This window comes from Erinaceus europaeus, chromosome 2 (genome assembly GCF_950295315.1).
Source record: "Erinaceus europaeus chromosome 2, mEriEur2.1, whole genome shotgun sequence".
Classification (NCBI taxonomy): Eukaryota; Metazoa; Chordata; class Mammalia; order Eulipotyphla; family Erinaceidae; genus Erinaceus; species Erinaceus europaeus.
Window position 1 is genome coordinate 42977062 of NC_080163.1, and position 121896 is coordinate 43098957.

The following is a 121896-nucleotide window of genomic DNA, read 5'->3' on the forward strand; positions in this document are numbered from 1 at the left end:
ATGCTGGAAATAGAACTCAAGACCTCATGAGTCTAGCATTCTTCCTATGTTCTACCTCTGGCCTGTGTGACTTCCATTTCTTGATGGACAGTGACCTGATTTTCCCTTTCCCCACCCTGATGCTCTACGTGAGCCTCCACTCTCCTGTTCTTTCTCTACTTGGGCATTAAGTATTCCTGGGCTTTAAAACTCAGCCCCAGGCTCTCTTGACAGACTGCACTATGCCCAGAAGGACTTCTATGAAAAACAAATCTGAATTTTAAAAAATTATTATATGTATTTATTTATTGGATAAAGATGGTCAGATAGAGACAGGGAGAGAGGCAGACAGCTGCAGCCCTGCTTCACCACTCACAAAGCTTCCCCCCTGCAGGTGGGAACCGGGGGCTTGAACCTGGGTCCTTGTGCATTGTAACATGTGCGCTCAACCTGGTGTGCCACCACCTGGCCCCAACAAATCTGAATTTGTCACCTGCTGCTTAAAACACCCCACTGACTTCTTTTTTTTTTTTTTATTAAAGATTTTATTTATTAATGAGAAAGATAGGGGAGAAAGAGAGAGAGAAAGAACCAGACATCACTCTGGTACATGTGCTGCCAGGGATTGAACTCAGGACCTCATGCTTGAGAGTCTAGTCATTGCGCCACCTCCTGGACCACTTCCCCACTGACTTCTTATGCTCTTCAGAATAAAATATACTCTCTGCAAGGCTTGAGGCTCAATCCAGTCTATACCTGCTATTTCCTCCTTAGTTTCTTCATGGCTTATTGCATTCCCGAATCATCTTGAACTTAATACACACGGCTCTCTACCTACCAGCTCAAATACACTGTTTTTTTTCCTACCTTCCACTTGTTGTTCTCACTACATGAGATGCTGTTACTCCACTCCACCTAGTTTACATTCATCCTCAGTTCAAAGACTGCGGTCTTCAGAAAAGCTTTCTCTCATGGCCAGGGAGGTGGCTCAGTTTGTAGAGCACAAGACTTACATGTATTGAGTTTGATCCCTGGTACAGCATATGTTGGGGTGGTGTAGTGCTTTGGTTTCTCTCTCTCTCATCAAGTAAATAATTAAACCTTTTAAGAATTGTTTTAGGCCTCCAGCTCCCCACCTGCAGGTGAAACAGGTCTGCAGGTGTCTTTCTTTCTCTCCCCTTCTCTGTCTTCCCCTCCTCTCTCCATTTATCTCTGTCCTATCCAACAATGATGACATCAATAACAACAACAATAATAACTACAACAAGGGCAACAAAAGGGAATAAATAAATAAATATTTTTTAAAAGAATTGTTTTAGGGCAGGAATAGATAGCAGATGGTTATGCAAAGAGACTGTCATGCCTGAGGCTCCATATTCCTGGGTTCAATACCCCATACCACCATAAACCAGAGCTGAGCAGTGCTCTGGTAAACAATAATTTAAAAAAATGTAAAAAATTGTTTTAAATCTTTTTTTTTTTTTAGATAGATCAAATTCCCTGGAACAAACTCTCACATGTGACTATCCTTAGATATTAATTGCTGAAAGAACTTAAAATTCAGCAGTGTTCCACTAATCTGAAAATCTACTGGGATAGTGACTGTATTTTTTTATACTTATTTATTTATTCCCTTTTGTTGCCCTTGTTGTTTTATTGTTGTTGTTGTTGGTTAGGACAGAGAGAAATGGAGAGAGGAGGGGAAGGCAGAGAGAGGGAGAGAAAGAGACACCTGCAGACCTGCTTCACTGCTTTTGAAGTGACTCCCCTGAAGACAGCGAGCCGGGGGCTCAAACTGGGATCCTTACACCGGTCCTTGTGCTTTGTGCCATGTGTGGTTAACCTGCTGCATTACTGCCGGACACCCGACTGTATTTTTTTGCTTGTCTGAATTCAAGGGTCCAGCACAGTCCTTAGCTGTAGTAGGCACTTAGGTAAGAAATGAAATAAAATTGGTTTAAGTAAACACTTTGTTGTTGCTGCTGATGCCAAGGCTTTTCCACTTCAGAATGACTTCTTTAGATAGGTAGATAGATGACAGATAGACAGGCCAACTAATCATCTTATTAACATAGAAAAGAGGGGGTACCTTGTTAAATGCACACATCACAGTGTGCAAGGGACCCAGGTTCAAGCCCCTGGTCCTCACTTGCAGGGGGAAAGCTTCACAAGTGGTCAAACAGTGCTGCAGGTGTCTCTCTGTCTCTCTTTCCTCCTCCTCTCTCAATTTCTCTGTCTTATCTAATAATAAATAAATAAAAATATTATAAAGAAAAGACACTGTCAGCACTCTGGGGATCCCATGGGGTTTTAGGAGCTATGTGCCAGGAACTGGGGATAAAGATCAAATTTGTATTTATTTAATTTTTTAATATATATTTTTTATTTATTAATGAGAGAGATAGGAGGAGAGAGAGAAAGAATCAGACATCACTCTGGTACACGTGCTCCTGCGGATTAAACTTGGGACCTTATGCTTGAAAGTCCAATGCTTTATCCACTGTGCCACCTCCTGGACCATGCAAATCTCTATTTCTTATTGTATAACATTAGTCAACAATAAAATGTTACAAACATGCAACAGCATGGATGTGTCTCAAAAGTTCATAGAAGTGAAGGAATCTAAGTAAAAGTTTAATGTAAAAGACTTCACTTTCCAGAAATATGAAATTTCTAGTAAAGGTGAAACTACGTAGAGAAAATGCAAGTGGGGGATATAGCATAATGGTTATGTAAAGGGACTCTAATGCCTGAGGTGTCAAAGTCCCAGGTTTAATCTCTTGCACCACCATAAGCCAGAGGTGAGCAGTGTTCTGGTAAAAATAAACAAACTGAAGAGAATGTACACCAGTGTTTACTTAGGGATGGGTATGTGAGCAGGGATTGCTAAAAAAGGGCACAAAAGAAACTTCTGGGTTGATGAACACTGGATTGTGTGGTGTTTATGTAACTTTTTAATTTTTTTATTGAAACAGAAGGCAGAGAGAGAGAGGGGGAGACCAAAATACTAAAGCTGCCTTCAGTGGCAACCAGACTGGAATTTGGGTTGTGCACATGGCAAAATAGCATACTATTCATGTGAGTTATTTCACTGTCACAAAACTTATTAAAAACACTTATTTGTTTGTTTATTTATTTATTTATTAGAGAGGGGGGAGGGAAGAGAGCCAGAATAGCATTCTGGCACATACAATGCCAATGACCAAACTTGGGACCTTATGCTTGAGAATCCAATACTTTACCTCTTTCACCAATTCCTGGGCTGCAAAGTTTGTTTGTTTGTTTATATTTATTTCCTTTTGTTGTCCCCTTTTTATTGTTGTAGCTATTATTGTTGTTGTTGTTATTGATATCGTTGTTGGATAGGATAGAGAGAAATGGAGAGAGGAGGGGAAGACAAAGGGGTAGAGAAAAATAGAAACCTGCAGACCTGCTTCACCGCTTATGAAGCGACCACCCCCCTGCAGGTGGGGAGCCAGGGGCTCGAACCTGGATCCTTACGCTGGTTCCTGACCTTTATGCCACCTGCACTTACACTGCTGCGCTACTGCCCGACTCCGTTTTTCTTTTTCTTTTTTTTTTTCTCTCTCGAGGTTTATTGCTGGGGTTCAGTGCCTACACAATGAATCCCCTGCTCCTGGAGACTATTTTTTCCCCTTTTGTTGCCCTTGTTGTTTTATCATTGTTGTGGTTATTATCGTTGTTGTTATTGATGTCATTGTTGTTGGGTAGGATAGAGAGAAATGGAGAAAAGAGGGGAAGAAAGAGGGGGAAGAGAAAGACACCTGCAGCCGGCTTCACCACCTGTGAAGGGACCCCCTTGTAGGTGGGGAGCCGGACGCTTGAACTGGGATCTTTAAGCTGGTCTTTGCGCTTTGAGCCATATGTGCTTAACCGGCTGCGCCACTGCCCGACCCCCCCCCCCCCGTATTTGTTTGTTTATGTATTTTTACCAGAACATTGTTCAGCTCTGGCTTATGGTGGTGTGGGGGACTGAACCTGGGACTCTGGAGCCTCAGACATGAGAGTCTGTTTGCATAACCATTTATGCTATCTACCTTCTGCCTGCAAAGTTTACTTATTTATTTATTTTTATATTTATTTATTTTCTCTTTTGTTGCCCTTGTTGTTTTACTGTTGTAGTTATTAACTGTTGTTGTTACTGATGTTGCTGTTCTTGGATAGGACAGAGAGCAATGGAGAGAGGAGGGGAAGACAAAGAGGGTGAAAGAAAGATAGACACCTACAGACCTGCTTCACTGCTTGTGAAGCGACTCCCGTACAGGTGGGGAGCCCTGGGCTCAAACCAGGATCCTTATGCCAGTCCTTGTGCTTTCTGCCATGTGTGCTTAACCGACTGCACTACCCCCACCCCACCCCCACCCCCCACTCACAGCAAAGTTTATTTTTAAAGAAACCACCACTGGAGGCTGGATGTTGGTATGCTTCTAAAACCCCTTCTGTTTCATTGGTTTAATCCCCCCTGTTTAACACTGTATTCTATTTACATAAACCACTATTAACTAAGCACCGCCCTGCCTCCAGGGCATTGGTTTAATCCCACTGGTTCATACTCTCTTTTTGCTCCACCCTCTCTATGTCACATCCTGTTTCCACACTACTTGGGGAGTATATATATGGCTGCTCTGTCACCAGAATCATCAGAAGCACTTCACCAGGACTTCCATCTCTAACAGGCTCTGGAGAGAGCCTATAAACTGATCTGCACTGGCAGCCCCAGGATATATAAGGACAAGATTGTGATTAGAGATAGCTTAGATGGCACTGTGTGCCACATGAATAAAGACTGAACCACGTACCACTCAGCCATGAGTCCCTGGTCGTCTCTCTCTCCCGCCCGCAAAGCTAGCCCAGCAGCTGGACATTGGTGCACCCATGTTACCTAATGTATAAAGACCTGGGTTCAAGCTCCCTCTCCCTACCTGCAGCAGGGGAGCATCACAAGCCGTGAAGCAAGTACTGTAGGTGTCTCTCTGACTCTGTCTCTGTCTCTATCTCCTAAACGAAAGAATGAGACAGGGCTAACCCAGGTGGGTTTTGAGGAGTGGAGGTGCCAGTCTGGTATAGGTATGAGTATGTGTGGAGGCTGGGTTTCTTTTTCTTTTTTTTTTTAATATTTATTTATTTTCCCTTTTGTTGCCCTTTTTTTTTGTAGTTATTATTGCTGTTGTCATCATTGTTGGGTAGGACAAAGAGACATAGAGAGAGGAGGGGAAGACAGAGACAGGGAGAGAAAGATAGACACTTGCAGACCACCTGCTCCACTGCTTATGAAGCAACTCCCCTGCAGGAGGGGAGCCGGGGGCTCCAACCGGGATCCTTACGCTGGTTGTTGCACTTCCCGGCCATGAATGATTAACCCACTGCGCTACCGCTGGACTCCCAAGGAAGCTGGGTTTCTGAGGAGAGCTTGCTCCGCTCCCTAAGGAGGGCCTCTAACCCTGTGCACAGGAATACAGCTTTATCTGCGCAAGCTAGTTCCTCTCCCCATGTGACATACAGCCCTATTACATATAACCCCCTTCTGCTTATTTTATTTATTTATTTATTTATTTATTATTTTAATCAATAGACACACACCAGAGCACTGCCCAGCTCTGGCTTCTGGTCATGCTGGGGGTTGACCCTGGGGCCTCAGAGTTTCAGTTATGCAAGTCTTTTGCTGAACTATTTTTTTCAGTTTTATCTTTTATTTTACAAATGTTACTTAACATTCCTAATATTTATTAAGATTTTGATTATTGTGACAACTTTTGAATACTACAGTCCTATGTAGAAACATAAGGTTTTTTTCTAATTAGTAAGAAGAGAGAGGTTCTGAGACCCTTTTGCATATGTAGAGAATTCAACTCCTGGGAGTTGGATGGTAGCGCAGTGTGTTAAGTGCAGGTGGAGAGTTCAACACCTTATCTTTATTTTACTGGGGGGTTAATGGCTTGTAATATAGTCTAAAAGTATAGACATAACCAGGTCTTAATAATCCTTCATAATATCCCTTTTCATCCTTCCAAGAACCTTTTGCTTTGATGTGCTATACTTTTGCTGAACTATAATGTTGTCTCCCCAGCCTAGCCTGATAACTTTTATTTATTATTATTATTTTAATTACCCCCACCCTTTCTGTAGGTCCTTTTTTTAAAAAAAGAAATATTTATCTATTTATTTATGCCCTTTTGTTGCCCTTGTTTTTTTATTGTTGTTGTCATTGTTGGATAGGACAGAGAGAAATGGAGAGAAGAGGGGAAGACAGAGAGGGGGAGAGAAAGATAGACACCCGCAGACCTGCTTCACCACTTGTGAAGCGACCCCCCTGCAGGTGGGGAGCCGGGGGCTCAAACAGGGATCCTTACACAGGTCCTTGTGCTTTGTGCCACATGCGCTTAACCCGCTGCACTACCGCCCGACTCCTCTGTAGGACCTTTAATGGAGACTGTGCCAAAAGGTGATTGGCTTGGAAGGGCCCCTGGTTTGCCCTGAGTGGTACACCACATGGCAGGATTTTGGCACAAGGAATCTTTGGTACTGTGGTGTCTCTCCTATGTCTATCTCTACCTGAAAATGTGAACCCAGAATGGTGAAGACCCCAACAACAACAACAAAAAAAAAAAAGCTGATTGGTCTCTGTTTTGTCCCTTGGGGAAACATACTGAGGTATGGACAGCTATATGGCATGTCCTGTACTGAGCCCAGATAACCCTGCACCTGGCATTCTCAAGCTCTGTTCCAAATTTCCCTCCTCCCATGTAGCAGAAAATCTACATTTTTGCCTTCACTGGAGAAGATTCTTTCTTGGAATTTCCCCCTCTTTTTTTTATGGAGGGAGGGAAAAGGAGTAGGAGGGAGAAAGAGAGATACAGACAGACTACAGCACCAAAGCTTCCTTCAATGCAGGGGCAGGGCTTGAACCTGGTTGGTGCACATGGCAAAGCAGTACACTATCCATGGGAATTTTTCCTTTCCTTTCTTTTCCCTTCCCTTCCCTTCCCTCCCCTCCCCTCTCCTCTCCTTTCCTTTTCTCTTCTTTTTCTTTCTTTCTTTTCTTTTTCCTCCAAGGTTATCAATAGGGCTTGGTGCCTGCACTATGAATCCATTGCTCCTGGAGGCCATTTTTTTCCCTTTTGTTGCCCTTGTTGTTGGATAGGACAGAGAAAAATCGAGAGAGGAAGGGAAGACAGAGGGGAAGAGAAAGATAGACACCTGCAGACCTGCTTCACTGCCTGTGAAGCGACTCCCCTGCAGGTGGGGAGCTGGGAGTGCCACCTGCACTTAACCCGCTGCACTACTGCCTGACTCCTTTCTTTCTCTTTCTTTCTTTCTTTCCTTCTTTCTTTCTTTCTTTCTTTCTTTCTTTCTTTCTTTCTTTCTTTCTTTCTTTCCTTCTTTCTTTTCTTTCTTCCCAGATTCCTTTCCTGGTCTCCTGGCTTTCCTAGAAATGGATTCGCCCTGTTGGTTTCCTTTGGGGAGGGGATGGATAACTGAGCAGGAGCTAAACCCAGGCAGGGCATCCCAGCCCAATGGGAGTGTGGCAGTTATGGGATAATTTGGAACCCTAGGGGCTGGAGAAGCAAGTTAATCTGCACACTCAAGCTAACCCTGACTCACAGCAAGTGACTTCAAAACACCTTTCATAACCCTGCCTGGATGGTGGCCACCTCTCTCCTCCTCTTTGGCTTCAGGCCACTCACTCTCTCTCTGATCCTCCCTTTCCTCATCCCTAACAAGGGGGAGAAAAGGTTTTAGATGAATAATGACAAGATCACCAGTGTGTTAAGAGCTCTCAAATTGGAGTTGTAACATCAGGTGCTCAGGTTGGCTCTGCTAATTTGCTGCATCAGCCTGACAGGTCATTAATTTTTGCTCTCAGGGCTTCAGCGTTATCTCTCTAAAGAGGGGCTTAGAATGGCAAGGTCCAAGGCCTTTTCAAGTACTAAAATGCTAAGTCTTTACGAAGTGAAAGTATGGGAGTTGGGTGGTAGCGCAGCAGGTTAAGCGCACATGCACGTGGCGCAAGGACCGGTAAGGACCGGTAAGGATCCCGGTTCGCCAACCAGCTCCCCACCTGCAGGGGAGTCACTTCACAGGCGGTGAAGCAGGTCTGCAGGTGTCTGTCTTTCTCTCCCCCTCTCTGTCTTCCCCTCCTCTCTCCATTTCTCTCTGTCCTATCTAACAACGAGAACAACAGCAATAATAACTACAACAACAATAAAAACCAACAAGGGCAACAAAAGAGAAAATAAATAAATAAATATTTAAAAAAGGAAAAAAAAGAAGTGAAAGTATTAGGAACAAGGCATACCTGATGGGCACACATATTACTATGCAACCAGACCCAGGTTCAAACCCTCAGTCTGCATGAGCAATGGAGCAGTGTTTCAGGTCTCTCTCTCTCTCTCTCTACACACAGACAGACACACACACACACACACACACACACACACACACACACGGAAAGGAAAGGAAAAAAAATGGTGACCAGGAACAGTGGCCAGGGAAATAGATTGGTAGAGCACAGGACTTGAATACCTGAGGTTCCCAGTTTGATCCCCATTTCTGCATGTACTGGAATGGTGCTTTCACATCTCTTTCTCTCTCAGAACTCTGTCTCATGAAATAAGACTTTTTTTTTTTTCTTTCAAAGTGAAAGCATAGGGGCATTGTGGGAGATAGCTCACCCAACAGAGCACACACTTTACTGTCTGTCACCATATGGGACCACCATGCAAAGGGGAAGCTTCATGACTAGTGGGATAGTGCTGAGGTTCCCCACCCTCTCTCCCTTTATCTGGGGGAGCGTGGAGTGATTTATCCCAATCAATGGAATTCTACAGGTGTGAATCCCAAATGAAAATCCTGGTGGCAAAATACAATTAATACAAATAAAAATTAAAAAATGAAAATATGTGTTCCCTCTGCCTAGGTGAGCCTGACATGATGTAAGGGGCTCTTTTTCTGTCTTTCTCTTTCTGTCTCTCTCTTTGCCTAATATGTGAATGTTTTTAATTTTCCTGAATAAAGCTTAAAATTCCTGAAAAAATAAAGTTAAAGTGTGGTGCAGCAACAGAAGGGTGTTGTCCTCTTGGAGAATGGACTGTAAATTCTGAGCTACAGATCTCCCTTCTATCACCTACATCATTGCTCATGTAGCTTGGAGTTGAGGGCTCCCAAGAAGCCTCTGTTCTTGATCTCATTTCACTCAGTAGCAGAGCAAACCCAACACTGATTTAATCTGAGGCCTGAGACAGCAGCTCCTCTCCTGGTCCTATCTCTGCTTCATGTCCCAGTAACTGAATAAATAAATCTCCTGAATTGCAAACCTCCCAGCAGAACTACCTCTTCTAAATGTTCACCTCTGAGTCAAACTGAATTTGAAGCAGTTGAGGATGTAGAGTGTTTGCTTTGCAGGTTTAACACCCTGTCTTCAAGCACTGGCACCATCTGTGACCAAACAGTGCTGATATTTCTCTCTCCCTCTCTCTCTTTTTTCAGAGCACTGCTCAGCTCTGGCTTATGATGGTGTGGGGATTGGACCTGGGATTTTGGAGCCTCAGGCATGAAAGTCTTTTTGCTGCATAACCATTAGGTTCAGTCCTCAGCACCACTATAAGCCAAAGCTGAGCAATGATCTAAGTGCAAGGACTGGCGTAAGGATCCCGGTTTGAGCCCCCGGCTCCCCACTTGCAGGGGAGTCACTTCACAGGCGGTGAAGCAGGTCTGCAGGTGCCTGTCTTTCTCTCCCCCTGTCTAACCTTCCTCTCTCCATTTCTCTCTGTCCTGTCTAACAATGATGACATCAATAACAACAACAATAATAACTACAATGGGAATCGGGCGGTAGCGCAGCAGGTTAAGCGTAGGTGGCGCAAAGTGCAAGTTCCTGTGTAAAGATCCTGGTTGGAGCCCCGGCTCCCCACCTGCAGGGGAGTGGCTTCACAAGCCGTGAAGCAGGTCTGCAGGTGTCTATCTTTCTCTCCCCCTACTCTGTCTTCCCCTCCTCTCTCCATTTCTTTCTGTCCCGGCCAACAACAATAATAACTACAACAATAAAACAACAAAGGCAACAAAAGGGAATGAATAAATAAATAAATATTAAAAAATAACTACAACAAAACAACAAGGGCAACAAAAGGGAATAAATAAATATTTAAAAAATGAAATTAAATAAAGAGATCTCATTCATAGGGTATAAACAAATAAAACCACATGAAGCCCAAAGAAGACTATTAACTCAAACTGCATAACTGGGGTTCAAAAGAGAATTGGGGAGCTGGGGGATTAGATGGGAGACTGCAAATGAGAGTTGATCCAATGAACTTTGGTGGAGGGATACTGATGTTTTGTATACATTACTATGTTCAGGTTCAAGCCCCAGGTCGCCACCTGCAGAGGAAAAGCTTCACAGGTGGTGAAGCAGTGCTGCAAGTATCTCTCGCCCTCTCTCCTCTCAATGTCTCTGCCCTATCAAATAAAAAATAAATAATTTAAAATTTTTAAACACTTTATTTCAGTGAGCTGAATACTTATTTTAATAGAGGGTGAGAGACAGCGGGAGATAAAGACAGAGAAGGGAAGACACCTGCAGCATTGCTCCACTGCTTGCTAATCTTCCCCTCTGCAGGTGAGGAACAGGGACCTGAACCCGTGCCCTGATAAATGGTAATGTATATACTCTACTTGGTGCATCAACACCTGTCCCCCAGAACACCATCTTTTTATTTCTATTTTTCCCCCTTTTGTTGCCCTTGTTGTTGTAGCCTTGTTGTGGTTATTATTGTTGTTGATTTCATTCATTGTTGGATAGGACAGAGAGAAATGGAGAGAGGAGGAGAAGACAGAGAGGGGGACAGAAAGATAGATACCTGCAGACCTGCTTCACCGCCTGTGAAGCAACTCCCCTGCAGGTAGGGAGCCGGGGGCTTGAACCGGGATCCTTATACCGGTCCTTTCGCTTTGTGCCACGTGCACTTAAGCCACTGTGCTACCGCCCGACCCCCACCTATTTTTAAATTATTATTTATTGGACAGAAAGAAAAATTGAGAGGGAGAGGGAAGATAGACAGGGAGAGAGACACTTTGCAGCATTGCTTCACCACTCATGAAGTCTTTCCCTGCAGGTGGGGACCAGGGGCTTAATCTCTGGTCCTTGCACGTTGTAACATATTCAACTGGGTGTGCCACCATCTGGTCTCTGTCTTTTATGTTTGTCATTTTAGTTGTGTGTTAACAGTGTTCCTCCTGATGCTGACCCAAAGGTCTCTATTACGATGATGATGATGATTTTTAGCTTATTTACTGCATTCTTCATTCCTCTGATCACAGTTGTGGTCTATCATTATAGACTCTTTTCATTTCTCTGAATTTGTTGCAACCCTCCTATATAAATCTTATTTTAATGACCATACTTAGGACCAGTGCTTTGAAATAATCAGGAAGTTCATGTAGCTCTGAATTTGGGTTTTCTCCTCCTCATCTTCTTTTACCAGAGCACTGATCGGGTCTGGCTTATGGTGATGTGGGGAATTGAACCTGGAACTTTGAAGTCTCAGACATTTGAGTCTCTTTGCATAACCATTATGCTATCTACCCCTGCCCAATTTGGGCCTTTAGGCTACTGTCTTGTTTCATCATTGCAGGTGATTTCTGTTGGGCACTTTCAGAAGCTCCCTGCAGTTTGCACATGGTTAATAGCTTCTGATTCTTTTTCTGCTTCACCTTGTAGGTTGGCAGAGACCATTGCATCAATGCATGTGGCAGCTATAGGAGGGCCATTGGCCGGGCTATGCATGCAGCAGTGGTGGAAGTAGCTTGCAGGAGTAGGGTGGGTGGTGGCTTCAGAGGCTGCAATCTGTCTGGGTGTTCTGGAACTAAGTGGGGCACAGATCTTTACCCTTGTAGTGTTTTTCTGTTGTTGCCACCCAGATTCTGGACTTTTTTCTCTTGCAGTTTATGAGTGTCAAGCTCTTTTCGCTGCTGGTTTCTCCATGTATGTTGTAGCATTTGTGGTGGTGAAAGAAGTTTGCTACCATCTTAGAAGCTGTAAGGCTTGTTTTTCTTAGATTTATGCAATTTCAAAAATGCTCTTAACGTCTTTCTTTAAAGTCTTGGTACTTAAATGTATATTTCCTCAGAAAAAGCACAGCACTGAATCTTTTTCCAGTACAATGATACCACATAATTCCCACGTGGTGTATTAGGGGCTTGAGCCTAGGTCACCTGGCATGGCAAAGCAGGTGCTGATGTGAATTAATCTAACAGCCTCTACAAATGGGTTTTTAAAGCTTTATTTATTAATGAGAGGAAGAAAGATCCAGAGCATAACTCTGGTATTTGTGATTCCAGGGATTGAACTCAGGACCTCTAGTTTGATAGTTCAACTATGTAACCTCCAAGGTTGAAACAGTGAGGCATGAGATCATAGTACTGAAACTTTCATTGTCGTGGAGGCTGGGCTGGAACCTGGGTCACACACATAGCAAAGCAGGACAGTACCCAAGTGAGCTATTTTCTGGTCCTCCTAACATTAAAAAAAATTAATTATCTATTTATTGGAAAGGGACAGATAGAAATTGGGGGGGGGCAGTAGACAGAGACCTGCAGCACTGTTTGACCACTTGCAAAGTTTTCCCCCTGCAGGTGGGGCCTGGGGGGGGGGGTGCTCAAACCCAGGTCCTTGCACATTGTAACATGCACTCAACTAGGTACACCACCACCCGGCCCCATCCTCCTAACATTTTTAAGAGTAGGTGGGTGATTGATGCCCTAATCTAAGAAAAATTGTAGCATATGTACACTCCTTTACTTTGTAGCTGGATATAGGGTTTTGTACAGTCAGAGGGAGGTACTTTTGACCATCTTTAACTATGGCTGGGGTTGACTAGTCAAAATGTTTATGTGCCAGTGGCTCAAGTTGAGGTCTCTAATGCATGAAGTCACAGTTTGATTTCTGGCATCACATGTGCCAAAGTGGGACTGTTTCTCTCTTCAATAAACGAATATTTTTATTGTTTTAAACTTATTTATTGGGGGGATTAATGGTTTAAATAGTTACTGGTACATGTGTAAAATTTCTGTTTTCTGCAAAACACTCTCACCCCCAGTCTAGGTCCTCCTCCATCATGCACCAGAACCTGAAAATAGCCCCCTCCTACCAGAGTTCTTTACTTAGGTGCAATATACCAGACCCAAGTTCTGCTTTGTTTCCCTTTCTGTCCTTATTTCTCAACTTTTGTCCACGAACAAGTTCACCTCATATTTACCCTTCTCTTTGTGACTTAATAAACAAATCTTAAATATTTATGGGGGAACGGAGATAACATAATGGTTACATAAGACTTTGATGTCTGAGGCTCTGAGCTCCCATACCAAACCAGAGATGAGCAGTACTTTTGTAAAAGAAAATAATAAATGAATTACTGGACTTGTGAAACAGCTCTCTATGATAAGGCACTGCTTTGCCATATGTGTGACTCAGGTTTGAGCCTAGCCCTCTACTGCACCAAAGGTTTCAGTGCTGTGGTCTCTGAATAGCTCTTTACCTGTTTCTATTGAAAAAAGGTTTATGTGCCAGATAGGCACCTTCCATATCTGATCTGTGTTGTTGGTTGTTTTAGGTGAGTCTACCTATCTTAGCAATACGAGCAACTGTTCTCTCCCTTCTTGAGAACAATGACTTACATTGTCCTTGGAACCAAACTAATTTATCTTTTGAGTCATAAAGTTTTCAAGCATATCTAGACACACATAAGACAGCATTTACCTCATTTTTTCCTTTTTTGAGGATTAAATGAAGTGATACATGCAATATAAGCTTATCTGTAGCACATGGTTACCATTCAGTGATAATAGTCTAGACGGGTAGTTCTAAGAACAATGGGTGACTTCTGGGCTCTCTTTATTCACACACCCCTACTACCTATGGTAGTTTGTCTTCTCCATATCTCTAAAATTTAAGGGGAAACAAGCTGCCCTAGATAATTTCAGTGCTCATCAGAAATCTCCACACCAAGAGTTATTTTCTCCCAACCGGTTTTCTTAACTCTAGCACCACCTTGTGGTTGCAGTGCAAACATAGCCTGGCCACCTCTAGTGGAACCATTGAGTCTTGTTAGGCTCAGTACTAAGTATTTATTTATTCCCTTTTGTTGCCTTTGTTTTATTGTAGTTATTATTGTTGTCATTGTTGGATAGGACAGAGAGAAATGGAGAGAGGAGGGGAAGACAAAGAGGGGGATAGATAGACAACTACAGACCTATGTCACCGCTTGACAAGCGACTCCCCTGCAGGTGGGGAGCTAGGGCTCGAAGTGGATTTTTTTTTTTCTGCCTCCAGGGTTATTGCTGGGCTCAGTGCCTGCACCACGAATCCACTGCTCCTGGAGGCCATTTTCCCCCCCTTTTGTTGCCCTTGTGGTTATTATTGATGTCGTTCAGTTGTTGGATAGGACAGAGAGAGAAATGGAGAGGACGGGAAGACAGAGTTGGGAAGAGAAAGAGACACCTGGAGACCTGCTTCACCTGCAGGTGGGGAGCCGTGGGCTCAAACCAGGATTCTTTCGCCGGTCCTTGCATTTTGTGCCACGTGCGCTTAACCCGCTGCGCTACCACCCGACACCCCCACCCCCTCATCCCCCCCAACCGGAATTGTTACCCGGGTCCTTGTGCTTTGTGCCACCCGCGTTTGGCCCGAGTCCCCTTAACAGTTCTTAAAGAATCCCACGTGAACATATTGCTGCTCAGAAATTTTAGGTTTCAGCTCTCCTACTCAGCAGGACACCATCCTAACAGTAATAGCTGGAAATGATCTTTCAGGTTAATTTTCTATGACACAGGCCTCGTGGATAGAGAGCAGAGCCCACCCTAAGACCATGGTGCCAAGAACACGTTAAGGTAGGTGCCCTTCAGGTGAGCTATTTTTCCAGCCCCTCATGGTCTTTCTTTTATAGTGATAAACTGACAGGAAACTTGCCTGAAATCATAAACCTACTTAATGACAGAATCAGATCCTAAATTTTGATCTGATCTCTTATCTGAGCTCCAGGATGACTGTCATAGGTAATTAAACATATACACGGGGGGGGGGGGCAGTATCACACTGGGTTAAATGCACATAGTACAAAGTGCAAAGACCAGCTTAGTTAAGGATGCAGGTTTGAGCCTCCAGCTCCCTACCTACAGGGAGGTTGCTTCACAAATGAAGCAGGCCTGCAGGTGTTTATCTTTCTCTCCCCTTCTCCAACAACAAAAAAGAAAAAATGGCAGCCAGGAACAGTTGATTCATAATGCAGACCCCGAGCCCCAAATATATCTAGAGGGAAAAAAAACATGAAAATAGTTTACCTAGATAGCATTCAAAGTTGACTATCAGAAAACTGAACATTTATCATTTTCATGTTTTTTTAGTTCCTATTGTTAAGCCACATCCTCAGCAATGCTTCTACACTACTTGGCTGGTCTTTTTTTTTTTTTTTTTTTTTGCCTCCATGGTTATTGCTGGGGCTCAGTGCCTGCACCATGAATCCACTGCTCCAGAAGGCCATTTTTTCCTTTTTGTTATCCTGGTTGTTGTGGTTATTATTATTGTTGCCATTGATGTTGTTGGACAGGACAGAGAGAAATGGAGAGGAGGGGAAGACAGGGGAAGAGAAAGACACCTGCAGACCTGCTTCACCGCCTCTGAAGCGACTCCCCTGCAGGTGGGGAGCCAGGGGCTTGAACTGAGATCCTTAGGCCGGTCCTTGCGCTTTGCTCCATGTGCGCTTAACCCACTTCGCTACCGCCCAACCCCCGGCTGGTCAGTTCTTATGCCCCTGCAGGCCTTCTCTTTTGGGTGGGACTTGGCAGGTGGGTGCCTCAGCAGGCTCTCAAATTTGCAACAAGGGAGAAGCTGCCATGAGGATTAAATTCCATGTTGGCACTTGGCCTTGAATTCATGGCACCTATCTTGGAGCATCATGGGCATGAAAACTAGAGCCAGAGAACAAAAGAAGACAAGTGTTACAGGCCTAGACAGGCAAACACAGCAGCCCACACATCTGGCACAGTTGCACTGACCCAACTTTTACTTCAAACAGCACATAAAGATGCATTAGGAGTTAAGATTATACCTTTCCCATGCATAGGCATGTTTGTGTCTCTCACCCCTTTCTAGGGGTTGGGTTTCATCAAGGCTTTATCAGATAATTTAAATCAAGGTTTCATCAGATGAGAAAATAAGCAAAACTACGATGAAAGAGCAGTGATAGGAAAAAAGTGCCATTACTGGCCAATTTTATTTAAAACATTCTAGAGAAAGCAAACCACGTTATCACCTTAGTTTAACTAGGCCTTCTAAGCTGCCAAAAAGGGACCCTTATTAACTCAACCCTGGGGAAAGCAAATAATTTTTTTCTACTCTTGAGCTGGCCAAGGAGCCCTGCTTCAGTAGGCCAGCCTGTCTCTTGGATTAGTTTCCACTCTTCCATCTGAACCGTTTTCTTTACTCAAAAGGCTGGTAGACGCAGGAGACCTTGGATACCTTGGTAGACCTTGGATAACATTTGGTCTTACCACCACTGAAGAGATGATTGGTTATCTCATTACCATATTTTAAAAAATGGAGTACACATGTTATATGGGATGACATACTGGAATGCCTTAGAGGGGAGAAATATCCCTTTAGTGTGCATACAGAAGCAAGGGCAACACAAATTACTTTGGTTCTAGCAATTTGAAAGTTCTTCCTCTGGAGTTAAACTTTGGGATCACAGCCTCAGACATCCTTTGCATATATATTCATCCATAGGAAATGGAATGGACAATTAAAATCTAAGACAGAAAAATTAGTAGCCATGACTAGAGTGATACATGCTGTTGCAAGCTTACTGAACACTATTTTCATGGTTCAGGTCTTCCTAAGAGTAGCCCTAAAGAATCTCCACACACAAGTATATTCTTAAATATGGTTTAATACTCTTCTCCATTTCTGTACATCACAACACCAAGATTTTGCTGCTTAGGATCTCTCTGTAGAGGCTATAGAGAATGCAAAGGCTATGTTCACCCCCTCTTATTTGTGTGTTTGTATGTGTAAGTGTAATACATATCAGTATATATTGATACACACATCAATATATAATGCAATATATATCACCAAAGAGAACACATTGATTAAAGAAATACAAAAATTTGGCATCATTTCCAAACTTAAATAGTAAAAATAAAAACTACAAAAGGAGCTGCATACCCTAAACGTATCATCTGAAACAAGCATATTCAAAAATGTAAATTTACATCCAATTTCTCTGGTTCTTGTCATATCACATTAGACCCATTTACAATGGCAAAACCCTAAAGTACTGCTGTGAAGAGAGCATGTTTGCTCGCCCTTGGGTATTCTGCAAACAAACAGCAGAGCCCAAAGCAAAAGCTTGTTCCGGTGAAGCCTCCCGTATCAGTGAACACCAAATAATCGACTTCTCACTGGGAGTTGAGACATCAAGAGACATCAGGTTACATATTAACAGATAGTCATTTGGACCTCAGAATACAGTGTGAGAACCAGAAACTTTACATCTAAGACACACTTCCTTCATTCAAGTGAAACAGGATTATTGGAACGATAGGCAGGTCTGCAACCTGGGAACAAGAAGCTGGTTCAGACCAATAAAGCTACGAGTGACTGAGTCAAGTCAGTGAAGAACAGCAGTCAGGCACTAAAGTGTTGAAAAGTACCCAATTTGAAAACCAAATGTACCTTACTACCCATCAGTGTGAGGGTGATACCAATTGACTTTTGAAACCTTTGGTCCCCCAAAGTCCATTTGGTATACTTTCTTCCATTGCTACTACTGGGCACATCCTATACACTTTGTTCACTGTCAACCACCTCGGGCACACCATGACTTTGCATGTCAGTTGGGGTCAAGCCCTACTTATAACCCAGCTGTGAAGCATAAACTCCAGATTTTCAGGCCCACTTAAGATGCAACATGGTTAAGTCCTTGGTGCCAGAAGTTGTGTTCCATCCCTTCCCCTCCCCTGCCCTTCCCACCCCCTTCTCATAATTTCTCATGAGACGTGCTTGTAAGTCCCGTATTTGTAACTGATACTCCAACCCCACTAGGAGGCATGGGATTTGTGATTACATGCACAACCATACATGTCTGTCATTTCTGTGAATACCTTGAAGTCAATTCTTAAGAAAATCAAAACATTCACATCTCATGCCAATCCAAAGGAAAGCATGACCACCTCCCTTTTTACCAATGATAGACCCAAACAAAATATACTTTAAATTTCTTTGCTTCCATTTAAATTTCATGTTTTATTTCTCCCAATCCCAGCAATAGCACAGAAGCCCCATCATATCCATCCCAAACTGGTTTCTAGTAGGCTAAGATTATGAGAACCCTTGTTAAAGTGATGCTAAGGGCTCCCAACCCCCGGGGCACAAAAGCAACTGCAAAACAGATGGAAGGAAACAGTGCACTGGCCCAAATGCTTCATGTGTCAGTTTGACTGTGAAATGGAGTTTGCATTCTTGAAACTGACAGTCTGAGGGGGAGGGGCAGTGTGAGTAGGGAGTAGAGTTGAAATTGCCTCCTAACAGCTCACCTTTTTAACATTAAACAGAGACTGAGAGAGAAATGAATCCAACATTTCACCACATATATTTCTTCTTATGCAGTCGAAGCTGAGAATGCCATGTAAATGGGTCACTGCGAAATGCAGCAATTAAATTTTTCTCCAATCAAAATAAGAAACAAACCAGTATGATCTCATTTCTATTAACTTTTTGAAGGTTTACAGCAGTTAAAGTATTTTTGCTTCTATGTATGAAGGTTAAAAAAATCATTTTTTTCATAAAATACAAGAGCAACCAATTTCACCATCGAGTAAAAGTAAAAACTGGGATTCTTTTTAAATTAGTCCAAAGTGGCATTTAGGAACTTAGTTGTAGGCTGCTGTGCTGACACCATGACAAACCAAAGTGTAGGGCTGGGTCTGGTTTTGTTTCGGTTTTCTTTTCAATATCCAATGCTCATGGATTAAGTTCTGGAAATGTTCCAATTGTAAGGCAGGGATCTGTTTGGATTCCACCACGGGTATGCTCCTTGGGTTGGATGCTGGAGGGTGAGGCACATTTTGCCGGACCCATGTCGACTACCTAGTAGTCATCAAGGTCAAAAAATTCATCGTCTCCTCCTTGGTACTCCATTCCCTGGAAATCTACTCGATACCGCAAAATACCTGAGGAAACAAAGAGTAAGTAAGTCTCTTATGGGGAGGAGGGTTGATTTTTAAAAGAGGAGCCAAATTTTCTTGCAGAATTATGGGAAGCAAAGAAATGATGATAAAAATGGACTAAGCCAGGAGTTGGGCGGTAGTGCAGTGGGTCAAGCACAGGTGGCACAATGCTCAAGGACCAGCGTAAGGATCCTGGTTCCAGCCCCCAGCTCCCAACCTGCAGGGGAGTCACTTCACAGGTGGTGAAGCAGGTCTGTAGGTGTCTTTCCCTCCCCCTCTGTCTTCCTCTCCTCTCTCCATTTCTCTCTGTCCTATCCAACAACGCTATCAATAAGAACAACAATAATAACTACAACAATTAAAACACAAGGACAACAAAAAGGGAATAAGTATTAAAAAAAAAAAAAAAAGGACTAAGCCAAGCAAGCTGGATCTGTGTGCTGACCCAACTGCCTGATTTGATGGATGATGATCACCCTCTTACCCACAGTAATTATGAGACAGACAGCCAGGAGAGACACTGGTCTGAGACCCTGGCTCTAATTTTCAGATTTCTGGCTTTTTACTACTTACCTCCAATTCCACCAAATCCTTTCACAAACTGGGATCCTTCTTGTGACTTATCTGTGACAATTTCCAATGTAGCTCCAAATTTTTTATAGTTATTAGCAAACCATTCCAGCAAGGGCATGCTCTCAATCAGTTCATGTTCTTGTCCTGTCTATAGGGGCAATCATGAAATACAGAAAAATTGAGATTTAGTGGGCCAGACTTTTATGTGAGAGGTCCCAGGTTCAATCCCCAGCTCCACCAACAGCTAGAGCTGAGTGGTACTCTGGTTTGGGGGGGGGGGGGGGGGGATGACCCTTACTTTCCTGCTGAACATCACTCTCATTATGTGTATGTGTGTAACTCCCTAAATCAAAAAAGTTTCTTCCAAGGCCTACTTTATTAGTGAGATGTCAATACACTTAGCAATTTACAACTTTTAAGGCTACTATAGACACTCAGTCCACTCAACAGTCCAGGAGACATACCCAAACTGCTTTTGGGAGCGGCCTTGTAAGAAAAGAGAAAAATAAAGCCCCCCCCCAATTGTTTAGACACAGTGTGATATATAACCACTTCACTGCTTCTGAAAGGCCTCTCCTGGTGGCCAGGTGCCCAAACCCAGGTCACTACACATAGTAAACTGTGTGCTTTTTAATTTCCACTCAGGTTATCTCTGGGTCTTGATGCCATTACTGTGAATCTACAGCTCCTGGTGACTATCCCCCAACCTCTTTCTTTTTTATTAGATAGGACAGAGACCTGCAGATCTGCTTAATCACCCATGAAGTGTCCCTCCTGCAGATATGCATGGTAATGTGTGTGCTCAACTGGATGTGCCACTATCTGGCACCTCAAATTAAATCTTGATAGGTTTTCTGATTTTTTAAAATGTGTATTTTTTAAGGACTTTATTAATGAGAAAGATAGGAGAGAGAAAGAACCAGACATCACTCTGGCACATGTGCTGCTGGAGATGGAACTCAGGACCTCATGCTTGAAAGTCCAAAGCTTTATCGCTGCGCCACCTCCCGGACCACAGGTTTTCTGATTTTTAACCATTTGTAAAGAAATAGTAGCAACCTTAATGTAAGCTGACATATGGTAGACAGGCTGACCACTTCCAGTCTCCTCCCCACCCTCAATATGATGTTCAGCTTCCTCCTCACTTATACTCTATTCACTACCACTGTGCTAGCATTAGGATTTATGTATTTGTGTCTTTGCATGTATCAACAAACCAAGAAAAGGCCCACACACCTCTTTGTCTGTGAAATGAGATTTATCCTTTTCTTGTTCTGGAGTTAGATAGAGAATTTTCTCCTCTGTAATATGGGGTGGGTGGGAGAGAAAAAAGTGTTAAACTGGTTTTCATATACTAACAGTTGTTTAAACCCCATAAGATGAAGTTAGGTTTAATGAAAGGGGTGCTGGCACTATGAATCCACTGTTCCTGAATGCCATTCACACCCCCCCCCATTTTTTATTGGATAAGACAGAGTGAAATTGAGAGAGGAGGGAAGATAGACACCTGCAGACCTGCTGGGGGGGGGGGGGAGCCAGGATCCTTACACAGGTCCCTTCACTTTGTACTATGTGTGCTTAACCCAGAACGCCCCCCCCCCCCAATTTCTTTTTCCTTTTGATAGTGAGACAGAGAAAAGAGATATGTAGTGCTGCTCTACCACTGTGAAGCTTCCCCCTTGCAGATGGGAACTGGGAGCTTTAATCTGGGTCCTGCACATGGTGAAGTGTAGGTTCTACCAGTTGCTCCAGGAAATTAACATTAATCATTTTGGAAAGAATGTCACCAGGGTTTTAATGGGGTCAGTGCCTACTCTTGCTCCTGGTGGCCAACTCGCCTTTTAGAGAGAGAGGGAGAAAGAAAGGGAGGAGAGACACTGCTTTACTGCTTGAGAACCTCTCTCCTGCAGGTGTTGCTGTGTGGTGGCCATGGGGCTGAACCCTAGTCCCATGCACGGTAATGTGCACCCTACTGGGTGACTCACTTGCTAATCCCCTAAACACATATTTTAATAAAACATAGTTATAGTATCATCTAATTCTCATACCTTCTGTGCCTTGGCAATGAAGAACATATCTCATTATATCCAAATTTTCATAGACTATTAGAATCTCTACAGCTCCCATTTCTAAAGCCTTTAGTGTATCTTCAACTCCAAAACAGTACTTGCCCGTGTCCTGGCTGATTTCATCAAAGTATCGTCCTGTGATTAGAACAGTCAATACGGACATATGTTATAGTTTCCATTATATATATATGATCCTCTTACTCAAAAATCAGGAAAATAACCATTATTAGTAGGGGCCAGGTGGTAGCACACCTGGTTGAACACACCTTACAACATGCAAGGACCCAGGTTCGAGCCCCCAATCTCCACCTGCAGGGGGAAAGCTTCACAAGTGGTAAAGCAGTGCTGCAGGTGTCTCTGACCCTCTCTATCCCTCCCATTCCTCTGGATTTCTGACTACGCAATAAATAAAGATAATAAAAAAAATTGTTTTAATTATTACTAAGCTGCAAAATCAGTGAAAAATCAAAAGTGTTAAACTGAAACTTCAGAAATCAACTCTAAAACAGGTGAGCTGAGCACAACCACCTGCAAGTCTGTACATGCTCACTTAAATCATAATTGAGTGGTCCAGGAGGTGGTGCAGTGGATAAAGCATCAGACTCTCAAGCATGAGGTCCTGAGTTCAATCCCCGGCAGCACATGTACCAGGGTGATGCCTAGTTCTTTCTTTCTCCTCCTATGTTTCTCATTAATAAATAAAATATTTTAAAAGATTTTAAAAGGGGGGTAATCTTTACTGTGACTACTGTTACAAAAAATATGTGAAATAACAAGTTTGGCTCAACTGTCAATAGGTAATATAAAGGGAAAATAAGCAATTGTAAGACTCAGTTATTAAAGAGGGTTATCATAATGCAGAATGACTTTCACAAGTAACAGTACAAAGCTATTAACAGAACAAATAAGTTGTATTTCACTGATACCTATCAATTTCTTCTCTTGAATGAATTTCACGTTAGAAAGAACTTCAGTAGATAACTCAATAGCTTGATTGAATCCATTTTCACCACCATAGGATATATCAACTAATTTTAAAACTTTTGACTGCAACCTCTGATACAAAAAAAGAAAAAAGCACCATTAGTACTTCAAAAACACCTTTACCAAGACCTACTACTTTCTAATGTCTTGTGAAAATTCAACAGCATAATAACCACTAAAGTCTATAAATTGAGGGAGGAATCTAATGTACTCCTAAACAGATCTCTCAGTGACTTAGCCAACCTCAGTACTCTCTTAGACCTATGGGAGGTGAACCTATTTAACACAAAAGTTCTTTAGAAAGGAGAAACTATTCTTTTCTACCATGTATAGTGGTAGAGTATAAGACAGTTTCTTTGACTGCCTTATACCAGAATAATTAGGAATGTATTATGGCTGAGCCCAAGTAACAGAACAAAATATCTTCATGGATTAAGAACTTTAGGCTTAATCAACTGCCACACATTTTAGTTTTAATGCTTTATTTACCTGCAAGAGTAAAGCCTATTATGGGGCTGGGCTGACAGCATGATAGTTATGCAAGAGACTCTCATGCCTGAAGTTCCAATGTCCTAGATCCAATCCACAGCACCACAATCAGCCAGAGCTGAGCAGGTGAGTGCCTGGTTTCTTTTATCTGTATACATTGTTTCTTTCATAAAAGGCATAAAAAGCCTCAAGTTCTCATGATGAAAAAACACCAATTATGGTGTGCCAGGGAAACAGAAGGGCAGTCATTGAGCCAGGAAACAAGAGAAATCCAATCTAAAAACGTCTGATTATTTTTTTCCTCCTAAAAGGCCCAGAAAGGCTCGGGGGAATGTTTCCTAATAAAGACCCAGAATTCTGGGTCTTTAACATAGAGAACACCTCATAGTAAAAGTGAGCAAGATGTGCATGACCCAGATGTGCTCAGAGGATTCACTACTCTCACTTAGTGACTTACATAATGGTGCATCTCCTCACTTACCTGATCAAACATATCAGATTGACTTAGTTCAGTTTTAAAGTCAGCTGATCCAGCTAAAACAAGACCAGCCACATTCACTTTGTCCCCAGAAATAAACAGCTGCACAGCAGTCTCAGCTACTTTCCGAACATAGTTATGTCGTTTTTCCATTCTTAAACGTGCAAAGCGCAAGGCTGACTGACCTCCTCTACCTTGACACAAAAAAGTGGTGAAGGGAAAAGGAAATTATTATGTTGTTACTCAAAAGAAAATCACTATTCCCATAACTAAATGTTTGCCGCGAACAACTGCTGTTTTTCATACAATGAGTAACTAATTCACATGTCAACAGAAGCATCAATGAGCTTCAAGTTCCATCTGAATTTACAGCCTCCCCTACCATACTATTTGTTTGCTGCTAGCTGCAAAGCTTTTAAGTTTATGTTCTTTTCTATTTACCATGTTTCTTTGGGAGATCCACAGTGAATTTGTGCAGGACTTCTCTTGTGTTTCCTTGTAGTGTGCCAAAAAGTGCACCGCTACCATCTATTACAATGAAGCCAAACTTGCTATCATCTGAAAGTAGTGCTGTAAGAGCCTGAAAAGCAAACATAAAACCACATACTATAGGAGGGTCAAGACAAAAGCTAAAAGGATTCCTTTTTACTCACTTTATAGTGCTATTTATGTTTACTGTAAAATAAAACACCCATTTTATGGTATGATTTAGACTTCAGTGTATAAATATTTACTTATATGGATACATTTGACTAGATGCAAAAAAAAACCCAATGAAAATATCTTTTTTTTTTTTCCTGCTCTAGGGTTATTGCTGGGCTCGGTGCCTGTACCATGAATCCACTGCTCCTGGAGGCCATTTTTCTCCCTTTTGTTGCCCTTGTTGATGTAGCCTCGTTGTGGTTATTATTATTGCCATTGTTGATGTTGTTCGTTGTTGGATAGGACAGAGAGAAATGGAGAGAGGAGGAGAGGACAGAGAGGAGGAGAGATAGACACCTGCAGACCTGCTTCATCGCCTGTGAAGCGACTCCCCTGCAGGTGGGGAGCCAGGGGCTTGAACCGGGATCCTTACGCTGGTCCCTGCACTTTGCGCCACATGTGTTTAACCAACTGCGCCACCGCCCAACCCCCCAATGAAAATATAAGCCACCTAGGTAGAGTATGAGTACAAAATCCAGGGACAGTCTATGAAAGGATCAAGGTTTGAAATGCTTGTTTAACTTTCTGTGTCTTGAGCATCACTAACGATACAGGGCACAAAACTAATTTTTACTATGTGTGCTTAACCCACCGTGCTACTGAACAACCCCACAAAACTTTTTTTTATTACTTATTTTCCTTTTTGTTGCCCTTGTTGTTTTATCGTTGTTGTAATTATTGTTGTTGATGTCATCGTTGTTGGATAAGACAGAGAGAAATGGAGAGAAATGGGGAAGACAGAGGGGAAGAAGAAGATAAGACACCTACAGACCTGCTTCACCGCCTGTGAAGTGACTCCCCTGCAGGTGAGGAGATGGGCTCGAACCAGGATCCTTCCGCTGGTCCTTGCACTTTGCTCCATGTGCGCTTAGCCCGCTGCGCTACCGCCCGACCCCCCACAAACTAAATTTTAAGGGCAGCAAGATAGTTCATTTGGATGGTGTACTTGCTTTGTCATGACCATGACCCACCCAATTTTGAGCCAAGTTCCCCCTCACCCCCAAACTGAGATAAGTTTTATTACTATGGAGTCTTTCTATCTGAAAAATCTAGTGTAGAGTAGTGATGCTCTGATGACAACCAAAACAAACAAAAAAAACCCTTGATTTTATTTTGGAGAAAAATGCAAACATGATTCTGACTTTTGTTGTTGGGGGGGGGGGGCACAAAAGAGGGAGAAATTCTCTTGTGTATTATGTCACTATATTTCTTTCTCCTAAAATATTAGAATAGCATAGGGATCCATACACATAGGGAAGTTTTCTTAATGGAGTTTGAAGGCTATAGGTTTGGAAGTTGACTAACTGCTAGTTAGCAGCCTCTTAAGAATTAAGAAACATGGGGAGTTGGGCAGTAGCACAGCGGGTTAAGCGTAAGAACCGGCAGAAAGATCCTGGTTCAAGCCCCCGGCTCCCCACCTGCAAAGGGGTCACTTCACAGGTGGTGAAGCAGATCTGCAGGTGTATCTTTCTCTCCTCTTCTCTGTCTTCCCCTCCTCTGTTTCTCTCTGTCCTATCCAACAACGACATCAATAACAACCATAATAGTAACTACAACAACAATAAAAACAACAAGGGCAACAAAAGGGAAAATAAATAAATATTTAAAAAATATTTAAAAGAAACACGGAGAGTCCGGCGGCAGCACAGCGGGTTAAGCGCACGTGGCGCAAAGTGCAGGGACCAGCGCAAGGATCCCAGTTGGAACCCCTGGCTCTCCACCTATAGGGGAGTCACTTCACAGGCAGTGAAGCAGGTCTGTAGGTGTCTTTCTCTCCCACTGTTTTCCCCTCCTCTCTCCACTTCTCTCTGTCCTATTCAACAATAATGACAACAGTAATAACTACAACAATGAAAAGACAACAAGGGCAACAAAAGGGAATAAATATTAAAAAATAAATAAAAAGAATTAAGAAACACAACCACTGGAGCCAGGTGAGCACACGTTACAATGTGCAAGGTTCCAGGTGTGAGCCCCCAGTCCCCACCTACAGGAAGAAAGCTTTGCAAGTGGTGAAGTAGTGTTGCAGGCGTCTTTCCCTCTCTATCATCCTGTTCCCTCTCAATTTTTCGCTGTCTCTATATAAAATAAAGATAATTAAAAAATTACAACCATAGGGGCCAGGTGGTGGCGCACCCGGTTAAGCGCACACATTGCAGTGCGTAAGGACCCAGGTTCAAGCCCCTGGCCCCCACCTGCAGGGGGAAAGCTTTACAAGTGGTGAAGCAGGGCTGCAGGTGTCTGGCTCTTTCCCTCACGATTTCTCTCTGTCTCTATGCAATAATAAAAATAAATTACAACCATTGAGAGAGGGAGAAAGAGAAGGGTGCGCTTAGTATAGTGCACACACTATAGTGCCTCAAGCCCCCAGTCTCCACCCATAGTGGGGAAACGTCATGAGTGATGGAAGCAGTGCTGCAGGTCTCTATTTCTTACCTCTTCGATTTCCCTTTCTATCCTAAATAAATAAAATACTTAAAAAAAGACTAGGAAGCAGATTAATCACTAAGAATCTTTAATCAAACTATGCTTGATAATTAACATGAAGACATGAATATTGTACGTTAAAAAGTTTGCCTTAGGGGGCTGGGTAGTGTACTGGGTTAAGTGTACATAGTAAAAAGCACAAGGATCCCAGTTTGAGGCTCTGGCTCCCCACCTACTTCACAAGTGGTGAAGCAGTTCTGCAGGTGTCTTTCTCCCATCCCCTCTCAATTTCTCTCTGTCCTATCCAGTTAAAAAAAAAGAGAGAGCTGTCCAGGAAGTAGTGCAGTGTCTAAGACACTAGACTCTAAAGCATGAGGTCCCCGGCAGCACACATTGCAGACTGATGCCTGGTTCTCTCTCCCCTATCTTTCTAGTAAATAAATAAAATCTTTTAAAAAAGGAAGATGGCCAAAAGGGGGTTTGCTTTTCAAGTAGTGAACCAGTTCTGTAGGTGTCTTTCTTTTTCTCCCCACTATTTTCCCCATCTCTCGCAATTTCTCTGTCCTATCCAACAACAACAACATAAAAATGGAAACAATGGCCAGGTGGTGGCACACCTGGTTGAGCGCACATGTTACAGTGCGCAAGGACCTGGGTTCGAGTCCCTGGGCCCCACCTGCAGGGGGAAAGCTTCACCAGTGGTCAAACAGTGCTGCAGATGTCTCTCTCCCTCTCTATCACCCCCTTCCCTCCATTTCTGGAAAAAATGTGTGGCACCAAGCACAAGGACCGGTGTTATGGATCCCAGTTCAAGTCCCTGGCTCCCCACCTACAGGGGAGTCGCTTCACAGGCGGTGAAGCAGGTCTGCAGGTGTCTGTCTTTCTCTCTGTCTTCCTCTACTCTCTCCATTTCTCTCTGTCCTATCCAACAATGACTACATCAATAATAATAACAATAAAATAACAAGGGCAACAAAAGGAATCTTTTTTTTTTAAATGGAAAAAATGGCTGCCAGGAGCAGAGGGTTCATAGTGTAGGAACCAAGCCCCAGTGATAACCCTGGAGGCAAGAAGGAAGGGGGGGTGGGGAGGTAGGTAGGTGGCAGAACACCTGGTTGAGTGTTATGTGGTGTTAAAAGACAATATGGGAGTCGGGTGATAGTGCAGTGGGTTAAGCGCACATGGCGCAGAGAGCAAGGGCCTGTGTAAGAATCCTGGTTCAAGCCCCTAGCTCCCCACCTGCAGAGGAGCCGCTTCACAGGCAGTGAAGCAGGTCTGCAGGTGTCTTTCTTTCCCCTCCTCTCTCCATGTCTCTCTGGCCTATCCAACAACAGCAGCAGCTATGACAACAATAACAACTACAACAAGCACAACAAGGGCAACAAAATGGGAAAAAGAAAAAGTCTCTAGGAGCAGTGGATTCCTAGTGCAGGCACCGAGCCCCAGCAATAACCCTGGATGCCAAAAAAAAAAAAAAAAAAGACAGTACTGTGGGTGGGGGGACAACTGGGTGGTAGTGTACCAGGTTAAGCGCACATGATGAAGCGCAAGGATACGGATTTGAGCCCCCTGGCTCCCCACCTGCAGGGGGATAGTTTCACAAGTGGTGAAGCAGGTCTGCCGGTATCTTCCCCCCCCCTTTGATTTTTCTGTCCTGTCCAACAACAACAGCAATAACAACAATACAATAACAGTAATAACAAAATGGAAAAAATGGCCTCCAGGAGCAGTGGATTCGTAGTGCAGACACCAAGCCCCAGCAAAAATCCTGGAGGCAAAAACAAACAAACAAAAAACACTATGCTGTAAACCACTAGCTCCCTAATTGAAGCCTCTGCCAGAAGGTGGCAGAAAAATAGTTTTGACCATCTATGCAACCGACCCAAGAATAAACTGCAAGTGGACTTCCTAGCAAGCTAGCAAAAAAAAAAAAAAAAAAATCCACTGTAAACTGTGTTGACAAATATCAGTTCTAATTCCACTGAAGAGGTTTTTCCCTAGGTTGATAAAAGGCAAGAGACTGAACATGAAGCCAGCTGTGAATTCCTGATTGTTCTACTGTTGACTGATTTAGGTCACTCTAATGAGATGTCTTTTCTACCCTTAAAGTTCATCTTATGGCAATTCTGTCACTCAAAAGTTTCACGGAGGGGGAAAAAAAACTTTTATAGTCTTGCTAGTAAAGATTTCATACCTTGTGAACTATAAAGGTATAAGGAATTTAGGCAAGTATTGTATATAGGCTTGGAAGGGGGTTTGGGCAGCCAATTATTTCTTCACTTCTAATTAGTTCTCAAAATCAGTTTAGTACTAAAAACAAAAACAAAACAAAAAAACTATCTTCTGCATCCCATAAAGAATTATCGTCCGGGAGTTGGGAGGTAGCGCAGCGGGTTAAGTGCATGTGGCGCGAAGCCCAAGGACAGGCATGAGGATCCTGGTTCGAGCCCCAGGCTCCCACGTGCAGGGGAGTCCCTTTACAGGCGGTGAAGCAGGTCTACAGGTGTCTGTCCTTCTCTCCCCACCCATCCATCTCTCTCTCCTATCTAACAATGATGACATCAGTCAACAACAATAATAAGGGGGGGGGGGGAGACAACAAAAGGGAAGAAAAAAAAGAATTATGGTCCATACTCCCAGAGGGATAAATAAGGAAGCTTCCAATGGAGAAGATGGGATACAGAACACGGGTGGTGGGAACTTTATGGAATTGTTATTTTTACAATCTTGTCAGTATTAAATCACCAATAAAATTTTTTTTAAAAAACTAAAAGGAAAAATTGAAAAAATCTGATGTATTATTCAGCATTAGAGTAAATGAAAAAATTACTTTTAATTTTTAAGAACAGTGTGTCTTGTAATATGTTAAATAGTAATTTAGAAAACAGCTTTCAATTCCTCAAAAAGCTCAACACATGGGGCTGGGTAGAGTGCAGCAGGCAGAGCAAACCCATTACCATGCTCAAGGACCCAGTTTCAAGCCCCTACTCCCCATGTGCAGAGGGAAGCTTCATGAGCAGTGAAGCAGATCTACAGGTCTCTATCTTTGTCCATCCTTTAATTCTGTCTCTACTGAAAAAAAAGAAGGTTGCTGGAAGTGGTGGACTCATTGTACAGGCACTGAGCCCCATCAATAACCCTGCTATCAGTAAGGAAAAAAAATGAAATGTTGACACATGCCTCTTTTATGAGCTTTGAAAATATTAGGCTACATCAAAGAAGCTGGTAATAAAAGGTCACCCGGGAGTCGGGCGGTAGAGCGGCATGTTAAGCACAGGTGGCACAAAGCGCAAGGTCTAGCGGAAGGATCCCGGTTCAAGCCCCCGGCTCCCCACCTTCAGGGGAGTCGCTTCACAAGCAGTGAAGCAGGTCTACAGATGTCTGTCTTTCTCTCCCCCTGTCTTCCACTCCTCTCTCTGTTCTATCCAACAACGACAACAATAATAACTACAATAATAAAACAAAAAGGGCAACAAAAGGGAATAAATAATTTTTTTTTTTTTAAAAAAAGGTCACCCAATGTATGGCTCCATCTATATTAAATACTCCCAGCGTAAGTAAATCTAGAGACCAAGAGAAATCAGTGGCAGCCCAGAGTTGAATTTGGCAGTAAGAGAGAACAAGTGACTGCTAATTTGAAAGGGGCTTGATTTGGGGGGGGTGACATAAATGTTCTGTGCTTAAAATTCTTACCTCTGTATGGAATTTATTGTCACACAAATACAAAGACGTATTAATTGGTTTGAAAGGTTCAAAGTCAATGTTAACTTTCTTCTCCTTCCCTTCTTCTGTTACAATTGTACCACAGTAAACAACCAGGCCATTTGGAGGTACTGCAAAAAAATAAATAAAAATAAAAAATAATAAAAATTCTGTACTTAAACACAGATAACTTTATCTGATTACTAGAAAATGTTTCTGTGGTTTGGGAGGTGGTGCAGTGGATCAAGTGTTGATCTTTCAAGCATTGGGTCCTGAGTTCAACCCCCAGCAGCACATGTATCAGAGCAATGCTCTGGTTCAGTTTCCTCCCTCTCTTGGTAATAAAATAATATTATTTCCAAATCTGTTTACTGTCCTTTATCTTTAAAAACATAATTTAAATAAAGCAGAAATACCTGCAAATTTCTCAGGCAACATTATTCCTGATTTTGAAACTGTCTTGAGGTTCTGTGTTTTTTTTTTCCTTTGGAAAAAAAAAAAATCCCAGGAAGTGGTATAGTGGGGCCAGAGTTTGGCCTTGAAAGCATGAAATCCTTAGTTCAAACCCTGGCATCACATATGCCTGGGCATCTCTCTCTTTCTGTTCTCTTGTGTGAACTCAATAGCATCATGCATGAATAATACTGCTGAGTAGGCTTCCTAGTCCAATTGCCTGGTCTTTCTTCTTGTTTTTGGTCCATTCTAGGACTTTACCGCTCTGGACACAGAGGTAGAGAGAGAGAAAGATATTAAAGCACCAGAAGAGTCCTCCAATGCAATGAGGCCAACTTAGATGCTGAGTCATGCACATGGAACAGCCTCATATTATCCAAATGAGCTATTATGTCAGTCCTCAACTACCTATTATTACATTTTTCTGAGGTGGAGTTAGAGACCATCATCCATGGAGCTCTCCTTTGGAGCTTTCATGATGCTAGGGTAGCCTGAAAACCAAGCCTAATGCATGGTAAGGTAAGTGGCTGACATGGTTAAAATTTATTTATCCCTTTAAGTACAGTAGACACTACTTTTAAACAAACAAAAAACCAAAAATCAAATGAGCAGGGTGGAGGCAGTTAAATTCAAAGACCAAATGGATACTGATAAATGTTCACTAAAAGAAACACAAAAAACCCCAACACAACATCATCTTCATTACAGAAAACATCAAGCTCCAGATTACCTTTGTTATAAAGTTTGAGTCTTTGTTGTACAGATGTAATGGCTCCCAGGACTGAAAGGCGGTTTACTCGTGACTTAATGTTAGATGCAGTTCCAAACTCATCTGCTAACATTTTTGCCACTCGTGAAATCTGGTCTTTGGGAGGAATGATCAATGATATCATGCTTGTGCCATTGCTGGGGAGGGGAGGAGAAATAAACATCAGAAATTCAAGTACCAACTAAACGGTTTAGCTAAGCTATTCAACTATTTGAATATTTGCTATCACATATATATCATACACACAAATGTTTATCATTTAAACATTACTTATTTTCAATAGAGGCAAAAAGAAATTGAGAGGGAAGGGCGAGATAGACATCTGTGGGGCCAGGTGGTGGTGCACCTGGTTGAGTGTATACTCAACCTGCAGAGGGGAAGCTTTGCAAGTGGTGAAGCAGTGTTGCAGGTGTCTCTCTGGCTCTCTATCACCCCCTTTCCTCTTGATTTCTGGCTGTTATGTGGGTCCCTGCGCTTAACCCGTTGCACCACCGCGTGGCTGTATTATAGGTGTCTCTCTCCCTCTATTACCCCATTCCCTCTTGATTTCTGGCTGTCTTTATCCAATAAAGGTAATAAAAATTATTACCATACCCACTTCCAATGCTCTGTGCCCCTCACCCTCCCAATGATAACTACTGAAGTTCTCTGAGTCTTAGAGACAGTTTGCTCTGAGCTACCCAGTATCAGGATTCCTGCTCAAATGAACCTAATGCGATTTTTTTTGTATGCTGAGTTTACTGAACTCTTTAAATATTTTGCTTATTAGTACTTTATCTGAAGTATATTGTATAAAGATCTCCCTCAAAAAAAAAACTATATATATATATAATACATACATACTGGGGGTCGGGCAGTAGCGCAGCAGGTTAAGCGCAGGTGGCGCAAAGCACAAGGACCAGCCTAAGGATCTGGATTTGAGCCCCCGGCTCCCTACCTGCAGAGGAGTCGCTTCACAGGTGGTGAAGCAGGTCTGCAGGTGTCTGTCTTTCTCTCCCCCTCTGTCTTCCCCTCCTCTCTCCATTTCTCTCTGTCCTATCCAACAACAACCACATCGACAACAATAAAAAACAAGGGAAACAAAAGGGAAAATAAATAATAATAAAAAAAATATACTAAAATATGTGTTACTAATACAAACTTTCTGCCTGTCATTTTGAATTTTGTGGTACAGGAGATGGCGCAGGGAAGAAAGCACTGGATTCTGAGGTCCCTGGTAGCACATGTACCAGAGTGATGTCTAGTTCTTTCTCTTATCTTTCTCATTAATAAATAAAACCAAGGGCTAAGGAGTAGCACACTGGGTTAAGTGCACATAGTACAAAGTGCAAGGATTGGCATGAGGATCCCAGTTTGAGCCCTGGCTCCCCAGCTACGGGGGAGGGGGAGTTATCACTTTGCAAGCGGTGATGGTCTGCAAGTGCCTATCTTTCTCTTTTTTAAATAAATATTTTATTCATTTATTATTAAATAGAGACAGAGGAATTGAGAAGGGAGGGGGTGACAGAGGGAGAGAGGGAGAGAGACAGAGAGACACCTGCTCCACCGCTTGTGAAGCTTTCCCCCTGCAAATGGGGACAAGGGGCTTGAATCTGCAACCTTGCACACTACAATGTGTACACTTAAGCAAGTGCGCCATTTCCAGGCCCCGGTTTCTATCTTTGTCTCCCCCTCCTCTCTCAATTTCTCTCTGTCCTATCCAATAAGAAATGGGGAAAAAATGGTCTCCAGGAGCAGTGGATTCATAGTGCCAGCACTGAGCCCCAGCAATAACCCTGGAGGCAAAAAATAAAAGGTGAGGTCAAAGAGAAACAGAGATTGCCAGAATGTCTAAACTTTCCTTATTTATCAATCTTCCATATTTTCAGAATAACTTTTATAGAATTTCACACACCGTGTCTACTGGAAGCTGGCAATTAGAAAGGCACAATATCAAGTCAAACAGGTTTATGTTGAATGACTTAACAAAGATGAGAAGAAGCAGAGGGGGGGAAGCAACAAGAGAAAGCCTTCAAATTAGCTTTTGATTACAGGTATTTGAAATCTGAAAAGTTATATGGTAAAACAAACTTCACAAACGTGCACTGCTGCACATGCTTTTTCCTTAGTACTGGCATTGGAAGTGGAACTCATTTACAGGAGTTCTACCCTCCTCTGAAAGTTTTCTCCTAGTAAATTCCACAAGTACTTTTTCTTTCTTCCACTTGTCACCTAGGTTTCACTGTGGTTCCATGCCTGCACAATCCAGTTCCTAGAGATGGTTTTCTTCAATAGAGGATAAAATGCAGAGGGAGGAAGAGAGGGATAGAGAAATAGGGAGGAGAGAGACTGCTTAACCATTCATGAAACTTTGTGTGATGCTCCCATGTGGTGACCAGGGGCCCGAATCCAGGTCCTCATGTAATGATAAAGTGCTCCGCAGACAGAACAAGCACACAGGATGGCTACCCTGTCCTTTCACTACCAACAGTTAACCTCTGTTAGTAGTCATTATCTCCAAAGCCAGCAGTTTCTGCCTAAGTTTCTACACAAAAGCTATAAGGCTGGCCACATAACCTTTGTGGTATTTTCTGTAACTACAAGTTGATTAACAACGAATAGCTCATGGTAAACTATGTTGTGTGCTCTGCTGCTACCCCTTGGGTAAGTGAGCAAGTACTCTGACAAAGCTAGGCAAGCCAATGGCACATGCTTCTGGTTGTCACTATAAACACAAGCAAATGGGGAGTCGGGTGGTAGCGCAGCGGGTTAAGCGCAGGTGGCGCCAAGCGCAAGGACCGGCATAAGGATCCCGGTTCAAGCCCCCGGCTCCCCACCTGCAGGGGAGTCGCTTCACAGGCGGTGAAGCAGGTCCGCAGGTGTCTGTCTTTCTCTCCCCCTCTGTCTCCCCTCCTCTCTCCATTTCTCTCTGTCCTATCCAACAACAATGACATCGATAATAACTACAACAATAAAACAAGGGCAACAAAAGGGAATAAAAAATAAATAAAAATAAATAAACACAAGCAAATGATTATAAAGCAGTGGCATCTGGTAAGATAGCTCATCTGGATAGGACACCTGCTGTCAAACATAGTACCTGAGAATCCAGCTGTGGTATCTTTCCCTCTCTCTTTCAAAAGTTTAGAATGAGGGGCCAGGTGGTGGCACACCCAGTTAAGCGCACACATTACAGTGCACAAGGACACAGGTTCAAGCCCCTGGTCCCCACCTGCAGGAGGAAAGCTTCGTAAGTGGTGAAGCAGGGCTGTAGGTGTCTTTCTGTTTTTCTCCCTCTCTCCTCCCCCCTCCCCTCTCAATTTCTCTCTGTCCCTACCAAATAATAAATAAAATAAAAAGATTTTTTAAAAAAGGTTAGAATGAGGGGCTGGGTGGTGGTGCACCTAGCTGAGCCCACACAATGCCATGTGCAAGCATTCAGGTTCAAGTCCCTACTCCCTACCTGTGGTGAAGCAGGCCTGCTGATGTATTTCTCTCTCCTCTCATTTTACCTTATTTATGTTATTTGACAGAACAAAGAGAAATTGAGGGTGAAGGGGACACAAGGAGACACGTGCAGCCCTGCTTCACCACTTGTGGAGCTTTCCCCCTGGCTGGTTGGGCCTGGGGGCTCGAACCCAGGTCCTTGTATACATGGTGATGTTTACTTAATCCAGTGCACCACCACCTGGTGTCCTTCTCTCCCTCCCTCCCTCTCTCCCTCTCCCCCCCCTCCCTCCCTCCTTCTCTATCCTAACAAATAACAAACAAACGGTTGCAAGGAGTGGCTGATTCATAGTGCTGTCACAGTCCCAGTGACATCCCAGGCAGCAAGGGAAAAAAAGGCTGGAATTTCAAAGTCTCAGCAACTCCAACAAGAAAGACATAACAAACCCTCCCCACCAATATACAGCTCACATAATTTAATAAAGCTCACAGTTGAGCCACAGGTGCTTATTTACCTATATAAATAGGTATTCCCATTATTCAAATCAACTAAAATTTCAAACAGTACTGATAAATTAAGAGTGATTCAGGGGGAGTTGGGCGGTAGCGCAGCGGGTTAAGTGCAGGTGGTGCAAAATGCAAGGATCCCGGTTCGAGCCCCTGGCTCCCCACCTGCAGGGGAGTCGCTTCACAAGAGGTGAAGCAAGTCTGCAGGTGTCTATCTTTCTCCCCCCCTCTGTCTCCCCCTCCTCTCTCCATTTCTCTTTGTCCTATCCAACAACAACAACAATAAAAAAGGGTAACAAAAGGGAATAAATAAATATTTATAAAGAGTGATTCAGAACAATTTCTTACTCAAGCACAAACACCTATATTAAGCCAGCTATATATACTCTCTAAAATGATTTTTTACTGTATTATTCAAAGCACAACTAAGCAAAAGAAAACCTGAACTATGACACAGTGCCTAGAAATCAAAAGACCAAACAGAAGCATACCATGAAAATGCAAGTATAAAAAGTGTGAACAAAGACTGATAGTTCTGATTTATTATTTCTTAAAAGAAGGGCTCATGTTCTGATTTACAGAGCAAACTTCCTAGGAGATGGAATAAGTAAAGAGGCAATAAGAAGGTGTTCTAAGGGGGTCAGGCAGTGGTGCATCTGCTTAAGCACACATATTACAGTGCACACAAGGACCTGGGTTTAAGACCTTGGTCCCCACAAGTCGGGGGGAAAGTTCACAAGTGGTGAAGTAGGGCTGCAGGTGTCTCTCTCTATCTCTACCTCCCCTCTCAATTTCTGTCTCTATCCAATAAGAATAATTTAAGAAGAAGTCAATAGAAGGGGCTCTAAGTAAGGATAGTAGGAGTTGAAAGCTCAGAGCACAGGAAGAAAATAGGACCAAATCCCAGAGGGCACAAAGTCCGAGACTAAAGAGGATGTTGGGACAAAATGCCTGAAGAAAATCCTCAAAGCCAAGTTAATCATGTGGTGTACAAAGCCATGACCTTAGGATAAGCAGCTATTTACTTTCCACTGCATGCAGATAGGCTAAGGTTAAGTGTTCATCATTAAGCAATCTTATGTTCCCAAAGTGGACAAACTTATACTCACATCTAACAAACATTCTAAAGAGAACAAAGTACCCCTAAGAACATAATCTTACTATAGAATTTCATAACAACAACAACAACAAAAAGGTTCCAAAGTGTAGTCAGCTAATATGCTTTTGAGCTGGTAGATATCTACTAAGTTGTTAAATTTGGAACACTTTTTATTCTTGAATTTTGATTCATGTTCAATAAGTTATTTTTCACTTATTTTCCCCTTTGTGCCACTCCTAACCTCCTCTGGGAGAAACTTAAGCTTGGAACTCATTTTTATTATAATACCAGACTGGGAAAGCGAGAACCATCATCACCAGATGGATGGCTTCTACTATAGACATTAAAAGCTACTTCACAATTCATTCTGATATTTTTTGTATGTTAGGTTTAAACACAATCAAATTAAAGTTTTCCCAGGAAGTTTCCAAACAAAGCAAATTCACTAGCTTCCCAAGCCAATTAAAGTTGTTAGACTAGTTTGTGTAAATACAAATAAAGTGGGGCCGGGTGTTTGCGCACCTGGTTGAGCGCACATGCTACAACGCACAAGGACACAGGTTCAAGCCCCCTGTCCCCACCTGAAGGGGGAAAGCTTTGCAAGTGGTGAAGCAGTGCTGTATATGTCTTTCTGTTTCTCTCGCTATCACTCCCTTCCCTCTCAGTTTCTGGCTATCTCTATCCTATAAATAAATAAAGATTAAAAAATTAAAAATAAATAAATACAAATAAATCTGAATATTTAATTTTAAAGTAGACTGAATAACCCTAGGGTGAAAATGAGAAAGTTCTCAGGAAGGGATTGTGGACTACATAAATTGTGCCCTTCTTTACTTTTTTACTGTTCTGCTTTGTGCCCCACAAAGCTCTTCCTTCTCATGATGCTTTTGTGTGGTAGTTGGAAGTTCAAACCTGGACCTTCACAGTAAAACGTGAGCTTTACAGGATGAATTATGCCCCTCCCACTTTAAAATAATTATTTTTAATTATTTTTACTTTTTTTTTTTAACCAGAGCACTGTTCAGCTCTGGCTTATGGTGGTGTGGGGGACTGAACCTGGGACTTCAGAGCCTCAGGCATGAGAGTCTCTTTGCATGCTATCTACCCCAGCCCTAAAATAATTTTAAGTTTACTTTGTTTTGCCACCATACCCCATTTCCAAAATCAAAAGGCTCTCATTCAAGAGCCCACTGCGAATCATGAAGTAGAGCAATGATTCACATCAAGGTGCAAAAATTAGCCAGAACAAGATGTGCTATGCCAGACCTCTGCTCTCATATTATTTCTAGTTCTCACAATTATTCTTTTTATCAAAGAAGAATTCCCCAATGCTCTACCCAGGAAACTAGGAGAAATATAGTTGGCGGACAGGAGGAAGAAGTATGTAAACAGACTACATATTAACAGTAAATAAAACCAGGCAAATAAATAGCTGACAGTTTCCTTTTCCCTCACAAAGAGACTGTTGAATGAGTTTCTCTGCCTGGTACAGAATGTTAGGTTAACACCACCACTTACTCATCGAATTCAAGATTTCATGGCCCCTGAACACAGACAGGGAAGCATTTATAAAGAAGAAAAAAATTCAAGTAACAATGCCTGGGCTATCATGTGTATGTAATTTTAGGACTCACAGAGCGCTAGCCTTTGCATACAAGGTACTTTCTGATGTGGTCATTAGAGCAACTGACTAGGCCTGGTGGTGGTGCACTCAGTTGAGTGTTAACTTGTTACCACTGCAAGGACCTGGGTTCAAGCCCCCAGCAGCAGGAAGGAAGTTTCACATGCAGTGAAGCAGTGCTGCAGTTATGTCTCTATCCTTCTCTACCTCTTTCCATCTATTTGTCTCTATTCAATAAATGGAATGTTAAAAAAAGAAAGTCTTTAAAAAACCTGGCAAGGGCTGACAAGATAGCTCACCAGGAAGGTGCCTGCTTTGCCAAGTATGCTACCCAACTACCCAAGTTTGGTGGGCCCCAATGAACCAAGGGAAGCTTCTGTGCTGTAGTGTCTTTTCCTCTTCATGATAAAAAAGATCAAAGGGGGGCGGGGGGAATAAAAGCCAGAGACAGGGAGTAAAAGAAAAAAGATTGGTAAACAATAAAAAATTAGGCACTTGTTGACTTGTAAAGCTCTTAAAGATTATGTATTTATGGGGGCCAGGCAGCAGCACAGTGGGTTAAGCATACATGGTGTGAAGCACAAGGACAGGAATAAGGATTCCATTCAAGCCCCCGGCTCCCCACCTGCAGGGGGGTTTCTTCACAAGTGGTGAAGCAGGTCTGCAGGTGTCTTATCTTTTTCTCCCATCTTCCCCATTTCTCTGTCCTATCCAACAGCAGCAGCAGCAGCAGCAATAACAAGAAAGGGAACAGTAATGGGGAGGGTAGGCCTCTAGGAGCAGTGGATTCATAGTGCAGGCAATGAGCCCCTGTGATAACCCTGGAAGCAAAATAAATAAAAAAGTAAACATATTTTGTATTTATGAGAATGAAGTAGAGTTTCACTCTGGTATATGTGATGCTAGGGATCTGGGTTGAACTCATGCCTCAATGTTTGAGAGTCCAATGCTTTCAGGTCCAGTGACCTGTAAAGCTGTCATCAATGCTCATTATCATCAATATTCAAAACTATTTAGAAAGGTAGGTGGGAAAAAGTGGTTACCATAGATTTGTCCACTGACCAATTTACCTGAAAAACCCCAGAAGTCTTAGAAATCTTTCTTTTCTTTTTTAAACAAATACAGAAAACAAAGAATAATAAGTGCACATACCAAAATGCTTTTCTGGGGCCAAGCAATGCTCATTTTGTTAAGTGCTCACATTATAATAGGGTGCAGGCACGCAGGTTCAAAGCCTGGTTCCCATCTGCAGGGGAAAAGCTTCATGAGAGGTGAAGCAGTGTTGCAAGTGTCTCTCTATCCAATAATAAATAAATAAACACGAAGGAAAAAAAAGCACTGTTGGTTAGTATTAAAGTTTTCTGAGTAATTTCAGAAAGAAAAGACTTGACTATTTGGTTGGTATGATCACTGTTACTGGTTAACAGGACACACCAAATTTCCCAACATAATAAATGAACCAAATCAGAAGCAGAGTTCAAAATGGCAATGCTGAGGCTAGGGAGACAGTATAATGGTTATGCAAATGATTCCATGCTTCAGGCTCTGAACTCCCAGGTTCAATCCCCAGCACCACTATAAACCAGAAAGCTGATTGGCGTTCTGTGTTGGACCTATCCAACAATAATAACTACAACAATAAAACAAGGGAATACATAAATATTAAAAAAAAGAAAAAAGTACTTAAGAGAAAATTCTATTTCTAGTATTGGGAATTTATCATTCATTGAATGTTTGAGCATTCCACTATATAGTGCAATTTCTGTCCTTAAATGCATCTCGACCTAGTATAAGTAGTTTGTTGTTTCATTGTTGATACAGAAAACAGGTCAGATCTTTGAAACTGATGACACAGTTTAGGGTAAAGCCACTTAAGTTTTTGTTTTTTTTATTTGAAAGTCTTTTAAAAATAATTTATTCCCTTTTGTTGCCCTTGTTTTTTTTTTTAATTGTTGTAGTTATTGTTGGATAGGACAGAGAGAAATGGAGAGAGATGGGGAAGACAGAGGGGGAGAGAAAGACACCTGCAGATAGCCTGTGAAGACTCCCCTGCAGGTGGGGAGTTGGGGGGCTCGAACCTGCATCCTTACGCAGGTCCTTGCGCTTTGCGCCACCTGCACTTAACCTGTTCCATTACTGCCCAACTCCCGCCACTTAAGTTTTTACATATAACCATCTAACATTTCAGGGGATTATGAATTTAAGTATTCTCTTATAAATTACAGAACAGGTTCTTCTTTTTAAAAAATCTTTATTTACTTGAATAGAGACAGCCAGAAATTGAGAGGAAGGGGGAGATAGAGACAGAAAGACACCTGCAGCACTGCTTCACCACTTGTGAAGCTTTTCCCCTGCAGGTGGGGACTGGGGCTCAAACCAGGATCCTTACGCCAGTCCTTCCTTACACCGGCCCTTGCGCTTTGTGCCACCTGTGCTTAACCCGCTGCGCTACCACCTGACCCCTTAAATATTTTTTTCTAAGATAACCATTTCTGATGCAGCCCTTAATTCTATCCTTACCTTGACTCAGCTAAGAGGTAAGCAGTGTTATATTTTAGAAAGTTCTTATCAGAAAGATTTTGTTATTGTTCAAAAAGGCTAGACAAATAGTCCTAAAGTGTTGACTTTGACCTTAGGGGTTATATGTTGTTTACCAACACAATGTCTGAACACATATACAGCCGGAGATATTAAAGCAACTTTTTTCCCTTCTTTTTTCCCCTTTTGTTGCCGTTGTTGCCTTTTTATTGTTGCTGGATAGTACAGAGGAAAATGTAGAAAGGAGGGGAAGATAGAGAGGGGGAGAGAAAGATAAGACACCTGTAGACCTGTTTCACCACCTGTGAAGTGACTCCCCTGCAGGTGGGGAGCCGGGGGGCTGGAACCGGGATCCTTATTCCACTCCTTACACTTTGTGCCATGTGCCCTTAACCTGCTGCACTACCTCCCAACCCCCTAAAGCAACTTCTACATCCTAGAGGAACTAGCTGAGATAGATCAAAAATTTCAGTAAGGGAGCCAGGTGGTGGAGCAGTAGGTTAAGCAGTAGGTTAAGCGAACATGGCGGAAAGTGCAAGAACCAGCTTAAGGACCCTGGCTCCCCACCTGCAGGGAAGTCTGTGAAGCAGGTCTGCATCTGTCTGTCTTTCTCTCCCCCTGGCTTCCCTTCTCTCTCAATTTCTCTCTGTCCTATCCAACAACAACAGTAACAAAATAACAACAACGATGATAAACAAGGGCAACAAAAGGGGAAAAAATAAAAGTTTCAAAAAAAAAGTTCAGTAAAATTTACAAAGATTCATTTTAGTTTTATCTTCAAAACCACCAAGATTATTCAGTCATCCAAGACAATACTCACATCTAGTAGAGTATTAACTTTTTCTATAATAACAAGCATTTACTGTCTTTAAAAAAAATTCCAACAATCTCACAAAATTAATCTAGTGGAATATTCCACCAGGGAAGTGGCAGAACCTGGAAATTTTTCCTACTGTTCTTACACCAGTGCAAAGTCAGGAGATAACAAATCAATTTTAGGACTATTCACTACCACTGCTCTCCATAAAAGAGAAAGTCCACCTCAAAATTCTTCTCAAATAAAACAAAAGTTAGAGCCTTTGTGTTACTCTTACTAATACACAAATGAGCTTCTGTGGAAGGGCTTGAAAGCAAGTTATTTCCCTCACCACCAATGCTCATTAAGAATAAACTTATGGGAGTCGGGCTGTAGTACAGCGGGCTAAGCGCAGGTGGCGCAAAGCACAAAGACCGGCATAAGGAACCCGGTTCGAACCCCGGCTCCCCACCTGCAGGGGAGTTGCTTCACAGGCAGTGAAGCAGGTCTGCAGGTGTCTATCTTTCTCTCCTCCTCTCTGTCTTCCCCTCCCTCTCTCCATTTCTCTCTGTCCTATCCAACAACAACAACAACAACAATAATAACTACAACAATAAAACAACAAGGACAACAAAAGGGAAAGAATAAATAAAATAAATATAAAAAAAAGTTTAAAAAAAAAGAATAAACTTATTTGGTATCCAGGTGGTCTTGGGTAGATTTGCAAATAGTGGGCCTGTTTCCCTTTTATCTTTACCCTGAGTCTCAGAACACCTAGTTCTCTCAAGTAAATTACAAATCTCCTTGGACAAGAGTTCTCCTTTCAGAGAAGAGTGGGAGATGTGTTTCTACTGGGGGGGGGGGGGTGTTTGAAATGAGAAAAGTGGAAACAGAAACTACTAGTATCTTAACTAGGCTGTTGTTATTAAGCAAATTACTTAATCTCTGTACTTTAAAGCCTTCACTCCTGAGATGGCAATATTAACAGATTTCCTCATGAAGCTGTCAAACATTTGAAGCCAGCCTAGAAGGTGAGATAGTGGTTAGAATGCTGAATTTACAGGCAGAGGTTGGAAGGCCCCAAGTTTAATCTCCAGCATCACATATGTATCAAATTGATGTTAAGGTTTTTCTCTCAGTATCATAACAACATTCCGTAACTCCATCTTTCCTGAGGTCCACTTCTAAATTGTATGGATCAGGAAAAAATAGGTAGAAAATATTTTCTGCAAAAAGCTAAAACTATCCAAAGGTATTAGAGAAATAATAATTTTACAAATATATTCATTACTTGCAAACTAATGTTTATCTTGACTGAAAGGCAAACTTGTGTTGAGACTGCCTTGAACTATGTTAACTTCACCAATAAAGCACATACATTAATATTTTGCATTATTCCAGTAGGGTGAAAACTCACCAGCTATGTGGTTCGGAGGTGGCATAGTGGATAAAGTGTTGGACTCTCAAGTATGAGATCCTGAGTTTGATCCCTGGCAGCACAAGGAAGAGTGATGTTTGGTTCTTTCTCTCCTATCTTTCTCATTAAGAATAATAAAAGAGAATCAGGTGGTAGCGCAGCGGGTTAAGCGCAGGTGGCCACACAAGGACCAGCGTAAGGATACTGGTTCGAGCCCCCAGCTCCCCACCTGCATGGGAGTCGCTTTGCAAGTGATGAAGCAGGTCTGCAGGTGTCTATCTTTCCCTCCCCCTGTCTTACCCATCTCTCTCCATTTCTCTCTGTCCTATCCGACAACGACGACATCAAAGAACAACAATAATAACTACAATAATAGGGAATAAATGAATATTAAAAATAAGAATAATAATAAAGGGGAGTTGGCAAGAAGTATTCAGAGGACATAGTGGGGGTTATATTGTTATATGGGAAACTGGGGAATGTTATGCATGCACAAACCATTGTACTTACTGTTGAATGTAAAGCATTAATTCCCCAATAAAAAATAAAAAGGGGGGGGGGGAGTTGGGCGGTGGCGCAGCAGATTAAGCACAGGTGGCGTAAAGCGCAAGGACGGGCATAAGGAACCTAGTTCGAGCCCCTGGCTCCCCACCTGCAGAAGTGATGATTCACAGGTGGTGAAGCAGGTCTGCAGGTGTCTATCTTTCTCTCTTCCTCTGTCTTCCCCATCTCTCTCCATTTCTCTCTGTCCTATCCAACAATGACATCAATAGCAACAATAATAATAGCTACAACAATAGAAAACAACAAGGGCAACAAAAGGGAGATTAAATAAAATATTTTTTTTAAAAAAGAAGAATAAAGAACCTCGCCAGCACAAAACTTTTGGAAACAATTTTAGACTATGTCTTCTAACCAAAGATGAATTTTAAAGTTATTGACCAGTTACAGTTTCACTGGTATATCAAACAATAGTAACGCCCAAAGCACATTCTGACACTTCCCCTCCTCTCTCCATTTCTCTCCGTCCTAACAACGATGACATCAACAACAACAACAACTACAACAATAAAAAGGCAACAAGGGCAACAAAAGGGAAAAAAAAATTTTTTTTAAAAAAGAAAGTGACCAATAAAACAACAAGGGCAACAAAAGGGAATAAATAAATAAATAAATAAAATAAAAAAGAAAGTGACTCTGCTTATTGATAGGTACCATTACCACCTCAGGATTGTATACTACATCAGTATCTCCACCATTTTAAAAGATTTATTTTTGGGTGGGGAGAATACAGATCCATGAAGGATGACAAATGACATAGTAGGGGTTGTATTGTTAAATGGGAAACTGGGGAATGTTATGCATGTACAAACTATTGTATTTACTGTTGAATGTAAAACATTAATTCCTCAATAAAGAAATAAAAAAAATTTTTAAAATTAAAAAATAAAAGATTTATTTGACAACAAAAATGGGAAAAAAGTAGCCTCCAGGAGCACTGGATTCATAGTGCAGGCACTGAGCCCCAGCAATAACCCTGGAGAAAAAAAGAGTAATAATAAATAAGAAAAATAAATAATGAATATAAAAAATAATAAGGACCAACAGAATAATCCCAGTTTGCACCCCCAGCTCCCCACCTGCAGGAGAGTTGCTTCACAGGTGGTGAAGCAGGTGTGCAGGTGTCTTTCTCTCCCCGTCTTCCCCTCCTCTCTCCATCCTAATCAACAATGATGACAAAAAAAAAAAAAGGGCAACAAAGGGAATAAACAAATATTTACAAAATTTTTTTTAAAGATTCATTTATAAGGAGTCAGGTGGTAGCATAGCGGGTTAAGCGCACGTGGTGCAAAGTGCAAGGACTGGCATAAGGATCCCGGTTCAAGCCCCCGGCTCCCCACCTTGGGAGATGTCTTCTCCATCTCCATTTCTCTCTGTCCTGTCCAACAACAACGACATCAATAACTACAACAATAAAACAAGGGCAGCAAAAGGGAATAAATAAATATATATATTTTTAAATTCATTTATAGTTGGGCTGGCAAGACAGCTCACTTGGAAGAGTGCCTGCTTTGCCATGCACCCAGCCCAGGTTTGAGGTCCGCCTCCACTGCACTTGGGGGGGGAGCATATGCAAGTTCTGGCACCACAAAGGAAGCTCCACAGAGGGGGAGGACTGTGTGGTGCTATCTATCTCTCCCTCTCATCTTCCTGAAGTAAGTACTTAAGAGACATCTACTAAATATAAACTAGGTAAGTGAAAGGGGGCTTAACTAAAGTACAGAAAGCTCGATTAATCTACCAATGTAAAAGAACACAGTCTGTTTATACTTACCACAAAAGAATAATGAAATTCAGGCTCTTAAACTCTATTCTGGGGGCACAGTGGCTATAGTATTGGATATACAAGCATGACGTAAAAATAAATATAGGTCCTAAGTTCTATTTCCTGCATCACATGTGCCAGAATGACAGTCTAGTTCTCTCATGTTAACAAATAAATGAAAACAAACAAAATGCCCTCTATTTAGGCGCGTTAAAAATGTGATAGGAGCCTAAGCTGAACATGAGCCCCAGAGCAGATCAAATCAATGGGTTTACAGTCAACAATATTTATACACCTTTCCCATATTTGGGAGTTACTCTCTTTCATGATCCAGCTTTCTGGTCCCTTTTCCAGCCATAACATCATTTCCCCAGACAGTAACTTGGATCCACCAGCATATCAGATGTCAGTCTCAGGAAAAACAAACAAACAAACAAACAAAAAACCACAAAACTAGTATAGTCATGGGCTCTTTGGAATATAACTAAAATAGGACTACTATCTACAAAACGGAGACCCTCAACTCTTCATATGAACTATCCCAGCCTTTAGGTTCATGATTAGTCAACAATTTGTTTGGCTCTATATGTTAACTCTTTTTTCAGCCACCAGGTTCCAGATGCTATCATGATGCCAATCGTACTTTCCTGGACAGACGACTCCACCAATGTGTCCTAGAGCCTACTTCCCCAGAACCCCACCCCACTAGGGAAAGAAAGACAGGCTGGGAGTACAGATCGACCTGCCAATGCCCATGTTCAGCGGGGAAGCAATTACAGAAGCCAGACCTTCCACCTTCTGCACCTCATAATGATTCTGGGGCCATACTCCCAGAGGGATAAAGAACAGGAAAGCTATCAGGGGAGGGGATGGGATATGGAGTACTGGTGGTGGGTATTGTATGGAGTAGTACCCCTCTTATCCTATGGTTTTTGTCAGTTTATTTATTTATTCCATTTTGTTGCCCTTGTTTTATTGTTGTAGTTATTATTGTTGCTACTGGGTAGGACAGAGAGAAATGGAGAGAGGAGGGGAAGACAGAGAGGGGGAGAGAAAGACAGACACCTGCAGACCTGCTTCACCACCTGTGAAGCGACTCCCCTACAGGTAGGGAGCTGGGGGCTCAAACCAGGATCCTTCCACTGGACCTTGCGCTTTGTGCCACCTGCGCTTAACCCGGCCTGACTCCCGAGTGTTCCTTTTTTATAAATAATTTTTTTTAAAAAAGTGATAAACAGAAAGTTTTCATTTCTTCTTTTATTGTCAGTTTTTTAATTTTATTTTTATATTTCTCTTTTTTTGCCCTTGTTTTTTATTGTTGGTTGTAGTTTTATTGTTGTTCATTGATGCCTTCATTGTTGGATAGGACAGAGAGAAATGGAGAGGAGGGGAAGACACACAGAGAGAGAAAGACACCTGCAGACCTGCTTCACCACTTGTGAAGCGACTCCCCTGCAGGTGGGGAGCCGGGGGCTCAAACCGGGATCCTTATGCCTGTCTTTGCGCTTCACACCATGTGCACTTAACCCGCTGTGCTACCACCTGACTCCCTGAAAGTTTTCATTTCTTTTTTTTTAAAAAGAATTTTATTTATTTATTTACTCATGAGAAAGATAGAAGAGAAGGAACTAGACATCACTCTGGTACATGTGCTGCCAGGGATCGAACCCAGGACCTCATGCTTGAGAGTCTAGTGCCTTAGCCACTGCGCCACCTCCCGGATCACGAAAGTTTTCATTTCTAATATATGGTAGAAACAAGTTCTGAAAGTGTTCCTGGTGGCAAAAAAAGAAAAGCTGTTATGACAGTGAACTTTGATCACATTCTCCTACATTTCCCAATGAGAGCTGGAAGGAGTCATGTGCCTTCTAATCTCCCCCAATCCTACCAACATAGTAGGATGCTAAAGAATTAAGAGAGACATACAAAATGTATCCCAGGAGAGGACTCTGAAATCCCTGGTCTGCTTATTTGGGGAATAAACTGGTCTCAAGAAATTTCTGAGAAATCTCCAACAGTGAGTTTAGAGAAAAGTGGCCCATTTCTTCTGATTCTTCAAATAGGAATAGGGACCAATAACCCACCCTCTGCTTCAAATGATAATAGCCAGAAACTGTTCCTTACATAGGAGTGTGCCCACAGTAAGTCTTCCTTTTTTGAAAGGTTAAGTATATCTGCTATTACAATGAGAAGTCTGTCAAGAGTTGAAATTCAAAGAGAGTAATTGTTCATTAGGCCTGTAGTGTGCAGAACACCATGCCAAAATACAAAGATTGTAGGCCTAGTTCCAGGTTGAGGTCCCTGGAGTGGACTGAGGAATACCACTATGTCCTATCAAATATACTCCTATCCCTCTCTTCCTTTATGACCTCTTTTCTCCTTGTATAGCTTAGATATATTGAATCTGTATCCTGGCCATGAGAAGTTATCAGTTCCGCACTCATCTTTTTATGAAATCATATATCCTAGTGTATATGTGCGCACACACGCACATGCATCTGGTCTCATGTATGTAATTTCACTACTCCTGAGCAGCTTTTCCACTCAGAGACACCTCAACACCTGAGCTCTTTGGGTGCCATGGCATTCCCCATGTAGCACTGGGCTTCAAGCCTGGTTTGCACAAAAGGCAAGGAACATGCCCTTCAAGGTAGCCATCTCTCTAGTCTCTTTTTGCAATCTTTCACTTGTCTACACATCAGACACAGGAGTTGGTGAGGAAACCACAAAAGATACACCACCCTCCTTCCCAGAGTCTGACTGTTCTGTTATCAGCATGGAAGACTACAAAGTTGGGCTGGGGTAGATAGCATAATGGTTATGTAAAGAGACTCTCATGCCTGAGTCCCCCAAGTTCCAGGTTCAATCTCCATAAGCCAGAGCTGAACAGTGCTCTGGTGAAAGGAAAACAATAAAACTACAAAGTATCACTCTAGTTAAGAGTTCTTTTAAAAATGTGGAAAAATAAAATAATAATTAAAGCCTATGAATCATTGCTTAAACATTCCAAGCATCAAGTGACAATTCTAGCAATCAACAATTTTCATTTGGGGAAGCTATTCAAATGCATTTAACATACTTTTATTTGAATCATAAAGAGATCAAAATGCTAAAACTTTTAGTTGGCTCTGTAACAGGGAGAGTTCTATGGATAGTAGGGTGGTATCCCTTCTTTTTAAAAATATTTTATTTATTTCCCTTTTTTGTTGCCCTTGTTTCAATCATTGTGGTTATTATTATTGTTGTTATTGATGCTATCAGATAGGACAAAGAGAAATGGAGAAAGGAAGGGGAGACAGAGATGAGGAGAGAAAGACACCAGTTTCACCGCTTGTGAAGTGACCCCCCCCGCAGGTGGGGGAGCTGAGGGCTCGAACCGGGATCCTTACACTGGTTCCTGTGCTTTGCGCCACATGTGCTTAACCTGCTGTGCTACTGCCTGACTCTCAAGACCTCAAAAATTTCTGTGGAGATGTTAAAATGTGGTTATGTGGTAGTCTGAGAGGTAGTAGAGTGGCTAAAGGGATTGGATTCTAAAGCATGAGATTCTGAGTTTGATCCCTGGCAGCACGTGTATCAGAGTGATGTATTTCTCTATGATGCTGAGGAATTATTCTGATGCAGTCTCCACCCCCAGGTTTTACCTCGCCCAGCGAAATCCTAGCAGTGCCCCTTTCAACCAATCCTGTCCCCACATGTCACCCCTGGTTGTTGCCCAACAAAAGCTCTCCCACTCCCCCCCCCTCCCTGGGCTCGCTCTCTCTCTTGCTCCTTGCCCGGTGGTGAGGTAGTGGGGATGGCCATTTTCGGCTGCCTTCACATGGCCTGAGCCACCCCCTACTGATCCAATAATAAAGATTTGTGTACCCCACTTGCTCCGGACCTCTTCTCTCTCCTCTCCACGGCACAGCCCGACATCTCTGGCTCTCTCTCCTCCTATCACTCTCATTAACAAGATCTTTACAGGTGTCTCACATATACTGTTTATACCTACATACACACAAACACTTATGACAAGTTTATATGTTAGATACACTAAAAGACACACTAGCACTATCTTATATGAAATTCCATTTTGTTAAATAGAATTATACCAAAAATTCGTGTGAATGTGGTCTTTCTCAAAATACCATTTCCTTTTATGGCCATGGGGGGGGGGGTATTGCTGGGGCTCTGTACCTACACAAACCTACCAGTGGTCGTTTTTTTCTTATTTTTAAATATAGGATGGTAAACAGTGGGAGACAGAAATAAGAGACATCAGGATGAGAAATAGGGTGGGAGACAGAAATAAGAGACATCTGATACAGGACTGTTCTACCACTTATGAAGCTCCCCCTTTACAGGTGGGGTAACTGGGGACTCAAACCTGGGTCCTCACACATGGCAACAAGCATACTCTATTAGGTGTTCCTACCCCCACCCCCGATTATTTTACTGTATGCAATATTTTCAGATCCTGGTTAACCACTCATACCTGAAAATATTGGAAAGCAGAACTGAGGATTAGGGGGGATGTGTGTGGGACAGATATATCCCCCAACACCCTCCCTTACCAAAATTCCTAAAATGCTTTGAATTGTCCAAATATTTTTGTAACTTATAGTCTCTTAGCAAATCAGAATTTGTAATAATGAAACGAATTAGGGTGAGATTCTTAGATATCCTTAGGAAGGTGCTAGTTACTGGAATGGCTAAGTGATTCTGATGACTGAAACTTTCAGCTTCACAAAAAAATGTCAGGGAAAGGGTGGTGGTGGTGGTATGAAGACAAAGCGTAAAACCTCCTGAACAAGACTGACTAGTAAACCCATGTGGTGCACCCTACTTCCACTCTCTTAAGTTTACCGACCCAGAAATTCCTACTCACAGCTTTCCAGATCCTGACCTACTCGTCTACTGGGTTGACAGAAAAGCCACAACACATTTTAGCATAGAGAAACAGATCATGACTTTTCTGATAACCCAATATAGGATTTTAATTAAATAGTAAACCCAGGTTTCTGAGTTCGGTGCTCTCTCTCTCTCTTGCTCCTTGCCCAGTGGTGAGGTAGTGGGGATGGCCATTTTCGGCTGACATTTTAGCAAATTCCTGAGCCCCAAGAACACCCAATCTATATGGTCTGCTGTTCAGAAATGGGAGGCCTAGACTTACCTAGAAAGTAGGGCTCAGTCTTGTGGGACCTGATGCTAATTCCAAGAAGTGTCAGAAGTGAATTTAACCGAAGGACACTCCAGCTGGTATCTGCTGAGAATTAGAGAATTGCTTCATTTGGGGATAACCCCCCCCCCCCCGCTCTCCAAATCTAGTATCAAAATCACTGAATGTAGAAAAGCAGTTCTTTTGCCCTCCTATAGATATATTTGCTTTTTGTTTTTAAAGTATCTAAAGACTATAGAAGAACCAAATAAAGTTTGCAAACTTAGCAATTTTCAAAATATGGTTTATCCCTGATAAAGATAAGTGGAAAAGTGCCCTTAGCCTGCACAACCGTAACTTAGACCAAATTAACCCTCTCTTTTTTAACCACTGTCTTGGCTACAATATGCAGGGTTATAATTTTACTACCTGAAAACTGCATAGCTTCCAACACTATTTCTGGGGCTCCTTGATGCCAGTTATAGACTGCATTAAAGGAAAAGTCAAAACTAAAACTTTCTCACCTACCTTTCTTGTAATTATGTTCACCTGCTTTTGTTTCTTATTCAAAGTGTTAGCAACTGAGGGCTGGGTGGTAGTGTAGTGGGTTAATCGCACATAGTGCAAAGTGCAAGGACTGGAGTAAGGATCCCAGTTTGAGCCCCAGCTCACCCTTTGTGGGGGGGGGGGTTGCTTTACAGTGAAGCAGGTCTGCAGGTGCCTATCTTTCTTTCCCCCTCTCTTGATTTCTCTGTCCTATCCCACAACGACGATAGCAATAACAACAATAATAAACAACAAGGGCAACAAAAAGGGAAGAACAGCCTTCAGGAGCAGTGAATTCATAGTGCAGGCACCGAGCCCCAGCAATAACCTTGGAGTCAGGAAAAAAAAAAAAAAAAAACCCACAAAGTATTAGCAACTATGGTTCCAGTCAAATGGCCCTAGTTCCAGTTCTGGTTTATGTACTCACATGTTCTCATTAATCTAATTGTGAATATACCAGGAGTAATCACAAACCAGGAAGAACTACTACTAACTTAAGTGCAACTTACATCCACCAAAAAATCTGTGATTTTCCTAGTATATGTAGAAACTAACACTCAACCAGGCTTATATGAAAATTATAACTAGGGAGTCAGGCAGTAGTGCAGTGGGTTAAGCGCATGTGGCACAAAGTGCAAGAACCAGCATATAGATCCCAGTTCGAGCCCCCGGCTCCCCACCTTCAGGAGAGTCGCTTCACAGGCAGTGAAGCAGGTCTGCAGGTGTCTGTCTTTTTTTCCCCCCTGTCTTCCCCTCCTCTCTCCATTTCTCTCTGTCCTATCTAACAATGATGATATCAACAACAACAACAATAATTACAACAACAATAAAAAGGCAACAAGGGCAACAAAAGGGAAAATAAATAAATAAAATTAAATTTTAAAAAAAGAAAGAAAATTATAACTAATATCCCTTTCCTTTCAATTTAGCAAGTTAGGTAAAATGCTGTTCCAAAAAACAATGCTTCTAACCAGTTCCCATTTTATTCACTGACTCCTAAAAATGCTCCTCCAAGAAAGTAATAGTCTTATTATTACAGCTCAAACTACTGAGTGCACTGGGTTAAGTGCAAAGTGCAAGGACTGGCTTTAGGATCCCAGTTTGAGCCCCTGGCTCCTCACTTGCAGGGGGGTTGCTTCACAAGTGATAAAGCAGGTCTGCAGGTGTTTGTCTTCCCCTCCTCTCTCATTTCTCTGTCCATTCCAACAACAGCAATAACAGCAACAACAACAAAATGAAGAAATGGCCTCAAGGAGCAGTGGATTCATCATAGTGCAGGCACCAAGCCCCAGTGATAATCCTGGAGGCAAATAAAAAACTATAGTCTGGATAAGTCTGGTAACAACAACAAAGTATTTCCTTTTGAACACTGGTTCAAATGTTGGACTTTTCTACATTATAGTTCTGTGACATTTTGGACAGCAACTTACTTAACCTCTCTGCCTCAGTTACCTTGTCTTATCAAAGTCACAATACCTGTTAAGATTAAATGCAGTGTGCTGGGAGATAGTATAGTAGTTAAGCAAATAACTTCCACGCCTGAGGCATTCAGGTATAATCCCCAACACCACCATAAACCAGAGCTGCTAAACTCTGGTTTAAAAAAAAAAAAGTACTGTATAACATACTATCTAGAAGATACTAAATGGTCAGTTAGTAACTTCAATAAGTTTAAATGTATTTAATGAGTGAACCTGTTTTGTAGGCTGCTCCCTTTTAGTTACTTGGAGATAGACAGAAATTGATACACTCAAAGCACTACTCCCCCTGCTCCCAAAGCTCAAGAAGCTTCCCCCTGCAGGTGGAGACCAGAGGCTTATACCCAAGTTCTTGTGCATGGTAATGTGTGCACAACCAGGTGTGTCACTCACCTCCTGGCTCCAGCTGCACCCTTTTAAAGCTATACGGTATTTGGGTCATATAAAGAGGTTATCACATATTGACTGAATCAATTTCAAAGTCATTCTTCTCCCACCATACCTTAATAGTGTTAAAAAAAACAAAACAATCTTGTGATCTGGGAGGTTGTGTTGTGGGTAGACTACATGCATAAGGTCCCAAGTTTGATGCTAGCATCACACATGCTAGAGTTGTGCATGGATTCTCTCCCTTAAGTGCATCTTAAAGAGCTGGGGAGATATAATGCACGAAAGGCCCCAGTTTCAATCCCAGCACTACCACAAGCCAGAGCTGAACAATGCTCTGGTAAAAATAAATAAATCTGACTTTCATGCCTGAAATTCTACACAGCTAAGAGGACAGAATTTTATTTCTGAAACAATTATATCACTCTAGCAACTTTCACTATCTAATAATAATATTCACGCTTGAACCAGCTCATTAATCGCTTAAAACTCAGATTGCCACCCCTCAAACATCAGCATACAGATTTATTTTACTCTCTAGCTCACCTTTAAAATCTACATTTTCCCTAAAAATATCTTAGCATATGATTATGGTAAGACATGTTTACTGGACTGTATCCTACTGAGTCTGACTTTCATATTGTTTAGTCATGAAAAATCTTACTACTGGCGGAGGGTAGATAACATAATGGTTATGCAAACAGACTCTCATGCCTGAGGCTCCAAAGTCCCAGGTTCAGTCCCCCTGAGCAGTGCTCTGGTAAAAGAAAGAAAAAAAAGGAAGAAAAGAAAAGATAAATCTTACTACTATGGCCCAAGTGGATAAAGTGTTACTCTTAAGCAGGAGGTTCTTGAGTTCAAGCCCTGGTATAGTATGTCAGTGATGCTCCAGTCCACATACCCCCAGCCCCCATTAACAAGTAAATCTTAAAAAAAGAAATTTTGGGAGTCAGGTGGTAGAGCAGCTGGTTAAGCGCACATGGTGCGAAGCACAAGGACAGGTGTAAGGATCCTGGTTGGAGCCCCCAGCTCCCCACCTGCAGGGGAGTCACTTCACAAGCAGTTAAGCAGGTCTGCTGGTGTCTATCTCTCTCCCTCTCCATCTTCCCCTCCTCTCTCCATTTCTCTCTGTCCTATCCAACAACAATGACATCAATAACAACAACAATAATAATAAAAAGGGCAACAAAAGGGAATAAATATTTTTAAAAATCTTTAAAACAAAAAGGAAGTTTTGCTGGGGGTGAGGACAAGGACATGTAGTGGTAGTTGCAGGGAACTGGCTCAGCAAATAGTGAGGGCAGTATGCTTGAGGTACCAGATTTGATTCAACACTGCACATGCAGGATTGATGCTCTGCCCATCCCATCACACCCTCAGTAAATCTTTAAAAATAATCCAACTGGTAGAGTACAGGACTTATGTACCAGAGATGCCAGGTTCAAATCCCCAGAACCTCATGTAACTGGAATGATGCTCTGGTTTCTCCCTTCCCTTTTCTTGTATGAACACTATCTCAAATGAAATAAAAATAAATTGAAAAAGAAGAAACATATACTGGGGAATTCTAAGCCAAAAGTTATAAACTTGTGGCTCTATGATACCCAGAGATGGCCAAGATTTTGAAATTTCTTGGCATCATGGTACAATCCCTGAATAAAAGTGGAAAAGATAGGTTTTCCAATTTATCTAGGGGAAGCTATTATAAACAGCCAATATATTCCTAAAATTTTGAAATGCTTATCAAAATTGGGTGTAAGAATTTTGATTTTAGCATGCTTTACACTTTTCTAAACAAAGAGGTGAAGTCATTTAGAAGTCTTAAAGAAGAAGTTAGAAGTTTCAAGTGGCTAGGTAATACAACTAGGAACAAAGAATGAGTTTACTTCATTAAGCATTAGAAAGGAATGCTGTTGCTTATTAGGCAGTGTTGTCTTTAATGTTTCTCCATTCAATAGACAAATTATAGTTTTAAATTTGTATTTTAGACTTTAAAGTCTTTAATGTACACAAATTCTAATATGTGAATTTGTCTTTAAATTAAACATATGCTAACACAATTTCAACTGGTTACATTCAACTTTAAACAATGCTGCAACTACAGCAATCCATAACTCATACTCTATTGAAGAATTCTTACAAAACAGAAGATCCCTGTGAGACTAAAGAACTTGACTAACTCCTGGCAGTGCATCATAGCTGGTCATAATCTATGGCAACCCCCTCCCCGGCCGCGTATTCTCACACTTAAGAATTACTTATTTTATCATGTGACACAGAAGCATCTGTGTTCAGGCTCCTGTAAGGTTATTAGCTGAGCCTGAACAGTCTATTAAGTTCAAAGAAAAACAAACTAAGAAATAAAAATTAGGTCATCATCTCTAATTCACATTAGTGTGAGCAAAAAGTGAAGTCACCAGAAAGGACAGAAGTTCAATTCCAAGCAAAACTTTCCTAATTATTAAGAACAAAAAACAATGGCAAAAGTCAATCTGTTAGCCCTTGGACATTCCATGAAGTTAAGTACACTACATTTCACAAAGTAGTAACAAGAGTTTGAGGGATGATCATCCTATTATTGCAAACCCACTGACAGAAGGACAAACATCTAGGCTGGAAACCACCAAGTTTAATTTCCCTGTTCAATACAACTTCCAAGAGGGCCTGGTGCAAGTCACTCTGCTATTCTAGGAATGCTCAGATATACAAAAAAAAAAAAAAAAAAGCTATATTCCAAACACTTTTTTGACACCACTTGCTCTAAGTAAAAACTTATTGTAACAGAAAAGTAACAGAAAAGTAGCAAAAATGAAATGATGACGGAAGGGGGGAGTGACTTCTGGTATCTTTTCTCAAACCATTCACCTTTTTCCTTCAATTTAAAAAGCAAATAAACCGGCTTTAGCCATGTCTATCCTTCCCCAAGGAAACACACCTACAGTTGCTTATTAAGATTTACAAATGTAGGGAGTCTGGCTGTAGCGCAGTGGGCTAAGCGCAGGTGGCGCAAAGCACAAGGACCGGCAAAAGGATCCCGGTTCGAACCCCGGCTCCCCACCTGCAGGGGAGTCGCTTCACAGGTGGTGAAGCAGGTCTGCAGGTGTCTATCTTTCTCTCCTCTCTGTCTTCCCCTCCTCTCTCCATTTCTCTCTGTCCTATCCAACAACGACAACAACAATAATAACTACAACAATAAAACAACAAAGGCAACAAAAGGGAATAAATAAAATATTTAAAAAAAACTTAAAAAAAAAAGATTTACAAAAGTAGACTAAAAACGGGAGTCGGGCTGTAGCGCAGCGGGTTAAGCGCAGGTGGCGCAAAGCGCAAGGACCGGCATAAGAATCCCGGTTCGAACCCCGGCTCCCCACCTGCAGGGGAGTCGCTTCACAGGCAGTGAAGCAGGTCTGCAGGTGTCTATCTTTCTCTCCTCCTCTCTGTCTTCCCCTCCTCTCTCCATTTCTCTCTGTCCTATCCAACAACGACAACAACAATAATAACTACAACAATAAAACAACAAGGGCAACAAAAGGGAATAAATAAATAAAATAAATATTAAAAAAAAAAAAGTAGACTAAAAACACATCCAGTTCAGTCCCGAATTACAGCAAGCTGTTAGTACAACAGGCACGGCTAGCTTCAGAGAGTTCTAAAACGGGTTATTTCAGCTCATATCAAACAACCCTTAAATCTGGACTTCTCTTGGATATGCAGACTCGCCAACCAAAAACTCTCTTAACCTTATCCCCTCGAGGTCGCACAAGCTGATACTGTTCAGTTCACAGCTGAGTCCTGAAGCAACTAAAATCAGGAAACTCCGGGGAAGAGGGCTGGGGTGGGGGGACAAGGGGGGAGTTGTCCTGGTGGTAAAGTTTAAAGACCAAGAGATAATAATAAGGGGATGTAAGCAAGAGGTTGGTCCTGACCAACTCTCCTTACCGCCCTGTCTAAACTTCACCCACCCAAGTCCCAGAAGCTCGGGCGAGAGAGGCCATTTTAGTGAGGCCTGGCAGAAGAACAAGAAGGGAGAGGAAATCAGGTAAGGGTGTTCAGTAAGGAGGCCGAGTCCTTTCCACCAACAGCACCCAAGTCAGGTGGCAGTACTTAGAGCCAGAAGGTGGAGTTGGATTCGAGGACCTGGAAGGGGTACAAAAGTGGCAGGGCATACCAGCAAAGGGTCAGGTGGACCGAGCCCGGGAAGCACGACCACTGGCACCCCCAGCAGGGGAACGACCCCCTTTCGGGTCACCCGCGCGAACCCTCACCCCTGAGTCAGGGGCTACCACCCAGAGGTCCAGAAGGCGGGAGTTTAAGTAGAGCCCGGTTCTCCTCATCCGGCCATGCGGCGCGGGGGCGGACATCCTGAGGGGTCCGGGAACCAAGAGGGCACTGGGGGCTGGACGTGGCGCTCACCCGCGGGCCGCCTCCAAGCTCTTAATGAGCTTCTTGATCTTCCAGATCTCCACGTTCCTGTCGGCAGCACTGGGGTCGTCCGCCATCTTCTCGCCTCCTCCTCCCTAGAGCGGCCCGGCGGGGCCCGGAGACACCAAGACCACAGAGTTAGCGCCGCCGCTGGGGCAGAGCGGCCCCCTTCCTCACCACCCCCGAGGCCCCCCTCTTCCCGCCCGCGCGAGCCGCCTCGGTGGTCACTAGTTTCTTCTTCCTCCAGTTTACCTAAGGGCCCAGTCCTGGGCGGCAACTGCTGCTCCTCCCCGGCGGCGGCTCCGCGGCGGCGGCTCTGACGTAGGACACCGGCTCCCACTCTCCAGGCAGCTGCATGTGTTGCAATCCGCTCACATGGGGCCTGTGACATCACTTCCTCCGCCACAGGCTGAGTGGAAGTCTGGGGACGAAAGGGAGGAGGACGACGCGGAAGAGCGGAAGCTCTGCGCGCGCCGTGACTTTCCATTGGTTCTCTGGGCGGTGACCTACAATGTGTCCGCCGATTGGCCGCAGCTGGACCGCGCTGCCTTGTGAGGTAAGGCCGGGGAACCTTCTTCCTTCCGGCCCGGCTAACTCAGCGGAGGCCACGGGAAGAAGCAGGTGGCTCTCGCGATGGTTTATCCAGTGAGCCGCCAAGCTCGAATGGGGGTGGCTCTTAAAGGGCGCGGTGTAGAAGTGGTTGTCTTTTGCTTCTCTTGAATGCGGTAGATTAGGGAGAGGGTGTGGGTGTGGGCGTGGGTGTGGGTGTAGGGGGCGAGTCTTTGAAGCACTTTTAGGAGTTGGGGTCGGGCCTTGAGTTTTAAATTGCACCCGAGAAGCCACAGAAATGTTCCTGGCGACTTCATTTATTTTTAGAAACTGTTTCATTTATTTTAAAATTTTAACTTTTGATGATAGTGATTTACAAAACTTTAACATTACAAGGTAAGTTGCACACTATCCCCACTACCAAAGTTGAGGAAGGGCTGCAGCCTGCGAGCTTCAGGCCCGTGCTGACCGCATTTCCGACCCGCGTTTTTTGTCTGGATTAGGAAACGCCCCGAAGTGGTCCGGAACCCCAGCAGCTGCAGGGACAAAAGAGGCAGGTTCATTTTCACCTTGCTGTGAAACTGAGTTCACTCTGGGATTGGGGGACAGGCCGCGGGGGAAGGAGAGTCTGGATGACGGGAAGACTTGAGGCGTCAGCGCCCTCACAGGGTTTGCTCCGTGTATGGTGAGTGGAGCTGGGGGGAGACTAGAGTAATGCGGGCAGAGGGATGAGAGAGTTTAGGGTAGTTAGTCAGCTATCTTTCTTTTCTTTCGGCCTCAGTTGGTTTCATTCAAACGTTTGCTCTCCAAATCTTTTTTCCCGGAGATGCAGAAGTGAACCAAACAAGTAGTTCCGGTTTTCATGGCACTTTTCAGTTGAGTTGGGTCTATAGCCATGTGCGATTCTTACTTTTTTTTTTTTTTTAATATTTATTCCTTTTTGTTGCCCTTATTGTTTTATTGTTGTAGTTATTATTGTTCTTGTTATTGATGTCATTGTTAGATAGGACAGAGAGAAATGGAGTGAGGAGGGGAAGACAGAGAAAGACAGACACCTGCAGACCTGCTTCACCGCCTGTGAAGCGACTCCCCTACAGGTGGGGAGCAGGGGCTCGAACCGGTATCTTCAAGGCGGTCCTTGAGCTTTGCAACACCTTCCCTTAACCCGCTGTGCTACCGCCCGACTCCTGATTCTTATGTTTCTGTATGATAAGTAATTAATGCCTCGGGGTGTCATGAGTGTTGTGGAAAGAAACCCAACTCTGGAATGAGAAGGTGAGGAGTTAGGAAGGAGGACAGCACTTGTGGAGTTAGGAAGGAACACAGCATTTGTGAGGAACCGCAAAAAACTTAGGTCTCTTAAGAAAAATGGGCAGCTGTGTACAGATTTTAAAAAAACCCACCAGAACGCTGCTGTGCTCTGGCTGATGGTGATGCTGGGGATTGAACCTGCCGTCTTTGTTTTCTGACTCATCAGTCTATAGTTGTGTTTTGGAGAGAGCAATTTTTTTAAATTATAGTATTTTTTCATTGAGTTGACACTGGTTTACAGTACTGTAACCATCTAGCATAGTTACATACCTATAAATGGTACATATACATATACAACTCACTGCACCCACCACCAGATGTCTTGAGCCATCACACTATTTGGAACCCTTTAGCTTCCCTCCCTCCTGTTCCTTCTGATAATCAGTTTTCATAGAATTTAAGTCATTTCCTATTTTGTGAATTTGTTTCAGTATTCCATATGTGAGTGGAACTATATGGAAGTTGTCTTCCACTTATTTCCATTAGCACAATCTCCAATGTCATCCATTTAAAGAAAAAATACATGGGACCTGGTGGTGGTGCACCTGGTTGAGTGAACATGTTACAGTGCACAAGGACCCAGGTTGGAGCCCCTGGTCCCCAACTGCAGGGGGAAGTTAAGAGTGGTGAAGCAGGGAGTCGGGCGGTAACGTGCTGGTTAAGTGCAGGTGGCACAAAGCACAAGGACCAGCGTAAGGATCTCAGTTCAAGCCCCTGGCTCCCCACCTACAGGAGAACCACTTCATAGGCGGTGAAGCAGGTCTGCAGGTGTCTATCTTTCTCTCCCCCTCTCTGTCTTCCCCTCCTCTCTCCATTTCTTTCTGTCCTATCAACAACAACGACATCAATAACAACAATAGTAATAACTACAACAACAAAGGCAACAAAAGGGAATAATAATAAAAAGAGTGGTGAAGCAGTGTTGCAGGTGTCTCTCTGCCTATCACCCCTTCTCCACTCGATTTCTGACTGTTCCTATCCAATAAATATTTAAATAAACAAGATAGAAAAATATTTATTGAGAGAAAAAAAACCACAGCATCACTCTGACATAGATGTTGAGGATGGAACTCAGGGCCCTATGCTTGTAGGTCAAACACTACCCACTGACAGCTCTTGAATTAGAGAGAGTAAAAGTGGGAGCCTAAGCTTCGAACAGTGTCCACTATTTGGAGATTGGAGGGTTAATCCCAATTCATAGACGTAAATTAAGGCAAAAAGTAGTGAAAGGCATAGCTCAGCAGGCTAAGAGCACATGGCACAAAGCACAAGGACTGGCATAAGGATCCTGGTTCGAGCCTCCAGCTCCCCACCTGCAAGGGAGTCGCTTCACAAGTGGTGAAGCAGGTCAGCAGGTGTCTATCTTTCTCTCCCCCTACTCTGTCTTCCCCTCCTCTCTCCATTTCTCTCTGTCCTATCCAACAATGAAGACATCAATAACAACTATAACATTAAAACAAAAAGGCAACAAAAGGGAATAAGTAATAAAAAAAAAAGTAGTGAAATAAATATGCTTAGAATCATTCAGTGAGTTTATGGCTTCTTGAGACCATGCCCATTTTATCACAGTAATCTTACTATTTTTTCCACTGGATGAGGATAGACTTCCCATAGTGCAAATCTTTTTCTTCAGCAAGTCTCAGATTGGAATTTCCTTTTAGATTTCATTTTGTAATTTTCAGTATATAATTTATTTACTCTACTTTTTTGTGCCATTCACTGTACTTTGTGATGAACCTTCTTAAAATTAAAGTCATAAATTCTGCCTGCTTACTAGGATCTACAGTGTCTCAAGTTTTCTGCTTATTTCCCTTTGTCCCAATTCCTACTTTCTGCACTAGGTTGTCTTAATCTGTGTTTCTTGCTCATTTTTGCTTATAATTATGGTGCTGCTTTAGGTCCATGCTTAATGGCATTATATGCTTTCTAGGCCAGCTCACTAAATTACTTTTCTGGGGGCTGGGGAGACAGCATAATGGTTATACAAAAACTTTCATGCCTGAGGCTCCCAGATCCCAAATTCAGTCCCCAGCACCACCATAAACCAAAGCTGCACAGTGCTCTGGTCTTTCTCTGTAACTTTCCTTCTATGTTTCTCTCATTACAATCATTTTTTTTATTTTTATTTTTTTTTACCAGAGCACTAGTCAGCTCTGGCTTATGGTGGTGCGGGGGATTAAACCTGGGACTTTAGAGCCTCAGGCATGGCAGTTTGTTTGCATAACAATTATACTATCTACTCCCCACCCTACAATAAAATATTTTTTAAAAGAATTGCTTTTCTGTGTGATATACACACACAACAACCAAGGTTAAGAGGCAGGGGAGGACTAGTTGTGATTAGATTTGCTTAAAATCAAACCTTTGGGCCTAGACTAAGTTGCACTAAGAGTACAATATAACCATGTACAAGAACCTGGGTTCAAGCTCCCAGCTCCCACCTGTAGGAGGAAAGCTTGTTTAATGGTGAAGCAGTGCTGCAGAGGTCTCTTCCTCTCAACCATCCTCACCCCTTTTGATTTTTTTTTTCTGTCTCTGAAAAAAGTCAACTCTTTTTTTAAAAAGATTCTTTATTGGGAGTTGGGCGGTAGTGCAGCGGGTTAAGTGCAGGTGGTGCAAAGCGCCAAGGACCAGCATGAGGATCCGGTTCGAGCACCTGGCTCCCCACCTGCAGGGGAGTCATTTCACAGGCGGTGGAGCAGGTCTGCAGGTATCTTGTCTTTCTTTCCCCCTCTCTGTCTTCCCCTCCTCTCTCAATTTCTCTCTGTCCTATCTAACAATAACAATGTCAATCATAAATACAACAATAAAACAAGGGCAACAAAAGGGAATAAATAATAAATAAAAATATTTTTAAAAAATTCTTTATTGGGGATTAATGTTTTATAGTCAACAGTAAAATACAGTAGCTTGTACATGTGGAACATTTTTCGGTTTTTCACATAATTCAACCCCCACTAGGTCCTCCTCTGCCTTCATTTTCCCTTTGATTCTGCTATAAGCCTGCAGGGTTGCTAACAGAAAGACCTCTGGCACTAGGCAACCTTAAGGCTGAATTCTGACTATGCTCCTTAACTTTTACTTTTTTTTTAAATTAGAATAAAGCTCGGCTCTGGTTTATGGTGATGCTGGGAACAAATCTGGGGTGGGGTCTTAAAAGTATCAGGCATGAATGTCTTCGGCATTACCCCAATACTACCTCCCTAGCCAAAATAAAGCGGGAAGGAAAAAAAGGGCCGGCTAAATAGCTCCTTTGGGTTGTGTGCTTTTTGCCATGTGCACAAACTGATTTTGAGCCTGGCCTTCACTGCATTGAAGGTTGATTCAGTGCTGTGGTCTCTCTCTGCCTCTCTGTCCCTATCTAAAAGAAAAATCTGACTGTGAAAAAAAGTTTGAAAATTCTCTGGGTTAGATCATCTCTAAACTGTTTACAGCTTCTGTAAATTGGGAGGAATAAAAGAATCTTTAATTTGTTCCCAAATATTGCTTTTTTTAAAGATTTAATTTAGTTATTCATGAAGATAGGAGAGAACCAGACATCACTCTGGTACACGTGCTGCCAGGGATTGAACGCAGGACCTTATGCTTGAGAATCCAATGTTTTATCCACTGCGCCAACTCCTGGACCACTCTTGCCTATTTTTATTTTTTGCCTCCAGGGTTATTGCTGGGGCTTGGTGCCTGCACTATGAATCCACTGCTCCTTGGAGGCCATTTTCCCCATTTTGTTGCCCTTGTTGCGCTTGTTGTAGTTGTTATTATTGTTGTCATAGCTGTTGTTGTTTTTGGATAAGACAGAAATGGAGAGAGGAGGGGAAGACAGAGAGGAGTGACATCCTGCAGGTGGGGAGCTAAGGGCTCAAGCCGGGATCCTTACCCTGGCCCTCGAGCTTTGCGCTATGTGCGCTTAACCTGCTGCGCTGCCCAGCTCCCAGGCTTGCCTATTTTTTAAATAATAATAATAGTTATTATTATTATTTGCCTCCAGGGTTATCGCTTGGTGCCTGCACTATGAATCCATTGCTCCTGTGACTTATTTTTCAATTTTTCTTTTGATAGGACAGAGTGGTTGAGAGGGGAGGGGAAGATAGAAGGAGGAGAGAAAAACAGACACTTGTAGGCCTGCATCACAGCTTGTGAGGTGACCCCCTTGCAGGTGGGGAGCCGGGGCTTGGACCAGGATCCTTGTGCTTTATACTATGTGCACTTAACCCAGTGCGCTACCACCTGGGCCCGTGGCTTTTTTTTTTTCCCCCACTGTTGTTGCTGCTGTTGTTGGATAGGACAGAAAAATTGAGAGAGGAGGGGGAAAGACACTTGCAGACCTGCTTCATCGCTTGTGACACGAGCCCCTGCAGGTGGAGACCCCGGGTCTTGAAACGGTATTCTTGTGCTGGTCCTTGTTCTTGCACTATGTATGCTTAACCCAGGATGCTACCGCCTGGGGCCTTCTATTTTTTTTTCTTAATTATCTACTTATTTACTGGATAGAGACAGAGAAACTGAGAGAAGGGTTTTAGAGAGGCAAAGAGAGATACCTGCAGCACTCCTTCATCACTCGTGAAGCTTCCTCCATGCAGGTGGATACCAGGGGCTTGGACCTATAATTCAGTCCTTAAATTTGTAGTCATTTTTAGGGAAAGAAGTGACATAGGGGTGTTAAACAAATAGATAATAGTATAAAAGTAGCTGTTCCGGGAGTCAGGCTGTAGCTCAGCTGGTTAAGCGCAGGTGGCGCAAAGCACAAGGTCGGCATAAGGATCCCGGTTCGAGCCCCCGGCTCCCCACCTGCAGGGGAGTTGCTTCACAAGCGGTGAAGCAGGTCTGCAGGTGTCTATCTTTCTCTGCCCCTCTCTGTCTTCCCCTCCTCTCTCCATTTCTCTCTGTCCTATCTAACAACGACAACATCAATAACAATAATAACTACAACAACAATGAAAAACAACAAGGACAACAAAAGAGAAAATAAATAAATAAAAATATAAAAAAAAATTTTAAAAAAAAGTAGCTGTTCCCAGCAGGGAGGCAAGAAAGAATGAATAAAATGACTCATGCTCAGATGATTTCACCAATATGTCCTGGAACCTCATCTCTCCAGAGTCCTATCCAACTAGGGAAAGAGACACAAGCTGGGGGTATGGATCAACTTGCCAATGCCAATATTCAGTGGAAAAGCAGTTACAGAAGCCAGAACCCTCACCTTCTACACTCCAAAAAGAATTTTGGTCCATATTCCCAGAGGAGGAGAAATGTTAGGCGAAGGTGACTAGAGGGCTCTGAAACCCAATTCCATCAGGACCCGGAGAGTAGGGGGGTTCAGGGGGTGGTGGGAGGACACTTAAAGTAGTAAGTGTAACATAGGAAGGGAAGGCAGGACCATAGAAAAATGGGCATATATATATATAGAATTAGAAATAATTTGGGGGGTCGGGCGGTAGCGCAGTGGTTTAAGCACATGTGGTGCAAAGTGCAAGAACCGGCGTAAGAATCCTGGTTTGAGCCCCAGGCTCCCCACCTGTGTGTGTGTGGGGGGGTTGCTTCACAAGCGGTGAAGCAGGTCTGTAGATGTCTTTCTCCATCTGTCTGTCTTCCCCTCCTCTCTCAATTTTTCTCTGTCCTATCCAACAACAGCAGCAGTGACAACAACAATAACAACGATAAAACAGTAAGGACAACAAAAAGGGGGGAAAAAGCCTCCAGGAGCAGTAGATTCGTGGTGTAGCCACTGAGCCCCAACGATAACCCTGGAGGAAAAAAAAAATTTTTTTTAACCCATATCTGTGATCTTGGGAGAACTAGCGCAGTCTCTGATGGAGGGAATGGGGAAACAGAACTCTGGTGTGGAATTAAAACCCTGTTATCTTATAATTCTGTAAATCAGTATTAAGTCATGAAGAAAAAAAATTAAGAAATACACACACATGACACAGCCTGTGACTAGGACTTTGGGACTTGATTAGCATATGTCTGAGGCTGACCATACACCTAAGGCTGACCCTGAGAACACAATTAGCATGTGGCTGATGGATTTACATAAACCAAGTGATTTAACTGTCAAGCTGCCAGAAGTTTGACTCTTTTTCCTAGTTCCTCCTGCTCATGCTCAGGCTGACTTGGATTCCCAGGACCTGCCATGCTGCCTATCCCTGGAGACAACGCGAACACGTGGAGCTGAACTTTGGTAACTTATGGATTCACAGGCCTGGCCTTAAGAGTATCTTACTTCTGCCAGTAATTGCCTATCTTGCTGTACCTAAAATATATTGTTCTCTACTGATGTACTGCTATTTAATAAACCTTGATTTTTTTTTTTTAATATTCTCTTTTGTTGCCCTTTTTTATTGTTGAAGTTATTGATGTTGTTGTTGGATAGGACAGAGAGAAATGGACAGAAGAGGGGAAGACAGAGAGATGGAGAGAAAGATAGACACCTGCAGACTTGCTTCACCGCTTGTGAAGTGACTCCCTTGCAGGTGGGGTCCTGGGGGCTGGAACCGGGATCCTTATGCCAGTCCTTGGCTTAGCACCACCTGTGCTTAACCCGCTGCACTACCACCCAACACCCAAACCTTGATTTTTTTTTTTAAACCAGTGCCTGTCTATGCCCCTGTGAAGTTTTTTTTTTAATATTTATTTTCCCTTTTGTTGCCCTTATTTTTTATTGTTATTGTAGTTATTATTATTGTTATTGATGTCATTGTTAGATAGGACAGAGAAAAATGGAGAGAGATGGGGAAGACAGGGGAAGAGAAAGAAAGATACCTGCAACTTTCCTGCAGGTGGGGAGCTGGGGGCTTGAACGGGGATCCTTTTTTTCCCTTCTTTTTGTTGCCCTTGTTTTATTGTGGTAGTTATTATTGTTGTCGTTGTTGTTGGATAGGACAGAGAGAAATGGAGAGGAGGGGAAGACAGAGAGGGGGAGAGAATGATAGGTCCCTGCAGATCTGCTTCACCACCTGTGAAGCGACTCCCCTGCAGGTGGGCAGCCAGGGGCTTGAACCGGGATCCTTATGCCGGTCCTTGGCGCTTTGCACCACCTGCACTTAACCCGCTGCACTACCGCCTGACTCCCAAAGCTTTTTATTTTTTAATTACAATACACACAGTTATGCTATATCAGTTAGAAAAGGATTTATCGGGAGTCGGGCTGTAGCGCAGCGGGTTAAGCGCAGGTGGCGCAAAGCACAAGGACCAGCACAAGGACCAGCATAAGGATCCCGGTTCGAACCCCGGCTCCCCACCTGCAGGGGCGTCGCTTCACAGGCGGTGAAGCAGGTCTGCAGGTGTCTGTCTTTCTCTCCCCCTCTCTGTCTTCCCCTCCTTTCTCCATTTCTCTCTGTCCTATCCAACAACGACGACAACAACAATAATAACTACAACAATAAAACAACAAGGGCAACAAAAGGGAATAAATAAATAAAATAAAAAAAAAAAAAAGGATTTATCAAAAACTATAGGGATTTTTTTTTTTTTTTAAGTTAGAAACCCGGAAGGCAGAGTGAAAGAGACCATAGCGCCAGTACTTCCTTAAAATGTGGTGAAGACCGGGCTCAAACCTGGGTTGTGCTCATGGGAAAGCATCACATTATTCAAGTGAGCTATCTCATCAGCCTGCTCTGGGATCTTGTTACAAGAACTTTTAAGAATCAGTAGGAAGTCCTCAGTTCCATCATAAGCCAGAGCTGTGTGGTGTACTGGGGTGGGAGTAGTCAGTAAAATCTTCCCGGGAGTCGGGCGGTAGCGTAGCGGGTTAAGTGCACATGGCGCAAAGCGCAAGGACCGGCGGAAGGATCCTGGTTCGAGCCCCCGGCTCCCCACCTTCAGGGGAGTCGCTTCACAAGCATGAAGCAGGTCTGCAGGTGTCTGTCTTTCTCTCCCCCTCTCTATCTTCCCCTCCTCTCTCCATTTCTCTCTGTCCTATCCAACAACAACATCGATAACAACAAGGGCAACAAAAAGGAAATAAATAAATATTTTTAAAAAATTAAAAAAAGAAAAGAAACTTCCCACAGGCCAAAATTAGAACAATTTGATCAATAAGAACTTTAGTGAATTGAAAAATGTAAGTAGTTTGTAGTGACATAAGAAACTCAATGTTCTCATCCTGGCTTTTTTATTTTATTTATTTATTTACTTATTATTTTTTAAAAGGTTTTTTTACGTTTTATTTATTCATGAGAAATGATAGGAGGGAGAGAAAGAACCAGATATCACTCTGGTACATGTTCTGCTGGGGATTGAACTTGAGAACTCATGCTTGAGAGTCCAAAGCCTTATCCACTACACCACCTCTTGGACCACTATTTATGTATTTTTTAAAGATTTATGTATTGTATAGAAGTCAAGCGGTAGCACAGCAGGTCAAGCGCAGGTGGTGCAAAGCACAAGGACTGGCATAAGGATCTTGGTTGGAGTCCCTGGTACCCCACCTGCAGGGGTTTGCTTCACAGGAGTTTAAGCAGGTCTGCAGGTGTCTTTCTTTCTCTTTCCCTCTGTCTCCCCCTCCTCTCTCCATTTCTCTCTGTCCTATCCAACAACAACAACAATAACTACAACAATAAAACAACAAGAGCAATAAAAGGGAATAAATATTTTTAAAAATGATTTATGTATTGTGGTCTGGGAGGTGGATAAAGCATTGGACTCTCAAGCATGAGATCCTGAGTTCAATCCCCAGTGGCACATGTACTAGAGTGATGTCTGGTTCTCTCTTCTTTCTCATGAATAAATAAACTCTAAAAAAAAATACTTATTTACTAATAGGAGATCAAGAACCACAGCATTACTCTGTTATGTATGTTATTGGGATCTCAAGAGTCCAATGCTTTATCCACTGCACTACCTATGAGGTAATTTTTTAAAAATTAGAAAAAATCTGAATCAAATGGGCACTGTAGGCTGAGTGGGAGGGTTTCAGTGATATAAACATAAGATGCTTTAAAAGTGAAAAAGCAAGACTGAGATAGCTAGGTAGCTAGTGGACAGGAACCAGAAGGATGACTCAAATCTAAGCCAATTAAACCAGTAAGTTAGTTGTATTTTTCATTTGGGGATTCTGTAGTTTGTTTTTTAAAAGTTATTTTCGTTTATTCTTGGATAGAGACAGACATGGGGAGATAGGGAGAAAGACATACCTGCAGCTCTGCTTCACTTGTCAAGCTTCCCCCTCCCCACAGGTGGGGACCAGGGGCTGGAACCCAGGTTTTTGCACACTGTAGTATTAGTGCTTAAACCAAGTGCTCCACCACATGGCCCTGAATTCTATAGTTCTTTGTTTTTTGGTATACAGACTGTCAAAAATCATTAAATGCTATAGACCATTTCCACAGAAAACTTTCCACAATCTTGCATTTTATAATCAGTGGCTTATGACTCCTTGAAGACCACTCATGTAAACCCCCTATCTCACAGCCTGTTTCCTGATCTTAGAGTTGAGATTTATAATTATTTTTTTTATTTTTTTTTATTTTTAAAGATTTTATTTATTTATTAATGAGAGAGAGAGAGAGAGAGAACCAGACATTACATTATGGTATATGGGCTGCCAGGGATTGAACTCAGGATCTCATGCTTGAGAGTCTAATGCTTTATCCACTGTGCCATCCCCTAGACCACCGAGATTTATAATTATTAAAGACTGGTTCTGCTATAGCAAAAATAGATTTGATTGTGGTGCTTTGTATTAACTATATGAAATTCTAATATTTAGCTGTTTTTGATTTACTGTAGTGACTATGATTCAGTAATTCTCCTTTATGCTATTTAGATTGAGTAATGTAGCTTGCACTTTATAAGGACTTTCACTTGTTTCATCCTTTTACTGATATTGGAGAACAAGATAGGGATGAGACAAATTTAAGACTGTAAAATGGGATGTCAATGGTCTCTGGAATAGTAAAAGATTGTTCCTTGAAGCAGTGATTTCCAATTATGTTGTCTCTTCATACCCTATCTTCTTACCTCCTAAGAGATTGCTTTTACCTTCTTCTTCTTCTTTTTTTTACATATTAATGAGAAAGATAGAAAAGAGAAAGAAAAAAAAGAGAAAAAAAATTAAAAAAAAAAGAAAAAAAAAAAAGAAAAAAGAAAAGAGAAAGAACCAGATAACACTATGGTATATATGCTACTGGGGATTGAATTTGGGACCTCATGCTTGAGAGTCCAGTGCTTTATCCACTGTGCTACCTCCTGGACCACTTATCTATTAATCCACCCTTACAGATTCTTCAAAGTATTTTAGAATGAGTAATTGAGGATCAAATTGATATGCAGAGACTTACATGCCTGAGGCTATAAAATCCCAAATTTAATTTCCCAAGCCCCAATAAGCCAGAGCTGAGCAGTACTATTGTGAGAAAAAAAATCATAACAAAAATATATAGAGCTTGCCAAACTCAACAAGAAATGACCCCATCCAAAAATGGGGAGAGGACATAGGCAGAATATTCACCACAGAAGAGATCCAAAGGCCTAGAAACTCAATAAAATGCTCTAAGTCTTTGATTGTCAGAGAAATGCAAATAAAGACAACAATGAGATAGCACTTCACTCCTGTGAGAATGTCATATATCAGAAAAGGTAGCAGCGAGATCTGTTTCTCTCCTCTCCTCTCCCGGATCAACTAGGAATACCAAAGGAGACCACCTGGGACCACAAGAAGACAGGACTAGAACGACTACAGGAACCCACCAAATCACTGGTGAGTGCAAACACACGTGGCTGGTTACAGAGAGGAGCCTAGGGAGAGACTAAGTGGCTGGTAACAGTCCGGCTGTTTATCAGTTGAGACACCACCTCCAGTCTGCTCCACCAACAAGAGGACAGCTGAAGGGAGGAGAGGACTCTGGGGTTGTATGGGATGCCTGTAGTGTGGGAAATTCCCCATGTGTGAAGAAACTGTGAAAAGGATTTGCTGACAAAGCACGGGCCATTATCAGTTTTAAGCTGGTCTGGAAGTGGCAAAGCACTGAAGCATGACTGATAGCATGTTTAGATTTTTCTCCAGAGTGGGCAGATGCCCAGCACGCATGGGAGAAGGTATGAATTGTCAAAAAGATATATTTGAGTTTTCCAAAAGGAGGATAGTGGGTAACGTCAGTTTGCCACAAATGATTAGGATGGAGCCCCCAGGGGTTACTTCCCATGGTCTGAAGAGGGGGCACCTGTAGAAAGGGTTGACAGGACTTGCAGGTGCGCACTATTTTTTTGAGGTCTCTTGTGGGGATATGCGGGAACCTATGGCGGAGGCCTCTCCATTTGAGATGTGTTAAGGAATGAAACCGTGTGGCCTCAGAGATGGTGTGAAATTGTAATGTAGAGGCCAACTGGTCAGCAATGTAGTTTCCTCGGGATAGGAGTCCTGGAAGGCCTTGGTGTCCCCGAAGATGTTGGATGAACAGAGGGTTTTTCTTTGCTTAAGCAAGTTTTGGGTCTGGATCATCAAGGGAGTAGTGGGATTGGAGTCAAGCCTGATATGGACCTCAACCAGATTGGGTAGTAGGTTGACAACATAAAAACTATCAGAAAACAGGTTAAATGGCTCAGGCACGGCATCTAGTGCCATGACAACTGCATACAGTTCTTTGAACTGAGCCGACCCCTCGTCAGCGTGAACATCTGTCTTTATGGGTGTGGGCGGATTGTCTCGTCTAGGGGGAGGAAAAATAACTATGGAGGATCCTGAGCACCTTCCTTCAGTAAAGATGGTGAGATAATCAGGGTCTGGCTGGGAGAGGAAGAGACAGGGAGGCCTCCACTCAAGTCTAGAAAAGGAGCTCATCCATTTGTAAGGCCCATAGTGACAGTCTGTATTTCCAAGAAAGTCTTCTAGAGCCAGGGCAATCCGGCCATTGTTCCTCTGTAACCAGAGGAAATCAGTATTTTTGAAGGGGGTGATAAGAGATGAATGTTCGACCCCAAAGAGTCGGACAGAAAGGTCCCTACCCTTAACAATACAATCAGCTAGTTGGTTGGTCATGGAATAGACTTGGGGGGCCCCTCCCACAGAAAGATGAACCGAATGAACAGGTTCACCATTTTGACCGAGCAGGATGGTGGACAATGTTTTTCCAGGGAAAATGTAAAGGATGAGGGGCAGACTGGGGTTGTAGTGTTTAAGAACCGCTGAATTAATGGCGGCCTGGACCCTGGCAAGCAGCTCTAGGTGATTAGGCCCCAGGGGTATTATTGGAGGAGAGATCACCATCTCTTAGGAGGTCAAAGAGGGGGAGAAGCTCTTCGGTAGTGATGGGGATCCAAGATCTCAACTAATTAATTTCCCCCAACAGCTTTTGCAGCTGAGGGAGAGTATAAGAGCCCTGGATCTGGAGCTGAGGTTTGACTGGGGAGACCGAATCTAAGCATAGTATAGATCCAAGAATCTTAAAAGGGGGTATCTTTTGGATCTTTTTCAGGGGCTATCTGGAAATATTTTTGTTTAAGGATATAGAGACACTGAGCAGTGAGCTTATGGATGGAGGCAGGGTTAGGGGCTCCCAGGATGATGTCGTCCATATAAATGTAGAACAGGACATCAGAGTCATTTTGGAGGGCAGAAAAAATGGAGCACATATAATATTGGCAGATTGGTGGACTGTTAGCCATGCCCTGAGGCAAGACAGTCCACTCAAAACGGGAGTCAGGTCCCCCAAAGTTGGTGGAGGGGATAGAGAAGGCAAATTTACTGCAGTCGTTGGGGTGTAGGGAGATGGAGAAAAAACAGTCTTTAATATCAATTATGGTCAAATGATATGAACTGGGAATTGCTGGCATCCAGGGTAGCCCTCTTTGAGGGGTCCCAAGGAGGACCATTCTTTCATTAATCTTTCTTAGATCATGTAAGAGCCTCCATGAGCCATTTGCTTTTTTAATCACAAAGACGGGGCAATTCCAAGGGCTGGTAGAAGTCCTCACATGACCCAGTTCTAGCTGTTGTTGGACGAGTTGATGTAATTGTTGTAATTTTTGGGTTGGAAGAGGCCACTGCTCAACCCATATGGGGTCTCCCAGCTTCCACTGAATTTTTGGTACTGGGGGGCAAGCAGTGAGTGGCCCTTAGGATTGGGGGTGAAATGGCAGTGAGGACTTGCGTAGTTTCTCAAAATGGGGATCTCCCCTGTAGTTAGGGAAAATCTTCTTTCCCTGTTCAAAGGACTGTTGATACTCCTCGTCATCTAAGAGGTCATAATAGAATCTCTTGTGGTCTGTTGTAATGAATGCCGTAGCTTCTCCGAGGATGTCCTGGCCCAGGAGATTGGCCGTAAGGCCAGAGACCACCAAGGGGCGCACCCCTCCATGATTGCCTTCGTGATCAGCCCAAGGGAGCCAGGTGGAGGTTTCCCATGACGTGGACTGCCCTCCCACTCCCAATAGAGGGGGTTCCGGGGACAACTGCCAGGAAGGGGGGACCTCCTCCTTTCAGATAACTGTCTGGTCGGCTCCAGTGTCAGTGAGGAAACTGAAGGTCTTTTCTCCTACGGTAAGGGTCATTTTAGGTCTAAGTCCGGGAACCAGGGGGACAGTCCAGTGGGCCCTGACATGGCCCCTCCCCTTGTTTAACGGGGCTGGGAACGGCCCCTGAGGGAGTTTAAAGGTTGGCCATTGAGACTGAATTTATTTATTTATTTTTTAAAAATTTCTTTCTTTATTGGGGAATTAATGTTTTACATTCAACAGTAAATACAATAGTTTGTACATGCATAACATTCCCCAGGAGACTGAATTTAGATTTGCAATCTCGGGCCCAATGAAAGCCCTTTTTGCACTTGGGGCAGGGTGTGCGAGGCCCCCCGGTGGATTGGTTAGGGGGGTTTCTTGCCTGGTTAGGGCACTCTCGCTTAAAGTGGTCCTCTCTGCCGCAACCAAAGCAAGTGCACCCTTTGCTAGTTGAAGTTTGTTGGAGGGTATTAACTAGGATGGCTATATCTTCTTTATGGGTTTTTTTAAGGGCAGCCACCAAGGCCCTAGTCTGGTGGGAGGAAGAGCCAACATCTCTGGTGGCAATAATCCAATGATCAAGACTCTGCTGGCGCAGCCCAGCACAGGCAAGTTTATGGTCAGCGTTCATGCCGTCCCAAGCCAATGATCTGACAAAGCGGTCCCTAAGATCACCTGCCGGAAATTTTCTTTGCAAGCTCTTCTGGACCCTATCGATAAAGGAGGGGAAGTCCTCACTGGCCTTTTGATTAATGCCTGCTATGGGGGATTCAGTGGGTCCCTCATTGAGCTTTCACCAGGCTGCAAGGCCAATGGGTCTAATTTGAAATTTGATCTTGATAAGGGGGGGGGGAATAGCCGCCTGTTGGGCACCCGTGGCAAATTGGTCAGAGGTGCCAGAGAGCATGCCAATGGTGATAGGGATGGGGGTTGGGCATTTTGGTTTCTTTCTCCCTGGGCTCGGCACTCTTTGTTAAAATAGGCCAGAAATTTAAGAAATGTGGGCCCAGGCAGGACGGCTTTAGCCAATTCTTTCCAATCCCAGGTGACGCAGGCCTGGTGGGCTAGGCCCTCAAGAATAGTATCTGCCCAGGGTGAGCTGGGTCTGTCTTCGGCCACAGCCTTTTTTAGTTCTTTTAATTCTCTGGGGTCCCAGGGATACCAGGTGGCTGGTCTGTTACCCCTGGGATTAAGATTGACAGGGTAAAGGTGGGGAGTTTCTCCTAAACCGAAGGCCCCTCCCGTATAGGGAGGGGGCACTGAAGGCAAGGGACCAGGAGTGCGGAAAGGGTTAGTGAGCGACTCAGGAGTCGGGGACTTGGAGGAACAGGGCTTAATGTTGGGACAGGGAGCACAAATAAAGGGATCTAAAAAGGGGTACAGGGGCTCTGAGGAAGGTGGGGGCAATTTATTGGGTGCATCTATCTTTGAGTCAATCTTAATCTCTGTCTCTTTTTGTGGCTGTCTTTCTTTGGTTTCCTTGGGAGGCCTGGGTGGAAAGCAGCTTTTTAGAGCTGCGATAGTAGGGAGTACCCCGAGAGGGGGAATCTCTCCTTGGTCAACCTGGGCCTGAGTGATCAATTGTTCTACTCGGTCCCAGGTGTCCCAGTCGAAGAGGTTGGTGACAGGAAGCCAAGGGGCGAACTTGAGTAGGCACCTCCAGGCTTGAAGGGCTTGATTATCAGAAAGAGTCAAGCCTCGACTCTTAAGTAAAATATGCAAGGATTCAAGGGAGGGATCTGGCTGCCCCTTGGATGAGGTTGAACCCATGATAGGACTAGAAATAAAAGGGGTGAAAAAGAACTGGCACCCTAGGGGTGACAGATAATCAACTGTGCTCGCCTGGCCGGGCCCCTCGCGGAACCTTAAGGAGTCTTAGCTTAGAAGTGGCTGTATAAACCCCAACCTTGGTCTTGGCATGGCCAAGAATCTCCACTAAGCTGAAACGACTCCACGGAGACGCAGGTAGAGAGCCCACTCACGCCCCATGGCCGCTAAGGCCGTGAGGCTCACAACATGCTTGCACACAATCACACGGAGGCAATCATTCAGTCAAGGCAGGGGCAACGACCAGACTGGCCACTGTTACTTGAATATCGTAAGTCAGACCTTCAAGACTCACCAGAGAGTAGCCCTGGCCACAGCCCGTCAGTTGTTGTGACAAATTCAATTCTTTCATGCATTGCCAAAGTGAGAGGGGGAAGAAAGAGAAGAGGACTGCCCCATAATTTATGGGGGTACACTCACCAGCAGACCAATTGGCCCGTCAGCATTCTTCCGTTGAGCAGCCTCACACGGGGCACCAGTCTGTCAGGTTCTCCCCGACAGGTAGTTGTGAGGAGAGAGATCTGGACCAGCCGGACCCTCCCTTTTGGGGATGAGTGGGAGGGAGAGTGTTGACGACTTGAGAAAAGACACCAAGTCGGGAGTTCTGTTAAGGCAATGACTCGCTTTATTGAGGAAAAGGCCATTCTTTATAGGCGGGGGGGGGGGGGGGGGGGAAGAGGTAGGGATGGAAAGATAGGGTGAGATGACATTAGAGGTGTGAGGTGGCGTCACCGTCATGGGGCCTATGCTCTTTACACATCATCAGTTGGAGGGCAGAGGTGAATTCAGGCAAGGCTCACAGGAAGTTCTGTGTCACTCTGAGGAAGTTAGTGACCGTCAGCAAAACTCAAGCCAGGCTTAGGGAGTGTCTGCTGGGCCTAGATCGAGGCCAAGCAGGTCCCAACACACACTGACCAGTGGAATAGAATTGAGAACCCAGAAGTTAGCCCCCACACCTATGGACATCTAATATTTGACAAAAGTGCCCAGACTACTAAATGGGGAAAGCAGAGTCTCTTCAACAAATGGTGTTGGAAACAATGGGTTGAAACATGCAGAAGAATGAAACTGAACCACTGTATTTCACCAAATACAAAAGTAAATTCCAAGTGGATCAAGGACTTGGATGTTAGACCACAAACTATCAGATACTCAGAAGAAAATATTGGCAGAACTCTTTTCCACATAAATTTTAAAGACATCTTCAATGAAATGAATCCAATTACAAAGAAGGCTAAGACAAGTATAAACCTATGGGACTACATCGAATTAAAAAGCTTTGCACATCAAAAGAAACCACTACCCAAACCAAGAGACCCCTCACAGAATGGGAGATCTTTACATGCCATACATCAGACAAGAGGCTAATAACCAGATTATATAAAGAGCTGGCCAAACTCAACAACAAGAAAACAAATAACCTCATCCAAAAAATGGGGGGGAAGACATGGACAGAATATTCACCACAGAAGAGATCCAAAAGGCTGATAAACACATGAAAAAAGTCTCTGATTGTCAGAGAAATGCAAATAAAGACAACAATGAGATACCACTTCACTCCTGTGAGAATGTCATACATCAGAAAAGGTAATAGCAGCAAATGCTGGAGAGGGTGTGGGGTCAAAGGAACCCTCCTACACTGCTGGTGGGAATGTCAATTGGTCCAACCTCTGTGGAGAACAGTCTGGAGAACTCTCAGAAGGCTAGAAATGGACCTACCCTATGATCTTGCAATTCCTCTCCTCGGGATATATCCTAAGGAACCCAACATATCCATCCAAAAAGATATGTATGTTCTTGGCAGCACAATTTGTAATAGCCAAAACCTAGAAGCAACCCAGGTGTCCAACAACAGATGAGTGGCTGAGCAAGTTGTGGTATATATACACAATGGAATACTACTCAGCTGTAAAAAATGGTGACTTCACCGTTTTCAGCCGATCTTGGATGGACCTTGAAAAAATCATGTTGAGTGAAGTAAGTCAGAAACAGAAGGATGAATATGGGATGATCTCACTCTCAGGCAGAAGTTAAAAAACAAGATCAGAAAAGAAAACACAAGTAGAACCTGAAATGGAATTGGTGTATTGCACCAAAGTAAAAGACTCTGGGGTGGGTGGGGAGAATACAGGTCCAAGAAGGATTCAGAGGACCTAGTGGGGGTTGTATTGTTATATGGGAATCTGGGGAATGTTATGCATGTACAAACTATTGTACTTACTGTTGAATGTAGAACATTAATTCCCTAATTAAAAAAAACATCATGATAATGTATGCCTGATGTTCTTATTTTAGAAATCGGCTTCTCTGTGAAGCAATCTTTGTTTTTAATCTTCTTTCATAAGGGCCATTTATCTTATTGCTTAAGTAATTATAGAGTGTTTGGTCTTGTGTACATCCTGACAGTGGTTGATAGTGGTACACTAGGCGATAGGAGCAGTGACCACCAGGGGAGGGACTTAAAAAAAAAAAGTTAGCAACAAATGCTGGAGAGGTTGTGGGGTCTGGAGAGGTTGTGTGCACTGCTGGTGGGAATGTAAATTGGTCCAACTCCTGTGGAGAGCAGTCTGGAGAAATCTCTGAAGGCTAGAAATGGACCTACCCTATGATCTTGCAATTCCTCTCCTGGGGATATATCCTAAGGAATCCAAAACACCCATCCAAAAATGCTGGAAAATGGCCCCACTGTCCGGAAAGTCCAGGCCATTGTTTATTCTCTTTGTTTTTATTTTTATTTATTTAAAAAAAGAGGCATTAACAAAACCATAGGATAAGAAGGGTCCAACTCCACACAATTCCCACCACCAGAACTCTTTATCCCATCCCCTCCTGATAGCTTTCCTATTCTTTAACCCTCTGGGAGTATGGACCCAAGGTCATTGTGGGATGCAGAAGGTTGAAAGTCTGGCTTCTGTCATTGCTTCCCCGCTGAACATGGGCATTGACTAGTCGATTCATACTCCCAGTCTGCCTCTCTTTCCCTAGTAGGCTGGGTCTCTGGGGAAGTGGAGCTCCAGGACACATTGGTGGGGTTGTCTGTCCAGGGAGGTCTGGTTCGCATCATGCTAGCAACTGGAACCTGGTAGCTGAAAAGAAAGTTAACATACAAAGCCAAACAAATTGTTGAACAATTATGGACCTAAAGGCTGGATTAGTGCAGATGAAGTGTTGGGGGGGTCCTCCATTTTGTATAGCTAGTAGGCATATTTTAGTTATTATAGTTACATATTATATATGTAGCTATACTAGTTTTTTTTTTTCTCTGAGCCTGAAATCTGATATACAGGTTGATCCAAGTTATTGTCTGTGGAGGTGATGTCATGGCTGGAAAAGGGACAGAAAGCTGGATCAGGGAAGAGAGTAGCTCCCTAATATGGGGCAGGGTTATAAATATTGTTGACTGTAAACCCTATCAATTTGATTTGGTCTGAGGCCCATATTCAGCTTAGGAGCCTATGTGACTTCTGCATCCCTGTAGATCTGAGCTCACATTCTGGTCATGAATAGGAACCTAAGGAGAATAGGGCCTTTGGGTAGTAAGGAATCATGAGGGTGGGGCTCTCATGAATGTAATTAGTGCTTGTCAAATTTTTTTGTTTCTTTTGTTTTTGCCTCCAGGGTTATCACTGGGGTTTGGTGCCTGCACTATGAATCCACTGTCCCGGAGGCTATTTTTTCCCATTTTGTTGCCCTAGTTATTGCTGTCTGATAGGACAGAGAAATCAAAAGAGGAAGGGAAGATGGGGAGAGAAAAACAACTGCAGACCTGCTTCACCATTTGTGAAGTGATTTTCCTTGCAGGTGGGGATCTGGGGCTCAAACCAGGTTCCTTACTCAGGTCCTTGCACTTCCTGCCATATGCATTTAACCAGCTGAGCTACAGCCCAGCCTCCACTTGTCAAAAAACTTAATGCTTACTTCACAGTACTCAGAACATAGTGACAAATACTTAGACACAGAAATTGCCAGATTGACAAGCTCCTATTATCCAAACCTGCTTTGGTCTTTTAGAGGTAAAGGTCCTCTTGTTACTAAATTTATGTATAAATTACTCTATAATCTGCCAAGAAGTTTGACTTTTGACTAGATTGAATTTTAGTGTCTTAACATATTTGTGTTTTTCATCTTTATTTTTTTTTCAGATTGGGAGGCACTAGAGCTTTCCTTAGTGTCCTCTGACACTACTATGTGGTGCCAAGGCACATATCCTAACCAGGAAGCTCTCTTTGGATGAGCATTTCTAAGCCTCATGAAAATGGCCTCTGTGCTGTTCAGGTCTAGTTTATGGTGATGCTAGAGACTGAATTTGGGAGCCGGGTGGTAGTGCACCTGGTTGAGCACATGTTACAGCACTTAAGGACCTGGGTTTGAGCCTCTTGTCCCCACCTGCAGAGGGAAAGCTTTTTGAGTAGTGAAGCAGGACTGCAGGTCTCTCCCCCTTCCCTCTCAATTTATGGCTGTCTCTATCCAATAAATAAAAACTTTGAAAAAAATTTTAAAGATTGAATCTGCAGCCTCTAGATCCTCCAACATGTAAATCCAGTGCTATAACAAATTGAGCTATCTCCCTGGCCCAAAATCAGGGGGTTTAACATTCATTTCTTTATTGGGGATTAATGTTTTACAGTCTCGCCAGTAAGTACAATAGTTTGTACATGCATAACACTTCTGTTTTCCGCATAACAATACAACCCCCAATAGGTCCTCTGTCATCCTTTTCCAGGGCCTGTACTCTCCACCCCCACCCGTCTTTTACTTTGGTGCAATACACCAACTCTAGTTCAGGTTCTACTTATATTTTCTCTTCTGATTTTTTTTAACTTCTGCCTGAGAGTGAGATCATCCCATATTCATCCTTTTGTTTCTGACTTATTTCACTTAACATTTCTTCAAGCTCCATTCTAGATGGGCTGAAAAATGGTGAAACCACTATTTTTAATAGCTGAGTAGTATTCCATTGTATATATATATATATATATATATATACCACAACTTGTTCAGCCACTCATCTGTTGTCCTTAGGTATTAGGATTCCAACATAGGAATCTTTAGTGACATGGAATAGTATTAGTGGGGGACAGTCAAGCTAGGTGTTAATAATTACTGTGAGAAAGTATGATGAAGATAGAAAACAGAAATAGCACTGACTAGAAAGTCACATTTTTTTACTTGTCACATTTCAAGCTGCCAGGAAACATGACACAAGGCATGTTAAAACTTGGGAGGAAAATGATCCAGTAAAGTAAAATGGTGATTGGAGTAGGTTAAGAGATGAGCAGGGTACCAGGAGGTAGCACAGCAGGTTAAGCGCACATGGTGCCAAGTACAAGGACTGGAGTAAGGGTTCTGGTTAGAGCCCCTGGCTCCCCACCTGCGGGGGGGTTGCTTCAGAATCGGTGAAACAGGTCTGCAGCCTCCTCTCTGGATTTCTCTGTCCTATCCAATGACATCAATAACAATAAAAAAAACAAGGGCAACAGAAGGGAAAAAAAGCCTCTAGAAGCAGTGGATTCCTAATGCAGACATACTGAGCCCCAGCAATAACCCTGGAGATTAAAAAAAAAAGAACAGTCAGATTGAATCCTTTTAAGCCCAAGGAAGAGCTTTGAATAGAAGTAACCTATTGTAGGGAAACAAGTGGGGAATGTAAGATGCTTGGGGGGTGGGGGGCCTCAAACTGATAGTTGTGGATTTACATGTCTTAAATTTCTCATTTTAACCCCTAGCACTGCATGTGCCAACCAGTGATACTCTTGGCTCCTCCTTCTACTGAAAGGCTGTTGGCTTTTCTTTCTTTGGTGGGCAACCCTAGAGAGTACATTTATTAAAATTTAAAAGGCCATTTAAGGGGGAATTGGGTTCAGCTGGTAGAGTGCCACTATTCCAGAATGCATTAGGCCTCAGGTCTGATCCCAGGTACATGCTAATAGAGTGCTATGTATTTGGGTTTGTTTCTTCCTTGTGTAATGTAATTGGCTGGAGATGGTGTCAGCCTGGAACTTGCAAGTAGCCAGAAGTCCAGCCTTCTTTGCCTGAGTGCCTGTGTTGTGTGGTGACTGGATGCTGAGCAAGGAGGCAGTGACAGGGAACTGGTGCAGAACTGGAGCTTTTCCAGAGAAAGATGGAGTGGAGATTGGCTCTTTTCTGCGACTTGGACACACGTACATCTTAACCTTGCTAGTTAGCCTTCTCATGATCTGGCCAACTCTTACCCCTGATTTTCACTGGGATATGGTGACCCCAGCTAAGGCTTCCCAGGACCCTCTAGACTTGCTGCTGACTGCCACAATGTAAACGGGGGCTGAACTCCTGGTAACTGACTCACGAACTTTCTGGGCTAGTGCGTTCTTAATCATAGAAGATAATCGCTTATTTTACAGTATCTAGATATTTGTCTTTTACCCCTATATAAAGCCTTGAATTGTTTAAACCTGTTCCCAGTGTCCCTCAGTGAATCCTTTATGCACTGCAGTCAAGCCCCCTTTCTAAGCAGTTTCAATAAAATTTAGGATTGAACTCAGGACTTTCTGTTTTAATAGAGTCTAGTGCTTTATCCACTGAGCCAGTTCCCAGACCATTCAATTCCTAAAAAAAAAAAAAAAATTTTTTTTTGGTCTGGGGAAGTGTTTACTAGCTCCTCTCCCTGACCCCAAGGATGAATGTTGACTATAAGCCTGTAGTTAATTGGAGCACTTTGAAAATTCTTTGGTTTAGTTACCAGCAATTGGGGGACATTCATGGGCAAGGACAATCTAGAAGTATTATTTTCAACACATCGCAAACAGGCTCATAAAGAATTACTCCAGAGTCCTAGAGATACCTTACTGGATATGTTTCATGTCTTGTCACATAGGGCCCAAGTACCATGGCAGTGGAGGAAGCTCTGCTGAGTCATTCTGGGGATGGTGAGATAGCACACACTCAAAATCCTGGCCGCACACATACACGCACACACATGAAAACAAATTCTTGCACACCCTATAAAATCTCTACCAAGTGTTGATGTGGCTGAAAACTTGAGCCTAGAATTTATTTTTCATATAAATTTCAAACTTTTACATGGGCTTTAGTGAATATACTTTTATAGGAATGTAATTATCAAGTGAACTGGAACTGAGAGATGAGTTCTGATCAGGTCACACACCCACTGGACTAATAGACTCAGATATGGAAAATGACAAGAATGAACAAAACAGGGCAAATAGTTCAGGAAGTAACTATTAATACTTAAACGAGGTCACAAGAAATATGCAATCACCCTCCTGGCTTCTCAGTATGTGGCAGCTAAAACCACATCAGAAAGAAAATTTGTGAGAAAACCATCTGAATCAAGTTCGGAATTCACTACTAGACATGTTTCTTACAAGCCAATTCTGGTTGGATTTTTGGCTACCTGGAACCAAGAATAATAACCTTTCTTTTCATGTTAGATCTAGAGATTGATGAGAATTAAGAGTATAATTCATGAAAATCAATCTCAAAGAAGAAAAAAAGCGATCAAAATATTTTAAATGTTTATTTTTTCTTAAAAAAATCCAGAATGAATCAAGAGAATTAAGGATACAGGTGCCTGACAGGCAAGAAGATAGCTAAGTATGCCTTAGGCAAGTTAGGCAGCCATATTACCTTTCTTTTTTTCAAAGCTATACTTAACATAAATAGATGTTTACATTGTACACTGATCTAACTTCCATTGCTCTACTCTTAACATGGCACAGCTGGCTTGCCTTGCAAGGCCTCAGGTTAAGAATCCCATGTAGACATAGGCTAGTACTGTAGTACTCAACTAATCAGGAGCTCATCTTTAGTCTTGTTTCAGATCTATGGCTAACTACCTTCATCGTAATGTTTAAGATGGACTCACCCTTGAAAATATAACTACCTCTGGCACAAAGCAATGTTAAGTCTTCATAGTGATTAATAAATCATCTTTCCTTTTTACATGCAGTTGAAAAAACGACAAGCTAGAGACAAAACATTGTGAACTTTGTACTGTTGGAATTTCTCAATAAATGATCATTAGCTAACAGTCACTAAATTTACACATTAAGGAAATTATATATAGAATACTGCAAAAACACAGTAAAAGACTCAAGTTTGCCCATCTTTGCTCAGAAGTCCCTTCACTCCCAAGCATCATAGTTGTGTTCTCCTTTCTGCTTCAAAATTTACAGCTTTTACTGTTTCTCTTCCTTTTGATCCTCCTTTTGTTCCCCAGAGCCAGAACTTCCAGCGCCTTCTCGTTCAGATGCCATCTATTAAGAAAATATTTGAGAACCACCCAGATTCAGTGTTAAGGCTGACATTTTGTATTCTAAATAAGTAAAAATGAAAGACGTGCTGTCTATTCCATCTCCCTACCCCCACCACTCTTACATTACTGATGGTTTCTTCTATTCATTTACTGAGAGGTTAATGGTTTACAGTATAGTTGACACACTGGTAGAGTTTCTTTTCTTTTTACCAGAACACTGTTCAGCTCTGGCTTATGGCACTGTGGGGGACTGAACCTGGGACTTGAGCCTCAGGCATGGAAGTCTCTTTGCACAACCACTATGCCATACCCCCTCTTCCCTTTCAGAATTTACTTTACCATGATGAAGTCTACAAACAAAACATTCTCACACCCAACTTAGGTCCTCTTCTACCATCATGCACCAGGACCTCCAAAGCTGCTCCTCCCTCAGGTGTCCTCTGCTTTGGTGCATTACACTCATCACTAGTGGTTTTTTTTTTTTTTAATGGTCTTTTACATTCTTCCAAAGTAAAGAAGGGGGATTTCCAATTCCATTATCTTTAAGCTATAAAAATGGCTATGCAGAAATTCACTAATGACAATAATCAAAAGTTTCACCAAGATCAAGTTAGGAGTGATGTATCCATATGCCCACGTACCTTTTTGTATGCCATTTCAAAGAGTTTCAATGATGCTTGCTGAAGGGAAGATGCTGCTTGTCTTATGCTTTCTCCTGTTTCACTATCTTTTCGAGCCAGAAGCTCCCTCATTTTGGAAATCTCTTCTTTTAGTTTGTTGCACTTTAAGACAAGACAAAATCATTTGGGCGGAGGTTATGCAAAAAGAGTCATGCCTGAGGCTCCAAAGTCCCAGGTTAAATCCCCCGCACCACCATAAGCCAGAGCTGAATAGTGCTCTGGTTAAAATAAAAAACAAAATCATTAACCCTCCAGGTTTCATTCAGTACATGAAGCAACAGATTCTCTCCTCTGTCTCCCCCTTTCTTCTGTATTTCTGGCGGTCTCTATCGAATACAATTTTTTAAATTTTATTATTTATTAATTTATTTTTTAGATTTATTTATTCCCTTTTGTTGCCCTTGTTTTATTGTTGTTGTTCTTGATGTCGTTGTTAGGACAGAGAGAAATGGAGAGGGGAAGACAGAGAAGGGGAGAGAAAGACACCTGCAGACCTGCTTCACCACCTGTTAAGCTACTCCTCTACAAGTGGGGAGCTGGGGGCTCAAACCGGGATCCTTACGCCAGTCCTTGCGCTTTGCGCCATGTGCGCTTAACCCGCTATGTTACCGCCAGGCTCCCTATCCAATAATTTTTTTAAAAATTAATATTACATTGGTAATTACCTCTCAACTTTCTGAGAGGTAATTAAAAGATGTATTTACCTCATCAGCAGGCAGTTGGTCCTTGAACTCCTCCATCTTGGTTTCTGTGTCATGAATGATTCCTTCAGCCATATTAACTGCTTCAACTCGTTCCTAAGAAATCAGAAATGTGATATCAAAATAAAACTTCTCAATCATATGGGTAGAGTATAAGGAAAAAACTGGTTTGAGGCAGGCTTCCAGCTAGATTCTGAAACATGAGTTTTGATGTGGAGAGATAAAGAAAAAGAAAGGCAATTCACATATAAATTATCTCCCAGCTGAAAAGTAAAAAATTACCTTCTTTCGCCTGTCTTCCTCAGCATATTTCTCTGCATTTTTAACCATATTTTCAATATCATCTTTGCTTAAACCACCAGAAGACTGGATCACAACTACAAAGAAAAGGAAGCATATTAATATAGCACTCCCTGTTATCTGCTCAGAACAGCCAATATTGATAGCAGTTATGAAAATTTGAAGGCACCAGCTAGACAGCTCACCTGAATAGTGTGCCTGCTTTGTCATGCACATGACTCAGGTTATAGCCAGCCCCCACAGCATTAGGGGTGCAGTAAAATTTTGCCTCTGTGGTACATAGGATTGTTGTGGACCTGGAGCAGCAAAGCCCCAGCAACACCAAAATAAAACAAAAAAAGCCCATTACACAGCTACTCAAATGTCAGCATCCAGACTTAGTACTTGCCTGTTCTGATAATAAATACTTTGTGTGAATAACTGAGGAGAAAGGTGGCATAAGAGTTGCTTTTTCCTCAGGCTGGGTAAAAGATAAGAACAGCCCAGATAGGTCTAGCTTCCAAGAGGCATGTTCAAGGTTCCTTAAAGTAATTTAAGTACTTACTCTGTTGCTCACGTCCCGTGCCCTTATCTTTGGCAGAAACATGTACAATCCCATTGGCATCAATGTCAAATGTAACTTCAATCTGAGGGACTCCACGAGGGGCTGGGGGAATTCCAACCTAAAATAGATAAATGTCCAGAGTAAATGCCTGTTTTGTATTAATGTAGTATACAGGTGGTACCTGCATTTGAATAGTTTTACCTGAAAGCTTTGCCTGTACCATAGGAGTTCACCAAGTAGAATAAATTAGATTTCCTCTCATTCACTTACATCCCCACCTATATACAACTGTTAGTTACTTGCTAGAGCAAACTTTGATATGTGCTTAAAAAATTTTAGGCAGCAATTAGATAAAGTACAATTCTTTATAAAATTTAGTCCAACTGTGGTCTGGGAGGTGGCGCAGCGATAAAGCTTTGGACTCCCAAGCAGGAGGTCCTGAGTTTGATCCCTGGCAGCACATGTGCCAGAGTGATATCTGGTTCTCTCTCTCATCTTTCTCATTAACAAAATTATTCCAGTTATGACAGCATCTCCCCAGACAGTAACCTGGGTCCACCTGCATGTTAGACGTCAGGCTCAGGCAAAAACTAGTAAAATCACGGGCCCCTAGAACATATCTAAAATAGACCTACTAGCTTTTCCCATAACAGAGACCCCAAATCTTCATTTGCAATATTCTTGCCTTTAGGTTTATGATTAGTCAACAATTTTTTATGCTTTATATATTAACTCTTTTTCAGCCACCAGTTTCCAGATGTTATCATGATGCCAACCTGACTCCTCTGGGTCCAATACTCCCACCAGAGGGATAAAGAATAGCAAAGTTATCAAGGGAGGGAATGGGATACTGAGTTCTGGTGGTGGGAACTGTACCCCTCTTATCCTGTCAATATTTCCATTTTATAAATAAAAATATTTATAATTTAATTTGTTTAATTAAGTGTGTTAGTAGTTTCTGTCAGCCTGAAGTTCCACAGAAGACTTGATAGGTCGCTGCTAGAACCCTTGCAAGAGGCATAAAAAAAAGGGGGAATGGGAGAACAATATTAAAGATTTCTGATACCTACCAAAGTAAACTGTCCAAGAAGTTTGTTATCTCCAGCCATCTCTCTCTCACCCTGACACACTTTAATCTCCACTTGTGTCTGTCCATCAGCAGCTGTAGAAAACACCTAAAAAGGATACTTTCTGAAATAGCAGTCTGATTATATACTGTTACCCAAACAAAAATTTACATCTTAACATTAGAACTGTCTTAATGTACACTATGTTCAGAACAAAGACTTGAATTTTTGCAAAGAAAAAAGTTTTATTTATTATTATTTTTTTAAAAAGATTTTTATTTATGAGAAAGATAGGAGATAGAGAGAAAGAACCAGACATCACTCTGGTACATGTGCTGCTGGGGACCAAACTCAGGACCTCATGCTTGCATTACACCACCTCCCGGACCACGGAATGAAAAAATTAGCATCAGCACAGTATAAAGATATATCATTAGCTCAGAAAAGCCGCCCCCCCCCCCCACCATGAGAAGCTAAAAAGTGAATGATGCTTATATTAGGGAAATGAGTCTGATAGGACATATATTTTGTGCTCAGTCACAGGAAGTCATCACATACTTCAGAATGATGTGTTGACAATACATCACTGCACAAATGTTTATCAGAAAGATCTCACAATTGGAAAAGTCAGAAAATAATGGAGACCTTTAAAAATCATTGTTGGCCGAGGCAAACGCTAGAAGAATTGTTGGCCGACAGGTAAGACACTTTTCCAGAATGACAAGGAAAAAAAAACCAATAGAAAACATTTTTTAACAGATTATTTATTTATTTAATTAATTATCTCTAGGGTTATCGTTGGGACTTGGTGCCTGTACTATGAATCTACTGCTCCTGGAGGCTATTTTTTCCCTTTGGTTGCCTTTGTTCACCATTGTTGCTGTTATAGCTGTTGTTGGATAGGACAGAGAGAAATCGAGAGGAGGGGAAGACAGAAAGACACCTGCAGACCTGCTTCACCGCTTGTGAAGCGACCCCCCTGCAGGTGGGGAGCTGGGGGCTCTAACCAAGACCTGTATGCCGGTCCTTGAGCTTTGTGCCATGTGTGCTTAATCTGCTGCACTACTGCCTGGCCCTGAGACAAGTTTCTTACTACCCATAGTCAGTATGGATTACAAAAAGGAAACTTTTAAGAAAGGCTCAGAGAAACGGATATAGTCCCATCACTCAAAATATAGCCAACATCTCTGACAAAATAGTGAGGAGGTGGCTCTTACCTGGCTTTTCTTGGTTGGAATAGTGGTGTTTCTGTTAATAAGTTTGGTAAAGACACCTCCCAGAGTCTCAATACCAAGAGAGAGAGGAGTGACATCTAAGAGCAGGACATCTGTGACATCACCAGCCAATACACCTCCCTGAATGGCAGCACCAATGGCCACAGCTTCATCGGGGTTAACAGCTTTACTTGGGGCTCTGCCGAAGAGCTCCTGCACAGTCTGCTGAACCTGAACACCAAGAAGGGGAAAAAAACAAAAAACAAAAACTGTCAGACACTACTTAGGACAACTGCCTGAGAGAACATGTCTATTCTTATTCTAAAACTACAGTAAATGTCAAGGCTTCTGGTCCAACAAAGTTCCTTAAATTAAACTTTTAGAAATAGTGTACAAGTCAAAGGAACCTGGAAGTTGTAGTCTATACATGACTAATTGATCAGCAGCAGTGGTAATTCAGTTAAGACTGGTCTCCTATTCCTAATGTTTATTTCCTAGAAAAAGCAGCTTTTTGCATTTTAAGTTGCTCTAGTATCCAATGTTGACTTTTATGTAGCACTTACGGTAACTATTATTAATGTATAAATTCTAGCAACTCCAAGGGAATTAGTGTACTAAAACCAGCAGGTGCTTAAGTCTCTTAGCTCATTCATTTGAAAGAAGGCCAATGGGGTATTATAGCATTGCGTTGCTTTGTCCAGCTATTAACTTGGCACTTTTCCCTTTCTTTAGTTTACTAGCTTACGAAAACTGGCATACCTTACAACCCCACTGGACAAATAATTGTGGAAGGTTGTCATACAACCATAAAAGGGTAATTTTTTTTTCTTTAAAGAAAAAATTTTTTTTCTTGGACAGAGATAGAAATTGAGAAGGGAGGAGGGGGTGAGAGAAGGAAAGAGAGAAGCCTGCAGCGCTGCTCCACTACTTGTGAAGTTTTCTCCCTGCATACAGGGGACCAGGGACTTAAACCTGGGTCCTGTGCTTAAGCAGGTGTGCTACCACCTAGCCACAAAAATGCTAATTCTTAAAGAGAAACAAAATACAGAGAACTTTATATATTTTAACTTTTTGTATTGCAATTTCAATCAGACAACTGCTGAACATCACTTTTCTTCAGAGCTTCTATTCTTGCTCTAGCTGGTGCACTACTATTGTGATTACTGAAATCTTTCCATGAGAAAAAAACCTAAAAATGTATTGTGTTAAAACAGTGCCCAGGTGGTGGTGCACCTGGTTAAGTACTTGGATTACCAAGCACAAGGACCTGGGTTCAAACCCCTGCTTCCCACCTGCAGGGCTGATGCTTATCCAGTGGTATCTTTATTTCCCCCTTCTCTATCTCCATCCATACTCCCAATTTCTCTGTCCTATCTAATAAGACAATTACGGGAATAAAAGCCCCAGGGAATGGTGGATTCATAGTACTGGCACCAAGTCCAGCAATAATCCCATTTTCAATAAAATAATGTTTTCTGTGGATGTAACTTTAGAGTTCTTGATTTGTCTAGCTATTTTTTGTGACTGAAGCTTGTTAAGATTACTCCTTTTTTAGTTTTGTCATTCACAGGCCTTATTTGGACCCATACCAAAGCAGTTAAGCCTCTCCTATGCAATCTCCTCACAATAAGCTGAAGCCTTAATGCAATACTTCAACACCATGATCACCACCCAGAGACCAACTGAATCCAGGGCCACCCCTGCTGGTTTCTATTCTAAGTTTCCAGGGGTGTTGGGCCTTATCTGGGTTAGACACAGGTAGACAGACCAACAGGTCTCTTAGGTGAACAAGAAACCTTTATGTGATACCCAGGTATTGTGCCTACACTCTTGGAGACAGGGTCAGGGCTTACAGAGTAAATCCCAGAAGTGTGAAGATTTGCTTCTTCTTGACACTCAAGACTCTACGCATCTTTGTCCATTTTTATACTAAAAGTGGGGAGGTGTTGGGGGACCTGTCTTACTTGGTAAGCAAGATGGACCATGAGACATAGACATTGGGCAACAATGCTGTGGTGCATGCCACACGGCTAGCCAACCTTCCCCTTTGTGCTTATTTTGGTGCCTTGGTTTTTATGTACTTAGTAAATCTGTGGTGTTGATAAACCCGAACAAAAGATGGTAGAAGTTTAAGCTGGTCCTTGTGCTTTGCGCCATGTGTGCTTAACCCGCTGCACTACGCCCAGCCCAATTTAAAAAAATATTTATTCCCTTTCTTTGTCCCCCTTTTTATTGCAGTTATTATTGATGTCGTCGGTTGGATAGGACAGAAAGAAATGGGGAGGAGGAGTCGGGCTGTAGCACATGGGATTAAGCACAGGTGGTGCAAAGAGCAAGGACCAGCATTAAGGATCCCGGTTTGAGCCCCTGTGCTCCCCACCTGCAGGGGAGTTGCTTCACAAGTGGTGAAGCAGGTCTGCAGGTGTCTCTCTCCCCACCTGTCTCCATTTCTCTCTGTCCTATCCAACAACGACGACAATAACTACAACAGAAAAAAGAAATGGGAGAGGGAAAGATACCTGCAGACCTGCTTTCACTGCTTGTGAAGTGACTCCTCTACAGGTGGAGAGCAGGGGGCTTGAACCTGGATCTTTATGCTAGTCCTTTTGCTTCGTGCCTTCTGTGCTTAACCTGCTGTGCTACTGCCTGAGACTACCTTGCCCAGCCCAAGTTTTAAATTTTTTACAGTACCAGGAAAAAAAAAATGCTACTTAAATATCAAAAGTACCTGAGATTATCTTATCAGAAGGATGTCCTCCTAACCTAAAGCCTCCCCCCCCTCAAGTTTGCTCTGTGTTTATTTTCTAAGCTCATATACTCAAAAGGAAGAAACCAAGGAAATATCAAGGTCCAATGTAATTCTACTCAGGTGGCAAAACAACAAAAACATCTTCAACAGATCTGTGCTCAGTACTAATTTTCCACACATCTGTATTTTCAGAATGATGTGTTGATGAATAAAATGCATCACTGCACAAATCTTCATTGAAGATACACAAGCAGAAACTTCCAACAGTATGCTGCAGACGTGTCAAAAATCGCTCATAGGTGCTAATATTAAGACTTAAAAACATGTATTCCCTTTTGTTGCCCTTGTTTTATTGTTGTAGCCATTATTGTTGTTGATGTTGTCGTTGTTGGATAGGACAGAGAGAAAATGGAGAGAGGTGGGGAAGACAGAGAAAGATAGACACCCGCAGACCTGCTTCACCGCCTGTAAAGTGACCCCCCCCTTGGGGGTCACAAGTTTTAGGTTGGTCCTTGCGCTTTGCGCCACATATACTTAACCTGCTGTGCTACCACCCGACTCCCCAGTACTAAGATAAAAAAAAGATTTTATTTACTAATGAGGAATATAGGAGAGAGAAAGTATCAGACATCACTGACACAGGTACTGCTGGGGATCGAACTCAGGACCTCATACTTGAGAGTCCAAAACGTTATCACTGCCGCCACCTCCCAGACCACTAGTACTAAGATTTAAAAAAATAAGAGAGAGAGACCTGCTCCAAGTCAGTGCTTTTAATACATTCCCTTCTCTGCCACACCTCCTCAGGCTGACATCATTCATATGCTAACAGTCCCAAAGTCCTGTTGGGGGGTCATAACAAATTAAACTTCTGTCATAAAAAATTTAAAAAATCCCTCGGGAGTTGGGTGGTAGCGCAGCCAGTTAAGCGCAAGGTGGTGCAAAGCCCAAGGACCAGCGTAAAGGGCCTGGTTCAAGTGGTCTGGGAGGTGGCGCAGTGGATAAAGCACTGGAAAAAAAAAAAAAAAAAGATTTAAAAAAATATTTATTTTCCCTTTTGTTGCCCTTGTTTTTATTGATGTTGTTATTGTTGGATAGGACAGAGAAATGGAGAGGAGAGGGAGACAGAGAAGGGTAGAGAAAGATAGACACCTGCAGACCCGCTTCACCTCCTGTGAAGCGACTCCCCTCAAGTGGGGAGCCGGGGGCTTGAACCAGGATCCTTATGCAGGTCCTTGTGCTTGGCGCCACCTGTGCTTAACCTGCTGTGCTACCACCCGACTCCCAGTACTAAGATTTTTTAAACTATCTCTGACCCTGAACTTAAAATTTGAGAATGAAATGCAAGTTTCTTGTTAATATTTCAAAGACATTCTACCCTTCCTAATTCTTTTTCTTAGACTTAAAGAGACTGAAAATAACTCTTTAGAGGGCTATCTTCACTCTCCCCTACCCCCAAAGATGGTGTAAAAAAATACAGCATACCATCCCTCTGTACAACGTAAGAAATTTCCCAAGAAAACAGAATTTGCCACCCTCTTGGCTCTCCACGTATGCCAAGAATTCCCCCAAGTTCATACCTTGGGCATCCTAGTCATGCCACCAACAAGAATCACTTCTCCTATGTCACTCTTGCTGACTTCTGCATCTTGCATGGCTTTTTGGCATGGGGCAATGGTCCTCCTGATAAGATCAGTGACAATTCCCTCAAATTGAGCACGGGTAAGCTTCATATTCAAATGCTTAGGTCCAGAAGCATCCATTGTAAGATATGGCAAGTTGATGTCAGTCTGCAAAGGAAGCAGGGAAAGTTCTTCAGTTAAGACTATATTCTATGATAGGAAGACTTTGAAAGAAACAGAGAGGGTCAGTGTTAAGCTCTACACATTCCATCATCCCCATGAATTAAACTAATTTTATGTGAGATACACAATGCTTGCCCCCACTGGCATTTTAAAACTCTTTGGAATGGTGAAAGTGCACATGTGAGGTTCTGGTGGAGGCAGCGGCTAAGCAGCACTGCAAGTAGATGGTGTGGTGGTACCCTGAGTTTAGTTACCAGTGATAACTTAGTCAAGATCTGTAGAGAACAAAGACTATGGCAAGAATGTCCTTAGACACTCTTCTTCAGGTACTCATGACATTTAAATACTTAATAGTGAAAGTTAACACAACCTTCCTTATAAACTGTGATACCGGGTATTGTTTAAATAACATGGTTGGATAGTGGAAACAGTGTGGTGGCAGATGTATGCAGGACGCATGCCTTGTTTTACTCCCTGGCACCAGTAGCCAGTGTTGTGGTTTATATGTGCTATTCAATTCCGCAGCTACTAACCACATATAGTCAGGCTCTTGAAATTATGGCTGGTACAAACAGGGAATGGGTTTAAATTTAATTTTAAATATGCATATGTGACTACTGTGTTATTGTAGTTCTGTATACTGCAGAGTTAATGGTAATCTCAAAAACCGCAGGACTCTGAATCCTCCAAAGTCAGTTCATAAACTTGTCTCTTCCCTCAAGTCCAACCAGTTATCTTTCCACCATTTATTCCAAGATCTACTACCAACATTTTGCCACTTTACTCTGGTTGCACTTACCACAAGATACCTGCCCCACTTATCCCAAACTCTACTGCACCTCAGTCAGACAGCTTTTCACAAACATAATTCCTGCCATGGTAACTATGACTTTCTTAAATAATTTGTATCCATTTATTTCAGGGAAAACATCAAATCCTACATGTATGGCTTCTAGAGGAAAAACTGCAAAGGCATAAAGCCCCAGTGAGTATTCTGGTTTCATTGTTCACTTTCTAGATTGGTCATCCAAATAATTAAACAAAAGATTAATAATAGATGTCTTGAATTATATGGAAGCAACAGCTCCTCTAATATTCCTAATGCTAGGCTAGATTTGAATACCAGCATCTTTAAGGCAAGTATAGACACCTGCAGTTCAACTTCACTTGTGAAGCTTTCTCCCTGCAGTTGGGGACTAGGGGATTGAACCTGGGTCCTTGCACACTGTAGTGTGTGCACTTAAACAGAAGTGCCACCTGGTTTAACAGATTTTAAAAAATGGTAGTGACAGACATCTGCAGCACTGTTCACCACTTATGAATCTTTCCCTCTCCAGGTGGGGAAAAGGAGCTTGCGTACTATAATGTGAGCACTTAACCAGGTGCACCACTGCCTGGCCCCGGTTTAGCAGATTTCTTATCCACGGAACAGTATTTCAAAATTGATGAGTTAAGATTTCTACCACCAGGAAACTAAAAGGATTACACTGAAATTCTACCAATTATAATATGCTTCTCAAACCTAGCCCAAAAGATCCACCAATAGCATTTGAATCTGTTCTCATCTCACCTGCACTGATGAAGAGAGTTCACATTTAGCCTTTTCAGCAGCTTCTCGAACCCTTTGAAGTGCCATGTTATCTTTGGTCAAATCAACCCCTGTCTACAAGACAAATATACATGTTATTAGAGGAATAATATTTAAAATATAGTCAAGTTGTGACACAAAGTAAAGCAATTCCTTTATAAAAAACATGATTTATTACTTCACTTTTAAAAATCTACAGAAAATGCTCATTATGAAAAAGATATCTGTGCTTTGAGTTACATGGCTGAAATGTCATTTTACCTATCTATAGGATTTCAGCTACGGAAGGAAAAGATTTTAGCTAAAATAATGGAGTTCCCTTCCTAAAACTGCAGAAATGTTATATTCCTCTGATCTGCTTGTTCCTGACCTGAAACTACATTAGAATCATTCTATTCATGAGACAAAAATGTAATTACATCAGTCTTATTAAAGAAGGAAAAATCTAAACAAATCTAATAGTAATTTGAATTAACAATGTTAAAATATCTCAAAGTCTACATGTTAACCACACTGGTAACTAACCTCTCTCTTGAACTCCTTTACAATGTGTTGTAATAAAGCCTGGTCAAAGTCTTCACCACCTAAGAAAGTGTCTCCATTGGTAGACTTCACTTCAAAAACTCCTTTCTGAATTTCCAGGACAGAAATATCAAAAGTTCCACCACCTAAATCATATACAGCAATGCTAGGGGGAAAAAAAGGGAGGGGGTTTAACTTAAACAACCATTATTTGGCATTTCTTCTAAAGTATAATTATGAAATATGGCAACATACTAGGTGATGTGGGTTAACATACAATCCAGTTACAAAACACAATTAAAACCAAACTTTTGTTCACTGCAGGAGCTTCTTAAAAAAAAAAAAAATCTCTTTTGTTGCCCATGCTGTTTTATTGATGTAGTTATTGATGCACAAGGGCTTTTTCTATCTACATGATTCTGCTGCTCCCAGCACTGCTTCCCCATTCCCTCCCTTCCCTTTCAATATCAAGAGACTGAAGAGAGACATCACAACAGAATGACTGGTAAGCTTTCCCTGTGCATGGTGCTTCCATCTCCTATGTGGTGCTGGGGTTCAAGACAAGGTCACTGAATGCGATAAAATATATTCTATTTCTTGGGTAACTTATCTCTCCTCTGGTTTCTGGTAAAAAAAAAAAAAAGAGGGGTGGGGGTAGATAGTTCCAGGTTCAATCCCCCACACCACAATAAGCCAGAGCTGTGCAGTGCTCTGATATTTGCCTCTGTGTCTTTCTCTCTCTGCATCTCTCTCAAAAATAAAGTAAATAAAATACAACAAAAAAAAAACAACCACACAAAACAAAAACAAAATGAGGATGAAATGGAGAGGAAGAGATGGAATTGGGTTTAAGCTCTCAGTCCCCACATGCAGGAGGGGAAGCCTCACAATTGGTGAAGTAGTACTGTCAGCATCTTTCTACTTTTCTTTCTGTATCAAAGCAAACAACAGCATCGCTCGATTGTTCAAGTTACCCACTTGTGCTCATGCTCAAAGTCCCCATGTATGGTAATGTATGCACTCTACTGAGTGAGCCACAACACCACCCCAATAAAACCCTATTTATTGCCCCTTTTGATGCCCTTGTCATCTTTTTTATTGTTGTTGTAGCTATTATTGTTATTGATGTCGTTGTTGGATAGGACAGAGAGAAATGGAGAGGAGGGGAAGACGGGGGGTGGGGGAGAGAGGAAGACACCTGCAGACCTGCTTCACTGCCTGTGAAGGGACTCCCCTGCAGGTGGGGAGCTGTGGGCTCAAACCGGGATCCTTACACCGATCCTTGCGCTTTGCGCCACATGCGCTTAACCTGCTGCGCTATTGCCCGATCCCCAATAAAATCCTATTTTAAGGTTGGGGGAGATAGCATAATGGTTATGCAAACAGACTCTCATACCTGAGGCTCTTAAGTCCCAGGTTCAATCCCCTGCACCATCATAAGCCAGAGCTGAGTAGTGCTCTGGTGCTTGTGTGTGTGTCTGTATCTCTCTCAAAAATAAAGTAACAATAAAAAAAAAAAAAACTTTAAAAACTTCGGTAGCACACCTTGCAGAGTGCACACATTACCATGTGCAAGGTCTGGGTTCAAGGCCTTGTTCCTTCCCCTCAAGCATCATGAGCAGTTTATGCAATGCTGTAGGTATCTATTTTAGCTCCCCTGCCTCTCTGTCCTGTCATATAAAATTATTAAAAAAATAATCAGGAGGTCCAATAAAATTATTAAAAATAATCAGGAGGTCTGGAGAACACAGTATCCCAAGACAAACTAAAGAGAAAAGTAAATGGGTGTAAAAGAAATAGCAGGGCTGGGTGGTGGCTTGCTTGGTTGAGCACACACATTACCATGTGCAAGGACCCAAGTTAAAGACCCCACTCCACAACTGAAAGGGGGAAAACTTCATGAAGCAGGCCTGAAGGTATTGGTCTCTCTCTATTCTCCTCTTTTTGTGTATAAACATCTGACCATTCAGTTGCTTTTAGGGTTGTTTTTTTCCCCTCCAGGGTTACTGCTGGGGCTTGGTGTTGGCACTATGAATCCACTGCTCCTGGGGGCCATTTTTCATTTTTACTGGGTAGGACAGAAATTGAGAGGGGAAGGGGAGATAGGGAGACAGAGAAACACCTGCTTCACCGGTTGTTAAGTGACTCCCCTGCAGATGGGGAGCCAGGGGTTTGAACCCAGTTCCTTGGGCTTTGTATTATGTGTGCTTAACAGTAAGACATTGTCCCTCCTCAATTTCTCTGTCCTACCAAATATAAGAAAACAAACAAACCCCACCTTGATAGGTAGATTTATAGTGCTAGCACCAAGCCCCTCTCCTGGGGTGTGTGCACAAACATGGGGGGGGGATATAATAGCATACACCCAAATTATAAACTCATGAAAATACATTAATAAAATGAACTTAAAATGAGGTAAAAAAGAATCAAAGCAGTACATATGTTTTTTCCTCACCACAGCACTACTCTGCTCTGGCTTAATGTGGCACTAAGAAACTTAAATGATAATTCCAAGTTCTTATAAATCTAGAGAGGAGTTTAATGCACAGACTTACATTTTGTCTTCTGATTTGTCTAGACCATAGGCCAGAGCAGCAGCGGTGGGCTCATTAATCACTCGGAGAACATTTAATCCAGCTATCTGACCAGCATCCTTAGTGGCCTAGAGAAAATAAAAATTCCTTAAGAAGAGTACTTATTGGGGGTTGGGCGGTGGCGCAGTGGGTTAAGCACATGTAGCACGAAGCGCAGGGACCGGAGTAAGGATCTCGGTTCGAGCCCCCGGCTCCCCACCTGCAGGGGAGTCGCTTCACAGGCAGTGAAGCAGGTCTGCAGGTATCTATTCCCCCCCCCCCGTCTTCCTCCCCTCTCTCCATTTCTCTGTCCTATCCAACAACGAACAACATCAACAATGGCAATAATAATAACCACGATGAGGCTACAACAAGGGCAACAAAAAGGGGGGAAAAATGGCCTCCAGGACCGGTGGCTTCATGGTGCAGGCACCGAGCCCAACAATAACCCTGGAGGGGGAAAAAAAAAGGTACTTATTGAACTTACCTGTCTCTGTGAGTCATTGAAATAAGCTGGGACGGTGATCACAGCATTTTTTGCTGTATGACCTAAGTAATTTTCTGAAAAAGAAGAATGAAGATCAAGCATGGGACTGTGTCAGATGAAACAGACAGAACCACTAACAATATTCTCGTTTCAAGACAGTTTTTCCACACGTGACCTAACATGTAGAGACTTTGTAGGGAAATACTTCCAGTTACAGACACTGGTTGAGGGCTGGGTGGCTTACTCAGCAAAGCATATGCATTATAATGTGCAGGGAGCTTGCCTCAATCCAGTGGTCCCCACAGTGCAGGGCAGAGCTTGCAAAGTGGTGGAACAGTGCCAATGTTTCCCCTCTCCCTTTCTATAGGCAAAAATGTGTGTGTGTCAACAAAGAACCCTGAATCCACTTTTAGCTAAGTCCTAAAAGCCAGTTATCTGATACTTATTATTTAACTTTTACTATATAATGCTATTTTTTAGGGAGTCGGGTGGTAGTGCAGCAGGTTAAGCACAGGTGGAGCAAAGCACAAGGACCAGTGTAAGAATCCCGGTTTGAGACCCTGGTTCCCTGTCTGCAGGTCTCCTCCCCTCTCTCCATTTCTGTCCTATCCAACAACGACAACATCAGTAACAACAATAAAAACAACAATAAAAAACAAGGGTAACAAAAAAGAATATTAAAAAAATCTTTAAATAAAAATTAAAAGAATGCTATTAAAAAAATTTCATTACGTATTTTTTTTTTCTTAGATAGAAGGAGAAAGAGAGAGAGAGAGAGAGAACCAGACATCACTCTGGTACATGTGCTGCCGGGGATTGAACTCAGGACCTCACGCTTGAGAATCCAACGCTTCATCCACTGCACCACCTCCCGGACCACCGTTACATATTTTTTTACCTTTATTTTGTTTGATATGACAGAGACATTTATAGGGTTGAAGGAGATGGGGGAGGAGAAAGATAAGACATCTGCAAACCTGCTTCAACACTTGTGAAGCTTTCCCTGCAAGTGGGGACAGGGGGCTTGAACGCAGGTCCTCTGCACACTGTAATGTGTACACTTAAACAGGCGCACCACCACCTGGATCCAGAGATATTCTACTGGAGGGGGGGGGGGAACTTGCACAAGGTTTGGCATAAGGATCCTGGTTCCAGCCCCCAGCTCCCCACCTGCCTGTGGGTGGGGGTCAGTTTCCACATGCGGTGAATTAAGTCTGCAGCTGTCTATCTCTCTCTCAATTTCTCACTGTCCTATCCAACAACAGCAGCAATGGCAACAATAACAACAATGGCAACACAATGGGAAAAATAGCCTCCAGGAGCAGTAGATTCGTAGTGCAGGTGATAACCCCGGAGGCAAAAAATAAATGAATAAAATAAAATAAATCGGGGTAGACAGCATAATGATTATGCAAAGAGACCCTTAAGCTTGAGGGTCTGAAGTCTCAGGTCAATCCCCTGCAGCACTATAAGCCAGAGCTGAATAGTGCTCTTGTTAAAAAAAAAAAGTTGAGGGTGGTAGCCTGGGCTCCCCACCTGCAGGGGAGTTGCTTCACAAGCAGTGAAGCAGGTCTACAGGTGTCTTATCTTTCTCTCCCCCTCCTCCATTTCTCTGTGTTCTATCCAGTAAGAACGACATCAATAATAACTACAACAAAGGCAACAAAAGGGAATAACTAAAAAAACAAAACAACAAAAAGACAAGTTTTCCTAAAGGAAAACTTCCAAGATTAATTCAGTAAGGACAAGTGCATTTTAACAAAGTTTTGCCTTTAGAAGTTATCAAGAGCTCATTCAAAGGACACTGAGTGTGGAAGTTAATGACCTCAGAAGAATTTTCCCAGTTCCAAAATGTTCCGGATGTGAAGGAAACCTCACCTGCAGTTTCTTTCATCTTCATCAACACAAATGCTCCAATCTGACTTGGCGAATAGAGCTTTCCATGAGCTTCAACCCAGGCATCACCATTGGAGGCACGGACAATTTTAAAAGGAACATTTTTACTGAAAGATAAGATAGCATAATGGTTATGCAAACAGACTCTCACGTCTGAGGCTCCATAGTCCCAGGTTCAATCCCTCACACCACCATAAGCCAGAGATGAACAGTGCTCTGGTGTTTGTCTGCATCTCTCTTAAAATTAGTGAGGCATGGTGCTCCAGGAATACTACTGAAAAGACTCATCTGTGTATTCTTGGGCAAATAAATATACCTTTGTATAGTCACTCACATGTCTTTCTGAACTTCAGAGTCATCATATCGCCGCCCAATGAGACGCTTGGTGGCATAGAATGTGTTGTTTGGGTTGGTCACTGCCTGTCGTTTGGCTGGCATGCCAACAAGTCGTTCACCATCTGCAGTAAAGGCCACAACTGATGGAGTGGTTCTAGCACCTTCAGCATTCTCCAGCACCTAAAATGCCCAAACACAGAAAATGAGGTCAATCGCACTCATTATCCCCTCTCCCCTTTTGCTTTTATTAACCAGAGCACTGATCAGCTCTGGCTTATGGCACTGTGGGGATTGAATCCAGGACTTCAGAGCCTCAGGCATGAGTCTCTTTGTATGACCATTTACTACCTACCTTCGCCCCCGCCCCCTTAAAAATTTTTTTTTGGATACAGACAGCCAGAAATCAAAAGGGAAGGGGGAGATAGGGAGAGAGACAGAGACACCTGCAACACTGCTTCACCACTTGCAAAGCTTTCCCCCTGCAGGTGGGGACCAGGGGCTCAAATCAAGGTCCCTGTGCATTATAAAATGTACACTCAACCAGGTACACCACCACCCAGCCCCCTACCCATTATCTCTATAATCAACCAAGACAAGAGTGTACACACATTACAATGTGCAAAGAAGTCGGTTCAAGCTCTTGGTCCCCACTTGGGTGGGGCAAGAGGAGAGGAGCTCTATAAATGGTGAAGCAATGTTGTAGCAACTGCTCTCACTATGAAAAGGAAAAAAGAAAGGCCATCATAGGAATTGGATTATTCATTTTGAAGGTACTGTGCCCCAGTGACAAGCCTAGTGGCAAAAAACAAAGAATAACACTTTCCTATTGTATTTACTGTTGACTGTAAAACATTAATCCCCCAATAAATAAAAACTTTCATCCTTTACTTTGAAAACTTATGACTGTAGGCAAAATGGGAGAAATAAATGTTGGCCAGTTTTCATAGTTGATTCTCGTGCATGAAGAATTAAAATTTTACAATCATGGGTAGATAGCATAATGGCTATGCCAAGTTACATGCTTTGAGGCGCCAAAGTGCAAGGTAAAATCCCCTGCACCACCATAAGTCAGAGCTGAGCAGTGCTCTGATTAAAAAAACCTTACAATTCTGTGATGGCTACAACTCTCAGGCATTTTGGAAAAAAAGCTAAAGGAGCTAAGCAGTAGGACAACAGCATCATGTACTCTAATCTTGCAAAGAACCCAATAAGGAAAATTCCATAAACAGACTAAGAAGACCTCACTAAGACTATAATCTTCCATAGCAGAGCTGCTACACACTTCACTTAGGATGTGCCCCATGCCTTATACAAAGCTTCATTTTTTTTTTTTTGTAAGCTGGTCTAACCCACAGGAACTTGATTAAATTATCAATACCTCGAGTCACTAATAGGTATTAAGGGTAGTGCACTTTAGACTAAGAGGATACACGTAAATGCTGAGAAACACATTAACAACAAACAATTAAGCAGGAAAGTTCACCTTTAAAGAGTCTTAAAAAGTTCAAACTAAAAGGGGGGAGGAGAGAGAGAACAGTAGTTATGCAAGATTCCCATGCTTCCATGCCAGAGGCTCCATGGTTCTATGTTCAATCCTGGCACCACCTTAAACCAAAGGTGGGAAGTGTTCTGGTAAAACAAAGCCAGAAATAACCACCATTTATTTGTGGCCTGGGAGGTGGAGCCATGGCTAGAGCACTGAACTTAAAAGTGTGACGTTCCAAATTCAACCCCCCTCCTCATGTACCAAAGTGATGTGTTGTTTCTCTTAACAAATAATTTTTTGTTTCTCATTAAGTCAGAAAATTGAACTGCGTACTTGCTACCACTACTTATGCCAGATCTTCCAACCACACTCACCTTTGCTTGTTTACCTTCCATGACTGCCACACAGGAGTTGGTGGTTCCCAAATCAATACCAACAACTGCTCCCTTGATTGCTTCTGATCTGTAAAACATTTAAAATATGGGAGTTGGGTGGTAGCACAGCGGGCTAAGCGCATGTAGTGCAAAGCACAAGGACTGGCGTAAAAATCCTAGTTTGAGCCCCCGGCTCCCCACCTGCAGGGGAGTCGCTTCACAATCAGTGAAGCCGGTTTGCAGGTGTCTTCCTCTCCTCTCTCCATTTCTCTGTCCTATCCAACAATGACAACATCAGTAATAATAACTACAACAATAAAAAACAAGGGCAACAAGAGAGAGTAAATATTAAAAAAGAAAAATCTAAAATGCTGTTATCCCAATAGCAGTCTGTAAAATGACTAGGTTATCTGACACAGTAATAGCAACATGTTATATAGTCTTTAAATATTTACAGTGTAATTTTTCTAAGAATAACCACAGATATATTATTACCAGTATGATTCCATCATTCCTGGTAAGTTTCTCTCTATTTTTTCTGATAAGAGGAGCAGAGACAGAAATAGGGAGAGAGAGAGAAAAAAAAAGCATCATTTCCCACCTCTTGTGAAGCTCCCTCCCATGACAGGTAGGGCCCGGGGAGCTTGAGTTTGAGTTGCCACTACCGGGCATGGCAATGTGAACTCTATATGGTGAGCCCCACCCCCCAATTATCACTGGGGATGCACACCTTAACAATTCTTCCCATACTGGTAGCATAATCATTATGCTATCTACCCCTGCCCTTAAGGTATGTTTTACATAAGAAAAGAAATAGTTAAACTTACGCATAATCCCTTCTTGATACAATTCTGAAGGCCTCATGACTAAGGCCCTTCCAGCCATCCTAAAAAAGAAAAGCAATTACATTATACAAATTTAAGCAGGTTCATTCCCATTCTTTTGAGTATACACAAAAAGTCAAGAGACTTTCCTTCTACTAATGAAATGGTTATGGTATACAGAGTATACTGTGTTGAAAAGTATTTCAAGTATCCAGAGTGATATGGTAACTATGACAGCAACAGTGCCCAGCACTACCCCAAAACCAGAGCTGAGCACTATTTTCAGTAAATAAAACATGTCCAGCTGGGAAGATAGCTCAATTGGCAGAAATTGGTTCTTTTATTCCCAGGTCTCTTGATTTAAGCCCAAGCATTGCAGGCATCAGTGTGGTGCTCTGGCTTCTCTCATTTTCACATTCTATGTGAAAGGCTCTCTAATCTGGAACTCAGAGAAAATTACAAATTACACAATAGTGCCCCTATAGTGGATTAAAATAATGGAATTTACTGTCATCTACCTCAAGAAAATGTACCCCTTTGACAACAAAAATCTTGTAAATGAACAGCTCCTCACTAAGATGATACTGGAATTGAAAAAAATAACACGATAGGGTCTCTTCACCTTGGCACTCCCCCCAACACCACCAAATAATTTATCTCGAGAAAGTGAATGTCCTGGTCTGGGATGTGGTGCAGTTGGACTCAAGTGTAAAGTCCTGAATTCTATCCCCAGCAGCACATGTATCAGAGTGATGTCCTGTTCTTTCTCTCTCCTATCTTTCTCATGAATAAATAAAATCTTAAAAAAAAAAAGAGAGAAACAGAGGCACTGTTCAGTTCTGTTACAAGGTGGTGTTGGGGACTGTACCTATGGCTTCAAGATACAAACTGGTGTTCTAACAGATTGAGCTCTCTCTCGGGCACTGCACTAGAGTTAAAAACAGTATTTGGGTGATCCGGGAGGTGGCGCAGTGGCTAAGGCACTGGACTCTCAAGTATGAGGTCGTGAGATCAATCCCCGGCAGCACATGTACCAGAGTGATGGCTGGTTCTTTCTCATGAATAAATTCTTTAAATAAATAAATAAAAAACCCAGTATTTGCTAGGAGGTGTGTGTGTGTGTGGGGGGGTTTTGACTGTTTTGTGCATTGTAGGATGCTTAGCCACATCCCAGGCCTCAACCACTAGAGGTCAACTGGCCTTAGAAGCTGCACAGCAAAGCTGTGAGAATTTTATCCAGACAGGAAATGTCCTCCAGGAAGGCAAACTGTCCAAATTGAGAACCAGTGCTACACTACAAGACTGCTCAGATGTCTCGACTTCACTGCCTGGAACAATGGCACCTTAGTCCTACAAACTTGTATACTGCAGTCACTAAAATACTTTTCTTGACCTTATCAAGTAATTCTGTGTAATTACTTTACATATATCTTTAAAAAGTGGCCTCTAACTAGTCAAAGGTTTTTGTTAAAAATCTACTCCATGGCGCAGGGGAGATAGCATAATGGTTATGCTAACAGACTCTCATGCCTGAGCTCCTAAATCCCAGGTTCAATCCCCTGCACCACAAGCCAGAGCTGAGCAGTGCTCTGGTGTTTCTCTTTGCATTTCTCTCAAAACAAAAAAAACCCAAAACCTACTCTAGCAGCCATGCAAGTGGTACAGTGGCTAACTACAGTGCTAAACTTAACAAGCCTGAGTTCTTCTGTTCAGTACCAGCAGTGCATGTGCTATGGTGGTGCTCTAGCTTTCTTTCTCCTCAATCTTTGACAGATCTTAAAAAAAGAAAAGAAAAAAAAAATCATTATCCTCAGGATACTCCCAAGCCTTCCTTTAATTCTGCATGACTTTACACAACTTCTGTTCTCCGTTATGTTTTGAGTCTTGAGAATCAGCGGTCGCTAACTGGCCCTCACCTGCCCGACATACATGTTTGTAAAGTAACATAGCAGGTCAAACAACAATCTTAAAACCAAAGGTTCTGGAGAACTTGATAAATGTTCTTAAACAATAAAGTAGGGAGTCTGATGGATAACCTGCTATTTAGGTGCTCTTCTTCCTGCCTTTCATCACGGCCACGGGGGTCTTAATTTTGCTGGAAGAAAGAACAAGTGTCCTTCGACTCGTGGGCGTTTTGGTGAATTTTAACTAAAATAGCGTTTCTCTCCCCAACAGACTACTTCTCCCGTGCCGCCAAGCCAAGCCTGCCTAAATCTGACACAGGACCACGCTCCGTTACTTCTTGGAGAAGACCGGGACCACAAAGGGGTGTGACTCAGCAAGGCCCGAGAGGTGCAGGTAAAAAAAGAAAAAAAAAACAAAAAACAAACCAAACCCTGTACTAGGTTTTGAGCCGACCGCGCCGATGGCTGGAGACCCGTTACCTCTCTCCCTCCCGATTCCTCGCGGACAATTATGACCCCGAAGGACGCGGCCTGCCCCACGGAGGCCCAAGGCCGTGAGCCCCTCGGCGGAGGCCAGGCAGCTCCTTACCTGGTGGCGGGTGGCCGCGGGGCCCCGGGAGGCTGCAGCGCCCACGAGGCGGGCTGCTGCGGTTCGGCTGGCGCTTATCATGGCGGCGAGATGGCGGGGAAACCGGCAGTAGACAGGCGGTCCGAGAGCCGGGAGCTGCGCAGCAGCACCCTGGTAGCAGCGCTTCTGGAAGTCTCCAACCACGTGGGATGGAGGCGGGGGCTGGTCACTGAGACCCAGAGGCCCGCTCTTCCGCTGAGGCACCTGCCGCTCTGCCTGAGCAGAGACGGCCTTGTCCTTCCCTCTCGGAGACTGCGCGAACAGATGAAAGTCTCTTTTAGTATGTCAGAGAAAAAAGATACGTTCTCTCGTCCTGTCTGCCGCAGGTCTGGGATCAGTGAGAAGCGAGAGTGCTAAGAGAGGTAGGAAGGCATTATTTTGGACAACTCGGGCCCTCGGCGGAAGGAAAGACTCAAGGTCGCACGGGATAAATTGCGAACCGAATCGTCTTCTTGCGTCAGTTGCTGAGGGCGGGGCCTATTGCACCGCCTGCAGGCAATCGATGAAGGTCCCCGGGGAGCGCGAGTGCGTCGAGAGAGGCGGAAAACGGGGGTGGAGTCGAGAGTCCCTGCTTATAGGTTGTTCCGGCTCACGTGACTGTGACCTTATATAATCTGGGTCTCGCCTGTGCGCTTGCGTACTGGTCTGCTGGGACGTTCCTTCTGTCTCCGCTTATTACGCAGAGCGCCATTTTGCTCTGTGCCTTTGTTCGGAAACTTTACGCTCAGTAGAGAATGTTGCTCAGTCCGATATTTTTTTTTTCTACTCATTGCTGTTGTGGTAACTTGAGATGCACCTGAATGTCCAGAACTTAGATTCGTACGCAGTGTCTTATCATAGCCTTTTGGTCAGGTCAGGTTGGGCTAGTTGTGTGAAACATCATAAGGAAAAACACTTTACCTCGCCGGGCTGCGCTCGACCCGACTGAGGCTCCTCAGACCCATCAAACCCCGGGCTGAATGTTAGGTATGGAGGTTGTGGGCTCTGTAACAACACTGTTAGTGGACTGTGCTGTGTGAAGTTACACATTTATTTTTGAAAGTATTTAAAAATGTTTATTTACTCCCTTTTGTTGCTCTTTTATTGTATTTATAGTTGTTGAATAGGACCGAGAGAAATGGAGAAAGGAGGGGAAGACGGGGAGAGAAAGACACCTGCAGACTTGCTTCACATGTGAAGCGACTGACTCCCCTGCAGGTGGGGAGCTGAGGGTCTTACTGCTTTGCTTAACCAGCGAAAGTTCCACATTTCTAAGAGAAGACAACTCATTGATTCCAGTGACTGCCCACTCTGTCAGGCACCGTTTCATGTGCTGGGATGAAAGAGAATCTGGAAAGCAAAAAATGAATTCAGTGACGTTGAACTTCGAAGGTGAAGCAATGGGTTCCTTAAAACAATGCTTCAGGGCAGGGGTAGATAGCATGATGGTTATGCAAACAGACTCCCATGCCTGAGCCTCCAAAGTCCCAGGTTCAGTCCCCTGCACCACTATAAACCAGAGCTGAGCAGTGCTCTGGAAAAAAAACAATGCTTCAAAGGTGAGAGTTGCTCTCTTGCTTAGTCATCAGCACGGTGTATGAAACAAGGAAATATTGGGAGGGAAATCAGCTAACAGTTTACATTGTGAGGGAGTTGGAGCTGGGAGCAGGAACTAAAACACAAAAGTCAAGATTATAAGTTATACGGATTCATACACATGTATCCTATCCCCTCTTACATAAGTATTTAAAAAGCAGTTTTCTAAGGTCATCAAAGTTAAAGGCTAACGACCTCTATTTGTAGAAGTTTGTATTTTAAATAAACTGATGCTGAAGGACACAATGACAAATATTAGACAGTAATGCAAAATAGAAAGCTTTACATCCTTTGCATAGGACTAACCGTTCTCACTTCCGTCTCCCAGTGATCTTCAGAATTTGCCTTTCCCCCTTGTTGCATACACTTAAAAAAAAACCCACAAAATGCTAATTAAGAGAACTGTAGACTCAAAATGGTCTTGGATAAAGGATCTACTGTGATTTGAGGGTCTTCTCCAGGAGTCTGGCAAATACTCTTAAAAACCACCAGGGGGATGTGCTAGCTGTAATACTCAAAATAGGACCTTACAGCTGTGATTGTATTGTATGCACTGCAGGTTTTCAAATAAGTTCATTTTGTTCAACATTTGGTTAAATATTGATAAGGAAAAAAGAATTGGTTTCCACCCAGAGCCACTATCTGTAGAGTTTGCATGTACCTCCTTTGTCTGTATGGGTTTTCTTCAGGTACTCTGGTTTGCTCACAATCCCAGGTATGTGCACATTGGGTTCATTGTATTCACTGATTTGTCTAATTTGTCCCTGTCTGAATGAGTGTGTGTGTGTGTGTGTGTGTGTGTGTACACGTGCACTCGAGTGTGTGCCCTTTGATAACAGGGTGTTCTCTCCAGGCTCTTCCTTGTGTCCTGAGATGCAGGGCCATCCCACATGGACATTTATGATCCTAAACAGGAATAAGTTGGAAATGCTAGAAAGTGAATGACTGAATACAAATGATTAATTTTTATTATCTTTATTTGATAGAGACAGCCACACATTGAGAGGAAGGGGGATATAGAGAAGGAAAGAGACACCTGTAGCATTGCTTCAAATCTCATGAAGATTTCTCCTGCAGGTGGGGACTGGGGGTTTTAACCTGAGTCCTTGTGAATTGTAACGTGTACTCAACCAGGTGTGCCACCACCCCGCCCACAAATGATTGTTTTAAATTATAAGTGTTCTAGGTATTTATTTGGAAGTTTAATGTGTGTGTGTGTGTGTGTATGTGTCTATGTATGTATGTGCTGTAGTCTAAAAAAGAAGCAGGATGACCAAAGAGGTGGTTCAGCAGGTAAAGAATCAGAAGGATGAGGTCCGGAGAGTGATCACTGGCATCAAATATGCCAGAGTGATGTTTTGGCCTCTCTTTGTTTGTGTGTGTGTGTGTGTGTCTCTCTTTCTCTCTCTCCCTCCCTTTCCATCACATTAAATAAAATTTTAAAAAGAAGCAGGGAACAAATGATTAAGAATGGGCATTAGAATGCCAGCCAGATGGTATACTTCTTTATTCAGCACAGCACTACATTTCATTGTCCAGTTGCCATTTAGTGCTACACTGAAAAGTGGAAGGGGTTGGTATGTGATTTGTATATGGGGAGATGTCTAATATCATATATTCTTAATTTTATTCTGACTGGTGTAACTTATTTTAGCATATTTGAAGAAGTGAGTTTAAATTTTTATGTATTTAACTTCCAGCCAATAATAGAAATTATTAAATAAAAATCACCAGTATTGGGGCTGGGTGGTAGCACACCTGGTTGAGCATAAATGTTATAATACACAAGGACCTGGGTTTAAGCCCCTGGTTATATGCTACCTTATGACCTGAGTTTGATCTTTTGCCTCTACATGCACAGAAGATGATCTTTTTTTTTTAAATAAGGAAAGTGTTTATTCTTCCCCCCCTTTTGTTGCCCTTGTTTTATTGTTGTTGTAGTTATTATTGTTGTTATTGGTGTCATTATTGTTGGATAGGACAGAGAGAAATGGAGTGAGGAGGGGAAGACAGAGGGGGAGAGAAAGACACCTGCAGACCTTCATTGCTTGTGAAGCAACTCCCCTGCAGGTGGGGAGACGGAGGCTCGAACCAGGATCCTTAAGCTGGTCCTTGTGCTTTGTGCCATCTGTGCTTAAGCCACTTCTCTACTGCCCAACTCCCCCCCCCCTTTTTTTTTTTTTTCTTCAAGAACATTATTCAGCTCTGGTTTATGCTGGTACTGGGGATTGAACCTGGGACTTTGGAGGCTCAGGCATGAGAGTCTATTTGTATAACCATTATGCTATCTACCCCTACTCTATGCACAGAAGATGAATTTATATGCTATATATTGCTATATATGATATATTGCATATTATAATAATTTGTAATACATTATTAATGGTAATTATTTTCCACAATGTGTGAAAACCATTGGCAGTACTTTGGCAGCCCAGGAGGCGGCACAGTGACAAAGTGTTGGACTTTCAAGCATGAGATTAATCCTTGACATTGCGTGTATCAGAGTAATGCTTTCTCTGGTGCAGCTCTCTCATTAATTAGTTAATCTTCAAAGATTCAGTTATTTGTGTGTGTGTGTGTGTGTGTGTGTGTGAGAGAGAGAGAGAGAGAGAGAAAGAGAGAGGAGGGAGAGGGAGAGGAAACACCAGAATATCACTCTGACACTTGAGATACCAGGGGTTGAACTCAGCACTTCATGCTTGAAAGTTCAAGGCTTCATTCACTGCAACACTTCCCAGGCCTACTGGAATTTTCTTATGTAGGTTATGAACCAGAACAACACAGGCATACCTCAGGGATACTGAGAGTTATGCTCCAGACCACTGCAATAAAGCTAATATTGGAATGCAGCAATATGTGAATTTTTTAACTTCCTTCCATCCTTCCTTTTTCCCTTGCTGGATCTCTCTCTTTCTTTCATTCTCTCTCTCTCTTTCTTTTCTTTTCTCTCCTCTCCTCTCTTCTTTTCTTCTTTCTTTCCTTCCTTCCTTGCTTGCTTCCTGGATAAAGACAGAAGTCAAGAGGGAAGGGGGGAATAGGAGAGAGAGAGAGAGATCTACAGCACTGATTAACTACTTGTGAAGCTTCCCTCTGCAGGTGGGGACTGGGATCTTGAACCTCCATCCTTTGTGCATGGTAATGTGTGCACTCTGCTGGGTGTGCCACCGTCAGCCTCCATTTTATTTTGGTTTTTCATGTATATAAAACTTATGTTTATGGAAAGGAGAGATAGCATACTAGTTATACAAAAAAAGACCTTGTATGCCTGAGACTATAAAAGCCAGAGCTGTGATATAGTCTGTTAAGTGTGCAATGGTATTATGTCTATAAAGGGAATGTACATATTTTTAAAAATTTGCTCTACTTTTAAAAAATATATTTTTACTTATTTTTGGATGGAGACAGAAATTGAGAGGGGAAGAGGAGAGAGACAAAGAGACACCTGCAGCCCTGCTTCACCACTTGTAAAGCTTTCCCCCTGCAGGTGGGGACCAGGGTCTTGAATCTGGGTCCTTGGATACTATAGTGTGTGTGCTTAACCAGTTGTGCCACCACCTGGCCCCTTCATATCTTAATTGTGACACAAAGCAAGCACATGCTATTGAAAAAATAGCATTTAAAGACTGTTGATGCAGGGTTACCACAAACCTTCAGTTTGTTTAAAAAAGAAAAGTGAAGCACAATGAGGTGAGGTCTGGTTGTATATAGAAAGATCAATTTGGAATATAATTCATAGGATCAAGTTTATATATATATATATATATATATATATATTTAAAGTTTAAATTTTTTTTTGTATTTATATATTTTATTTTACCTTTTGTTTCCCTTCAAGTTTATATATATATTTTTTTGCCTCCAGAATTATTGCTGGGGTTCGGTGCCTGCACTACAAATCCACTGGTCCTGGAGACCATTTTTTTCCCCTTTTGTTGCCCTTGTTGTTTTATCATTGTTGTGGTTATTGCTATTATTGTTGTTGCTGTCGTTGAGTAAGACAGAGAAATGGAGAGAGGAGGGAAGACAGAGAAGGGGAGAGAAAGATAGACACCTGCAGACCTGCTTCACCACCTTTGAAGCGACTCCCCTGCAGGTGGGGAGCCGGAGCTGGAACTGGGATCTTTACGCCTGTCCTTGCACTTTGCACCATGTGCGCTTAACCCGCTGTGCTACCACCCGACTCCCTCAAGTTTATATTTTTAAAGCAAAGTCTCTTTAAACTGGTGACTCAGATGACATCTTATTCAGTCTTCCTTCCAAAGTTGTAGATCATGCTGTGGCACCTTTGAAATTCATGAAATAAAAATGTGGGCATACTGCAGGGACTTGCCATTTTGTTCTTCTTGGCATTTTTCAGATACCTGCAGCAGATTTCAGGAGCCAGTTTCCATATTTCCATTTTAGCATTGACTACACTTTTTTTAAAAAATTACATTACACAATGTCATTTTACTCAGACTTGATTCAACATAGCTGGCTCCAGTGAAACATAGAAGATACTATGTGATGTCTCTCTCCCTAGGGATGGTGATGATTGGCAGTTTTTTTTTTTAATTTCTTTATTGGGGGATTAATGTTTTACATTTGACAGTAAATACAATAGTTTGTACATGCATTTCTCAGGTTTTATTTATTTATTTTTTTGCCTCCAGGGTTATTGCTGGGTTTCAGTGCCTGCATCATGAATCCACCGCTCCTGGAGGCCATTTTTTTCTCCTTTTGTTGCCCTTGTTGTTGTAGCCTTGTTGCGGTTCTTACTGTTGTTGATATCGTTCTTTGTTGGATAGGACAGAGAGAAATGGAGAGAGGAGGGTAAGACAGAGGGGGGGAAAGAAAGATAGACACCTGTAGAACTGCTTCACTGCCTGTGAAGTGACTCCCTTGCAGGTGGGGAGCTGGGGGCTCTCAGGTTTTATTTTTAAAAAATATTTTTATTATCTTTATTTATTAAATAGAGACAGCCAGAAATCAAGAGGGTATGGAGAGATTGAAAGGGAGAGACAAAGAGACACCTGCAGCACTGCCTCACACTTGTACAACTTTCCCCCTGTAGGTGGGGACTGGGGGATGGAACCTGGGTCCTTAAACATTGTTACATGCACTCAACCAAGTGCACCACTGGCCACACAGGTTTCATTTTGTATTGAATGCCTGGTAACCTACCAACCTGTCTTCTTTGCAATGCAAGAAAGAAGATAACCTTGAAAGAAATGGCAGACAGCAAAAAATTGAAGATGTCACTTTGATTTCAGTTACATTCTAGTAACAATACTTTTGTTGCACAAAGTAAAAATCAGTTAACCTTGCTCTGGATTTTTACATAGCTATTAGGTAGGTCAAGGACCTGTTTGGGAAGAGGGAAGAAATAGAGCTGACAGGGTTGGCTGGTAGCACAGAGGGCTAAGCGCATGTGGTGCAAAGCACAAGGACCAGTGTAAGAATCCCGGTTCAAGCCCCCGGCTCCCTACCTCATGGGAGTCGCTTCACAGGTGGTGAAGAAGGTCTGCAAGTGTCTAATCTTTCTCTTCCCCTTTCTGTCTTCCCCTCCTCTCTCGATTTCTCTCTGCCCTATCCAACGACGAACGACATCAACAACAACAATAATAAACACAACAAGGCTACAACAACAAGGGCAACCAAGGGGGAAAAATGGTCTCCAGGAGCAGTGCAGGATTCAAAGTGCAGGCACTGAGTCCCAGCAATAACCCTGGAGGCAAAAAAAAGAAAAAAAGAAATAGAGCTGACAAAAAAGATCCACTTATATGTTAACTCTTTTTTTTTTAAGATTTTATTTTTTATTAGAAACATAGGAGGAGAGAGAAAGAACCAGATATCACCCTGGTAACATGTGCTGCCAGGGATTGAACTCAAGACCTCTTGCTTGAGAGTACGGTGCTTTATTCACTGCGCCACCTCCCGGACCACATATGTTGACTCTTGAGGACCTGGGGAGATAGAATATCAGTTGTACATGAGACTTTTGATGTTTGAGGTCCCAAGTTCACTATATATTAGAGCTAAGCATGCTCAACTCTCTGACTCTTTTATGAAAATAAACAAATAACAATTTCAAAAATAAAATTAACTCTTGAAGCCAGATAGATGACTTAGCAGGTGGAATGCAGGACAGATTTCACTGCTGGTACCACATACACTGGAGTAGTATTCTAGTCTCTCTTCTCTCCATCTTGATCATAAATTTAAAAAATTAAGTTGACTGAAGTAAGGGAGGTAGGGGTCACTAGTTTGATGGTCAGCAACACATGTGCCAGAGTGATGCTCTGGTTCTTTCCCTCTTTGACTGAGTAATAACAGCCAGGGAGGTGTGCAGTGGTTGAGCTTTGGACTTGAAAGCATTAGGTCCCAGGTTCACTTTCCAGCACTGCACATGCCAGAGTATTGTTCTGGCATCTCTCCCTTCTCTGTTTCTATCTCTACTTACTGGAAGAAATGAATCATTTAAAAAGTATTAATTGGGGGGTCGGGCGGTGGCGCAGTGGGTTAAGCGCATGTTGCGCAAAGCACAAGGACCGGCGTAGGAATCCCGGTTTGAGCCCCCGGCTCCCCACCTGCAGGGGGGTCGCTTCACAGGCGGTGAAGCAGGTCTGCAGGTGTCTATCTTTCTCTCCCCCACTTTTTCTTCCCCTCCTCTCTCCATTTCTCTCTGTCCTATCCAACAACGAATAGCGTCAACAAGGGCAATAATAATAACCACAACGAAGCTACAACAACAAGGGCAACAAAAGGGGGAAAAAGTGGCCTCCAGGAGCGGTGGATTCATGGTGCAGGCACCGAGCCCAGCAATAACCCTGGAGGAAAAACAAAAAGTATTAATTGAAATTATTTGGGGGGGGGCAGGCAGTGGTGCACTGGGTTAAACACACGTAGTACTAAGTGCAAGGACTTGTGCAAGGATCCAGGTTTGAGCCCTTGCTCCCCACCTGTGGGGGTGGAGAAGCTTCAGAAGGTGTGAAGCAAGTCTGCAGGTGTCTATCTTTTCTCTGTCTCCCCTTCCCCCAGTGATAGCCCTGTGGGCAAAAAAAAAAAAAAAAATCTCTATTAGAGACAGCCAGAAATCAAGAGGAAGGGAGAAACAGGAAGAGAGAGAGACACTTGCAGCACTACTTCACTACTTGCTGGGCTGGAACCTGCACATGTGCGCTCAACAAAGTACACCACCACCCACCACTAAAATTGTACCTTTTCATTTCTCCTGATTTAAATACACTCTGCTGTATGAGGCTATTTGTTTCTTAGGTTCCCCAATCATCAAAAGAGAAAGTGCCCAGGTTTCCCTAGGTGATAAAGTTGTAGAAGGCTAGTTGAGGAAGTGTACACATTCTTAATATCCATAGACTCAAGAGTTCTGGAAGAAGGATGGTGGCTTAGCAGGTCCCAGCAGGACCAGGCTAAAATGGCCAGCTATCAACCTTTTGTTGTTTCTGTCTGCACTGATTCTGCCCTTTCTACAGCTCAATGTCAATTATTCTTCACAGAATAAAGATGCAGTTATTTATGAGGAAGGACAGGGAAAAGGGAACCAGAGCATCACTTTGACATTTGTAATGCCAGAGATTACTCTTTGGACTTCATGTTGAAGAGTTCAACACATTATCCACCAAGCCACCCCCAGGACCACTATTTCTGTTTCTATTGCAATTGTTCCCAAACTTCAGTAGGTGTCAGGATTACCGGAGAGCTTTTTAAGCTTACCTTCACTAGAGATTCAGCTTCTGTAGGTTGGAAGTGGATCAGGAATCTGTTTTAACAAGTTCCATGGAGGGGACTCTGTAGAATATGGGGTGAAGATTAAAGACCATGGGAATCTTAGAAACACACTTCTCAAACAAAGCAGAACTTGGGCTGGAGTTGGTGTACTGCACCAAAGTAAAAGACTATAGGTGGTGGGGAGTGTTCAGGTCTTGGAACATGATGACCAGAGGCAATTACCATATTTTATGGTTGACTGTAAACCATTAGTCCCCGCAATTAAAAAAAAAAAAAACACTGTGGTCTGGGAGGTGGCGCAGTGGATAAAGCACTGGACTCTCAAGCATGAGGTCCTGAGTTCAATCCCCAGCAGCACATGTACCAGAGTGATGTCTCGTTCTTTCTCTCTCTCTCTCTTCCTATACCTCTCATTGATAAATAAATAAAATATTTAAAAAAAAAAGCACTTCTCCTGGTCTCCAGACTTTTTCTTTTAAAAGATTTTATTTATTTATTAATGAGAAAGATAGGAGGAGAGAGAAAGAACCAGACATCACTCTGGCACATGTGCTGCCGGGGATCAAACTCAGGAGCTTAATCTTGAGAGTCCAAAGTCTTATCACTGCGCCACCTCCCGGACCACTCCAGACTTTTTCAAAAATTCAAATATTTGAGAAATCTTTGAGGATCTGGGGGGCAGCCCAGCAGGTAGAGCATATAACTCCATGCTTGAGCCCTTGGGCTTGATGCCTGACACCACATGGGAGCATCATGCACAGCACCAAAGGGAACTCCATAGATAAAACTTTGCTGCTTCTCCTTATACTTTGTCTGTCTGTCTCTCTCATTTTTCCTTCTGTATGTATATAGAATTTAAAAAATTGGGGAGTCGGACGGTAGTGCAGCAGGTTAAGCGCACATGGTGCAAAGCGCAAGGACTGGCGTAAGGATCCCGGTTCGAGCCCCCAGCTCTCCACTTGCAGGGGAGTCGCTTCACAGGTGGTGAAGCAGGTCTGCAGGTGTCTATGTTTCTCTCCCCCTCTCTGTCTTCCCCTCCTCTCTCTATTTCTCTGTCCTATCCAACAACAACTAATAATAACTACAATAATAAAACAACAAGGGCAACAAAAGGGAATAAATAGCTAAATAAATATTTTTTAAAAATGAATTAAAAAAATTGGACTGGGGGAGGTTGCTTGGTGATATTACACATGTGCAAGGCCCTTATAAAATATAAGTGAATGAAAAATACTTGAAGGCAGAGATTGTGCCTGCTTTGTTTGCCATATGCATAACCAGGCTCAAGCCTGGCTCCCACAACACTGGAAGAAGCTCTAGTGTTTTTGTTTGTTTTACCAGAGGGTTGTACCTCTGGTTTCTGGTGAGACTGGGGTTTAAACCTGAAGCTCTGCTGCCTCAGGTTAATGGTGTTAATGGTGTCTTCTCTTTTCCTCTATCTGAAAAAAAAATAGGAATAATATTTGAGCACTTATCTTTATTTTAAAAATATTTATTCCCTTTTGTTGCCCTTGTTTTTATTGTTGTAGTTCTTGTTGTTATTGATGTCGTGTTGTTGTTGTTGGATAGGATAGAAGGAAATGGAGAGAGGAGGGGAAGACAGAGAGGGGGAGAGAAAGAGAGACACCTGCAGACCTGCTTCACCACCTGTGAAGCGATTCCCCTGAAGGTGGGGAGCTGGGAGTTCGAACTGGGATCCTTAAGCTGGTCCTTGTGCTTTGTGCCACCTGTGCTGCTGCGCTACTGCCCAACTCCCAACACTTATCTTTGTTTGCTTTTTTTTTTTTTCCCCCAAGGTTATTGCTGGGTCTTAGTACCTGCACTATGAATCCACTGCTCCTGGAGGCGATTTCCCCCCTTTTGTTGCCCTTGTTGTTTATCGTTGTTGTTATTGCTGTTGTTGTTGGATAGGACAGAGAGAAATGGAGAGAGGAGGGGAAGACAGAGAATGGGAGAGAAAGAGACACCTTAAGACCTGCTTCACCATGGTGAAGTGACCCCCCACCCCCCTGCAGATGGGGAGCCAGGGCAGTCCTTGTGGGATCCTTAACACCAGTCCTTGTGTTTCTCACCATGTGCGCTTAACCCAGTGCACCACCACCGGGCCCCCTCACTTATCTTTGTTATGGGTATGCTAATTTATAAACTACATCCATAGGTATATAGTACTAATATTAAACATATAAAAATAGAAGTAAAAGTGACTCCTTCCTATATCCCAAAGTATTCCTAGAGCTATTCACACCACCCTTGCTACCTTTCTGTATGGCTTGAGCAATACCATCTGTGTGGAGTGTCTTTATTGGGTAATGTGCCAAGTTGTTTCATGGGTCACCAGTTTCATAAGCCCAATCTTTGATATAGGTGCCAATTCCTTGTTTTATTCAACTATTGATAGGGGTGGGAAGGGGCAGTAACTCTGTGTGTGTGTGTGTGTGTGTGTGTTGTGAAACAAGCTGGCTTACCTGGAAGGAACACTGTGCCTCCTTCTTTTGAGGGGAAAGGGTGATCTGTGAGCATAATAGCTGCTGTGGATCTCATGAATACCTGTCTTCCACAGTAGAATAATGAACTGTTCCCAATCCTGCCAAAGTGAAAAGCAGCTCCACAGAAACAGGGAATGGAGCCACTCTCTGTGTACTCTCAGCCACTTTAGTGGTTTCCCAGAGGAAGACTGCTGTGCCCTGGAATGTTGCACAGAATTGTAGTGATTGTGTATGTTTTTGTATGGTGCTTACCTACCTCTCTTTCTGTACATTTATAGCATAACTCTCTGGCCAGAGCTAAGAAGACTGCTTTCAGAACCCAGAGCCCTGGAGAATAGCATCTGTAGCACCACCCTCCCACCCCCTTTTATACCAGAACACTGCTCATCTCTGGCTTATAGTGGTGCAGGAGATTGAATTTGGGACTTGGGAGCCTCAGGCATTAGTCTTTTGCATAACCACTATATTATCTACTTCACTCCCCTCTCTCCTTCCTTCCCTCCCTCCCTTCCTTCCTTCCTTCCCTTTCTCTTTTTCCTTCTTTCACAAGAACAGAACCAGAACACTGCTTTGTCCTATGCGATGCCTTGGAATTGAATCCAGGCCTTATGCACATAAAACATATGTTCTACCTGTTAAGTCGTTTTCCTGATCCTTACTATCTATTTTTGAGTCAAATGTCTACAAATAGCTTAATGAGAAGAAGTAACTTAGTCCTTTAATCCAAGTACAGTTCTTTCCTCTGTGTCTACTCTGCTCTTGAACATACTCCCAATATCCAAAGAAGCTTCATTTTCCTGATTATCTGTGATTCTTTGATGTTGCCCTCTTGCCAGTTTATAAAAGGAGTATCATTTCCTTCTGGGAGAACAATCACATTGGTACAAGCAGACATAAGACATTAGATCCCGCAGTCAAACCTTGGTGAATTCCAGACAGTCACTTCAGAAGTCAAGTAATTCAATTATTAGTTAATAAAGTTGGAAGTTGGTTCCCAACATTCCTTTTTTTCCCAAGTAATTTTCTACCCCTACTGGAAGACTTTTTACATTTTCAGCTTTTTTCCTTCTGTTGCTGTAGGCTTGTGTTCTGTACTCTCATAGGCCAGAGATACGGATTCTATTTAGAGAACTCTACAAATGAGAGAGGGACTAAGAGCTTCTTAAATTTCAGAGCAGTTAGCAGCTATATGTAAGGTGTCATTTCCTGATTTGTAGGGGTTTTTGAACATAAAAATTTTAGTTTTTTATTGTTTTTCCACTTTACTTTATTCTATACTACTCTAAGCTCGAAACATTTTTTCTTGTTCCTTTGCCTTTTTCCAGTTGGCATTTGCTTGCCACCTTTCTTGGTGCTCTGCTTTTTATACTGAACATTATCTTGTCTAAAGATACCTGCTTGTTAATGAGTATATGGTCCCATATACAAGTCATTTTAAATGGCTATCTGTATAATCTATTCTTCAGGGCCAAGTGGTGATGCACCTGGCTACCATGCACACGTTACCATGTGCAAGGACCTACAGTTGAGCTCACACTCCCCACCTGCAGGGGGGGACTCTTCACTAGCAGTGAAGCAGGCCTACAAGTATATCTCCTGTTCCCTCTCAATCTCTCTCCTATCAAATAAAAAATAGAAGCCTCAGCAATAACCCTGGTGGCAAAAAAAAAAATGTTATTCTTCTTTGAAATACATATATTTATTCCACAAGGCCTCCATGCTTCCATTTTTTTTCAGGGTACTGAGAGAGATCTGCTACATTTCTAAAATATCTGTGAAAACAAGCTGTACTTCAGACCTAAACCAGTTTTTTTTTTTTTTTGAGGGTGTATGCAAGGAGCCACCAGGCACACAAACATATTGAATTCTCTTTTCTGAAGTTCATGCCTGTGAGTCTGGATGGGCTACTTGGTGAGAAATCTCAGCAAGAGGATTCAGATAGCAAACAGAGAAAAATTAAACTGACAGAGCACTTGATATTTCTAAAGAGTCACTTAGGTTCTGTCTATTACTGGAGCATTCAAAATGTAGACACAGTTCAGTGCTGTGATTAAAGTGACTTTCACTGTTAGCCTCTTTGTACCTGTCAAGATACAGTAGTGGGCTACAGCTGGTTCATCATTTGAGGATGTGATGGTTAGCTGGAGCGATTTTTATCCAGAGGGTCAGTTCTTTCTTTTTTTTTTTTTAAAGATTTTATTTATTAATTAATGAGAAAGATAGGAGGAGAGAGAGAACCAGATATCACTCTGGTACATATGCTGCTGGGGATCAAACTCAGGACCTCATGCTTGAGAATCTAGTGCCTTAGCCACTGCGCCACCACCTGAACCACAGGGCCAGTTATTTCTTTAGTCCTCCCCCCCAAAAAAAAAAAAAAAAACTTCAGCTTTAAGCAGGAAGAAACCATAAATTCTGTGACACAGCTGACTTATTTGTCTTGGGAGTTACAGACTGTACATACAAGACACTTCATGTACCTCTGCATAATGGGATGAGTTTTATAAATAATAAATCTTCTCTTAACCTGCAGGTGGTGTTGGGTGCCAAGTTTAGAAAAAGTAATGTAGTTGCCAAGTTCATGCATGTCATAAATCATTCATGCTAAGGTAGCCCAGAATGATTCTGTCCTCAGAGGCAGTCCAATTTCAAGGTGGTTGTTAAACACAAAAATGTGGGTCTCAATGATTGTTTTTCAAAATCAAATGCAGTTTTTTATTTGAAAAGTAAATCCATATTACTTTTTTAAAAAAAGTCAGTCAGTTTTCTAAGACCCTTTTTTCACTCTCAGTCTATGAGTAATATTTCTTCCCCGATCTCTGAATTCGATCAGAGATATATCACAAAATATACAACTTGTACAATTTCATTCCTGATCTTTAATGTGCTGGAAATGAGATTCAGATATTTTCAGTAAATCTTGAGGCACATTATTTGGAAAGAAAATTCTCTGCCTTTTTTGTGTTCTCTTATGATGCTTTACGTAAAGTTACTATAATTAGTAGGTAAGCATAGCTCTCTTACACACTGCCTGTGCCTTTGGTGCCAAGGGCAGGGAAGGAGTAGGTCCTCAGGAATGACCCCAGGACAGATGCTCAAAGCTTTGCCATATGGATGTGCCCTTCTAGGTTCTCAGTCTTTATGCAGACCCCTGGAATATGGAGATTAATTAACTAAAGTTTTCTCTGAAAGTTGTTTATTTGGTAGATGAAGAAAGCTAAGAGATTGGATATTATTGAGGAGAAAAAAAGCATGCTGATGTTTTTTGTGAAAAGTTTCTAGAGAGTAAAGTGAAGTTTTTCCTGAGGCCATTAAGCTTTTTAAAAAATTAAATTAGTGAGGGCTGGGTGGTGGCAGATCTAGTAGAGTGTATACATTATAGTGCACAAAGTCTGAGGTTCAAGCCCCTGTTCCCACCTGTAGAGAGGATGCTTCATGAGCAGTTAAGTGTTGCGGGTGTCTCTCTCTTCCTCTGTCTACCCCTTTCCTCTCAATTTCTCTCTGTCTCTATCATAAAAAAAATATTTTTATTGTCTTTATTTATTGGATAGAGACAGCCATAAATTAAGAGTGAAGGGAGCTTCACTACTTGCAAAACTTTCCCCCTGAAAGTGGGGACCAGGGGCTCAAACCAATAAAATATTTTAAGAAGATCTATTTACTTATTTGAAAAATGTTTATAATATCTCCTATGGCTCCATGCTGCATCCCGCCACCAGAGTCTGTGCCCCCCTCCCCCCAATGATAACCACATCATAGAGATTAAGTTTCTTTCCTTCTTTTCCTTCCTTTCTTCCTCTCTTCATTCTTTTCCTTCCTCTCCTTTCTTTACTTCTTTCTATTATCAGGGAAACATTGATTTACAAGGCTATGTTTTAGGGGTAAAAGTCCTACTTCTTTCTGATGTGTTACCACACACCATGCCCACTGTCAAAGTACGGGTATAGTTCTGCCAAAGTCTTAGGACCTTTCACTTTTAAGTCTCCCCATCCCTCTCTGGTAACCTCAGCTATGGGGTGAGAGTCTAAGGACTTGATTTCATTTGACTTTGTCTATTCCTGTACTTTATTTCTTTCTATTCCTTGTTCGTATATATGCAGATACATATACATACAAATGTATATCCTAAGGGTAGTTAAATGCTTGTTATCTCTTTGTGGATTCCAGTACAGGGCTGTACACTAGATAATTTATGACTTTGGTATACTGCAGAAATACCTTTGGGGGGCCAGGTGGAGGCGCATCTTGTTAAGTGCACATAGTAAGAAGTGCAAGGACCCACTGAAGGGTCTGGGTTCGAACCTTAGCTCCGCACCTGCAGGGGAGATGTTTCACGAGCTGTGAAGCAGGTCTACAGGTGTCTGGCTTCTCTCTCCTTCTTTATCTCCCCTTCTCTCTCAATAACCTGGAGGCAAAAAAAAAATCCTTTTGTTATGAATGTGAATAGCCACCCATACTATGTTCATCATGGAGGACACTGTGCCTTTGGTTGAAGATTGTAAGTGCCAAGTCAAGGCAGAGCATCTTTTACATTAAAAGCAATCATGGTCCTTTATTTGATGGGATAATCTCATTTAACCTTGTAAATCCAAATTCTAAGACTTGGAAATAGCTCCTAACCTAATAATGAATTTATAGAACCATTTACAGTATCTTTGTAAGTTGTCAAATCCTACCTAGCTTGCTTATATTCCTACTAAAATTATTTTTTCACATTCCAATCATAATAACTCTTGCCTGGAAATCGTAAGTGACCTCTTATGGTCTCTAGAATAAAATCCAAGTTTCTTTTTTTTTATTAATAATTACACACATATATTCACATATACACAAACATGCATACATGCATACAGATATACCAACATGTATTTATATAAACATGGATGTACATGTATACATGCATATAAGTAACATTATAAATAAATAATTATTGCATACATAGTTTTTATGTAGTTGGCACTGTTCTTTTTATTAATTAATTAATTAATTAATTTTTATTTATAAAAAGGAAACATTGACAAAACCATAGAATAAGAGGGGTACAACTCCACACAATTCCCACCACAAGAACTCTGTATCCCATCCCCTTCTCTGATAGCTTTCCTATTCTTTTTTTTTTTTTTAATAAATACATTTATTTATTTTCCCTTTTGTTGCCCTTGTTTTTCATTGTTTTTGTAGTTATTATTGTTGTGGTTTAGTATTTTATTTATTTTATGTTTGAGAGAGATGCAGAGAGAGAAAGACACAGAAAGAAATACCAGAGCACTGAACAGCTCTGGCTTATGGTGGTGCGGGGGATTGAACCTGGGACTTTGGAGCCTCAGGCATGAGAGTCTCTTTGCATAACCATTATGTTATCTACCCCCACCCTCCTATTCTTTTTAAAAATTAATTAATTAATTAATTCCCTTTTGTTGCCCTGGTTGTTTTTTTTTTTTATTGTTGTAGATATTATTATTGTTGTTGGATAGGACAGAG

At 42.5% G+C, this 121896-nt stretch overlaps 2 protein-coding genes, 2 long non-coding RNA genes and 2 other non-coding genes across 7 annotated transcripts; 2 read left to right on the forward strand and 4 right to left on the reverse strand.

The window, feature by feature from the left end:
- Positions 1–16922: 16922 nt before the first annotated feature.
- ETF1 (eukaryotic translation termination factor 1) lies at positions 16923–57961 on the reverse strand. Of its 2 annotated transcripts, none has more exons than XM_060178636.1 (11): positions 57823–57961; positions 57562–57665; positions 31829–32004; positions 30637–30776; positions 24256–24394; positions 23818–24008; positions 22790–22919; positions 21843–21998; positions 21031–21095; positions 19795–19942; positions 16923–19224 (listed from the first exon to the last, which is right to left on the reverse strand). In XM_060178636.1, the coding sequence occupies exons 2-11, from the start codon at positions 57645–57647 to the stop codon at positions 19142–19144; spliced, it is 1314 nt and encodes a 437-aa protein (XP_060034619.1). In that variant the 5' UTR covers positions 57648–57665; positions 57823–57961; the 3' UTR covers positions 16923–19141. The 2 variants fall into 2 exon arrangements, with proteins under 2 accessions (XP_060034619.1, XP_060034630.1); XM_060178647.1 differs by lacking the exon at positions 57823–57961 and adding an exon at positions 50753–50842.
- A 50-nt stretch (positions 57962–58011) lies between these two features.
- Positions 58012–104386, forward strand: LOC132534612 (uncharacterized). Its single transcript, XR_009546327.1, has 3 exons — positions 58012–58126; positions 92928–92990; positions 104267–104386. It is a non-coding gene; the product is annotated as an uncharacterized LOC132534612 (long non-coding RNA).
- Positions 58358–86111, forward strand: LOC132534613 (uncharacterized). The gene is made up of 3 exons (XR_009546331.1): positions 58358–58515; positions 81545–81596; positions 85921–86111. It is a non-coding gene; the product is annotated as an uncharacterized LOC132534613 (long non-coding RNA).
- Positions 81691–105012, reverse strand: HSPA9 (heat shock protein family A (Hsp70) member 9). Its single transcript, XM_007517551.3, has 17 exons — positions 104585–105012; positions 102095–102153; positions 101268–101355; positions 99406–99587; positions 99054–99178; positions 97176–97249; positions 96671–96777; positions 94119–94281; positions 93576–93668; positions 91781–91990; positions 87455–87682; positions 86241–86345; positions 85171–85288; positions 84609–84703; positions 84330–84422; positions 83587–83727; positions 81691–82946 (listed from the first exon to the last, which is right to left on the reverse strand). The coding sequence occupies exons 1-17, from the start codon at positions 104663–104665 to the stop codon at positions 82869–82871; spliced, it is 2040 nt and encodes a 679-aa protein (XP_007517613.1). The 5' UTR covers positions 104666–105012; the 3' UTR covers positions 81691–82868.
- Positions 86766–86829, reverse strand: LOC132537339 (small nucleolar RNA SNORD63). Its single transcript, XR_009548787.1, has one exon. It is a non-coding gene; the product is annotated as a small nucleolar RNA SNORD63 (small nucleolar RNA).
- LOC132537338 (small nucleolar RNA SNORD63) lies at positions 90354–90427 on the reverse strand. The gene has a single exon (XR_009548786.1). It is a non-coding gene; the product is annotated as a small nucleolar RNA SNORD63 (small nucleolar RNA).
- Positions 105013–121896: the final 16884 nt, after the last annotated feature.

Excerpts from the sequence above, each read along its gene's own strand:
- ETF1 (XM_060178636.1), bottom strand. The coding sequence starts at position 57,647 with ATGGCGGACGACCCCAGTGCTGCCGACAGGAACGTGGAGATCTGGAAG. Across the intron at positions 19,943-21,030 it reads CTCATTTCACAGACAAAGAG|ACAGGACAAGAACATGAACT; the intron begins GTGTGTGGGCCT and ends TTGCCCCTATAG. Across the intron at positions 19,225-19,794 it reads AGGATTTGGTGGAATTGGAG|GTATTTTGCGGTATCGAGTA; the intron begins GTAAGTAGTAAA and ends TTGTTTCCTCAG.
- HSPA9 (XM_007517551.3), bottom strand. The coding sequence starts at position 104,665 with ATGATAAGCGCCAGCCGAACCGCAGCAGCCCGCCTCGTGGGCGCTGCA. Across the intron at positions 91,991-93,575 it reads AACTCTCTTCATCAGTGCAG|ACTGACATCAACTTGCCATA; the intron begins GTGAGATGAGAA and ends CTTCCTTTGCAG. Across the intron at positions 83,728-84,329 it reads ACCAACTGCCTGCTGATGAG|TGCAACAAACTAAAAGAAGA; the intron begins GTAAATACATCT and ends CTTGTCTTAAAG.